This window comes from Engystomops pustulosus, chromosome 9 (genome assembly GCF_040894005.1).
Source record: "Engystomops pustulosus chromosome 9, aEngPut4.maternal, whole genome shotgun sequence".
In the NCBI taxonomy this organism is placed as follows: Eukaryota; Metazoa; Chordata; class Amphibia; order Anura; family Leptodactylidae; genus Engystomops; species Engystomops pustulosus.
In genome coordinates, this window is record NC_092419.1 from 80,067,939 (window position 1) to 80,212,117 (window position 144,179).

At 41.6% G+C, this 144,179-nt stretch overlaps 1 long non-coding RNA gene across 2 annotated transcripts; it reads left to right on the plus strand.

Annotated features, from left to right (window-relative positions):
* Window positions 1–52,410: 52,410 nt before the first annotated feature.
* On the plus strand, window positions 52,411–87,447 carry LOC140077930 (uncharacterized). Of its 2 annotated transcripts, none has more exons than XR_011849854.1 (3): window positions 52,411–52,468; window positions 84,819–84,950; window positions 86,980–87,447. It is a non-coding gene; the product is annotated as an uncharacterized lncRNA (long non-coding RNA). The 2 variants fall into 2 exon arrangements; XR_011849855.1 differs by lacking the exon at window positions 52,411–52,468 and adding an exon at window positions 79,660–79,713.
* Window positions 87,448–144,179: the final 56,732 nt, after the last annotated feature.

Genomic DNA, 144,179 nt, shown 5'->3' on the forward strand with positions numbered 1-144,179 from the left:
AAATGTTCCCAAGTTTATCATCCCAAACAGCCACCCAATGGTTATTTTAATAAAACCCTCCTTATCCACTATGGATGCATTAGATACAGCCCCACTCACCCCCATGGATTTCTTATGCACAGCCTTATGTGGGCCCCCCAGCAGCTCTGGGCCCGGTACTTCCCCGGGTTTGCCCAGTGCTGGAACCTGCCCTGCCTACACACCATTCACACACCAGATATGGAGGGGTGTAGCCGGCAGCACAGTGCTCCCTTCCCTGATCATCAACCAAAAACGCCACTTTTCTGTGGCCCCCCTGCTAGTTTTTGGAGCGTCAGAATTATAAGCTGTGTCAATGTAGTCGTTCACAGAAGCCCAGCACCACATCCAGGCACATTACATAAAACCATCAATACCACTCTTGGTATAATCACAACGCCTCACAAGCTATAGGTCACCTTGCTGAATATTTTACCTATAAACTGTATGTTTAGCTCCTTGCTTTTTCAGCACAATTCCACACTGTGCCCCTGAAACATTATGATAAATACTGTCACCTAAATAAATGTTTTGCCAACTCTTGACTCCTAAATATAAAACTGATATATATTATGAAAAATATTTTTCCTCCTGTAAAAGAAAAATATGCCCTGGATAGGTCAGCTTTGTCAAACGTCATAGCTGGGGATTAATATTGGTGGTAGCAGTGACCAGGGCTGATCTGACAAGTAAATAGAGGGAAAGGAGTAGTTGGGAGAGTTCAGTACTAATGATAAGCGGACCTTTTCAAATTTGGGTTCTCCAGAGATGGGCTGAACCAGAATTTAAAACAATCTGTTCAGGCCCGTGTACCAAACCCAGACACGCACCGTCACCAGTAAAACCCGTTTAACGTCTTAGTTTTCAAATTCCACTGCCAAAGTTGCGAGTCACCAACAGCATTTAAATTACATTGTGTGCACCAGAACTGTGCACCGGCATTTTTGTGAATGACGCCACAGCAAGAAGTGAAGGTTGAGCTGAGCCCCGACCCAAACTTCTAATTAAGTTCAGGGTCAGTCTGGGAGACCCAAACCTGTAAAGCTCAATCCGCTCAATGCTAGTCGGTACACTTTTTTATTGGGGCCTCTACAAAGATTAAACTAGACAACCCTTTAACTTTTTAAAATAAGATGTGGGTCTCACTAAATCTTAAAGACGTTATACATAGGATTCATGTTTTTTTCTGGCCACATTGAGTTTTCAAGGGAAAGCTCAATAGATATATGGAATATGCAATATCATAATATCATATGAGAGCAAAATTATGACTAAACTATAAAATATGTTGATAAGCATTGTCACACAGAATAGCACCAAGTTAAACCTTAAAAGTAGTAGTCTGTGTTAGCACATAAGTGAGATAGTGAACTGGTACTGTGGGGCCATATAAGAATTTAGTACATATGTTACCTTTATAGAAAATTTAGCATTAAAAATCAAAATGTACTTTCAATAAGTTCTGCATATGAGGAGTTTTTCAACTTCCTACATTGTAGTTACACTGCATTGATTTAGTCTAAAGAGTCGTCTAGCAAATAGAGGGAAAGGAGGATGCAAGAGGGAATAGTCTGGAATATAGGAAAAGTGAGAATGATGTGGGTTAGAACAAACAAGGACTGGGTCATCCGTCATATAAGAAAGAGTCATAAAAATGATTTATTATTGAATCAATAGTAAAGGTCAGGACTATTTCATATATAACTTGTGACAGTGAAATACATGTTTTTACCCCTTATAAGGCAGCTCTACTGTACTGGACCTTCTCTTGCATGGATCATTCGTTCTGCTCAGCATTGCTTTATGTTGTCTTCCATGCTGCTGCTTCTAAAGACAAGCTACAAAGAGATCTCCTCTTTCCTTTATGCATGGTATGCACCAGGGATCATGATCTGGTGGAGTCTGGGCTCTGCACAGGATAACACTTTACTATTTCATGCAATATTGCTTGTAATATTATTGCTTGTAATATACTTAAGAGTTTGCATGACATTGTGGTCCACATTTACTAAAAACAGTGCAACCTGCACTATGTATAGTTAGCCTGTAGAGTGTGCAGAAGGCACTAGATTCAGGATTTCTGGTAAACGTTCTTCAAATCTTGCGCCCTCTGCAGTGCTGCGATAGAGTGCACCAGTTTTTTTCTGGTGCACTTTTAAGATAGGGCTTGCAACACAATTCTGTCGAACTTTGCATGATAAATGTGGCTTTATCAAAAATAGGAATAGGAAATATATTCCAATCTTTATTAACATAAATACATAACTTGACAATTATACATAACATTAAAAAGCAATGCATTGACATAACAAGAGGATGCAGTTCTACAGTAGTGATATACAGATAAAGGCAGTCATGGCCGGACATAAATTGGAGATATGTAATAAGTAATACAAAGGAGGACTCGTGAGAAAGTAATGGCTAAGCAGCCTACTCTGTAATGGTCAAATAATGAATATTGCACAGCCAAAGGCCATGCCATAAAATACTTGTCGAGGGGCACTTATGGTTAAATGCCAGTCCTTACCAGAGTCAAGGTGTGGTGAACTCCAATGTCCGGGGATGACTGCGTCCGGACGCCCGTTTCATCTCGTACTGAGCCTTCGTCTGGGGGTGGCATAATAGGATACACAGGATAAATGTGGCGCCTGGTCCAACTGAACACCAGAATGCCCCCTTCAGTACAGAAATTTGTGTTGCATGTAGAATGAAATGTGTCTCGGACACTTCTTAAATACCTGTGCAAGCAGTTTGCGCTGAAAAGAATGTACAAAGTCCGACAGAAAACTGCCACAAAGACATTAGTAAATGTCAGTCTGTCACAATTGATATGTGAGTTGACGCTTCCACCTATCACCATTCCGAATGTGAGTGCAGGTTAATCAGGAATCTCCTTGTGGGTGCGATTTAAGGTCCAAGCTTGGTGCACCTCTTGGTCTGTTTTTTTCCATATTGATAGCTTTTTTTGGAACTCACTATTGTTCCAGGTATTCAAAACCTTCTTCCAGAGACTTAATTGGTGAAATGATAATTTGAGATTTCACCAATATTTTTATGGGGAGTTCCCATCTGTAAGGGATGTTGTGTTCCACTAATAGCGAGGGGACATGAAATTTCTTCTGGTCTGAAGAGTAGCTGCTGAGAGGTCGACAAACAACTTGAGGGATTCATATGGAGTAAGTAAGACTTAAACCTTTCTCGATTGGGCAGGTAATTTTTCTTTAACATGAAAAAAGCTAAATTTCGCTAAAACATCTAGTAGAAATGTGTCAGGGTAGTTGCTCAGTCAAGGAACCCGGTGAGCCCGGTCAAGGCTAAGCTAGTATTCAGCAAGATTAAGAAATAGGGCTTTCTAGATTTGCAGGACAAGCTTCCAGCATAGACTGACATGTTATTGTCTGTAACTTGAAAGGAAGCAAACATGTCTGCTTCTTCAGAAATGTTATCATTAGTTACTCTGTGAGCCCTCACCTGAGCTGGGGAGTCCTAACATCTTTGTGTCTGCTCGGCTGGGCTGCTTGTTTGGGATCTAATAAAGTAGAAGTGGTGGCATACTGCAGCCATCATCGATGTGGATGGGTAAGGACTGGAAAGGCTCAAGAGATAAGCAGGAACTTGTGCTTCATCTCTTGGGCACTTCAAATGATGGTGAGGAGTAGCGGATCGCTGGGGTATTGGTCCCAGGTTTAGTAGATGTAAGTTGTTTCGTTTAGTAATCTCGGAGTTTGTGGTGTGGATGGCACCACCAGCACCATCTTTAGACATAGTCATGCCACCTCCAAAGTACTGACCTATCGGTCTATTGGAGGAGTCTTTGGCTCCTCATTTCCTCCCTAAAGGTGCCCCAATGTCTTGCTGGGCATTCTGGTAGGAGAAATTCTTGTGCAGTTGCTAGATGGTTCAGAATGTAGCAGACCTTGCGGGGCCATATTCTCCCTTGGCCAATCATATAATTGTTACTATAGCTGGTAGGATAGCAGATATGTTGCTATGGCCAAAGTCATATGGCCATAATGTTCCCTTTTTATATTGGGCACATAACAGTTACCAATCATGTTCAAAGCACAGGTCAAATGACATAGATTGCGATAATACAGTTAGTTTGGGTCATTTATCTCAAAGCCAGTGTGGGATTTGCAGCAATAATATTCTTCATATAGTGATGCATTTTTGTGCATAGAATCAGTACAAAATGTCCTTATCCTATATTCTGCATAAAAAAAAAAAATTATTGTTGAAAAACAGGTACTAAAAATTGTAAGATTCTATTTGTGCTGCATGTACAAAAGTCAAACCTTGTATTTTGTCACATTATATGTTTTCTTTTATGTATTTATTTAAATTCTGTACTGGCCACCAATAGAGCGATAAGTGCATGAAGCCTTGGAGACAGCCGACTCATGAGATCTGAGCTTTCCTTCCTGTTGAACACTCCCACTGTGCCAGACTGTGGGTTAGGATAATGTGTTCTCACAGCCTTGTGGGAAAACAGTAGTTAATCTAATACCATGAAGACTTATAATCCATTAAAGTACTGCACCTCTCTGTTACTTATTGGGGTAACCTCTAAAATTAAAGGAAGGCTGATTCAGACCCCACATGCAGAGGATGAGGATTCAGACCCCAGCCTCAGTGATAACATCTTGTTAAAACATTCATGTCTGAATTTGAGATCATGAAACATTTAGAGGCAGCTGTGATAAATTATGAAATATTTAGAGTGCTCCCGTTAGCTAATTGCAAACAGAGCGGTCACAATTAAACAGGAAAAAAAAGAGTAATAAACAAATAATAAATAAAGCTAATAAAATTCCCAGGCTAAAGAAGAAACCCGGAAATAAGCCATCCTGTGCCAAGATCCCTGCACTCAACTGCTGTCTGACAAAATATATGGGTGTTTATTATGGAAGTGATGCAATCCCCATCGTAATCCGCTATATATTAAAGAACCATAAGTCACTCTGTAGAGTTTTCTATGAAACTAATTAAAATGGTAACCTGGTCACTTTAAATCAAGATTACAATCAATGTGTCCAAACAAATGCTGGGGGGAAAAAAAACTATTATAAAGTAAAATGAAGCCAAATGGAAGATTATTTTAACCAATTCATGACTTTGATGTCCCCCCCAAGTCATTTCATATTACGTGATTATTGCTTGACGGTGGCAGAGTATTTCTAAGAAAAATGAGTCTGAAAAATCCTAAAAGGGCATCTGCAACCTTCCCCCCACAAAGGATTATATTTTGGTGGCAGCATCGTTTAGGGAAATTAGTAATTTCAAATAAACCTATTATTATTTCTGTGCATTTTGACAATTTTCGGTGAAATTCCCATTTTTTTAAAACAATTTTTATTAAAGTTTTAATAGAAATACATATATACTGAGGCATTTTATATATTGTTATACATATCTTGTCTAAGTTCCCATTTTAACTCATATGCTTATGAGCCAGTTGCTGCACCAAGGTGATGTCCTCAGCACTAAGAGCAATGGTCCAATACCCTCTCCATCAGGAGATTTGTCTTGTGAGAAGCGTGGGGTGAGACTGTAAGAAGTGGAATGCAATGCAAATAACAGCACCTCGTCTGCAAAACTTTGGTGCACCAACTGCCTCATTAGCATCCATAATAAACCGGGGATATGTTTATTTCATAATAAATATATAGATTGCAGTCTGCATTTCTCTACAACATGCTGCCAGCAGTTTATGAGTTTTGGCAGAACCAGAAAACAGAACCAGTAGTTATTAAAGGGCAAGCTGTCAACAAAGTCAATACTTACAAATACCTAGGCGTACACATTAATGACCAGCCGGACTGGAAAATGAACAGTGACAAAGTGTACAAGAAGGCAATGTCTAGGTTATACCTCCTGTGGAAACTGAAATTGTTCCCTATATGCAACAAATTACTAAAAATATTTAATGAAACAACAATAGTGATCATCAAAGAGAGGAGGAGCTTATCAAATAGAGGGAAAGAAATAGGCTAGGAAAGATAAATCACAATAGGAGAACCGCTACATACATTCAAGAAGGTGAGGCAGGATAGATGTCTGACCGAATATGACAACATATTATGAGGTGACACCCAATAAGCAACCGCTATCTCCAATTTGGATGCAGGACACTAAAACTATTGAACTTTACAACCAGCTTGTGGCCATTAAAAAGCGCTGACCTAGTCTCCAACCTCCCGAACAACACACAGTCCCCCCTGCCCCTTCCCAAATACCAAATTTCTTTAAATGAATATTGCATTTGTGCATTGTATCTGATATCAATTGTATGAAAGGAGCTGTGCCGTACAAAATAATTTCCCTGTCGGGATAAATATAATGCTATTTATATATATATCAAAGTTTTTGAAAATATTACTCATGTGCCTTTATTCAAGTCAGGATAGCCAGGCAGCAAAGGAAGAGAAATGACTTTGCCCTTTTCAAATATTTTGTACGTATGGCCCATGTGCCATTTGAATAAAGTTGGTTGAAGCAGAATACTTTTTCTCTTCACTTAAATTTGTGTGTCTTATAACAGTTTGTTGAGTCTGCCCTGATGGGAATTTCCATTTTACAATATTAGAAATGGCTACACCCCAGCAATGTTTTTTAAGGGGCCACAGGGCTTGGTTGAGTGTGCATCAGTAATTACACTTTAATTAAGTTTTCAATCAGGGTTAAACCCCTAAAACACCAGCACACTCGTTTTTTCTCTTGCTGGTGTTCAGGGTCCTGAAACTGATTACAGACGGTCCCTTACTTAAGGACACCCGAGTTACAGACAACCCATAGTTAAAGATGGGCCCCTCTGCCCACTGTGACCTCTGGTGAAGCTCTCTGGATGCTTTACTTTAGTCCCAGACTGCAATGATCAGCTGTAAGGTGTCTGTAATGAAGCTTTATTGATAATACTTGGTCCAATAACAGCATAACATTTTGAAACTCCAATTGTCACTGGGGCAAAACATTTTTTCATCTGGATCTACCATTATAAAATACAGTTTCGACTTACATACAAGTTCAACTTCAGAACAAACCTACGGACCCTATCTTGTACGTAACCCGGGGACTGCCTGTACATGTTATTTTCAGAAGTATTCTTCATATTAGCCATAACTTAAAGTTGAAGTATTCAGGGTACACCGTATTTCACTTTGCCTGAACATAGTACATGCTGGTGGTTTAGGGATCCCAAACCTTATTACAGGATCAGAACAATGAATAAAGTTCCCAATTATTAACATATGTAAACAGGGAAAATAAGCAAACTAAACATTGGTTACCTAGAAAACGGGGGATGTGGTCCAACAACAAGAGAAGTAAATATTAAGCTCAACCCGTCCTGATGATTCTAAAGTCCAATTAAATATTGGGTAACTGTCTCATTATGGGTCAATAATGTTCTTTTTGCAAAAAAAGACCCTCAGTAGCAGCTATTTAGGGAACTGTACAGTTGTATTGGTAAGCTACCAAAATAGTGAACCCAAATAAACACTATAACTTATTGATTTCAGGCAGGGTTTTGGTCCCTTTTTGAAAAAGAAGCCACTTGGTGATTTCATACTCATAATATCAAGGCATATTAATATATTGATCATATTGGTTTTACTGTATTTATAATAACTCATGCTATGGATTTCGAAGTATAATCCACTGCATCTGCTTAGAAAACATGTATTGCTGATATCTATGAAGTAACTTTTATATCTTTAAAGGGGTTTCCTTACAAAAGAAAATTCTCAAATTCCAATCCCCTAGTGATATTTGCACAATAAAGATAATTTAAACCCCTTACTTTACAGTTTTGTTGTTTTAGCTCCTATCACTCATAGTCAGTGTAGGAATCCATGTGGCTGGGGACTCTCTAAGCAGACACATTATGATCCATCTAGTTCTGTGAGCTGACAATGTGGTTAGATTATCAGGGTACAGGATTATATACACTTTCATACATAGAAAGAGAGATGAGACAGATCAGAGATAGATACCTATTACAGAATGTCAGCTCTGCTACATATGTGCTCTCACACTATGAGATCTGCTGTGCCAGCCTCCCCGGATAATTTATCTGCCTGTAGCTTGGGGCTTCTCTCTCCTCACAATGTGTTGAGTGCAGGGAGAAATCTCAGCTGCATCAACGTCACACAGAAATCCAAGATGGCGACCGCTGACACTAAGTCAGAAGTTACAGGGTCATGTCTAGGGACAACTGAAATTGTGTACAGCAAGACTGATAGGGACAAGTTGGACTTATATCTGTGAAATGCTGCATTTTTCGTTAATAACCGTGAATTAGAGAATGTGTTATTTTGTTATCCTAAGTAACTTGTCTACGTGGGAATATCCCTTTAATATTTGTTTGTAAAACATGAAGGCTGTATTTCAATCCAACAAAAGATCTTCATTTATTTTATATATCCTCCTTGTGTATGAGAAGTACTACACAGTGACATTTTCTCTCCCCCTGTTTTTCTTAATTTGTTTCTAATTTATTTGTTACTAATCTTAAATAAAAGTAATATAAATGATCTGTTCTTTAAGTAATGATATATAATTAGTAATGCAGAACATCCCTGTTCCTACGTGTGTTGGGATCCTATTGTAGATGTCTAGAATCTGTGTATCTAAAGTAATTGTGCCGTACAGGAATATATCCCAAGCCCTTCTATAGTCAGAGCTCAGTGATGTTGCCTAAAGCTGTCTGTGGCTTAGGGGAGATCAGATAGTCATGGCTGGCCCTGGTTCATATGGTAATCAGATGCATGTGTCTGAGGGAATATTTTTGGTCTTGGTTTGCTAGCCGTGCCTGGCAGGAAGACTCTGTAGCTCATGATTAGATATGTTGGGCAGTGTGGTGACTATAATTTCGGAAGGTCACTGTAGGACAGGCAGGAAGTTGTCCACCCACAGCATTCTGGGACTTGTAGTGTTTAAGCTTAGTGCTGATGTAAAGAAATTCTTTTGAGAAGATGTCTGATACAGAATGCATGTGCAATAGGTTTAGGGACCATAATTATGTCTGTACTTTAATGAACTAATACAAATTTGACACATTTGTTTTCTAAGTTTCCTCAGTTTTAACCCAATACACAGAAATATTTAATTTTAATGTAACTAGTAAATTAGGTCATCAGTTCCCTTTCCCTAGTCTTTTACACAAATGTCTATGTTCTTGGACAATTTAAAATGCAAAATATATATTTTGGATCAGGGCCGTCGCCATGTTTCACTAGGCCTTTGGGTAACAAAGCCCTTGTAAACTAACATAGCGGCATGGATTCATTATATGCACAGCCCACATGGATATGCCCCCTCACCACTTATAGATTAGTTATAAGCACGCCCCTCCTCCCATGGATTATATGCACCCCCTTCCAACCCCATGGATTATATGCACCCCATGTCCAACCGCATGGATTATATGCAACCCTTCCTCACCCCCATGGACTAGTAAATGCGATCAGTAAAAAAAAAAAATTCTGCTTCTGCTCTGCTGCCTTTATCCTCTTGCCGGCAGCCATTCAGCACAATCCCTGGCACGATCCCCGCAAACAACGGAAAACCCGACGGAAATGCAGCCGCGGGACCTTAGTAAATAAGTACATTTTTGGGGCTGTTGAAGCTCCCAGCCGTTGTCCCCCTGCATTTACAAAGATCGTGGGGCCTAGTGATTCAAGAGCACCAATGATGAACCGGCTCCGTTTGTGCCTAAATAGATATGTTTCACTGAAAATGCAAATTAGATCATGTCGAGGCATGGCCCCTGACAAAAACAACATTGTCGCAAGTGTAGCATTCCATACCCCTTAACACAGGGCCAATTAGTTACTGTCTTTTATAGACTCTCCCTGAACGCAAGGGTTCCAGGAGGCACTGGAAGTGAGACAGAAGTGTCCACCCACACAAAATCTGGTATGGCATAACACTTGTCCAAAACCATGAATGGTTGACAGTACCCTTTCACTCGCCTCAGTGAAACAGACCCCTGTCCAGCATGTTTGTTTCTGCCACCAGTTTTCAATATAAACCTGGTCCAAAACTAATTTACATCAGCCCAAAAGCCAACCCAGATCACGATAAAAGAACAATGCAAGTTGAATGTATATATTTAATTGCCTTAAAGGGGTATTCTCATTCTGGGCTCTCACATTCAGTTTCATTAATCTGCCATATATAAACATTTCTTCAATTAGATGTTATTAAAAAAAATGTTCCTGTGTGAAGATAATTTCTCATAAATGTAGTCCTATGGTTCCTTAGAAACAAGATAGCTTCCTCGGATATGGCCACCTCTACTGGAGAGATTGCACAAAGAAACAAATTGCTTTTGTATATGAAATATCCGGGAGTTACTGCAGGTCCTACAGCCATCCTGTGGTAATGATTGCTGAATCCTGGTGGTCCGGCAGGACTCTAAAGGGCATGTCTGGCCACCTCTGCCAGAGTGTGCGGTGGTCGTATCCGAGGAAGCTATCTGGTTTCTAAGGGACAACATGACTACATTTAGGAGAAATTATCTTCACACTGGAACATTTTTTTTAAGATACATCCAATTGAAGAAATGTTTACATATGGCAATTGAATTTAATTAAATGTAAATGCCTTGATGGGAATACCCCTTTAAGGGCACACTAGAAAATACAATACACACAAGTAACTACATGTACAGTATACAGTGTACAACGTACATGTTGAATACTACAAGTATTGGCAATCAAATGAAAGTCAATTACCTTGTGCTGAATCAATGGGGATAGATGGCTATCAATTTCAGATTCTTCCTATTTTAACCGGTTAAGGACCGGCCCTTTCCTGTTTTTTCATTCCATTTTTCACTCCCCACCATCAAAAATCTATAACTTTTTTATTTTTCCATGTAAAGAGCTGTGTGATGGCTTTTTTTCTGCGTAACAAATTGCACTTCATAGTGATGCTATTGAATATTCCATGCCATGTACTGGGAAGCAGGAAAAAAATTCCAAATGCTGTGAAAATTGTGAAAAAACGCATTTTCTTGTGGGCTTGGATATTACGGCTTTCACTGAGCACCCCAAATGACATGTCTACTTTATTCTTTGGGTCAGTGCGATTACGGGGATACCAAATTTGTATAGGTTTTATAATGTTTTCATATATTTACAAAAATTAAAACCTCCTGTGCAAATTTTTTTTTTTATTTTGCCATCTTCTGGCGCTAATAACTTTTTTATACTTTGTTGTACGGAGCTGTGGGTGGTGTAATTTTTTGCGACATTTGATAATATTTTCAATTATATCATTTTTAGGACAGTACGACCTTTTGATCACTTTTTATAGATTTTTTTTTATTTTTCAAAATGGCAAAAAAGTGGCATTTACGATTTTGGGCGCTATTTTCCGTTACGGGGTTAAATGCATTTAAAAACCATTAATATATTTTGATAGATCGGGCATTTTCAGACGTGTCGATACCTAATGTGTTTATGATTTTTACTGTTTTTTTTATATTTATGTCAGTTCTAGGGAAAGTTTTTGATTTGAATTTTTAGATTTTTTTATTATAATTTTTTTTAAACTTTTTTTATTTTTACTATTTTTCAGACTCCCTAGGGTACTTTAACCCTAGGTTGTCTGATCGATCCTATCATATACTGCCATACTACAGTATGGCAGTATATAGGGATTTTCCTCCTCATTCATTAAAATGTGCTATCAGGACAAGAAATAGCTTTGGAGGGTGACTTGCTCTCATGGTTGGTGTAGGCACAATCCTCCCATCTCTACATTAGTTCTAGAAAACTTCCTACCTGGACCAGACCCAAGACCTCCCATGAGATCTAACTTCTCAATGGGAGGTTATAGGACTATAGGTCTGGCACTATCATACCCGTCTGAACCTGTAGTGTCCTTTGAGACCGAACATCAACAGCATACTATGCGCGTATTGAAAGTCCAGAATAGATTAAGTATGCAGTTGCCCTGTTACCCCATTTGCATAAATGTGCCTGGTGGCTGGCTGGGATGGCCCACAATTCTATAATAGGCATGTGAAGTTATTGACCATATGCCCATTTGTCTTCCTGGAGGGAATTCTTTGATGCCACTGCATATCCTCTAGGCCTTTGAAGCTTTGGCTTCCAGGGAGTTAATCAACCAGTTCCAGATAAGGTTTGGGGAAGTGAGGAATAGTGGTGAGATCTGTTAGGCACTGACGTATAGGAAAAGACTTTCCATGTGCCCCCCCCCCCTCCTTTCTATATATTCATCACAACAGGGTACTCCAGTGCAGAGTTAGACAAGAGTTGTCTTTATTCACATTAAGGATAAATCTGATAAAACTGTGAGTCCTACTATGCACCATAAATTAGTGGGAAATGTTTCTGTGCAAAAATGTGATGAGCTAGTTTATTTTTGTTTTTGGCACATTGAGGCCCTCCCACTTTTCAGAGACCCTGTTAGTCGTAGTAGTCTTAAAAAGGTCTAAAGCCTTAATAAATGTGGCATTTTAGGTAGTTTTTGAGTTGAATGATGACAGAATTCTGTTGCTTGTGAATTAGTAAACTCCACCCATAATGCTTCATATTACGAAGAGTAATGCTAATGACAAATGCTTAGAGCCGATATAACATACAGATAGCGATACATGTATCACCTAAACCTGACATTTTAATCTTGAAACCCAAAAGAAACTGTACCAAACAGGAATTTGCGAGTCTCACAATGGAGTGTAAAAATAAATCCATCCTGCCAACTGATTGTACTTTCTGTGACATCTGATCGATCTGAGGTTTTCTATTTTATGAGCCTGTCGCGTTACAACAAAAATTCTCAAAATGTCCTGTATGACATCCAAAAGAATACATTTCACTGTGGTACTGCATGTTTCCAGACTATGCCACTGACCCTTCTCAGGACAGATAACCGGTAATTTTAGGAACTTATGTGAGCTTTGAAGTCTGGAGGACAAAATGTCCCAACACAGTTAGAAGCATTTTGTCCTGACCATGGATACTAGTGCACAACAACTATTGTACTTTCTCTTTAAAGTGAGTCCAGATGAAAATCGCCCCACTGCTAACAATTTAAAGCTGTCCAGGGAATGTGAATCAAAAAGACATCTTCATATAATTTCACACAAGTAAACATCTGCTTCTGAACAGGATAAAGGAGATTTGAGAAAGAATGAAGGCCAAACCACATTGCTAAATTTTGGTGATCTGACCCTAGTAAGTCAGTCTCATTGTGACGGCATAAAGTTCAGGGAACAATAGGAGAAATACATGACAAGAAGCTCAATAAAGAAGACCCATAACTGATGAATGGGGAAAATAGATGTGTGACAAGTGCATAAATCATTCCATTAATTCAATGAATTGGAGGATAGGACCATGAAAAGTATGGGTAGAAATTTGCTTTAGCATAACAATGAAGAATGCCGTTCATTGGAAATTGAAAGGGTTATTTAAGTGTAGAATGAGTGGATAATATATAAGGATGGGTGGCTTCTCTAAGTAGCAGGTGGGTGCACCATGCCCTTTTACTGTGTTGTGTGAAGTGTTCACAGTTTTAGTCATTTTTAAAGACAATTTCTTGAGCAGCAGACTTATTCGGAGAGAGTATCTTGGAGGGCTTAAGAAGGTGCAGTGAGAATTTGGCTAAGGTCAGTGGTAAGACACCAGTGGGCCACAATGCAAAATTTAAACTCTATCTAATATATCTATATCTAAACTCTTGCTGACCCTCATCTGGTACATTACACTTGGGAATAGACACACAGACATAAACAGAATAGATACAGACGTATACACACTGCATAATGCTCAGATGCCAGCCTCCCCTCATTCTTGAAATTTTCAGCAGCAGCCCCTTAACAATCCAATGTCCTTCAGACTCACATAATTCATGAAAAGTCCAGCAGCATCCATTATGCATGAAATGTCCAGCAGCAGTTTCCACATATTAATAACATTTCCAACAGCAGCCTTCCCTCATTAATGAAATGTGCAGCAGCAATCTCCCCATACTAGTGAAATTTCCACCAGCAGCCTCCCTCACTGATGAAAGGACACCTGTCATCAGGTCTCTGCCACTAGTCCTGTCACCTCTACCTGTTGGAGCAGCTCACAAGGATTCCATCCCAGCCTTTATCTAGTCATTTCATACATTATTCATTGTAAAATGATCTATTCTTTATCATGTAAATGAGGCTGGTCACATGGTCAGAGGCAGTGATGTCACCCCTGTTACCCCTCCCCTCCCCTCTCCTCCCTCTGCTCATGTCTATGTGTAATGTATAGTAAAGCATGGCTGGTGTATGTGCTGCATCTGCTGACATGCTGCATCCTCCTAATATACAGGTGAGAGACACAGACATCAGCTACACATGTACCTGACATGTTCTGCTGTAACATGGCTGCCTGGAGCTGCTGTATCTCTCCTATACATACACACAGGCTGCAGGGGGCGTGGCCACCAGCACCAGGAAGCACATCATTATACAGCCTCACATCATTATACAGGCTGTCAGTCAAGCACTGGGGGTGTGGCTGTGCCTCCCACTCATGAATAGAGTGGACAGCTTGAATATGCTAATGCTTCATTGGACATTTTACAGGTCATTTGCATACAGCTTTAGGGCCTCATTGCTTAGGTTTACAGGCATGTAGATGGACAATGAAGGGATAGAGGCAATGCTCTCTAATGGCAGTTTATGAAAATATATTTAGTTTAGGGGGGTTATTTTGCATGACGGGTTCTCTTGAAATTTCCTGCAGCAGCTTTCCCTCAATAATGAAAGGTCCAGCATTCTCCTCTTATCGCTTCTTGGCCTTTTGGCTGCGATATCTGGCCTGCCCGGATGCACTCAGGGGTCGAGGGAGTGGTTGTGGAGAAAGCCTTTTTCCAAGAGGATTTCTTGTGCTTCACTGTGACAAAAGGATCCGCTACCTGGAAAGGAACCATAGAATTGATATTGAGGAAGAATTTAAATCGTCCTCTTATCCCTTACTAACCAGGCCCTTTTTTGTTTTTGCATATTTTCCACTTCCCACCTATTTTATTTTTCCATGTTAAGGGCTGTGTGTTTGTTTTCTGCACAATAAATTGCACTTCATAGTGACAGTATTTGATATTGCATGTCCGGTACTGGGAAGTGGGAAAAAAATTCCAAATGCAGTGAAAAAATGCATTTGCACCATTTTCTTGTGGGCTTCATTTTTAAGGCTTTCACTGTGCACCCCAAGTGACATGTCTCTTATATTCTTTGGTGTAGTGTCATTTTATGAGAGTGGAGAGTGTCATTTTGAGGATTGTATGACCTTTTGAACACTTTTTCTGACATGTTGCAAAATGGCAAAAAGTGGCACTTTGGGCGCTATTTACTATTATTACGGGCTTAAATGTCGTTAATAACCGTTATTATATTTTGATAGATGGGACATTTTGAGAACCGATTATGATTTTTACAGGTTTTTTTTAGATCATTTCTATGGAAAAGGAGGTTTTTTGAATTTTTATCTTTTTTTTATTTATTTATGAACAGTTTTTTATTTTTCGGTTCAACTTTTTCAGACCCCCTAGGGTACTTTAACCCTAGGTTGTTTGATTGATTTACAACAGTATGGCAGTATATGGGGATTATCCACATCATCCATTACAATGTGCAAATCGTAGATTGTAATAGATTGGCTAAAACAAGACAGCCTCTGGTCTTTGCATGACCTGTGTATGGCATGGTAACAGATCGCAGCTCCTTGATGACATCAAGGGGAGAGACAATCTAAGCCAATATGGCGCTACCAGCTTTCTACTGGCGGTGATCGGAAAATTGCAATATGCAGCAAACACCCATATTGTACAGAGAGGGCTCAGCTCATGACCCCTCTCCATACACCTGCAGCCTATGTGTGACATTCAGATATGTCACACATCGTTAAGGGGTTAATAATGAAATGTCCAGCAGCAGCCTCCCCTCACTATTGTCCCCATTACTTACCTGAATGTCCAAGTAACTTTTTGCAGTTCTGATCTGCTAGTCTTTAAATTATTATATCTTTGAAACAACTTTACATATCATAATAAGAAAGATTTTTTTAATAAGTAGTAAAATTGAATAAAACTTTGCAAAAATGTGTTAAAAATATAACAGCGTCAATCTATCACACTTCCTCAGGTTCAGCTACAGATGAAGAGAGTGCATGTACTTCTGTAAACTGTCAGTGGCTCCTTCTCCAAGGCGGCGGGGAACAGTTTCTCCTAAACTGTGGCACCTAGAAACACTGTTTTGGTGTAATATTAAAGAGGAGAAACAAGTTTCAGGATTGTATTTCTAGGTGCTACAGAACCAGGGACAAATTAACTAACTGTTAATATAAAGTTGCATTTAGAGCTGAAATTTTAAAAGTGTATATCTCAGGTTCCCTGTCCCTAAGAAACACAATCCAGATGCAAAAAAATGGGCATTGCTGTACAGAGAGATGAGAGCTCCAATAGCAGTTGTTGGCTAATGTTACCACACCCTGGGTGTATGTTTATCTCCAGCTACTTTCCATGATTCATTAAGGGACATTTATCATCAGCTTGAAGGATGGTAAACCAAGCAAACTAACATGCAGGTGTGTGCCCCCTCTGACATGAAACACTTTTCTTTTTGCTTCTTATGCTCTTGTTTTTGTGGAAAACATTAAAAAAATGATGCAAATGGGTTTGAGGGGCTCTTGGCTCCATATATGTAATTGGAGCCCTTCAGGCTTATTTGTATAATTTTTAAAACCTTTTTTCGTAAAAGAAGAGTGGAACCTGCCAGGTGGGTCACACATCTTCATGTTAGTGTGCTTAGTTTACAATCCTTCATCCTGGTGGTAGATGTCCTCTAATTAATTTCCCATGTTCTTGTTTGCTAACACTGGGGAACCTGCTAAGAAGTAATCATTGCTTAGCTTCTTAAAGGGGTTATCCGGGTTTAAATTTTTTTTTTATGGCCGGGCTGGGGAGGGCTAGTTAAACATAATAAACATGGACTTACCCCCTCCGGCGCGGGCGGTGTCCCGCGCCGCGGTCACTTCGATCCGTGCCCCTGTAAACAAACAGGGGCACGGAAGCCGCGCACAGGGAGCTTCCGGTCCACGATGTGGACGGCTCCTCCCATCCGTCCCTATCTCTCAGCGTTGTAAGCGCTGGGAGATGGTGCGCATGGGAGCTTCCGGCCGGCCGGAAGCTCCCTGTGCGCCGGTGTAATGAAACCGGTGCACCGAGAAGACGGGCCGTGGCGCGGGACATCGGCAGCACCGGAGGAGGTAAGTAGATGTTTATTATGTTTAAATAGCCCTCCCCAGCCCGGCCATAAAAAATTTTTTAAACCCGGATAACCCCTTTAAATGAATGGACACTGGGAACCTAGACTGACCTTTACCACTCCAAGCATCCCATAGCAGCCAAGTGGTCTCACTCTTCAACAAATGGGTTTTAAAGCAAATGATCTCTACTAGCTAACATGCTATAAAAAGCATGATAAAACTGCTGTCTGAAAGCAAATAATTTATCTACTTCCAATTTTTTTTATAATATACAGAAATAACAGTATAAAGGGAAATATTTGCAGTATACGGGACATAAAGTAATATTATTACTATGCAAACCGCTTACACACTGTGCAGAGCTGTACAACAGGGCAGTAAAGCAAATATACACTGACGAGAATACAGTAACATAAATCAAGATAAAAGGACCGAGTAGAGTAAAAGTAAAGAAAAGTTGAAGGAAAACCATAGGAGCAAGTCTTTTGAGTACAGCCACAAATAAATGGCATATGATAACCAACCACATGAAGAATTTAGTCTGCACAGAAAAATAAATATCCACAGATATTGTGAGTTTATATTCTCTTCTCATCCTGGTACATTATTCTTTGAGGATTACATTACCATAAGGTCCATCTATAATGAAATACAAACTAAGAGGTTTCAGAATTAATTGTCCATAATTATTATTTTCTACATGTCCTCAAATGAAAGGTGGCCGGCTCACCAGACGCCCAGAGTCCGGCTTGGGAATATACATTTACTTGGGATTCTTGGGATAGTTATTCTTAATAAAGACCAAAGAGCCCAGTCATTGTGGAGAAGTTGTATTATAGAACAAATTCTCCCATTTAATCCACATTAATCCATGGAGTGAATAAACAAAGACAATGAAGCCTACAGGAGATCTACCCAACAAGTCCTACAAGAGATTCCAGCCATGACAGACAGTGGACCTCTTTAATTACCCACTAATTAATGAATTTTTACTTCCGTACGGAATTAGGCAACTACATGTTAATTAAATAATTAGTCAAATTGCTTGTGTTCTGCTGTTGCCAGGAAAGTTAAATAAATCTGAATTATGCAGTTACATAGAATAACTGGTAACCAACCAACAGGAAACACCATTCTACATTAATCCTTGATAAACGCTTCATGCTAATTCGGGGTCATTGGCCCACACTATGCGCAGTTTGCCTGCAGAGATTGCAGTGTGCGACAGACCACCTTTTGCAATACAAATCTGTTGGATACTGCATGATAAATGTGTTTCATGGTCCGAATGAGCATATGAACGGCCCTTTCTGTGCAGAACAGTGCATCTGCGACACAAATGTGCTGCGGACCCTTCTTAAATACATGTCCAAGCAGTTTGCACTGAAAAGAAAGTGTAAAGTCCGGCAGAAAACTGGCACAGGGGCTTTTATAAATCTGGGCCACTATCTCCAGATAAAAAATTAAGTGTACAACTCAAATAAGACATTATATTGCAGTTTGGATCAACACAGAAAAAGAAAAGGATAAAGATATTGGGATTGGGCTGGGGTCTCATCACAACACTAATAGATGAACCCCTCAGCCATACACTAATGTTTATCCTGGAAAAGAAGTTCAAGAACTGTCATCCCTTGTAATCAATTGAAGAAGGTAATGGATACATGAGGTCCAGAGCCATGGGGGCTTAGTCTGGCAGTATGGATTGTAGTGGGCTGCTTGGTATTGGTGTCCGGTGATGTTGTGCTGAAGTGACATCGGATAACAGCAAATGGAGCAGGGACACACTAAAACTACAGTGCCTTGTAAAAGTATTCAGCCCCTTGAACTTTTCTACCGTTTGGCACAGTTTAGGCTTTAAATATAAAGATATAAAATTGTAATTTTTGGTGAAGAATTAACAACAGTGGGATACAATTGTCAAGTGGAATGAAATTTATTGGATATTTTAAACTTTAGTAAAAAATAATAAACTGAAAAGTGGTAGTATTATTCGGCCCCCTTAAGTTAATACATTGTAGCGCCACCTTTTGCTGCGATTATAGCTGCACGTCACTAAGTTTATGCTTCTATCAGTTTAACACGGTGAGCGTTTGTGAACAGCAGTTTTCAGCTCTTTCCATCAATTCTTGATTAGTTTCAGGTCTGTACTTTGACTTTGCCATTCTAACACCTGGATATGTTTATTTGTGAACCATTCCAATGTTGATTTTGCTTTACGTTTGGGCTCATTGTCTTATTGGAAGATAAATCTCCATCCCAATCTCAGGTCTTTTGCAGACTCCAACAAATTTTCTTCCAGAATGGTCATGTATTTGGCTTCAACCATCTTCCTTCAACCATGATGCTGCCAAAACCATGTTGGACAGTGGGGGTGGTGTGTTCAGGGTGATCAGCTGTGTTTCTTTTACACCAAACATATCATTGGGCATTGTGACCAAAATGTTTGGTTTTGGTTTTATCTGCCCAGAGCACCTTCTTCCACATGTTTGGTGTCTCCCAGGTGGCTTGTGGCAAGCTTAAACAAGACCTTTTTTGGATATTTTTGAGAAATGGCTTTCTTATTGCCACTCTTCCTTAAAGGCCAAATTTGTGCAGTGTACGTGTGATTGTTGCCCTATGGACAGACTCTCCCACCTCAGCTGTAGATCTCTGCAGTTCATCCATAGTGATCATTGGCCTCTTCCCTGCATCTCTGATCAGTCTTCTCCTTGTTTGAGATGAAAGTTTAGGGCGACGTCCGGGTCTTGGTAGATTTGCAGTGGTCTGATACTTCTTCCATTTCAATATGATCACTTGCACAGGGGTCCTCGGGATGTTTAAAGTTTGTGAAATCTTTTTGTATCCAAATCTGGACCTGTCACCCTCAAAAGTAAGCAGCACCTAGTGCTAAAACAAACGCGGCAGTATTACAATGCTAGTGATGTACACTGCTGCGATGTACACTAGGAATGCTGGACCGCTCTCTCAAAGCGGTCCTGCGTATTCATGAGGGGGCTGGATTAGGGGCGGTGACTGCCGCATAATGCACGACAGTCACCTCTGGCCTATGGAGAGGGCCTGGTGGTCCGGGGAAGAGGCAGCGCTTTGGACCGCTTTGAGAGCGGTCCGGCGTTTCTATTGTACTCCGTTTGTACTGCATTTGTTTTAGCACTAGGAGCTGCACAGGACCTGCATATTGTGTTCCTTGGTCTTCATGATGCTCTCTGCACTTTAAACAGGACCCTGAGACTATCACAGAGCAGGTGTATTTATATGGAGACCTGATCACACCCATATTTATCATTATCAGTCATTTAGGACAAAATTGGATCTGCAACGTCCCTACCGATGCGCATGGCAGAGGAGTAGTTGTGAATAAGCCCCTTGTACCATTTAGTACATATAGAGGTATTTATGCAGCGGTAGATACTGCCTGGATAGGCAAGGGTTAAGACTGTTTAATGTTTATCATCCAATGATGTTCCATCTTTGTAACTGGAGTGTGATTGGAGAGTGAGATCACCTGACCAGGGATTAACAAAACCCTTAGTCAAGGGAGGAGTTAGGCCTCTTGGAACCCAGCTCTTCTAGAGAGCGGACACCTCTTAGAGCACCAGCTCTTGCTAAAGGGCCTCCTAGGCCTCAGCATATCAACTACACACTAAGTGATTAGAGACAGCGTGTGCCTCACACCTCTAGTGAGCTCACACAGTAGACCGAGGACATAGCTACAGCTTCCAGCATTGGACACAGCTACATCCCAGCCTGCATCTGCAACCAGGCTGGTGACCAAACTCCTGAGGTTCGCTCTCCAAGATCACTCCCAGTAACCTGTCTTTGTACAGAATCGTTTGGCCTGTTGCTGCTGCTGGTTTGAATAAAGAACTGTAAGTTATTTTATGCACAACGTTGCCTCCGTCTGGTCCCTGCTACGGCTGTATCACCATCAAGGACGCCCCATCTATCCACCAGGGACTCATACTACAGACCCTCAGGGGTTGCCCCAGGGAGAACCAGTACCACAGACTCTCCCTCATCTAATTTCATGCACACACCACCAGGCTGTAGGACAGCCCTCCGTTCCCCATACCAAGCACCGTGACACTAGTACGCCTAGGCCGCAACCGACTGCCACTCCGGTATTCTGGACCCCGGCTGCCTCCAGGTCCCAAGAAAAGGCTAGGGCCTTGTGGGGGATGTTGCAGAACATTCACAGATCCTCACTGAACTTATAATAATATTGTACGCCCCACTTTTTACGTTTATTATTTTTTTTTACAAAAGTTTAAAATATTCAATAAATTTTGTTCCACTTCAAAATTGTGTCCCACTTGTTGATTCTTCACCCAAAAAATAGAAATTTTATATCTTGTTGTAGAAATGTTCAAGGGGGGCAAATACTTTCACAAGGCACTATAGGTCATGTTGGTAAATCTAATTGATGTGCTGTCCAGATCTTCTTTTCCTCACAAGGGACATGAAGTACAGCAGTGGAAGAGAATCTGTCTATCTAGTGTGCGATGAGGGCCAATAAACTTGGCACAACTTGAACCAAGTGAAGTGACTCAGGCTGCCTTTGTAGCATTGCTCTACTGATTAATGTGTGTGTCCCAGCCTTGCCTCCAGATGTAGAGCGTCCAGATGTTTACTGGGAGTAAATAGTAAAACAGACTTATTCCTAATCCCAACATGTAGGACATATACTGAAACTATAAGCTTCCTGCACAATCTGAGAGTAACAGGACACAGTTTTCCCACATATTTGTAAAAAAAATATTGTTTTTATGAATGTGCTCCACAGGAAATGAATAGACCTATAGGTGGTCCCAAGAAATGGAGGCCCTAATAATTGAGCTTTATTTTCTTTGAACAGTCAAACTTTTGAAGGTGTTTTCCAGGTTAATGTTATGGATGGTCAGATATCCAGTAAAATAAATCCCTGCATTAGCGACACATCTCCATCACTGTAGTAATGATACCATGTTATATTTTATCTTTGGATACATACTTTCCAGATACTGCTTAACTCTTTCATTGAATTCACCTCCTAAGGCTTAATGTCAAGGCATATCTGCATCAAATTTCTCAATTTTTCACCTTTTTGTTTAATCATTGTCTACTGCTCTAGGATTTGGTCCCACATACCTCATGTGTTGAGACAGAAAGAGGATTTTTTAAAATTTTATCAAAAATAATGTAACATCAAAAAAATGGGCAAATACAACAAAGCACATGAGAACCTCATTCCTCCACTATAACTTCAATTCCTCAATACTCTTAACATACAGTAGGTATGGAAAATATTGAGACCCCTTTAAATGTTTCACTCTTTATTTCAATTAGCAGAATCAAAAAAGTTCTATTCTGTGCACCCCATCTTGACAAAAAATATATTAAACAAGAAAAAACTGAAATATCACATGGTCATAAGCATTCTGACCCTTTGCTGTGACACTCCTTTTTAAATCACATGCTGTCCATTCCACTCTGTTCTTTCTTGAGATACTCTTTTATTAGAGTCCAGCTGTGTTTATTGAAACTAATTGGACTTGATTAGGAAAGGCACACACCTGTCTATATAAGACCCCATAGCTCATGTCAGAGCACATGAGAATCGTGAGGTATAAGGAACTGCCCAAGGAGCTCAGAGACAGAATTATGGCAAGGCACAAATCTGATCAAAGTTACAAAGAAATTTCTGCAGCACTTGAGGTTCCTAGGAGCAAAGAGGCATCCATAATCTTTAAATGGAAGAAGTTTGGGATGACAATTCTTCCTTGACCTGAACCTCAAGCCAAACTAAGCAGTCATGGCGAAGAGCCTTGGTGAGAGAGGTATAGAAGAACCCTAAGATCACTATGCCTGATTTTCAGAGATGCAATAGGGAAAGGGGAGAAAGTTCCACAAAGTTAACTACCATTGCAACCCTCTGACAATGGAAGCCTCTCCTCAGTGAAGGACATATAAAAGACTGCATACGGTTTGCAAAAAAACACATGAAGGACTATGGATATGAGAAATAAGTTTCTCTGGTCTGATAAGATGAATATTGAACTTCCGATTGTGTATTCTAAGCGATGTATGGAGAAAACCAGGCACTGCTCATCAACTTCCAAATACAATCCCAACAGTGAAACGCTGTGGTGGCAGCATCATGCTATGGGGGCAGGAACAGGATAACTGATCGCGATTGAATGAAAGATGAATGTAAAGTAATGAAAGATGCCAAGTAAAGAGATATCCTAGATGAAGACCTCTTCCAGGGTCCTCTGACCTCAGACTGGTCCAAGGGTTCACCTTCCAACAAGACAATGACCCTTATTTTAGCACACAGCTAAAATAACAAAGCAGAGGCTTCAGAACAACTCTGTGACCATTCCTGACTTGCTCAGCCAGCGACCTGACCTAAGCCCAATGAACCATCTCTGGAGAGACTTAAAAATGCCTTCCACCAACATTTACCATCCACCTGAGGAAGCTGGAGAGGATGAATTTTGCGCCTCAGGTGGCAGATGATGGACCCATTGTATATGTATAGGTGATTGGGGCAGTATATATGTATATGTGATGGAGGCAGTATATATGCAATGGGGGCAGAATATATGTGTATGCGATAGGCGATTTACAGAACAGGACATACCATATATACTCGAGTATAAGCCTAGTTTTTCAGCACAAAAAATTTGCTGAAAGCCCAAACTTGGCTTATACTCAAGTAAAAAAAATATAGGTTTTACCAGGTTTTTGTGCTAAAATTAGGGGCCTAGGCTTATAATTGGGACGGCTTATACTTGAGTATATACGGTAAACTGCTAGGTTCTATACCTTCCATGTGCAAGGAGAACCCCCACATGTGAATGGAGCACCAGTTGCACATGTCTGCTCCCAATGCATTCAACTCTATACGACTTCCAAACATTATGGAACATTTCACGTGTCTTTCCATGGTAATATTTATACTCCATTCACACATAGTAATGTGGATCTCACATAAGTCTTTACATGATTGGTGGAGGTCCCTGTAGTTAGACCCCACTAATCAGACATCCACTATCCTGAGGGAAGGCAATAAGTGCTGCTCAGGTTAAAACCCCTTGAAGAATTTCCCCCATACCATGAGAACCCTACCACATCCTCCTTACATGTCTCTAGATATATGACATTGTTATCTTAGGATGTTAGCCTTGTGTTTGGACCAGGACTTGGGACTGTAATACAGATAATAAAATGTGGCTGCATAAGGGTGGTCTGAATTGGGTGTTATAAATTCTTCATTCTGATGTGACACTAAGCAGATGAACATATGGAAGGGATGTACAGCATTGCATTGGTGTGTCTCTCTTATAGAAATTCTTTGAATGTTACCAGCTTAAACAGGAGTCACATTGCGGTCACCGGTCTATATTATATAACCCTTCATACATACTGATTTTATCCATTTTGTCTCACAATTTACAGGATTTGGCCAGATTTTTAGATCTCTACATGCACATATGAATGTGGTCTATGTATCCTGTAAGCATGGCATGTTATTGGCACATCACAGCTGTAATTTCCCAAAATAAAACAATACATATGCTGTCCAGATAGTATTCATTTTTGAAGATATAAATGGTGGTCTACCTTGGAACACAATATTATCTGTTTCATTGGTTTCCTTATAATGTACATCTGGTTCCTCAACAAAGAATGTACAAGACAACATGATTCATCAAGCTCACGCAATTCACAGATCTCCATACAACTAGTCAGAAAACGATATAGTCAGCTGAATGTTACCAAGCCACCAGATGTGTAAGGGTTAAGACAAAAAAAAAATTAAGCAGCTTTTTCTTGTAAGAACAGCAGGGTAATTAATTGTCCTTTGTGCACAAGTGAATAGAGTCTGATAGAGAATGCTGCAAAATATCTGAGCTCACTCCGGTAATTACAGCCTGACGTTTCCAGAGACGCCAATCACAGGGGAAGTCCGTTAATTCTGCTAAAGTGGGGGGTGGTAGGGGGTGCCACGCCTGATCTTTTGTCCTATTCCTTTAATCACTTGGCTGCAAAAAAAAGAGGAGCAATCACATGATACCTATACAAAGCAATGTTCGGCTCTTGCCAAGGTCTATGCAACCCTCGTCTTTTGACATACCAATGAAAATGAGATCTTCTCTACACAAAGGTTCTTGTGTACCAAGTCTCAGCTTGGGAAGAAGGATCATAGTGCATCAATGTGCAGCACTCATATGTCTTGCTAAAGATAAGTTAAATGCATAATCTGGGTCAAGGAAACCTTTTCCAAAGCCACAACCATGTTCAAACCTTCTCCTTTTGTCCTGCTCAATCAATTTAGTGATTCTTCCTTATTGTTAATTCTACACAGAAATTCTCCGGCAACCTGTTACTATTTTACAATAAATAGTCCTGTCCAAACACAGCTTAAATGTGCTCTCTCTTCTAAGGTCTGGGCTATTACATTGTGTCTTTGTAGTTGTTTTCTATTACTTTCCATCTTGGTCACAGATTGTGGCACTGCTGTTATGACTACTGAAGTATCTTTAATGCCAAACAATATAAATGAGTCATATAAAATGATTTAGACTAGGGTTCCTGGGCCCCACCAGGGGAATGAGTACGTGTATCCTGTCACCACCAAGCAAGTTGTCTGCTGGGCCTTTGGTGTCCAATATTTGGTCAAACTTTTACAAATTGGACATTAAAGGGGTATTCCTATTTAGTCAAACTAATGTTATTGTTTGCATGATGAAAAATTATAAATTTTTCCAATATACTTTCTGTATGAATTCCTCACGGTTTTCTAGATCTCTGCTTGCTGTCGTTCTATAGAAAGCTTCTATGTTTACTTCCAGTGGACAGAAATCTGACCATGGTCACACAGGTGCACGGCTCTGTCATGGGTGGACCCGCGACCCGCGATGTCCGCGGGTCGCGGGCTCACCCGTGCCTCTTGCTCCCCGCAGGCGTCGCGCCAGCGCGTCTCACCTCTCTCTGCTCCCAAGTCCCGGCGTCGCTCCGTGTGCGCGCGGTCCCGCGCCTTAGGACGCGCGCGCGGCACTTCTAGGAAATTTAAAGGGCCAACGCGTCATTGATTAGCGCTGGTCATTTCCCATGAGGCTATTTATATCTGCCTCTCCTAACTAACCCTGCCGGATCTTTGTGCCTCACAGCCTTAGAGAAAGCTCTGTTGCGATTTGCCTGCGTTCCAGTGTCTCCTGTGTTCCAGTGTCTCCTGTGTTCCTGTGTCTTCTGCGTGCCTGACTCCCTCCGTGTTCCCGTGTACCAGTGTCCCTCCGTATTGCTGTCGTGAGTTCTGTGTTCCCGTACCCTTCTGCTGGGACCTCCTGTTGCTGACCCCGGTTTTGGATTCTGATGTTGCATCTCTGCCGTCTGCCCTGACCCTGTGCCTGGACTGTGACCTCGAGCTTGACTGCTGTTTCTGTACCTCAACCTTGGCTGCCACTGCAGACAAGTCACGCCTGAGGAACGACCTGGTGGTACCACGCCGCAGCATGTCTAACCCGCTTTGCGGCGGGCTCTGGTGAAAACCGGGTACCACTTAGACTCCGGTCCCAGGTAGTGGCTTGAGTCATCGTCTGCAGTGGTCAAGTGGATCCACATCCCGCAAGCCTGACAGGCTCGTTAGTATCAGAGAGAGTAAAGAGAGCTGTGGGATATAACGAGCCGTGCACCTGTGTGACTATGGTCAGAATTCTGTCCACTGGAAATAAACCAAGAAGTTTTCTATAAAATGACAGCAAGCAGAGATCTGGAAAATAAAGAAAAATTAATACAGAAAGTAAATTTGAAAATTGTTTAACTATTCATTACACAAACAATAACATTTATTTGCTGAAATGGGAATACCCCTTTAAACTAATCTTAAAAAACTTGACATTTACATCATCCTTGTCCATCTGTATAGTTTACATTTATATTTAAATCTGCCCTGTGTCACTATTAGTAGTTATAATCTTCAAATTGCAACCCCTCAATGGACTGTTCGTTACCCCTTAAGTTCCATGCCACTTTTACGGCTTTCAGATTTTCTTTAAAATCTAGATAATCCCTATTAAACCTCCATAGAAGAGCACAAACATAAACTTCAATCAAACCCCATTAAAAAGACATCTAAAAACATGAAACAAAACACGGACAGTGTGCAAAAACTGGAAAGGCAACAAATGTATTTAAGAATTAGGCGCTCGTGTTTTTCCTCAGGGTACTGAAACTTGAAATTCAGATGAAAAAAAAAGGTACTACATATCACTATATTCTAATGGTGAGTCCCAATATCACAAGTATGTACCTCAGACCAAACAAAATGATCACACACAATATAGGTTCACAGGTACCCACCAGACGCCATGTTGGCCAAACTTGTGCACACTGTGCGAAACCCCAATGCGCGTTTTGCACCCTGCTTCGTCACATGAGGTGAAGTGACCCTGATGAAGCAGGGTGCGATATGCGGGTTGGGGCATTGGACAGTGTGGTTTGGCCAACATGGCGTCTGGTGATTACATACTTGTGATATTGTGATATAGTGATATTGTGATATATTGTGATATAGTGATATGTAGTACGCTTTTTTTTCATCTGAATTTACAGTTTCAGTACCCTGAGCGGAAACACCAGCGTCTAATTCTTATACACATTCGTTGCCTTTCCAATTTTTGCACACTGTCCGTGTTTTGTTTCATGTTTTTAGATGTCTTTTTAATGGGGTCTTTTTAAACAGATGTACTTTTGTGATGTATTGCTGACTAATTTTGTAATAAAGTTTTGATTTACAGGCGGTCCCCTACTTAAGGACACCCGACTTACAGACAACTCATAATTACAGACAGACAACTCTGACCTCTGGTGAAGCTCTCTGAATGCTTCACTCTAGTCCCAGACGGCAATGATCAGCTGTAAGGTGTCTGTAATGAAGTTTTATTGATAATCCTTGGTCCCATTACACCAAAAAATGTTTAAACTCCAATTGTCACTGGGGCCAAATTTTCTTTTGTCTGGATCTACAATTATAAAATATACAGTTTCGACTTACATACAAATTCAACTTAAGAACAAACCTCCGGACCCTATCTTGTACGTAACCCGGGGACTGCCTGTATTCATTGATTGAAGTTTATGTGTGTGCTCTTCTATGGAGGTTTAATAGGGATTATCTTGATGTGTTGTGGTCCTTTGTATTCTGAGCAGTAATATTGGATTCATATATACTTAACCCTGTAGTTGGAGATTTTTTGGTTTTTCTTTAAAATCTACCCTGCGCTCAAATGCTTTAACATATCCATGGGATTCTGAGATTGTTTTCTCGTCAAACATTGGACTTCAAATTATTGGAAAAATTTTGATGATATGTTTTGCGTTTAATTGTGGAAAAAAAATGGAAATTTGGCAAAACATTTACAAAATTCTCAATTTTCAAAGTTCTAAATATTTTACTTTTTAGGCAGATAGTCATAGCACCCAAATAACCACATAACTAACATTTCCCAAATGTCCGCTTTATGTTTGCATTGTTTTTTATGCAGCCTCAAATTTTTCTAGGATGTTATGGTACTTAGAACATTTTTCTAGGATGTTATGGTACTTAAATATTTTTACAGTTTTCAGGTGACTTTAAGGGGGTAAAACCCCATAAATTACCCCAATATAGCAACTACACCCCTCAATGTATGATAAACCAACTTTAAAAAAGTTTGCTTACCCTTTAGGTGATTTACAAGGGACAAAACTAAATAGAGGTGGAATTTACAATTTGTAATATTTTTGGACAATACTTCCATTTTGGCCCAAAAATGAAAAAATCGCAATGGATTAAATGACGGAAAGCACCACAAAGTTAAATGCCCTATTTCTCCCAAATATGTCCATTCCCCATATGTACTGGAAAATTGCTGCTGTATCAGCACACAGCCATGCATAGAATGGAAGGAACACCATTCAGAAAATATGTGCATTGTCTCCTCCACAGTCATGCAGCTCCCACTTCTTGTCATGTGCATTGAGCAGGCCCGGGTGGGATGGGAATGGTGTGGAAATGCAATGGTGTGGAGAAGAGAAAGAATGCATGAGGAGACACCAACTCCACCTGACCATCCCCTGGGTCTCATATCATGCTTCTGGCAGGGAGCCAGGTAATGTGAATTAAACTACTGAAATGATTCAGAATGCTCACAAAAGCATTTCTAATATCGGCATATGGGCTATGGGAGGCTATGGGAACCGGAAGCCAGAAAAAAATGACAGTACTGGTGACGGGTTTTCTTTAAGGTTATTCCTGCCTAAATTTGCCCCTTAAAATGGAATAGTGAAGGCCTCCCCTCTATGTGTTGATTTGTGTCCAAAGAATCACAGGAAGTAAAGTTAAATAAAAAAAAAAAAGTTCTATTTAATTTTTCTAATCAAGAAAGTTTAGCTTGATAACCAGTGAGAAGGCTTCATCTCCGACACTTGGCACTTGGCTTATCATTATTTTATTTTGAAAATTAACATTCATTAACAATGGTATTAAAAAGTAACACTTTGGAAAATACCAAATTCTAGCATCATAAGTGTTTTATTAGTATCATTTTCATATCATAATCACCACCTCCCAATCCCCCACACACCCTTGTATTGACTTGTAAGATTTATCCATTGTACATCATTAGCAATTTTCTCCTTTAGAAAATAGAACTATTTATAGTAATTATAATTAACAGAATTCAATGTGATAATTGTACAAAGTGTGAAAAATTGCATGACAACATTTTGATGATGGAGATCATATCCACAGTGTCTTATGGAATGTGTATTATTTAGGAATTGTATTACCTTTTGGTTTTTAAAGGACACTAGTCACGTGGATTACTCCTGCCTATGTAACTGCACCATGCATCACTCCTGATGATAACTTTCACACTCCTGTGTTTCTTTTTCTCTGTTGTCTGATTGATTAAAAATTTGTCTTAAATTATCACCAGACAAGTATGCAAATTAGCACTGCAATGACACTATATTTCCAGCTAAGCCGTCCACCAGGTTCTATGGACACACCCACTGCTTTCTCTGTTCCTCCTAATCTCGGCCAGTATTCAGCGCATGCGCGGTGGCATCTTTCAGTCACTCTGTGTAGCTGAGCTGGCATCTCCCTATGTATGCCAGTGTGTGAAGTGTGGTGCAAACCCAGAATGGGCAGGAGAACTTCTGACAGGGCTGGTGTAGAACAATCGATGTGTGCAAGCGCAAGCATTGGTAATGATGTGCAGTGGAAGGGGCAGCTCTGTAAAAGCAGAGGGATGTGTCTATCTCATGAAGATGCCTTACTACTCGTCACAGAGAAGAGTTCCCCCTTATTGGCGTACACAATGGGAAATGATTTAGAATTATTGCTGTACATTGTTGGGTGAGAATAACATGTTTTAAAAGTTTTTAGATGGGCAAATTGAAATAAATGATTAAATAAGGGTGTTTATTTACTTTGACAGGTTTCCTCAATACAAAAGCCTATAGAAATTTAACATTCTGTTTTTGTATTTCATACATGGGCACCTCAAGCACAAAATAACTTCACAAAACTGTTAGAATACAGCCACTTGTAGTACAGACCTCTACGTCTTCTTAATTTACTCATAGCAAGTCACTTCTCTTCCCCATTCATACTGCGTGAATAAACACACTAAGGTGCCAAAAGGAGACATCTCTGATTTCTAACCTAGATTTGTGGGGGTCCAATATCACATGAAAAAAAAATATATGGAGCCAGAAACAGTATTCTGTACTTTGTGTAGTGACCATGCTGCATCAATGCCACCAGGGGGAAAGTCCTGGATCTCCACATGTTCACTGCATTGTAGTAGAGTCATTTTGTTTGGTTCATCACAACTTGGTTCAGGTTCTCTTTGGATGATTTGGTATCCAGCCCAAAGTGGGTACTCAATTAATACCCAATGTCAAGTACTTTATCACAGCGGTAAAGCAACAAAAACAGAGTAAAACCAAACTAGTACCATGTAGTGGAGAAATCCCTTTAATGGCTTAACCTGAAAGGAAGGCCTTTAGGTGTCAGTTTGAGACTAAGGCTACAAACACATGACTATGATGCGCTGGCCAGATTTTACTGACCGACCTCAATGCTCAGGAATAGATTCTGAGCATCATATTGATATATAATACAAGGAGTCTTTGCTATCACTATGATGCAGCGCGTCTTGTCCTTCTTGTTTGCGTGAAATATGGCCCTGCATGGTCCATAGTTCATGAACAGAGCATGGCTATGTTTTTAGCCTCCCCCTTAATATATACATCATGATTCTAGAAAGCCATAGTGGCAAAACTCTGTGCTTCACCATCTCAAAACTTACATACAATTACTCCTTTTATGAATATGAATATAAGCTCTAACATAAATTTTGGTGACTTGTTACGTAATAAAATCATGGAATCATGTAAGACAACCTTGTATACTGGTCTAATTCCTAGCAGTATATTTAAGTTAATCTAATGGTCAACAATGGAAAAGTAGCCTATTCCTGGCTTCCAAGGCGGATATTTAATTCTGTATATTAGACACCTATAAAGCAAACTATATTCTAAATATCTACAAGGGATATCCATTATGGGTGTTTTTCTAGCCATACAATACTGGGTCTTTTCCTATAAATGCACACATTTTGCCTTCTACAGTACCTGACTTGTACCTAGCTTAGCTGTCTGGAAACGAAGTCAAATGGCAGCCAGCCCAATAGGACAGCTGCCATAAGGTGTTTAAGAATTTTGCTGGTATTTCAGCTAATGATAAAATAATAATAAAACTAGTTTTACTTGAGTAGGAAAATTTAATAAACTGAGTTCATGGTGGCTTTACTGGTTTGCTCACTAAAATGGCTTTACTCACAACAAGCAGACTGGGCAGAGGAAAACATGAAATGCATATTCTTAAGGGGGATATTCAGCCAAAACAGAACAAATATTGATTTCCTTACAGATGGAACCAAAAACATTACCTGAAAAATCTTAATGCTAGTACTGCCTGAGCTATGTGGTGCAGAGAGTATGATACACGTGATGAGTATCTTCATGACACAACTAGTTTTTATGTGGTCAAAAATTTAAGGTAACTCCATTTTTATATGAATATGTTTAAATTATATATTTTTTTCTTATCATATATTGAAGAATGAAGGTTGAAAAAAGATACTGTTCCACCAAGTCAAAACTATCATTCTACAGTGTTGAAAATCGGGCATATACCAGTTATTACAATATTAGGGCAAAAATGCCTTCTTTACTCCTAATGTGGAATAATACTCGGAAGTCCAATTCTCTCAAGTTTTGCCACTGCTTAAAGGACTGCAATTTAACGGGAATCTACTATCAGAACCAAACCATGGCCGCCTTCCTTCTAAAATCAACTTTAATAATAATGTTAACGAGCCAGAAGGGCTCTGTGGACGTTACCGGAGCCTCTGCATGCTGTGGCTTCACAGGCTGTTACTCGTAGATCCAACGACTATGGTAAGTCCCTGGTTTATCATACCTTATTTTAATGGTAGATTTCCTTTAAATAGATTCTAAATGCTAGAATCCAGATGTGTGAATTGGAGCTGCTGAGCCCCAATGGAAGGTTTTTACCAGGCTTCCAGCTATTTGTAGAATTTATAGTTTGTTTCCTCATATGGGCAGTAGACAACTTATGGAACAGGTACCCACCTTTCGATTAGAAGAATTATTCTTTCCATTAGAAGAACAGAATCTTCCCTGGCTGAAGACTAAGCTACCGAACAAGCAGAAAAGTCCCGACCAAGCACAAGAAAGTCCTTCTATAAGTATAAGCACCTGGTAAATGAAAATCTTTCTCCAAAAAAATCTTCCACCACCAGTGAGTAAAAAAACTGCACAGAGGCTTCAATGATACGGGCAACGTGTCAGCAGTTCCAAGCTAACAAGTTTTATGTTGCCTCCAAAGAACCTGCAGCTCTGCCAAACCTGGTGTAAAAAGCTGAAATAAATAAGCGGTTTTAAAACGTCCGAGAGACACAGGCTGCAGTAAAGATGTCAGCCTGTTTACACAGGCAGGCTTTACGCAGGAGTTATTAGGCCTTGTAAATCCGGCCATTTATCCTCAGCAGCCAGCCATTGCCTGAGATGTTCATGAGGAGAACCATTACTCTATTGGAAACCAACAGCTGTCATTAATTGGATGCAACTGCTCAGTCCATGACTTCCTATTGGCCAGGTTCCCATCATGTGGAGATCTACTACTTGTCTATGGACAAAGGATTTTATGGTGTATCCCCTATATAACACACAGGCAGTGTACAGCTACATATAAGACCATATCTAATAACTATAGCTGGACACTGAATTAATGAATTGCTAACATTATTGATTTGTTTTCCTTTTTACATTATTATTAGCGGTTACAGTGTGTCCATATACATTCTACATCTATGTCTGCATTTTTAAATGCTTATACACCCCATAATATTTCATTTCCATCTTCTTTCATGACTCTATATTCCACCATTCATCTATTGTTCCTAAAATAAATACATATGTATAAAACAACAACTAGGTGGTACTAGTTGGGCATGTGTGAATAACTGTGTCCTATCATTATGAAACTTAGCCTCTACTGCTAACACCTCCTGAGGTTTTGAGTGATCCCAATGGTCAGAAATACCAGTCCCTGCAATGGGCATCCTGAAGAAGAGTTGTCCTTACAGTTCATAAAATTGATAATTCTGGAGCTAAATCTGTGGCTGCTCACCAAAATGTAGTGTAATTTATGTTATGCACTATGTAACATATCTCATATTTGCAATAAAGTATCTAGAAAGTGTTTATAATATACTGTCCCTATGTGTGCCAACAGTCAAGCCTCATTCAGAAATCAATGTCTTCTAAACTACTCAGAGGCTAATATAATCTAATAGAGTTGTCAGAATTCAATGGTGTCCCCTCCTTGACAGTCCGAGGTTTCATGATATTTTAATAACTTAACATGCTGCTGCTTGACATCCCACTTTCAATCTGTTACTAGGTTACTTTGATTTTTTTCATAGATGTGCAGACCACCAGAAAATGATTGCAGCATTCGTTACTTTATTCTCGTTTGCGGACCACAGACTTCCAAAGAAGCTAATGGATCGCCAAAAAATAAAAAAAAACCTACATGGAGGTTTTTCTCTCAAATATTGTAGGCAACAAACTTGTCAGGGCATATGGACGTTAAAAAAAAACGCTTGCAAATTTAGTACGTACCGCACACGGACATTACATATCAGTGTTTTTTGCAGACGGCCAGACCTCCCTGACTGAGCCCTAACATATGCGAAGATTCAAAATTATGTGAGAATCCATAAATATAATATGTCGCCATTTGCTAATTTGTTTTTTTAATTCTGTTCCAGGAGATCCATCACACAACAGCTTCCCGAAAAAGCCATAGCACCGTATCATGTGTTTTTTCCTACAGGTCTCAGAGAAACAATACAAGTCACTTCTGATCCACTGAAAGTTAACATGACAGGAATGGCAACAGAATAAACATACGTTCTGACCCTTTGGCCCACATCATGCCGCCCTGGAAGCATTTGGATAATTGATCCAGTGATGAATTCACACTATAACCCCAGCATAGAGATGATTTACATTTCCCTGGGTTTATAATACACTAATGCAGCTTTTTATTAAGTGTCTGGTAAATAAAATCAACGTCAAGTAGAAAATGATGACTGGAGGAAGGGAGACGTTAATCCTCTCTAACTCAAGCAGGGTATTGCTATACTTGGCCATATACTGTGAGTATAATCCTGCTGCTTCTCAGAGATGGACTATAGGTTTGCATCTATTTTTCATTATTTATTTATCATGAACTGAACCAAGAAGGAAAATGGGTTTATGTTTTAGTTATGTAAACTACATAGAAGGGGTGGAAACCAAGTAAATATCTAAATCTTATGTCTTAATCTGTTGCAGGTGAAAGAGAAACCGTTTGATTTGGGATCATAAACCAACTACAGGATATTACCTATACCGGGATAGTACCTCGGTTTTATTGTGCATGTGCAGTACCCACGGCGCTTGTGTAGTGAAACCAGCGTGTCCTACGCCAGCTTCACTTGCTGTAACACAGGTGCCAAAAGCTCTGTAAGGAGCATCACTTTTTTTTCTAGGTATCTACAGAAAGAATTCATACTGGACAATTTGGGACGCTAAACCATTGTTCAATAAGGACCTGTGGGTGGTTTAGTACCCAAATTGCATTAAGACTGTCCATTATAACTTTCTCTAAATAACTTTTTGACATTATGGCCCACATTTAAGTACACACTTTTTCTGGGGCACTTTATGAATACACATACAAGCAGTTTTCAAACCCTTTAATAAATGTGGATCTATCTGCAGACCCCCATACCATTGTTACTACATTTGCCTTTTTTCGTACCCCCACCCAAAGAGCCAGTGAAACTCTGTTTCGGAAGGTCCTCATATGTATTAACACCAATGTCTGTGTATATACAAGTATATTTTCCCTTTAAGCTAGTTATGAGTCATAGTTATAGTGGAATACTTTGGTCAGACTTTAAGGCCATGTACCTCATGTAGATGAATCCAGTTTGGGGCCACGTCTAGGCTACTGTACCATTATAGTACAGTTCTGCCCTATGATCCCATTGCCTTAGTATTGACCTAGTCATGTGATTGATGCAGTTTTATATTTGTTGCTGTTATTTGATTTGTGACCACTCAGGTAAATTGCCTTGGTAAGTATTTATAGGGACTTAAAATGTCTGTTTTAGCATAGTGCTAGATGCTTGCACATCTAGTTCAGTGATATGTGTTCTCAATGAGGAATGAGTATTCAGAAATGACAAATGTATTATTATTTCTGAAAGTGAAAAACTGTTATTCATCTATGATGTCATGTCATGCCCCCCTGGTCTGCTACTTGTAAATGTGAAAAGGATTAATGAGAAAAATAATCAAAATAAAAAATAAGCTACAAAATAAGATGAAATTTCAGGCCAAATATTAACTTTAACAGTGTTGGATGGAACTGTATTACTAGAATATACCTCTAAATCTTGGGGCAGATTTATCCAAAGTTTCTCAGGACTGAGTAGTAAACAGTAAGTGCACAGTTATATTAGAATGTCCAGATGTGCACCACATTTATCACAATGGGGGTCATTTACTAAGGGCCCGATTTGCGTTTTCCCGACGTGTTACGCAAATATTTGCGCCGATTGTACCTGAATATCCCCGGGATTTTGGCGCACGCGATTGGATTGTGGCGCATCGGTGCTGGCATGCACGCGACGGAAATAGGGGGGCGCGGCCGAATGAAAACCCGACGGATTCGGAAAAACCGCCGCATTTAAGAAAAAAAATGTGTCACGAAAATTACACTTACCTTCACCAGGTATAGGCCGGTGAATTTCAGGGCATTCCAGCGCGCCTCCGGGGAACTTCAGCGCAGCAGCGCCACCTGGTGGACGGCGGAGGAACTACCTTAGTGAATCCCGGCCGGACCCGAATCCACCGCAGAGAACACGCCGCTGGATCGCGAACGGACCGGGTAAGTAAATCTGCCCCAATGTATTTAGTTTCATTAGTTGTCTTAGTCAACACAAGAAAAATGGGCAAAAATTCTACTGTATCTGCAATATTTTTCCTTCCAAACCATGAATCCTTACCAGAGGAGAGAAGGAGGGACCCACTAGTATTAAAAGTGTCTAAAAATTGTCTTTACTCTTTCATAAATATGGTCCAAGGTATTTCTGGTGCATGTTATGACAAGATTGTGCCATCTAGAGAATGCATATCTGCCTTATTAATTCGAGTTCCTTATCACAAGGTTTGCGGCTCCTTAATCAGCAGCATCTCCTAAAAGGGGGTCGTTCACTTTCAGCAAATAATTGGTCTGTTTTGTGTAATGGAAACTTATACAGTTTTCCAATATACTTTCTGTATGAAGTCCTCATAGTTTTCAAGATCTTGGCTTGCTGTTATTCAAAAGGAATACTTAGTTCCTTTGGATAAGAACTGGTCCATGGTCATGTGATGTCACACAGGGGCATGGCTCGTTATAGCACAGAGAGTATTCAGAGCTGTGTGTTATAATGAGCTGTGCACTTGTGTGACATCACATGACCAGGGGATGGTTTCTATCTACAGGAAGTAAACAATGAAGCTTCCTCTTGATTACAGCAAGCAGAGATCTAGCAAATTACAAGGAATTCATACAGAAAGTATATTAGAAAGTTGTTTAACTTTTCATCACTCTAACAATATCAATGATTTGCTGAGAGTGGACAACCCCTTTGGAGAACAGGGCCCTAAATATGGTGATCACATCTATGTTGGTCACTCTGTCTGTTTTAATAGATTGTATTGTGCCTAAGAATAGCCACAACCATGTGCTGTGTATGATTGAAGTTTATTCACCCACTTCAACTCTGTGCAAAGATGATCAAGGAACTGGATGAGCAAGACTGTGGTTACTATAAACATTTTTGTTTCTCTTTACTAGAGATGAGCGAGTATACTTGATGCTCGTTCGAGTATTAAGGTACTCGAAACGGCTCGTTGCTCGGACGAGTATTTCCCCTGCTCGAGATCGAGCATTTAATTAAAAAAACACAGTGAAGAACAATGAAGAATAGAATAAAAACAGTGAACACAGTGCACACAGGATCATTTAAGTGAAAAACACAGTGAAAAACACAGTGAAGAATAGATTACAGATGTGCGGCACATCTGCTACTTGTCAGAAGATACGCGCGGAACAAAATAGTATGTGAAGAACAATATATATGTGTGAAGAACACATTGAAGAACACGGTGAGCAGCACAGAGACACCGGGGAGCAACACAGAGACACTGGGGAGCAGTAGCACGGAGACACCGGGGAGCAGCACGGAGACATCGGGCAGCACGGAGACATGGGGCAGGGGCAGCACGGAGACATGGGGCAGCAGGGAGACATGGGGCAGCACGGAGACATCGGGCAGCAGGGAGACATCGGGCAGCAGGGAGACATCGGGCAGCAGGGAGACATCGGGCAGCACGGAGACATGGGGCAGCACGGAGACATGGGGCAGCAGGGAGATATCAGGCAGCAGGGAGACATCGGGCAGCAGGGAGACATCGGGCAGCACGGAGACATCGGGCAGCACGGAGACATGGGGCAGCACGGAGACATGGGGCAGCAGGGAGACATCGGGCAGCAGTGAGACATCGGGCAGCAGGGAGACATCGGGCAGCAGAGAGACATCGGGCAGCATGGAGACATCGGGCAGCAGGGAGACATCGGGCAGCAGGGAGACATGGGGCAGCACGGAGACATGGGGCAGCAGGGAGACATGGGGCAGCAGGGAGACATGGGGCAGCAGGGAGACATCGGGCAGCATGGAGACATCGGGCAGCAGGGAGACATCGGGCAGCAGGGAGACATGGGGCAGCACGGAGACATGGGGCAGCACGGAGACATGGGGCAGCAGGGAGACATCGGGCAGCACGGAGACATGGGGCAGCAGGGAGACATCGGGCAGCACCGAGACATGGGGCAGCACGGAGACATGGGGCAGCAGGGAGACATCGGGCAGCACGGAGAGATCAGGCAGCAGGGTGACATCGGGCACCAGGGAGACATTGGGCAGCAGGGAGACAATGGGCAGCAGGGATACATCGGGCAGCACGGAGACATCGGGCAGCACGGAGAGATCAGGGAGACTTCAGTGGAAGAAGAGCAGCGGATCCCGGGACATCGTATCTCCCGACAAGTAAGCAGATGTGCAGAACATCTGCAATCTATTCTTCACTGTGTTTTTCACTTAAATGATCCTGTGGTCACTGTTTTTATTCTATTCTTCACTGTTCTTCACATCTGCTAACTTGTCGGGAGATAATATACGCGCGGAACAGTGAAGAATAGATTGCAGATATTTGTATACATCTGCTAACTTATCAGAAGACATTCTTTTTCAATTAATTAACACATTTTATTCCCGAACCATGGTCCCTTTGAAAAATGCTGGAGTCTCCCATTGACTTCAATGGGACTCGTTATTCGAGACGAGCACTAAAGCATCTGGAAAAGTTCGTCTCGAATAACGAGCACTCGAGCATTTTAGTGCTCGCTCATCTCTAATCTTTACCATTTACCAATTTTTTTTAAATTATTTTTTATTTAGAAAGCAGCATTAATTCCATGATTTTGTATATTTAATAAGTGGTTCACATACATGAACAAATGCAAAGTGCTAAATTTGACAAGAACAAATGCAAAAACAAAATGCAAAAACTACAGAGACCTGCAACAAGTGGAAGGAGGACCCTGACCGTGAGGGCTCACAATCTATTCATCCATCGATGGTAAATTGTTATATATTTCTCTGCTGTCTTCATATAATGCAGTGTTTTTGCCTTTAATAAATCTCTTTCTCCTCGGTCTAATCTTGACATTGTCCCTAATGCCTAACAATGTGCAAAACCTCAGCAGGTCAGTTTTTTGGGATAAGAGAATGAATATTGATGAGGCAGATTAGTTTTCATGTTCCATGGAATCCACCTTTCAAAGCCACAAAGACACAATACAATAACTGGTTTTGCTATGACAAAGGTCAAACTGTGCCTTGGGTTATATTTAAATAACACTTACTAAGCCTCATGCATATGCTAAATGCACTCTACCTTCAGCTAATATTTACCATTATCTCTGGGATTTCCAAATGTATGAATGTTTATGGCCAGGGCTACTGTTGTACACACACAACCTTCAACTTTTTTTCTGATCATAGATGGGTATTATGTCATGAGGTTTGGAAAACAATGTGCTTGAGATTGGGGTAGGGAATCTGAATCTGAACCACATAAATATGTCATAGTGTTCTGTATATACAGACAGTTCCCGGCTTATGTACAAGATTGGTTCCGTAGGTTTGTTCTTAAGTTGAATATGTATGTAAGTCGGAACTGTATATTTTTTAATTGTAACTCGAGACTAAATTTTTTTGGTTTCTGTGACAATTGTATTTTAAAAATGTTTGGTTGTCATTAGAACCAGGATTAACAATAAAGCTTCATTGCAGATACATTTAATAACTGTTATAGCTGTTTATTGTAGCCTAGGGCTAAAGTACAGTAAATTACCAATTACCAGAGGTCTGTTTTTAACTAGGAGTCGTATGTAAGTTGGGTGTTCTTAAGTAGGGGACCGCCTGTACATTATAGATGTGTTATTTTAAGGTAGACATAAGATAGTGTTAACCTAAGAAATACAATTTAAAAAGAAGAAAGAGAATGATCTCTGGACTATCCATTCATTTCTAAACCAAGTAACCCAAGTTTGATAACTTAACTTACTATTGCAGTTCGCCCATTCCTGGTCATGTCAGGAAGAAGGTGAGGTAGAACAAGTCATTATTTCAACAAGAGCTGTCCCTGTCTATTAGACAACCACCCTAGATGATGGCCCCAACTGCCCCCCCTCCTACATTGGCAAATGTTAGGTGATGTTTTTAAGACAAAATTGTAGCCCAGACAATTTTAAGAGTACAAACCAAAGTCAAAAACAGATAGCAGTGCAGTACCAAAGCATAATACAAGGAATGGTCAGAAAACAGAGAATCTGGTTGGCAACAATACTAATAAGATTCACATGCAGATAGCAGGCAGTGTATACTAGTCTCAAGGAGGCTTTGTAGTTGGTCTAGTTGCTCACTGAGAGGCAGATGAGTAACTACTCAGCACTGCTGTAGTTCAGCTACTTACTTCTTGTATATTCATGGCCAAACTTGCACAAAATATTCCATCTAAACAACAGAAGAAAATTCTTTAGTTCTGCAATGGAATTCATTTTCCCGTATGATCCCCTTGTTTTGTTGTAAAAAACGTATGAAATTTCAGTTTTTGACTTTTTTTTGCAGGTGAACTAAGATTTGCCTGAATTTATAATGAATATATTTGCTGGAAATTCTTACATAGAGAGAGATCAATATACTCAGCTTAGCCATATTTTCTGCTGCATCAACTTACATGTATAAAACCAACCAAGCAAATAGCTATGATCCCAATGGTCTTATCATGCAAACTGAATTTCCCTGTAAAGTATATTACAATTGTAACTATTGTAGTACTCAATTACCAGAATAATGTTTGCTGAAACTTTATAACTCCTTCTAGAGGTAGGGTAAGGTCAATTCCTGAAGGACTGTATTGACTCAGTCAAAGCAAATAAATGGACTTTTTGCACATCAGGTGTCTCTTTGATTAAGTCCGACAAGGGGCCATTTCCACATTTGTGCAGATCCCAATATAATGAATACGAATTATAAATCAAAGATGAAACACAAAACATATGTTGCAGCTGGGCCAAGCTGACTGACACTAATAGCTCTGTATAGAGATGTCTCCTGAGCGTATATTGCTGACATGATGTGCTGGGATTGGCCTTGACTAGCGATATTGGACTTGCCTTCTCATTCACCTGTCACCGCAATCTGTGTTCATCCCAGAAACACCATCCGCTTTCCCGTTTGTACTGTGAGATTTCAAAAGCAATGTCATTTCATAGAAGTTCCTGGAGAAGTGTCTCAGTAGAATTTAATATATATTCGCAGATGCTCATATCTTCTTGAGACACCAGAGAGGTCTGACATGCTTGTTCTGTTTCCAGCAAAGATTGATAATTTAATTACTTTCTCCTTTCAATACAGAGAGGATAATCCAGGAAAACTCACAATATGACCATTTGCAACCATGTTATATATTTATAAAACTTTATTACAAAGACTCAAAACCCAAAAAGAATATTGACCTTTCAGAACCTACTTACAAAAACTCACAACTAATTGTTCCTTTTTTATTCTTTTGTAAACAGAATACGGACCTCAGATGTGTCCATGTATCTACCCAAGTCAGATTCCTTCCAAATCCCCCACTGGCCGGCCACCCCCACCTATCCCCTTATATCAGTGCTTAATACAGCAATGGGAATGGTGTTAGGTGGACACCGTGGCCTAGTGTTTACAGCCAGGGCCGGATTAAGGTTGGTGGGGGCCCCTGGGCGCAAAATCTGGTGGAGGCCCCAACTGAATGCAACAAAAATACAAATTATCCTTCTCACTATCCACTATGCTTGCAGCAATACATCAACATTCAGCCGACTCGTACCCCCCATCAATACATCCACATACAGCCGCCCCACCCCCAAGCAATACATCCACATAAAGCTACCTCACCCCAGTAACACATCCACATACAGCCGCCCCACCCCCCAGCAATACATCCACATATAGCCGCCTCACCCCCAGTAACACATCCACATACAGCCGCCTCACCCCCCAGCAATACATCCACATACAGCCGCCTCACCCCCCAGTAATACATCCGCATACAGTCGCCTTGCCCCCAGCAATAGATCCACATACAGCCGCTTCACCACTAGTAACACATCCACATTCAGCTGCCTCACCCCCCCAGCAATACATCCACATAGAGCTGCCTCACCCCCAGCAATACATCCACATACAGCCGCCTCTTCCCCCAGCAATACATCCACATACAGCCGCCTCACCTCCCAGCTATAAATTCACATACATCCCATAGTTGGAATGTCCACTTTATTCTTCAATAGTTACTTTTATTCAAACAGCCCAAAAATATCTATGACTTAGAGTGTGGGGAAGGGGCATTCCAGAGATTAGTCTAATATCACTGGCAGATCGAAGAGCATGGGTTGATCGCTGGAGAAGATGAGAGAAGAGAGGTAGGGAGGTACAGCATTGTACATAGCTTTGTGGATGAGGATTATTATTTTACACTGAATTTGGAAGGAGACAAACAGCCTCTATTCTTTAGTGTGGCAGGTCCAGTGGCCGGGCTCACTGACTAGCCAGGCCCCCTATAGGCCCCATGGCAGCTGCTATGGCTGATACCATTGTTGCAACAACCCTTGAACACTGTAACCATTCCTGTTGTTGCAGAATACACCAAAATCACCATCACTCTTTTCCTTTTCTGGAGTTTAACAATCGTTATAAAGTGTTTGAGCAGAGATGGTTTCAACCGAATGTGGAGCTGTGTATTATGGCCAAACATTTCCAAGTTGGTCTCTTCTTCGTTTGTTCAGATGGTTTTGTTGCAGATGCAATTTTTACATGAGTAGATGGACACAAAAAGAAATCTTTCATACTTTCTCTCCTTTTATAATCCCAACCTGGTTTAGGCTTTAAAACTTGCATGCACAAACTGAATATGGCTCCCTTAGATGCTACATTATTCTCATCTCATTGGATCCATCCTACTTGTGTGGTCAGAGGTTCATGTAGTAGGTACATGTTCCCAAGGGTTACCTTCTTGTACATTGTCTGCCATGTATGATTCCAGGAGATGATGCCAGGTCTACTAGAACAAATAATATGAAGTAAAATCTTATTTGGTAAATAAAAAAAAAATTTAATTATCTTGTTATAAGAGATCTTTTACCATAATATTCAATCCTTATCTATATTGTTGTAACCTTAAAAACATTTGTTGTAAGTCAAGCACAACTCTATTTTTTCTTGGCTGGATTCATTGAATATTACACTTCCTTTGTTTGTGTAACCACAGAGTCCTCCTTAAGTGGTTTCATTTGTTAGGGACGGCCTGCAGAAACCAGTCATCTTCATAATGTACCCAGTCAGTATTACAATCTAACCAGTCTGCGTTACCATGTCACAGGGTAGCTAGAACAGCCCTGCAGGTGATTAAAACAACATAACCGGGTCTAGCGGAGAGGCAGAACAGGGGACTGTGTGTCTTAATGGAGCATCACAGGAGATCCGGCTATTTAATGTTCTATTTTCTTTTATTGCGCCTGCAAGATGTATTTATGCTGTGCGAGCTGTATATGCAGCCTCTGCGTGGAGCTGTGACAGCCTGCTGAGAGGCTCATGCATTAGGTAACCCACTTCCCTGGAATACAGGAGGGATTGAGAGATTAACACATATTTGGGAGCAGCTGTGAAGAATGTAAATTGCCAATTTAGGATGGAGGGGGGTTCTGTGGGAGCAGAGGCCACGGGAGGAAATGTTGACTTTGGACCAAGGCAAAAGAGTCCACGAGCGACAAAGCGCCTCATTCACTTCCTAATATTTATGAGGTTTGCTGTGCCCCATACTCCGGCTCTGCAGACCATTGCTCCGTATGTGTTCTCTGTAATTATTGTCACGCTGCCCTCCAATTTGTAGAGGCAGTAAACTTAGGCGACATTGGTCTTGAGTCTTAACCATTTGCTTTTTCCAGTAAAGCAATATTCAGACTGGACACCCAGAAGAAATGTGACACATCTCCTGAGCTTTGCAGAATAATTCCTCATATTATTGTTCCGTGATGTGACAGAACGCGGAAAACCTTCCACTACTATATGTGTTTTTACAATAAGTTAGAAATGTCAACATTCTAGTGTGTGCAGCTTTCTAAATTGCAGAGCTAATTTTATAACCAAGGCAAGAAATGATGAAACATTTTATTTGGAATATATTTATGTTCATTCTGTATCTGGCGAAGCTCAGAGAGATAGACTGTGTAGGTTAGGCACAGAGTAGAGTCCTAGGGAACACTTTATAAATTACCCTTAGAACAACTCATTGAAATGTATGTCTACTAGACTTGTAGCTGATGCTGCAGTTGTAAGGTAAATGGGGGGTGTACTTTTTTTTACTCCAACTTTATGCAACCTTTAAAAGGCTCAGCTCCAATGATTCTGGCATAAGTGGAATTTTTCTCTAAACCTTTTCATAACTTATAATGCAAATCGGACCTTTACTGTTAGATGGGTGTTCTTGGACTATCTGCACCAGCCCAGGACCTCCCACCTGACAATAGAGAGCTGAATAAGTATAAAGTGAATGGTGAACATACATATAAGTCTGCCCACCTTTTTCCAATGCACAGCTCTGCTTTGCATCTCAGAACATTGGGGGGAATTCATTAAGAATGGTGTTTAGGACCTCAGTCTTAAAGATCTCCCACTATGGTCCTGTGATTGTATTCACTAATAGGCTCCGGCCTCTTAGTGAATATGGGTGCAAACTTCGCCAATTCTGACCTGTAGACCAGAACGGAACTGGTGGAATTTTTTTGCTATAGTACCGCCTGGAGACTATAGTACATGTGGCAGGCTGATGCGTAAACCTTTTGCCACACTCCACACCCTCTCTCCGTGTTGCACGGTTTGGAGAAGTAAAAAAAATGGAAATGGGGGTTCATGAGCCTTCTCTGCCAGAAAACTGGAGGAGAATTCATAATGAATTGCTCCCATTGAGTTTAACATAGCTTAACCTGTCTCGTTGACCTGTAGAGGGGAGCTTGAAACATTCAGCGACCATGTTAGATGGATCTTACTTGGTCTGGGAGAATTGGCTACATCCAATAAATGCATGCACAAATAATTGCTGATCACTATTAAACCTGCAAATCAAAGGGGTAGAGGTAAAGTTAAAAGGAAAAAAGTAGTATAAATAAAAACACCTGGAATTGATGAAGTGAAGAGGTTCTACATTAATCATTAATTTACACCCGTGCAGAATGTTGCCTTAATTATCTATCAGTGTAACATGTCAATTAAAATTCCAGTTTTTGATTACATTATTAATAGTATATTTCAGCCTAATTAGATGGTATTTCTTAGGAATAGGCTTCATGTATCAGCGCAGTCCCAAGATTTCACTGACACATTCTCACGGCTTAGAGGATGTTTTATTAAAAAAGAGATTCCAATGGAATATAGTTGTGATAAATATTGACTAATCACTATGTCTTGCTTCTGCTCCGGTTCTCCTTTGATATATAGGCAGTATTGAACCTCCACTGGGAATTAAGCTTTAGGTTAGGAAAAATAACCTCATAATAGTGCGTACTTCAACATTCCTAGGTGACCAATTAGGCTCGAGGCGAACAAGCTAAAATATGTGTACCACTAAAAGGGTTTTACAGGGAACAATGTCTGTGTTTTTCTGCAAAAACTTTCCATATGAGTCAACTGTAGGCACATTCTAGCGCATTATTTTAATGGACACTCAACTGTTGGTTTAGTAACAAACAAGAGAACAAATAAAATAAGCAAAAAAACAAATAAAAGGAAAAACAGTGTTCGAGGGTGTAATATTCTATACATGAACAAAAGGCATGCCATAATAGGTCACCACCGGTCTCTCTGGCACTAAAGGGGTTACTGATTTCTCTGACTCTCTTGGGGAACACAAAAAGCCCTCGAGAAAACAGAACACGATTATTTGAGGTTGCTTAATTGGGAGGGAGATAATTGGGGTAGAACTCGCAACCAAAGAACACAAAGCGTTTAGCTCTGAACGGAAAGTGAAGCTAATAATTACTCAGACAAAGGACCAGCTCAGGAGGGCACAATATGATTGAAAAAAAATGAATAGAAGAAAAAAGAGGGATTTTATGAGGAGTGAGAGAATAGGACTGTGGGAAGAGGTTTAACCCTTTCGGAACCAAAAGGTTTGGGAAATCCCTTAATTCCCAAACACGCACTAAAAATGATCCCAGTTTATAGTTGGAGATCTTTCCTGATTTCTAATAACAGTCACGTTATTACAATGTAGTTGCTGGAAATATGAAATACAGTAGTGATAAAATATTGTGGTTAACACAAAAAAGTTAATCAATAAATGACTATGAACATGGACAGTTTTTAGAAAACATGACCTGGCAAAATTAAGGTGGTTTCTATCATTTTTATACTGACCTTAGTCTTCACCTTAGTACTTGCACCTGAAATAAACATACCGATTGCACAGTTATGGTGAGTGCCGCTTATCTTTTTCTCTTTGAATACTCATTGGACTATTTTTCACATTAGCTGAGCACCACCGTTAGTGCCATATAGAGAGGAATTGATCACCGGAGTCTATCCGCAGTGGACACTGTTACCTCACAACTGATTTGTGTTTGCCACCGTAATAATCTGGATTGTGCCGAGCGCTATCTTTTCTTTTATGCCGAATCTCAATATAACATAGGTTATAAATCCATCTCTATGCTCAGTGTAGTGGCAGGTCCCAGGAATTACAGCTCAGCTTGAAGGGAAATGTTCCTGCAGTAACACAGCTTGGCCACTACATAGCGAACAGAGCTGTACATTTAACTCCCTTCTTTACCTCATTCTAAAACTATCTATAACTATTCTATAATCAGTTGATTGGGGAGGATCATGGATGTTGAACTCTCACTGGCCTGCCAAAAGCAAAGTTAAAGGGAATCTACCACAGACATCCAGCATGATAAACCAGTGACAATTTATAATAGATCCCAGCACTGTGATTGTGAATTCTTCCTATATTTGTTATCCATGGCCTCCTTACTTCTAAAATCAATGAGCCTAAGGGGCTAGCTTTTCCCCTCTTTGATCCAGCTTCACAGTTCCCCTGCAAGAGGTGCTCACTGCACAAGTGCCAAGAAAGCAGAGGGGAGGGTGAGACAGTGTAACAGTCTCTTTAAAGTAAGGTTACAGAAAGGCTAGTGAAGTGCCCCAGCAGTTCTCCCCCCTAATGAAATGCCCCAGCAGTGATCCCCACCAAATAAAATGCACCCAGCAGTGCTCCCCATCTAAGGAAATGCCCCTAGCAGTTCTCCCGATATAGGAAAATACTGCAGCAGTATTCCCTTATTAATGAAATGCCGCCTGCATTTCTTCCACATCAATGAAATGCCCCCAGCTGTTCCCCGCCCCTAATATTATGCCCCAGCAGTGCTCCCTATGAAAATCCCTATGAAATGTCCATAGCTGAGACCTCATAAAAATAATAAAGTCAACACTTACCTCCAACACTTACCACCTCTTTACCCCGCTGCTCCAGCTTCTTCTCTTCTCAGCTTCCCGGCAGTGTGTGCATAGGCACGTCTATGCTCTCTGTCCAAGATATAAAGTTAGTTCTCTACTCATTGGGGCACATTTACTTACCCGGTCCAGTCGCGATCCAGTGGCGGGTTCTCCGGCGCTGATTCGGGTTCTGCCGGGATTCACTAAGGTCCGTGCGCCGATATTCACCAAGTGTCGCTGCTGCGCCGAGGTTCGCCGGAGTTCACCTGCTTTTTTCTGGTGTATGTGAGTGCTTGATCTTGCGACACAAATGGCTTTTTAAATTCCGCGGTTTTCCGAATCCTTCGGGTTGGCCGGTGGCCACGCCCCCGATTTCTGTCGCGTGAAAGTCGGCGCGATTGCGCCAAAAATCAATCGCGTGCGCCACAATCCCGTGAAATACAGCGCAAAGCGGAAATATTCGGGAAATACACAACGGATTCGCGGCTGCGGACCCTTAGTAAATGTGCCCCATTGTGATGATATCAAAGATGAAAAACTCTCACCACTTTTTCATAGGCTGAAAATAAAAGATCTCCTCGGCTCCTTGCATCACCAGGGGTTGAAGCGCAATCTTCGTCCCGTTTTGTGCTGGTTTTTTTGCGTTAAAATTAGTTACCTCAACTTATATTCGGATTGGCTTATACTTGAGTATATATGAAAGTAATACCCACACTCAATAATGCCCCCTCTTTAATAATTCTCCCATACTAAATAGATCTCACCAGTAAGTAATGTCCTTCACAGCCTCTAGTATATAATGTCCCACACAGCCCCCAGAATATAATATCCGTACAGCCCCCAGGCAATTGATGTCCCCCTAAGCCCCCCAGCAATTGACATGCTTTGCAGCTCCCTCAACAAAAGATGCCCCCCACACTAATTAATGTCCCCTACGGTCCCCCACACTAACTATACCTCCCAACCCCATGCCAGCAATTGATGTTCCCCACAGTCACCTCAGCAATGGATGCCCCTCACAAGCACCTCAGCAATTGATGTCCCCCACAGCCCCTAAAAATTTATGTTCCAATTCGCTCCCCAGCAATCAATGCCCCCCCATCAATTAATGCCCCGCCCCCCGCACCCTCCATGAGTATTGAATGTCCCCCACAGCCCTCCCAGAAATTAATGGTTCCCATAACTCCCCAGCAATTGATGCCCCTTATCCCGATCAATTGATTTCAACCCAAGCCCCCCACAGGAATTGATGTCCCCCACAGCCCATAGAAATGTATGTTTCCATTAGCTCCTCAGCAATCGATGTCCAACTCGATCAATTGATGTTCCCCACAGCACCCCCATAAGCATTGGATGTCCCCCACAGAAATTATTGTTCCCCAAACTCCCCAACAATTGTTGCCCCTTACCCCCAATCAATTGATGTCAACCCCAGCTCCCACGCTTATTAATGTCCCCCACAGCACCCCACCTTAATTGATGTCAGCCACAGACACCCCTGCAATCAATGTCCCCCCCAGTCCCACCCATCAACAATTGATGTCCTCACAGGCACCGCGGCAATGGATGTCCCCTACAGGCTCCGTAGCAATGGATGTCCCCCATAGCCCTCCCAGAAATTAATGTTCACCATAGCTCCACAGCAATTGATGCCCCTGATCAATTAATGTCAACCCCACCCAGCAATGGATGTCCTTCATACTTAAATCGTCTTAATGTGCCAAATTCCTACAAATTCTCCTGTCTCCTGCTATCTGTAGTGAAGGATAGAGCTGACGGTTCAGTTCCCTTTTGCAGTACTCTGTGTCCAGACAGTGGGGAGTGCGGCCCCAACAAGTGTCCCACTAATCCAGGGCACAGCCCAAAAGATCAGGGGCACAGGTCCCGGGTCTCTTGGCATAGTGATGCTTTTATTTTACAAAAATGTGATTATCATAATTAATTTTATCATAGTTAATCTTTGACTGCAAAGAGAGGGATTATAATGAAATTTTCTATAACGTTATAACAGTCACCAATCAGAAGGAAGGGCAGAGGACAGGACATCACTAGTCTCTCACACTTCTCTTGTGTTATTTTGGTCCACTCTTCTTCCAGTCTCTCCCACAGTTCTGTGACTGTTGTGGGTTTCTTGGTCATAACTTTTTCACCAAGGATTTTCCAGAGGTTTTTTATTGGATTTAAACCAAGCCTCTGGGCTGGCGATTTCATTTTTTCAGTGTTTTCTTTTTCATGGAACTGCTTTACCGGTTCAGCTGTGTGACAAGGGACACTGTCCTTCATGAAAACTTCTGCCTGATTGAGTAAGGAACATAAGGAAGGAACCACGTGTTGTTGAAGATGGTTCTGATACACACTTGCACTCACTCTGCCATGTAGCTGTATTAGAGGTGCAACTTCAGAAAATATTATGCACCACCTTTCACTAACTTCTTTACACACTTTGGGTTCAGTCTTCCCCAGTTTCTTGATGAACATAATGTTTCTCATCACATCCATATAAATTAAACTGGCTTTCATCACTGAAATGAACTGTGGACAACTTATTCTCTGTCTGCACCACATGCTTCTCAGCATATGTGCCTCTAGTCTTTTGATTCTTTCAGAGAGGTTTGGTCACTGCAGGGTGGGATTTCAATCCAAATGCTCGTAAATGTGGAGACACTACATGGCAATACAGATCCTTACCCTGTTCAGTGCTGAACTGGCAAGCAATTCTGGCTGCAGTGTTGAAACGATTATCCATGGAGATTCTCTGCATTATCCTGCCCTCTCTTGCATTTGTCTTTAGAGGATAACCAGACTTCTTGGGGGACATGAATGAGTTTATGATGTTGTAAAGAAACAATATTTTCGAAATCACAGACTTGGAATGACCATCTTCTCTTGCAATGGCTGATAGGGTCACCCCTAGGGCCATCATCTGGACAACCTGCTGCCGGAGGGTTTCAATCCCTTTGGAATAGCATTTTTTGTAAAGTCGGTAAGAACTGGCTGTCAGTTAAATAGGGTTTAAGGAAACTAAATTAAGGAAATTATCACTGCAATTTACTCATGTTAGGATATATTCTCATAGGACTATACAATGACTTTGTTTGTTGTTCACTAATTTTGATATTCAGTTTATATCAGTATATCTCAGGAAAAGAAAAATACCTTTAGGTGTATGATTTATGATGCTTTCACATGTAGTGGCAGTTTCCATTGTGGTCAAAACCATAAATGGCTTTACTGCGAAATGCTGTGGTTTGTCTTTGGGATTTTTGCATTAGTAGTTCTTATCGGATTTCCACTGCTTTGTGATGTCAGAATAGCATAGCATGTTGTGGTATCCCATCCATGAAAAACAAAAGACGTCACGGCCAATAATAACCTCATGGATCCATTATAAAAAAAAAACTAAGCAAAACAATTTTAATGTATCGGTCAGTGTTTTACATCATAAAGCTTGTAAAAATAGAAGCCATGTCCTTGTAAACAAAGCCTTCTTTGGAAATGTGGTGTATTTCCTTCTTTTACTCAGCCTCGGCTGGTTTAAGCGGCATCGTTTCTGGATTCTCTTAAAATAATTTCATGGTCTGTTAAAAAAAAGGTCAGTTGAAACTTTGACACTCGTTTCCCATATAAGGCCTTTAACACATTGGAGGTTGTATGTGGGTTTGAACCCATTGGTACCAGCAAGAACCACCACCATTTTCACCACGTCCTTGTTGGGTCTTTTGAGTAAGAGTGGTTTCACATTGGCATTGTTTTTTGCATCAGTGATTTTTTACTGAAACCATTTTGGCTTATGGACACATACAGATTGGTTTTCTCTTCCTGGCTGCACTGATTCTTCACTGACCCTTTCTTTTCAATGGACTTTTTTACACTTCAGTTTTTTTCAGTGATCAAAAAAAAAAAAAAAAAGAAACGTGAAAAAGCCCATTAAAAGAATGGTTTCCTCTTCCTGGCTTTAGCAATTCTTCACTGATGCCTCACTGAACCAATCTGTATGTGTCCAGAAGCCAAAATGTCTTCAGTAAAAAATCACCCATGTGAAAAAAACGCCAATGTGAAACCACCCTAGCTTTAATTATGCCGTCCACATTATTTTGCTTTAATTTGGAACATCCATCTTACTGCCAAAATGAAACCTCTATCAACTATAAACACTGGGAGATCACAGTCCAACAACAAGACTGGACAAATGTAAGACCATATACAAACCAATGAATTGTGCTGTGATTTTACATATGATAGAAAATGGTTTAATAAGAGACTGTCACCCTGTGTATTACATTAGATTGCAAGTGTTACAGTGAATGGCCAACAGGATCGAAGCTCAACTACAAGAACTGTGTTTTGTGCAGCAAGGTAAGAACCTCCTCAAACTGATGCGAAGGAAGGATTTTGTTTCAAGGGCTTTTATTCCCTACCGTACTATTGCACCTTTCTGCTCTTCTAGTGTCTTATTGAAACCTCTGTAGGCATCAGGGGTCAACTGAAGGACCATGCAACTGGCAATGGGTGGTTGAAACTCCTTTAACTTCCAAAATTGTTTCCTCATGTAAGATTCAGTAAGAATCAAGCTACTTGAATCTTTTAAGATTGTATGTAACCAGTATTCTGCTTTTGTCATCATTGAGTTTGGCTCCAATCACATCAATCACTAGACCAAATATCCTGGATGTGACCTCCTTGCAGGGTCATATTCAGTACGCTGTTTGGAGGCAAGAGAGTCTCATATGGTACAGTGCTGTACTATGGAATTATTTTCTCTAAAATCAATGGTCCTAAGAGAATACCCCATGTTAAGATCTCTGATCATGAGAGACTCGAACTGGACAAAAATATTCCATATGTTTCTAAGTAAGAAATACAGAGTAAACCAGTCCATAGGAACTTCCTATAGAAGTCTACAGCTTGTAGCCTGTACAGAACTGTAATAGGTTTTTGAGAACAGGTCCATAATGAATGTTGTTTGGAGTTATTGAGGTATTTTCTATCAAAGTGAAATGTAACAAGGAACATTTAACAGCAGGCTTCAGTTATGTGCCAACTAATGGACCGTAATCGGAAGCTGAAGGCACTACAATAGTTTAAAACTAGAGTCCCAAGAATGAAGGAAGTTTTCCCAGCAGAATTTGTTATTGAATTTGAATTGCTTACTGCCATGATAATTCTATTTGGAGGGCTGCTGGTGGGAGAAGAAAATCCTGCTCTTGTGAAACAATGATGGGGAAATCATCTAGTCTACAAGCACAGAATACTTAAATGTTACGGGATATAATATCATTTTTAGCATTAAATAATTATTATCTTGATAGCTCTCTGGACCTCTATTTGGCGCTGCATTCCCACAGATCTCTCTGAATGTGTTACCTTCAAATCACTTTGATAACTTTTTAGTTAACTATTAACCCATCAGATTGACTTTACAACAGAACTCTCCACACATAAACAAGAGCAAGGTCACTCCTACTGTGTTTCTCCAAAAATAAGACTTTTATAGGATCTCATCCCTCACTTTTATTCAGTCTACTACATCACATGAGTGAATGTTGACCACTACAGGCACCAGAGAAACTTCCTTTCCACTCTTGCTTTACCAAGTTTCTAGTAGGCTCTTGTCTTGTCTTAGGCCAACAAATGGACCCAGCCATAGCCTTCCCAGGAACAGCATCTATCACACCAGACCAGATAAAAAGAACATTCAACCTACACTGCTTTAATGACATCCTGCACAACACTGTTTTGCCGCTAGACTTTATTCAATGATCTCTTGTGATATGTCCCCATAATAAACATAATTGAAATAATAATAATGAACCTAATAACTAGAGATGAGCGAGCACTAAAATGCTCGAGTGCTCGTTACTTGAGTCGAACTTTTTCCGATGCTCGAGTGCTCGTTTGGAATAACAAACCCCATTGAAGTCTCGAGCAATGTGTTCTTCACTGTGTTCACTGTGTCCACTGTGTTCTTCACTGGTCTTCACTGTATTTCCTTAAGTGAAAGCTCGCTCTCGAGCAGGCAAAATACTTGTCCGAGCAACAAGCCGTTTTGAGTACGCTAATACTTGAACAAGCATCAAGCTCGGACGAGTATGCTCGCTCATCTCTACTAAGAACACATCCTTTTTGTGATCATTAGTGATGAGCGGACCTGTACAAAACTGTGATTGGCCAAATTTTAGAACTCTGTTTTTTTCCTGGAATCAAACTTGCATCCCCCACCAATTGCAGGGGTAGTTGGTGCTTGCAAAGTTGCCATCAGCATTTAAATTACTGCACAGTTATTTTGGGGTAGAGCACTGATCACGGGCGTTAATACCTGGGATCGGTTTGAGACGAATAGAACTGAGGTTGGGGTCTACTTATCACTGATACTCATCTTTTTTCTTAAAGCGATCCATTTACCTGCTTTTACCAGGCTGAGAGGCTGGAGAGGGTAAATCACTTGTTGCCATTATCTTTGGTTGTATAAAAGCTAGCTCCATGCCTACCAGAACAGGCAGTTAAAGAAAAAGGCTGGAAATGGAACTTTATCTGCAGATCTCATTTTCAACTATGAATTTACTTGCCTGTATCTCCAGTTCTGTAGATCTCAAAACTTAAACCTGATGCAATTTGAAAGATAAAAATCTCTTGTGATACCAGAAACATGGTTTTAACTGTTATGGAATGCAAGAAATAGGCATCTAAATTGACACTCTCCCTCTAGCCCAGTAATGGTGAAAATGTTATTAACCAAGTGTCCAAACTACAACCAAAACACTCTTATTTATCGCCAAAAAAGTGCCAAAATTTCAATTTAAACAGTAACTTTTTGCCCCTTGCTCTGTTACAACTTTCAATTATATTGGCATCCTAAGGACAACAATATAATAGAAAGGAGGAGAAATTTTGATAATTAGTGGTTCTCTGAACAGGAAGAATCACAAGGTCTGGAGCAGAAGCTCCAATGATAATCCAGCTCTGTCCACATCACTTGTTCCTCCTGTAGTCTCATGCAGTCAAGTATATGTCATTTTAAAACAGCACTCAGTGTGGAATGTTCTTGATTCCTTGAAGATGCCTTGATTCCTGCATGAGGAACTTTGTGCTGGGGTGATAGGCTGGGTGCCCACTAAGAGGGCTCTTTACCACCTCTTTCACCTAAGCCATTGGTTCACCACCACCATGGTCTGATTATAGGGTTGGTGTGCGCCCCTGGCCCCCCACTGCTTTGCCCTTAAATGGGCCCCCACCAAGTGGTTGCATGGCTGCTTTAATCGCCCACCATGTGTTCCATGGCATGGCACGTGTTTGGTAGCATACCGAAAGAAGAGGAGGAGGTCGCTATCAGGGGAATGGGAGAAGGTGAGTACAGATGTATGATTTTATGAGGGGCTACTGGCTAGAGGCTGCAAATTTATTAATAACTGGGGCCACTCACCGGCCACTTTATTAGGTACACCATGCTATTAACGGGTTGGACCCCCTTTCGCCTTCAGAACTGCCTCAATTCTTCGTGGCATAGATTCAACAAGGTGCTGGAAGCATTCCACAGAGATTTTGGTCCATATTGACATGATGGCATCACATAGTTGCCGCAAATTTGTCGGCTGCACATCCATGATGCGAATCTCCTGTTCCACCACATCCCAAAGATGCTCTATTGGATTGAGATCTGGTGACTGTGGAGGCCATTTGAGTACAGTGAACTCATTGTCATGTTCAAGAAACCAGTCTGAGATGATTCCAGCTTTATGACATGGCGCATTATCCTGCTGAAAGTAGCCATCAGATGTTGGGTACATTGTGGTCACAAAGGGATGGACATGGTCAGTAACAATACTCAGGTAGGCTGTGGCATTGCAATGATGCTCAATTGGTACCAAGGGGCCCAAAGAGTGCCAAGAAAATATTCCCCACACCATGACACCACCACCACCAGCCTGAACCGTTGATACAAGGCAGGATGGATCCATGCTTTCATGTTGTTGACGCCAAATTCTGACCCTACCATCCGAATGTCGCAGCAGAAATCGAGCCTCATCAGAACAGGCAACGTTTTTCCAATCTTCTACTGTCCAATTTCGATGTGCTTGTGCAAATTGTAGCCTCAGTTTCCTGCTCTTAGCTGAAAGGAGTGGCACCTGGTGCTGTAGCCCATCTGCCTCAAAGTTTGACGTACTGTGCGTTCAGAGATGCTCTTCTGCCTACCTTGGTTGTAACGGGTGGCGATTTGAGTCACTGTTGCCTTTCTATCAGCTCGAACCAGTCTGCCCATTCTCCTCTGACCTCTAGCATCAACAAGGCATTTCCGCCCACAGAACTGCCGCTCACTGGATGTTTTTTTCTTTTTCGGACCATTCTCTGTAAACCCTAGAGATGGTTGTGCGTGAAAATCCCAGTAGATCAGCAGTTTCTGAAATACCCTTCTGGCACCAACAACCATGCCACGTTCAAAGGCACTCAAATCACCTTTCTTCCCCATACTGATGCTCGGTTTGAACTGCAGGAGATTGTCTTGACCATGTCTACATGCCTAAATGCACTGAGTTGCCGCCATGTGATTGGCTGATTAGAAATTAAGTGTTAAGGAGCAGTTGGACAGGTGTACCTAATAAAGTGGCCGGTGAGTGTATATCCCTGGGGAGCGGTATATATGAATGGGGGCTTATATATTACCGATGGCTGTATATTACTTTGGGGCTTAATATAACTGGGGGACTGTAGATAATACTAGGGGCTGTAGATATTACTGGGGCTGTATATTTATTAATTACAAAGGGGGCTGTATATTAATCATTGGGGCACTGTAGAAATCTATGGTGACCCTGATCCAGCAACAATTTGTGCCGCCAGATCATGATCCCATTAAAATTTTTGTGAAAAAGGCCTAAGGGGGATCCTGTCATACATGAATTACTGTCTAACGGGAGACCCCACATATTGCATGGATGATAAAGGTGTACCCTGTCTGGACTACATTCTTTTGGGGACCCCCACCAGATTTTGTGCCCAGGGGCCCCCACCAATCTTAATCCAGACTTGACCATCACTGTTCTAGCCTCTCGGCTCGAATCTCTCAACTCTTCTCTGATTATGTTCACATTAATTTTTAGGTGATATATTATTAGAGGTAACAGATGAGATCTCACATAAAAGAGGGAATTCTAGAAAGGACATATCATAATAGACCTGAAGGTTCTGCTAGTATAGTGAGGTAAAAGTAGGAGACGGATTTACTTTAGGTAACAGAGGGAGCATGGAAGTCCTTTAAGCGGGAAGATAACATTAATATAAAATGTTGGAAATGATGTTGTATTAGAGCACAATCTCAAGTTACACACCTGACATTGCATTTTATGACCTAAAACTGGACATAAGAGACAAGGGCTTCCTCTGATCCCTCGTTGCTTTCATTATGCAGACAATATACTGCAGTACTATTATCTCAGCATCTATTATTAGCGTCTAAACAATAAATGTGATTATTTTAAGAGCATTGCAGATATCTCTGTCTTCGGTGAATTGGCTTGATTAGATTTTCTTGCAATATGGGATCCATATTTCACTCATTTTCTATTCCTGAGAGATAATGAGGTATTAGCACATTTCTTACGGACAGGGTGAAGATTGGCAGGAAAATCACAATATCTCTGATTTTAAAGAAAATGTAAATGAGTTCTGTGAATAATATGGTGTTTTATACATATGTAGAACTTCTTTCTATGGACTCAGTTTGGCTTTGTGTAAAAGCAATGGATTTTAGCAGCTGCAGCTGGCAATGTAAGCGTGCAGTCTTACTGCCATTAACTACTCATCTTTGTGCACTTTTGTTCTAGTTATAATGGCTGTGTTAATATATAACCTTACGTATGCTGACTTCTACACGTATACAAGTATTTACTAAAAACAGACATATCAGTAGATCTTATGGGTTTATTTGCCAATGACCAGTGAACCCAAAAACAGGTGCAAGTAAATGCCCGGAGTGCTGGCTTAGCACTTCATTCACTTTTACAGAACTATACAAAATACCATGCAGACCAGCCTTCAATTTACATGGAGGGCATTAGGATAAAATAACTGGACTGACCTATACACAATTACTGGATCACTTCGTACACATTGCTAACATAGAAGAGGAAACTTTCTGCTGTGCCACATTGAACCTGGAAGTGAAGTTGCTATGATGGGCCTGGAGTTGAAAGGATGAAAGTATATCAATAATTTTTATTTGTTTTCCTTTGTGCAACAACCAAATTACTTTTAGTTCCTCTAAACAGCTTTTAATGTACATACAGAATGCTATGTACATTTGGTAAAAATAGATAAATGGGTTTTATTGAACTTAGTGAAACTTTTGATGTCCATGAGTTCATTGTAGCATTGGGTACTCTTTTTGTGCCTACAAGCCCATGAGATATAATGTAAATTCTAATACTCATTTTAGCTACGGCCGTGGCCTTGGAGGAAATCAGTCTTAAGATGTTAGGATATCGTCCAATGTAGAGTAGTGTGATTGAAGGCAAGCATTGCTCGTAAAGTGGGGTACACAAATGTAGGGGAACACTGTACACTCAATTAGGAGTAAGGCTGCTTACACACTAGCAAGTTGGACATATCACACTCTCAGCATGTGCTGGCTATAATGTCTGGCCTAAACACTGAGCAACCGGAACTGAACTCAGCATGTCAGTTCAGTTCTGGGTGTCACTGTTCGGGACAGATGTTCCAGCAACCACAAGCTGTGAGTATGATTTTAGTTGGATGTATTACACTTGCTGGTGTGTAAGAGGTCTTAGTGGCCACTGTATATGCTAGAAGGGGAATATCATACCTCATAACAGGGTTTAATGACCTATGCTTGTTTCCTACTGATGATGGTGGAGTAAAGCCATATTCTATGCTATACCCTAGAGTCCTAATTCTTCTTATCAACTTATTGATATTATATCAAGTATTGGAAACCAAACCCTAGAACTATGACAGCTCAGACAGATGCCTTGTGGTTATGTCAATACACATGAGAATCATGAGGTCTAAGGACCTGCCCAAGGAGCTCAGATACAGAATTGTGGCAAGGCACAGATCTGGCCAAGGTTACAAAATAATTTCTTAGCACAAAAGGCTCCAAATAGCACAGTGGCCTCCATAATTCTTCAGTGGAAGAAATTTGGGAAGACTGCAACTCTTTCTCAACTTGGCCATCCAGCCAAACTGAGAAATTGTGGGACTAGAGGTAATCTTTAAGTAAGGTAAAAAAGAACTCCAAGATGACTTTGACTGAGCTTCAGTGATGCAGTAGGAGGATGGTAGAAAGTTCCATGAAGTCGACTATCAATGCAGCCCTCCAACAGTCATGGCTTGTGGCAGAGTGTGTAGCCAGAACTCAGTGATTGAACTTTTTGTTGTTAGTTTTAAGTGGTATGTGTGGAGAAACCAAGTATAGCTCATCACCTGCCAAATACAATCCCACCAATGGTGGCAGCATCATGCTATGGGGGTGTTTCAGCTACAGGGATAGGACAAAAAGTTGCAACTGAAGGAAAGATGCTGCCAAGTACAGAGATATCATGCATGAAATCCTCTTCCAGAGTTCTCTGGAACTCAGACTGAGCCAAAGCTTCACCTTCCAACAAGACAATGACCTTATTCACACAGCTAAAATAACCAAGCAGTGGCTTCAGAACAACTTTATGACCATTCTTGACTGGCCCAGCCAGAGCCCTGACCTAATTGAGCATCTGTGGAGAGACTTGAAAATAGCTGTCCACCAACGTTCACCTTCCTTAGAGAGGATCTGCAAGGAAGAATGGCAGATTATCCCCAAATTCAATACTGAGCAAAGCATTGACTGCTTATGAACATGTGATATTTAAGCTATTCTTGTTTAATAAATTAGCAAAAATATCTACATTTCTGTAAATAAGCAAAAAAAAAAAAAAACGTTTTTGATCTTACCAAATGGCTGCAATGAAACAAAGATCATTTAAAGGGTTCTGAATACTTTCTGTAGCCACTGTACTCCCATATGCTTAGTTGGTAAAAAAATACTGGATTTTCCACATCTCAGTGTGTATGGAGGACAAGTGGCTGATAGAGCAACAAGAGAATTAAAAATGCATTAAAACATATGTCCCCTTTCAGGTCAATTAAACCTAAGCTCATGTCTGATGGGCGGCTTGCCTATTGACAGCACTTATGACACATGTTTTCAGGGAAGCATCCTCTCTTGTTTCCTTTCCAGCACTTTTCAGCGCCCATTGCCTGCAGGGCTTATGACACAAACACTTTGTGCCTATTCTATACAGGGAAACGTCAGATCTTTTCTGTAGAACGTCTTACCTTACAGCTCACGTAGATGTTTTCTGGTAAGGTGGTAATGGATATGTCTTTTGACACGGAAGTTACATTAGTAGGCAGTACCTGTAATCATCTACCTGTAGCTATGTGAATCCCTACAGCTCTTATATACAAGGGATCCACAACACATTGCAGCATGTAGTAACAGTATAGGTGTAGCCAGCCTGTTTTTATGACACATGTTCTAGTTAATATTACTGCTAATAGTCTAGAAAGTATGTCCTCCTTATTTTAATCAATGTATCTAAATATACAAATGGAACCTTAGATACATTGGGGTAACCAGCAGTAACTTATTTCAGACTGTACTACATCATGTCATCTACAGCAGTACCCCAATCGCTCATATGCTCATCCCTATTTCTTTCACAGTGGTTGTTAGGAAGAAGGTTATGAGGTTTTGTAAAAATAATCTCATAACCCATCCAAGTGATGCTATACCACTTGAAATGTCGCAGTACACAGGAATTGCGAGGTGACCCCTCTCCTCTCCATTGTGATACATGGTGCACGATGCCGTAACACGGGTTAGGATAGGACATCAAATCCAAATAAAAGTCAATGCTCTATTCCTTATCATGATACCGATATGAGGAATCTCACAGGTCGGAAATAGAAGATCGCCCTGGCTCCCTTGTGTCACCAGCTTCCTTCCTTCACTGGGTCCGGGTGTTACCTCCGTACCATTTCCATATCCTTGGTGACACCACTATCCCTGTATCAGGAAGTTACGAACACATAGTGCAGATTGCCAGGGTTCAGGAAAAAGACAAATATTTTAATGATATATTACACCCGGACCCAGTGAAGGAAGGAAGCTGGTGACACAAGGGAGCCAGGGCAATCTTCTATTTCCAACCTGTGAGAAGGTGGTGAGATTCCTCATATCGGCATCACGATAAGGATTAGAGCATTGATTTGGATTTTGTGACTAGTTGGTGTTTGGGAGTATACCAAGTCATTTGCTCCTCGATATATTAACTCCATATTGGCCGGATTCCGAAAGTATATATATTAAGATAGGACATGTCCTATCTTTTCCCTGTGTACCAAATGGTATGGTGCGGCATGTGTGTTGTACTGTATCGCTCCGTGCACCCATTGCCGGCCTATAGAGTACGTGTGTACGGCCACGAGCTTGGGGACGTATATATCTCACCCAACAGACGTGTGAATGTAGCCTTAGTCTAAATGTACATGAACATGTTTCTTCCGTGTGCTATCGTTTTTTTCCTGTGCCAGATGGCACATTGACAAACTAATTTTAATGGACCCTTGCTCATGAATGTGTGTTTCACTGATCCTTGTGGAGACTGTAGAAAACTCAGAGTAGGTTCTATATCTGGCCCATGCATGAGATAATCAGAGAAACAACCTGTAACATCTGTAATCAGGTCTCTGCCATTTATAATCCTGGTATTGTCTATGGAGACTGAGTGGGCATTGTGCTCCCCTGGGCTTAAAGACCTGGTAGTAACTCCAATGACTGCAATGCCAATATCTAAAACCCTGTGGACAACCCCTTTAAAACCCTGGCTCTTTGAACTAAGATGCTTTCATATTTCAATGACACAAGAAATGGTCCTGTCTCTTTAAATATATGTTTAGCACCATTTGCTTTGCAGCAGATTTAATCCTACCCTCCTTTACATCCATATAAGTACCATGATAATAACTGAAATATTATTATTAGATTGTTTAACCATTTGTGGCTTCAAATCCAGAGTCTAGATCAAAGCGGTGAGCTGCTTGCAGGTAATATATTGCTACATTTTAGGACATTTACATCATATTATTACAAAAAATATTAAAACTGCACATACTCCAGTAGCTGCAGCTACTTTCTCTCTGGCAGTGGGGTCTGTTCTTTCTCAAAGACACCTTCTTATATCCCACGTGCTGCCTTTTATCAGCTGGCCTCTGATAAAGGATGTAGATTGAAATCAGATGCTGGAGATTGACGCACGGACTGCGCTTATTGAGGCAAAGCCTCTCAACAAAATCTACTATTCTTGAAATCTAATATATTTCTGCATTGTGCCCGGGGCTTTGCTGGGAAATCACTGTCACCCTGGCATATGTACAGAAGGAGGGTATGAAGGTTATACTATTTATTTCATACAATGCTGTATATGTCTAGGACACAGATTTGGTCTAGTTATAATAAGACAACTATAGCAAACTTCACTAAAAACCTACATTAGGGACTCTTGATCGTGGTTCGCTTGGTGCTATCTTGTTGTCATCTTGTCAAGTAAAAGTCATAGGTGAAGTTATGTCGGAACCCGGCCATACTCCCTATTCTGCATGGTCTTGCAGAGACTAAGATGGAATAAAAAAAACATTGAGTACAATTTCCTGGTAATGTTAACAATAGGACAGTGAAAAATGTGTGATTTAAGACGAATTCTACCCGTGAACGTGGTGATGTCGAACGGCCACTCTGCAAATTATGGCACAGTCAAGACCCAAATCATTTCAAAAGAACAACAAACACATGAGCATACACATAGCTTTATTAAAAATAAAAATTTAGATTCAACAAAACACACACACATTTGTGTGTTCAAGTAAAGGATTCTGGAAAATGCCATATATAGTCCAACTAGACATCACCACACATGGTATACTTACATGTCTAGACAGATCTCATAGGTATCACAAAAATCACTGTAGGGAGCTTTGCCAATGTCCATTGAAAATGACCGGCCACACCATACGGGCATTAATAGAACATGTCCCATGGGTGGCAAACAACAGTGCTCCAGACTTTTCCTTTTCCGTTGTCATTCAAGTAGGCTTCGCCAGGTGAAAAAAGTGGAATGCTTTTTATTTCTTATTAAATTTTTCTGTTACTCGTAAGCTGGCTGTCAGAAAACCCATTCACATGTTTTGAAAGGCTTTGTGGTCATTTTTTCATAGTTGTTCTTTGTTTCTCTATTTGCACTTTTTAAGGATTTGCGCCTATTCCAATTGTTGTACAAAATTTGAGAAGTTGTCTTTTGTGTTAACTTTTCCACTTTGCTCCAAAAAAATGCAAATCAAACAAGCACGCCTGTTTTCCTAAAATAAATAGTTATCTACTATGATTTGCATCTTTTTAGGGCAAATCTGCTGAACTATGTCAAAAATCTTTGTCAGCAAAAGATACAAAGCATTGCAAAAGAGGTAGCAAATCGAGCCAACTTAAAAATAAAAGCAAACATGAGATTGAACACATTTAACACAGTAAAAAAATAAGCACCAAAAATAAAAGAAACAACAAAAAATCCACATAATGATAAATGACCAGGGGCGTAACAACCTCCGTAGCAGGCGCTACGGGGCCCATGCTTCTCTGGGTCCCGTAATGGACAGCAGAGAATTTATCAGTGCTATTATCCCGGGCCCTCTCTCCCTGCTGACAGATACAGCACAGCAGTAACAGGGGCCCTGCAAACAACAATCTAATGGGGCACCACTACATGCAGTTTAATGAGGCCCTGTCTGCTCTGCTGACCAGGTCGCCCACCTGTACGGGCCGCCCACTCCCCTGTTTGCCCTCAAACTGCTCCCACAGGAACAGAAACCTACCCTCCCTCGCGGTCAACGGCACGGCCAGCGCCCACTGGCAGTTCTAACCTTCTTCGCCTTCCCACGTGCCTGATCAGGGAACCACCTGAACCCCCCCCCCCAACACAGCTGTCCAATGGCACAGAACTCCAGCCCGTCCAACTACCCAGCAAGCTGCCGGCACATCCCCTGCCCGGCCAATTAAAACTGCAAGTAACTTTTGATGCATCTTTGTATATGCACACATATCTATATGTATCTATCTATATTTATATTTATACTTATCCAAAGATATACAAATATATATATATATATATATATATATATATATATATATATATACTTATACTGTATAAGTGTATATATACATATATATATAAACTGTATGTGTGTATTTGCTATATGTATGTGTATATGGTGTATAATGTGTGTATAGGTGTACACATGTATGTATGTGTGTACGGGTATATAAAAGTGAGGGTATAAATGTAGAATTTTATGGGGCACATTTACTAAGCTCCATGCGCCAGTTTTATGTCAAACTTTGCACGTTCTTTCTAGTGCAAACTGCTTTTGTGTATTTAGGAAGTGTCTGCACCACATATGTGTCGCACGCAACCCTTGTGCTGTCAGTAATATGTGCAGTTATCGGGTGTAGTGTGCAGGGGTCACCAGATTCAGGATTTCTGGCGCAAGTTCTTCATGAATCTGGTGCCCCCTGCACTGCCCACACAGAGTGCACCACTTTTTTTTTGGTGTTCCTTTAACATGGAGTGTGCAACACACTTCTTTCTGCATAACAAATCTGGCGCACAGTGCAGAAGTTTGTGTCGCATAAAGAATAGTGCAGCCGCGACACAAACTTCTTCACTAAAAGGGGTGTTCTGGTGCTCAGTCAGACTGTGCGCCAGATTTATTATGCAGAAAGAAGTGTGTTACACACCCCATGTTAAAGGTGCACCAAAAAATGTGGTGCACTCTGTCTCAGCAGTGCAGGGGACACCAGATTCATGAAGAACTTATGGCAGAAATTCTTAATCTGGCGTCCTATGCACACTACACAGGATAACTGCACATAGTACTGACAGCACTGTTCTTATTAAATGTGCACCTACACTCACCGGCCACTTTATTAGGTACACCTGTCCAACTGCTCGTTAACACTTAATTTCTAATCAGCCAATCACATGGCGGCAACTCAGTGCATTTAGGCATGTAGACATGGTCAAGACAATCTCCTGCAGTTCAAACCGAGCATCAGTATGGGGAAGAAAGGTGATTTGAGTGCCTTTGAACGTGGCATGGTTGTTGGTGCCAGAAGGGCTGGTCTGAGTATTTCAGAAACTGCTGATCTACTGGGATTTTCATGCACAACCATCTCTAGGGTTTAAAGAGAATAGTCCGAAAAAGAAAAAACATCCAGTGAGCGGCAGTTCTGTGGGCGGAAATGCCTTGTTGATGCCAGAGGTCAGAGGAGAATGGGCAGACTGGTTCGAGCTGATAGAAAGGCAACAGTGACTCAAATTGCCACCCGTTACAACCAAGGTAGGCAGAAGAGCATCTCTGAAAGCACAGTACGTTGAACTTTGAGGCAGATGGGCTACAGCAGCAGAAGACCACACCGGGTGCCACTCCTTTCAGCTAAGAACAGGAAACTGAGGCTACAATTTGCACAAGCTCATCGAAATTGGACAGTAGAAGATTGAAAAAACGTTGCCTGGTCTGATGAGGCTCGATTCCTGCTGCGACATTCGGATGGTAGGGTCAGAATTTGGCGTCAACAACATACAAGCATGGATCCATCCTGCCTTGTATCAACGGTTCAGGCTGGTGGTGGTGGTGTCATGGTGTGGGGAATATTTTCTTGGCACTCTTTGGGCCCCTTGGTACCAATTGAGCATTGTTGCAATGCCACAGCCTACCTGAGTATTGTTGCTGACCATGTCCATCCCTTTATGACCACAATGTACCCAACATCTGATGGCTACTTTCAGCAGGATAATGCGCCATGTCATAAAGCTGGAATCATCTCAGACTGGTTTCTTGAACATAACAATGAGTTCACTGTACTCAAATGGCCTCCACAGTCACCAGATCTCAATCCAATAGAGCATCTCTGGGATGTGGTGGAACGGGAGATTCGCATCATGGATGTGCAGCCGACAAATCTGCGGCAACTGTGTGATGCCATCATGTCAATATGGACCAAAATCTCTGAGGAATGCTTCCAGCACCTTGTTGAATCTATGCCACGAAGAATTGAGTCAGTTCTGAAGGCAAAAGAGGGTCCAATCCGTTACTAGCATGGTGTACCTAATAAAGTGGCCGGTGAGTGTATGTGTGTGTATAATGTATGAAGGTGAGTGTGGAAATGCATGTGATTTTATAATCATGTCTGTACAAATATGTATATATTTTTTTAAGGGGATGGGGGGGGGCATGCAGAAATCGGCTATGTGGCCCAAGCTCTCTTAGTAATGCCCCTGTAAATGTCCCCTTTGAATTTGATGTAGATTTGGGCAAAAAAACCTGTGGTCATTTCCTACACAGCTAAATGAGCCCAGACTAGCACAGGGGCTACAAAGCTCACAGGTATGAAGACATTTTCTTGGGGACTTGCTTCCTGGTGGTATTGATGGGCTTACAGGGGGCTGGCAACATTACCTCAACTATACAGTATGTTGCAGTAGGTACTGGCTTCTATAGCCAAGTCATCTGTGAAGTAATAGTATGGCATGGTGTGGGAGGCATCTTCTTTTACACTGTACTTGGGTGCACTGAGGTATTAAATGTGTTGGTCACTCTTTTAGATATGCAGCCCTTGTGCATTTACTGGCTTAATAATTATCACTGAATGTACATGAAGGAGCATTCCTGCTACAGAAGTCAGATTGGGCAATTGGTGAGAAGTTGAATGCCAACCCGTTTCCTCCTCACCTGCTACATGGGATTCCAATACGTGTAAAAGGAATAACAGAACAGAAACCAACGGACTCCATGCTCCATAACCGAGGGTATAACAATGTGGCAGATGTAAAAACCTTTTAGTGTGATCTTCTGGTTGTTCCCCATCCTTCCACCTTGCCGCAGCAGACTTTTGTCACTGTAGAAATCAGAAAACAGGATTATGTAACTTGTGTGCATACCATTGTAGGCATCTGGGAGGCAGATGTACTTCATTTAACTCTTTGACGCTGCAGTTTTTTTACAGACAAGCTTAACAATGAGTACGTCTGTATCAGCCGTCAAGATAGGATTATGTGAGACAAAGCTCAAACACTTGAACTGTTTAACATATTGCACGTAAATTTATTCTCTGCAATTATACCGATGATTATAAAGCAGCCAGAGGACTGTAACCATGTGACAGACAAGCAAAGCCATTTCATACACTCCCTAAAGTCATTGTATCTCACTGTGTAACAAATAAGACCGTAATCTCCTCCTGCCAGTAATTCATTATTCATTCCTTGCAAGTTTTATACACAGATCACAAACACCCTGGAAGGTGTCTTTAGTTACATTTCCCACTTTACTCACCCTGAAACAGAGTGCGGGATGTAACCCTTTGTGACCCGACAGTCCAATGTTTTCATAAAGATGAGACAGACACTTAGTATAAAATATCCTTCCATATTGAACAAGTCTTTTTTGATATATAGAGAGCTCATTAAAGAGGACCTGTCACCCAGAAAAACGGCACTAGGAGCTGCTTACTAAAGGGGCCCATGCCGTGTGGTAGTCACTGCCGGCCTATGGAGCAAGCGGGGCGGTCCAGGGAAGAGGCAGCGCCTTGGACCGCCCCTCATGAATACGTCGGAGCGCTTTGCGAGCGGCCTGGCGTTTACATTGTACTCCGACAACGCTATAATTTCCGATAATGCTATCATTCTAACACTGCGGCGTTTGTTTAGTAAGCAGCTCCTCGTGCCGAATTTACGGGTGACAGTCCTCTATTAATGAAGTCCTTGAGCAGTTTGTACTTGAGAAAAGGCCCACTATCAGGTGTACAGATCTTAGGAATGTAATGCGTTAGAATAACCTGTGTTCTTCTCTCAGTTTGTCATTAACATTCCTCATTATAATTGTCTGCTATAAGCTAAAAACATTTAAATCTTCTAAGACATAAAAGTTCATCAACTAAGGTAGACACAGTCATTTACACATTTGTGGTTTAGCTATACTGGGAATAAGTTATGTAGAATGAGGAAGGGTAAGGATTAGAGATGAGCGAACACTAAAATGCTCGGGTACTCGTTATTCGAGACGAACTTTTCCCGATGCTCGAGTGCTCGTCTCGAATAACGAACCCCATTGAAGTCAATGGGAGACTCGAGCATTTTTCAAGGGGACCAAGGCTCTGCACAGGGAAGCTTGGCCAAACACCTGGGAACCTCAGAAAAGGATGGAAACACCACGGAAATGGACAGGAAACAGCAGGGGCAGCATGCATGGATGCCTCTGAGGCTGCATAATCGCACCATTATGCCAAAATTATGGGCAACAGCATGGCCATGACAGAGTGACAGAATGAAGCTAGATAGCATCTAAAACATCCAATAATTGACCCTGACACTATAGGGGACGGCATGCAGAGGCAGCGGCAGCAGGCTAGAGAGTGTCATGGCGACATACCCTAAATGGACTCAGGCTTCAAACCAATGGGTGGCAGAGAGGAACCAAAGGAGGTGAGCAAGAAGCGCTCAAATAATATCGGTACATGATAAAAGTTTGCCAGTATATTTTGTGGATTACACAGCAGGGTGGCGACAAAGTTAACATGGAAGCCATGAAAACAACCCAAAATTCTGCCTGACACAGCTCGTTTGATAAGGGGACGATGTATGGAGGCAGTGAACTAGTAGTAGATTAAAGGTGCTGCAGTTAAAACTATGTTAGTTGGATCTTGGCATGGAGCTGGCGCTCCGCTGCCAGGCGAGCTTTCGCCAATCCAAGCCCCTGTCTATAGGCTACTCCCCAAACAGCACTTCTAAGAACCTTTTGTATAAGATCAAGTGTAGTAGCGTTCTTATAAGTTTAGGATATGGCGGGTGAGGGGAATGTAAACAGATGCGCAAGAAGCGCTGAAATAATATCCCTAAATGGTAAAAGTTTGCAAGTATATTTTGGGGATTACACAGCAGGGTGGCGACAAAGTTAACAACTTTGATGTGGAATGCCCTGTAATAGCTCTTGGGCGGTGTGCCTTTTATCGCCTAGGCTCAGCAGTTTCAGCACCGCCTGCTGTCGCTTAGCGACGGCACTGCTGCTGTGCCTAGAGCTACCGACTGATGGCGCCATGCCCACGGATGGTAATTCGGAGGAGGAGGAGGTGGAGGAGGGGTGGGAGGAGGTATAGTAGGCCTTTGAGACCTGGACCGAGGTAGGCCCCGCAATTCTCTGCGTCGGCAGTATATGACCAGCCCCAGGGTCAGACTCGGTCCCAGCCTGCACCAAGTTAAGTGTAGTAGCGTTCTCATAAGTTTGGGATATGGCGGGTGAGGGGAATGTAAACAGATGCGCAAGAAGCGCATGATGCGCATGGAGCTGGCGTTCCGCTGCCAGGCGAGCTTTCGCCAATCCAAGCCCCTGTCTCTAGGCTACTCCCTAAACAGCACTTCTAAGAACCTTTTGTATAAGATCAAGTGTAGTAGCGTTCTTATAAGTTTAGGATATGCCGGGTGAGGGGAATGTAAACAGATGCGCAAGAAGCGCTGAAATAATATCCCTAAATGGTAAAAGTTTGCAAGTATATTTTGGGGATTACACAGCAGGGTGGCGACAAAGTTAACAACTTTGATGTGGAATGCCCTGTAATAGCTCTTGGGCGGTGTGCCTTTTATCGCCTAGGCTCAGCAGTTTCAGCACCGCCTGCTGTCGCTTAGCGACGGCACTGCTGCTGTGCCTAGAGCTACCGACTGATGGCGCCATGCCCACGGATGGTAATTCGGAGGAGGAGGAGGTGGAGGAGGGGTGGGAGGAGGTATAGTAGGCCTTTGAGACCTGGACCGAGGTAGGCCCCGCAATTCTCTGCGTCGGCAGTATATGACCAGCCCCAGGGTCAGACTCGGTCCCAGCCTGCACCAAGTTAAGTGTAGTAGCGTTCTCATAAGTTTGGGATATGGCGGGTGAGGGGAATGTAAACAGATGCGCAAGAAGCGCATGATGCGCATGGAGCTGGCGTTCCGCTGCCAGGCGAGCTTTCGCCAATCCAAGCCCCTGTCTCTAGGCTACTCCCCAAACAGCACTTCTAAGAACCTTTTGTATAAGATCAAGTGTAGTAGCGTTCTTATAAGTTTAGGATATGCCGGGTGAGGGGAATGTAAACAGATGCGCAAGAAGCGCTGAAATAATATCCCTAAATGGTAAAAGTTTGCCAGTATATTTTGTGGATAACACAGCAGGGTGGCGACAAAGTTAACAACTTTGATGTGGAATCCATGAAAACAACCCAAATTTCTGCCTGACACACCTCGTTTGATAAAGGGACGATGTATGGAGGCAGCTATATGGACGACTTTTGGAGGTAGCAATGGAGACAACGTGTGGAGGCTGCTATGGAGACAATTTAATTTGGATAGTGCCTGTATGTGGCAGTCCCAAACATTTTTCAAACCAGAGGAGCAGGTAGGTGGCCCTCCAGTAAAATGGGATAGATTGAGTGCCTGTATGTGGCAGTCCCAAAAATGTTTCAAACCAGAGGAGCAGGTAGGTGGCCCTCCAGTAAAATGGAATAGATTGAGTGCCTGTATGTGGCAGTCCCAAAAATTGTTCAAACCAGAGGAGCAGGTAGGTGGCCCTGCAGTAAAATGGAATAGATTGAGTGCCTGTATGTGACAGTCCCAAAAATTGTTCAAACCAGAGGTGCAGGTAGGTGGCCCTGCAGTAAAATGGAATAGATTGAGTGCCTGTATGTGGCAGTCCCAAAAATGTTTCAAACCAGAGGAGCAGGTAGGTGGCCCTCCAGTAAAATGGGATAGATTGAGTGCCTGTATGTGGCAGTCCCAAAAATGTTTCAAACCAGAGGAGCAGGTAGGTGGCCCTCCAGTAAAATGGAATAGATTGAGTGCCTGTATGTGGCAGTCCCAAAAATTGTTCAAACCAGAGGAGCAGGTAGGTGGCCCTCCAGTAAAATGGAATAGATTGAGTGCCTGTATGTGGCAGTCCCAAAAATTGTTCAAACCAGAGGAGCAGGTAGGTGGCCCTGCAGTAAAATGGAATAGATTGAGTGCCTGTATGTGGCAGTCCCAAAAATGTTTCAAACCAGAGGAGCAGGTAGGTGGCCCTCCAGTAAAATGGAATAGATTGAGTGCCTGTATGTGGCAGTCCCAAAAATTGTTCAAACCAGAGGAGCAGGTAGGTGGCCCTGCAGTAAAATGGAATAGATTGAGTGCCTGTATGTGGCACTCACAAAAATTGTTTCAAACAGAGGACCGGGTAGGTGGCCCTCCAGAAAAATTAAATGCATGAAGTACTATAGCAAGAGCCAGTGGGCCCTGTCAAAAAATAGCCAGTTTCCTCTGCTTTACTGTACAAAGAGGAGGAGAAGGAGGAAAATGAGGAGGAGGAGGAGGAGTGGATCAATTATTCAGGTTGAGCTTCCTTCACCTGGTGGAGATTGGAAATTCTGAGAAATCCAGCCTTTATTCATTTTAATAAGCGTCAGCCTGTCAGCGCTGTCAGTCGACAGGCGTGTACGCTTATCGGTGATGATGCCACCAGCTGCACTGAAAACCCGCTCGGACAAGACGCTAGCGGCAGGGCAGGCAAGAACCTCCAAGGCGTAGAGCGCCAGTTCGTGCCACATGTCCAGCTTTGAAACCCAGTAGTTGTAGGGAGCTGTGTGATCATTTAGGACGATGGTATGGTCAGCTACGTACTCCCTCACCATCTTTCTGTAAAGATCAGCCCTACTCTGCCGAGACTGGGGACAGGTGACAGTGTCTTGCTGGGGTGACATAAAGCTGGCAAAAGCCTTGTAAAGCGTACCCTTGCCAGTGCTGGACAAGCTGCCTGCTCGCCTACTCTCCCTCGCTACTTGTCCCGCAGAACTACGCACTCTGCCGCTAGCGCTGTCAGAAGGGAAATACTGTTTCAGCTTGTGCACCAGGGCCTGCTGGTATTCATGCATTCTCACACTCCTTTCCTCTCCAGGGATGAGAGTGGGAAGATTTTGCTTGTACCGTGGGTCCAGGAGAGTGAACACCCAGTAATCGGTGCTGGAATAAATTCTTTGAACGCGAGGGTCACGGGATAGGCAGCCTAGCATGAAATCTGCCATATGCGCCAGAGTACCAACGCGTAAGAATTCACTCCCCTCACTGGCCTGACTGTCCATTTCCTCCTCCTCCAACTCCTCCAACTCCTCTTCTTCTGCCCATACACGCTGAACAGTGAAGGACTCAACAATGGTCCCCTCTTGTGTCTCGCCAACATTCTCCTCCTCTTCCTCCTCATCCTCCTCCACCTCCACCTCCTCCGATATGCGCTGAGAAACAGACCTCAGGGTGCTTTGGCTATCAACAAGGGAATATTCTTCCCCCGTCTCTTGTGACGAGCGCAAAGCTTCCGACTTCATGCTGACCAGAGAGTTTTTCAACAGGCCAAGCAGCGGGATGGTGAGGCTGATGATGGCGGCATCGCCACTGACCATCTGTGTTGACTCCTCAAAGTTACTCAGCACCTGACAGATATCAGACATCCACGTCCACTCCTCATTGTAGACTTGAGGAAGCTGACTGACCTGACTACCAGTTCTGGTGGAAGTTGACATCTGGCAGTCTACAATCGCTCTGCGCTGCTGGTAAACTCTGGATAACATGGTCAGTGTTGAATTCCACCTCGTGGGCACGTCGCACAACAGTCGGTGAGCGGGCAGTTGGAGGCGGCGCTGCGCTGCCCTGAGAGTGGCAGCATCTGGGCTGGACTTCCTGAAATGCGCACAGATGCGGCGCACCTTCGTGAGCAAATCAGACAGATTGGGGTATGTCTTGAGGAAACGCTGCACTATCAGATTTAACACATGGGCCAGGCATGGCACATGTGTCAGTCTGCCGAGTTGCAGAGCCGCCACCAGGTTACGGCCGTTGTCACACACAACCATTCCCGGCTTGAGGTTCAGCGGTGCCAGCCACAGATCAGTCTGCGCCGTGATGCCCTGTAATAGCTCTTGGGCGGTGTGCCTTTTGTCGCCTAGGCTCAGCAGTTTGAGCACCGCCTGCTGTCGCTTAGCGACGGCACTGCTGCTGTGCCTAGAGCTACCGACTGATGGCGCCGTGCCCACGGATGGTAGTTCGGAGGAGGAGGTGGAGGAGGGGTGGGAGGAGGAGGAGGCATAGTAGGCCTGAAACACCTGGACCGAGGTAGGCCCCGCAATCCTCGGCGTCGGCAGTATATGAGCAGCCCCAGGGTCAGACTCGGTCCCAGCCTCCACCAAGTTAACCCAATGTGCCGTCAGCGATATATAGTGGCCCTGCCCGGCAGCACTCATCCACGTGTCCGTGGTCAGGTGGACCTTGTCAGAAACGGCGTTGGTCAGGGCACGGATGATGTTGTCTGACACGTGCTGGTGCAGGGCTGGGACGGCACATCGGGAAAAGTAGTGGCGGCTGGGGACCGAATACCGAGGGGCGGCCGCCGCCATGAGGTTGCGAAAGGCCTCGGTCTCTACTAGCCTATAGGGCAGCATCTCCAGGCTAAGCAATCTGGAGATGTGCACATTAAGGGCTTGGGCGTGCGGGTGGGTTGCACTATATTTGCGTTTCCGCTCCAGCGTCTGGGGTATGGAGAGCTGAACGCTGGTGGATGCTGTGGAGGATCGTGGAGGCGACGATGGGGTTTTTGTGGCAGGGTCCTGGGCAGGGGGCTGACTAGCAGCTGACACAGGGGAAGGAGCAGTGGTGTGCACGGCCGGAGGTGAACGGGCTTGTTGCCACTGAGTGGGGTGCTTAGCATTCATATGCCTGCGCATACTGGTGGTAGTTAAGCTAGTAGTGGTGGAACCCCTGCTGAGCCTGGTTTGGCAAATGTTGCACACCACAGTCCGTCGGTCATCCGGTGTTTCCTTAAAGAACCTCCACACTTCTGAAGATCTAGCCCTCGCCGCAAGAGCCCTCACCACGGGAGCTTCACTAGTTGACAGTGGCGCTGATGCACCAGCTCTGGCCCTGCCTCTCCGTCTGGCCCCACCACTGCCTCTTCCAACCTGTTCAGGTCGAGGACTCTCCTCCGTCTCAGAAGCACTGTGTTCACCCGGCCTCTCAACCCAGCTTGGGTCTGTCACCTCATCATCCTCCGATCCCTCAGTCTGCTCCCCCCTCGGACTTCCTGCCCTGACAACAACTTCCCCACTGTCTGACAACCGTGTCTCCTCATCGTCGGACACCTCTTTACACACTTCCACTACGTCAAGAAGGTCATCATCACCCACAGACTGTGACTGGTGGAAAACCTGGGCATCGGAAAATTGCTCAGCAGCAACCGGACAAGTGGTTTGTGACTGTGGGAAGGGTCCAGAAAACAGTTCCTCAGAGTATGCCGGTTCAAATGCCAAATTTTCCTGGGAGGGGGCAGACTGGGGGGGAGGAGGCTGAGGTGCAGGAGCTGGAGGAGTGGCGATTTCGGTGACATGGGTGGACTGCGTGGAAGACTGACTGGTGGTGGACAAATTGCTCGAAGCATTGTCAGCAATCCACGACATCACCTGTTCGCACTGTTCTGGCCTCAACAGTGCTCTACCACGAGTCCCAGTAACTTCAGACATGAACCTAGGGAGTGTAGCTCTGCGGCGTTCCCCTGCTCCCTCATCAGCAGGTGGTGTCTCACCCCGCCCAGGACCACGGCCTCTGACCCCTGCAGTAGTTGGACGCCCACGTCCCCGCCCTCGTCCTCTACCCCTAGCCCTCGGGTTAAACATTTTTAAAATGAGAGTTATAACTTTATTTTTTTTTTACTTTTTTTTGTTTTTTTTTGTGTTTTTTTTTTTTTTTTGTGTTTTTTGTTTTTTTTTGAGTTTTTAAAACCAAACAATGCTATCCTATTGCTATGGCTATTTTCTAGCCAAGTATCAAAGGAAGCACAGTACTATGCCAGATGAGATGACACTGAGTTATTGCCTAATAGAAATCCAACCCCTACTGAATTTTGCCACTTCGGCCTTTGCTATGGATATGTGCGCCACTAAGCGCAGAACACAGCGGTCGCAAGTCCCACTACAAATTGCTCAGAATTGGCAAGTACATGCACTGCAGAAACTACAGCCACCAGCAGATCAACCAGAAATCAAATATATAGAACGCTACTGTAGGCTTCAAGATCAAGAAGCTGTTTGTATTCTCCTATGGCTATTTTCTAGCCAAGTATCAAAGGAAGCACAGTACTATGCCGGATGAGATGACACTGAGTTATTGCCTAATAGAAATCCAACCCCTACTGAATTTTGCCACTTCGGCCTTTGCTATGGATATGTGCGCCACTAAGCGCAGAACACAGCGGTCGCAAGTCCCACTACAAATTGCTCAGAATTGGCAAGTACATGCACTGCAGAAACTACAGCCACCAGCAGATCAACCAGAAATCAAATATATAGAACGCTACTGTAGGCTTCAAGATCAAGAAGCTGTTTGTATTCTCCTATGGCTATTTTCTAGCCAAGTATCAAAGGAAGCACAGTACTATGCCGGATGAGATGACACTGAGTTATTGCCTAATAGAAATCCAACCCCTACTGAATTTTGCCACTTCGGCCTTTGCTATGGATATGTGCGCCACTAAGCGCAGAACACAGCGGTCGCAAGTCTCACTACAAATTGCTCAGAATTGGCAAGTACATGCACTGCAGAAACTACAGCCACCAGCAGATCAACCAGAAATCAAATATATAGAACGCTACTGTAGGCTTCAAGATCAAGAAGCTGTTTGTATTCTCCTATGGCTATTTTCTAGCCAAGTATCAAAGGAAGCACAGTACTATGCCGGATGAGATGACACTGAGTTATTGCCTAATAGAAATCCAACCCCTACTGAATTTTGCCACTTCGGCCTTTGCTATGGATATGTGCGCCACTAAGCGCAGAACACAGCGGTCGCAAGTCCCACTACAAATTGCTCAGAATTGGCAAGTACATGCACTGCAGAAACTACAGCCACCAGCAGATCAACCAGAAATCAAATATATAGAACGCTACTGTAGGCTTCAAGAAGCTGTTTGTATTCTCCTATGGCTATTTTCTAGCCAAGTATCAAAGGAAGCACAGTACTATGCCGGATGAGATGACACTGAGTTATTGCCTAATAGAAATCCAACCCCTACTGAATTTTGCCACTTCGGCCTTTGCTATGGATATGTGCGCCACTAAGCGCAGAACACAGCGGTCGCAAGTCTCACTACAAATTGCTCAGAATTGGCAAGTACATGCACTGCAGAAACTACAGCCACCAGCAGATCAACCAGAAATCAAATATATAGAACGCTACTGTAGGCTTCAAGAAGCTGTTTGTATTCTCCTATGGCTATTTTCTAGCCAAGTATCAAAGGAAGCACAGTACTATGCCAGATGAGATGACACTGAGTTATTGCCTAATAGAAATCCAACCCCTACTTAATTTTGCCACTTCAGCCTTTGCTATGGATATGTGCGCCACTAAGCGCAGAACACAGCGGTCGCAAGTCTCACTACAAATTGCTCAGAATTGGCAAGTACATGCACTGCAGAAACTACAGCCACCAGCAGATCAACCAGAAATCAAATATATAGAACGCTACTGTAGGCTTCAAGAAGCTGTTTGTATTCTCCTATGGCTATTTTCTAGCCAAGTATCAAAGGAAGCACAGTACTATGCCAGATGAGATGACACTGAGTTATTGCCTAATAGAAATCCAACCCCTACTGAATTTTGCCACTTCAGCCTTTGCTATGGATATGTGCGCCACTAAGCGCAGAACACAGCGGTCGCAAGTCTCACTACAAATTGCTCAGAATTGGCAAGTACATGCACTGCAGAAACTACAGCCACCAGCAGATCAACCAGAAATCAAATATATAGAACGCTACTGTAGGCTTCAAGAAGCTGTTTGTATTCTCCTATGGCTATTTTCTAGCCAAGTATCAAAGGAAGCACAGTACTATGCCAGATGAGATGACACTGAGTTATTGCCTAATAGAAATCCAACCCCTACTGAATTTTGCCACTTCAGCCTTTGCTATGGATATGTGCGCCACTAAGCGCAGAACACAGCGGTCGCAAGTCTCACTACAAATTGCTCAGAATTGGCAAGTACATGCACTGCAGAAACTACAGCCACCAGCAGATCAACCAGAAATCAAATATATAGAACGCTACTGTAGGCTTCAAGAAGCTGTTTGTATTCTCCTATGGCTATTTTCTAGCCAAGTATCAAAGGAAGCACACTACTATGCCAGATGAGATGACACTGAGTTATTGCCTAATAGAAATCCAACCCCTACTGAATTTTCCCACTTCGGTCTTTGCTATGGATATGTGTGCCACTAAGAGCTAAACACAACGGTAGCAAGTCCCCCTGCTAATTCCTCACAAAATGGTAAAAGATGCAAATTAAAATAAAAAAAGTAGAACGTTATTGTAGCCCTAAGAAGGGCTGTTGGGTTCTTTGAGAATCACTCCTGCCTAACAGTAAGCTAATAGAACACCCTAACGCTTTCCCTGACCAGCAGCAGCTCTCTCCCTAGCGGCATCCAGAGACAGAATGATCCGAGCAGCGCGGCCAGCGGCTAGTCTATCCCAGGGTCACCTGATCTGGCCAGCCAACCACTGCTATCGACGTGTAAGGGTACCACGTCATGCTGGGTGGAGTGCAGAGTCTCCTGGCTTGTGATTGGCTCTGTTTCTGGCCGCCAAAAAGCAAAACGGCGGGAGCTGCCATTTTCTCGAGCGGGCGAAGTATTCGTCCGAGTAACGAGCAGTTTCGAGTACCCTAATGCTCGACCGAGCATCAAGCTCGGACGAGCATGTTCGCTCATCTCTAGTAAGGATGTAAAGCAACACTTGTGAATGGCCCAATCTGCTCTGTAGCATCTAGTACAGGTGAGACTGCCCTCAAGGTGTCAGCATCTATACCGCAAGTCTTCAGAGACTCCAGTTACTCCTCTGCTAGCAGTGTGCCTTGCCTAATACCAACTGGCATTGACGGATGATGTTATCCGACAGCATTTCACTCGCATGTCACTCGCAGTTCTGTCTAGGTGCCAAGGCAATGCGCAATATTTGATGACATCATCAGGCAGTGGGTCGTTAAAATTTGCTTTCTAAGGGCTCGTGCACACAAACATTGATTTTGTACATATATTAGTAATTTTTCATTGGCTAACACACGTTCTCATGTATTGCTATGGACTCATACACACACCGCTGATTTCCACTGCCCAGTCTATGAGCCGACTGTCCAGTTTGGCTTGGGCTTTCTTTTCTTGTGGCCACAAACAGACCTGTGTTCAGATAGCCTAAATCTAAGGTCTCTTAGGCTCGATACCACATCCTGTGCTAACTCAACTGCACTCCATCACTATGGTATATAAGATTCCCTCTAGAATAGTCAAAAATGTAATTTGGACATTTTGGTTAATAATCAATTTTAATTTTTGACCATGATCTAATTTGTTTTTTTTTTAATAATCTTTTTATTGAGTCGAAGATCATACATAGCAATACAGCATGTGATTTTGCATAAACTCATATTTTATATTTTTTCCTTTAACATAGTTTATCAGTAAGCATTTCTACATGGTTTATCTGCATGCGTTTAAATCCGAAATAAATAACACAAAGGAAACTAAAAAAAAATAAAAACTCTTATTACATACAAGGAACTACCTCTAGTATCCAGGGGTTTATTCTATGTCTCTTGGCGGGGTTACCCGCTTATATGACCTTAAAGGTATCTTCATGTCTAGGTAAAAACCTCTCTGTCAAGGGCTATGTGAGGTTCTATATCGCTAGAATGGGGCTAGGTTCAGTTTAAGCTTTGGGTCCCAAATCTTAAAGAAGGATTGTAGCCTAGCCTGTCTAAGCACAAATATCTTTTCATATGTACAATTCTGGCTCACCATCTCCCTTAGGTCCCGAACTTCTCATTTGGGAAGATGATTTCCAGTTTCTTGCTATAAGTAATTTGGTGGCTAATAATATGCGTTTTGTGAGTTTTCTATGGTGGTATGGGATTAATCAATAAAAACCAAAATCAATTTATTGATCAATCTTGTATTTGTTAGTAATCTGAGGGGGTGCAGAATGTGTACCATAGTCCAGGGGTCTTAGAAGCCTATAAGGCAGCGATGGCGAACCTATGGCACGCGTGCCACATGCGGCACGCAGAGCTGTACCTGTGGGCACGCGGGAGCGCTGAATGTTATTGTGGTTCCCATAGAAACCACTGCGGGGAGAAGAGAGCAGCATGATACAGCTGCTCCCACATAATAGAATTGGGCAGGGGCATAAGGATCTGGCCCTTAGATACAGGGGTCCAGCAGCTGTCACTGTTCCATGTGCTCTTTTGGGGCCCCTGAGCACAGTAATGTCAGCAGGAAGGCAGTCATTGCTCTGCCTTCCCCCCTGCTAAAGCCGGGACTCACACAGAGGGCTGGTCACCTGACCCGACCAGCCAATAGGAGAGGAGAGGAGGGAAGAGGAATCACCAGAGCCCGGGCTGCATGTAGCTGCAGTATAGAAAGGTAATAAAAAATGATATACATAAAGTGTAGCATCAGCTCATTGTCCCCTTCTCCCCTGCTATCCTGTAAATATAAACTACATCATGCAGCTATTCATATCTTTCCAGCACCCTCATATCTATCTATCTCTCTCATAGCTATCTATCTATCTATCTATCTATCTATCTATCTATCTATCTATCTCCTATCTATCTATGTATGTATCTATCTATGTATCTATCTATCTATCTATTATGTATCATCTATCTATGTATCTATCTATGTATCTATCTATCTATCTATCTATCTATCTATCTATCTATCTATCTATGTATCTATCTATCTATGTATCTATCTATCTATCTATCTATCTATGTATCTATCTATGTATCTATCTATCTCCTATCTATCTATCTATCTATGTATCTATCTATGTATCTATCTATCTGTCTATCTATGTATCTATCTATCTATCTATCTATGTATCTATCTATCTATCTATCTATCTATCTATCTATCTATCTATCTCCTATCTATCTATCTATCTATCTATGTATCTATCTATCGATCTATCTATCTATCGATCTATCTATCATCTCATATCTATGTATCTATCTATGTATGTATCTATGTATGTATCTATCTATGTATGTATCTATCTATCTATCTATCTATGTATCTATCTATCTATCTATCTATCTATCTATCTATGTATCTATCTATCTATCTATGTATCTATCTATCTCCTATCTATCTATCTATCTATGTATCTATCTATCTATCTATCTATCTATCTATGTATCTATCTATCTATCTCCTATCTATCTATCTATGTATCTATCTATGTATCTATCTATCTATCTATCTATCGATCTATCTATCATCTCATATCTATGTATCTATCTATGTATGTATCTATGTATCTATGTATCTATCTATCTATCTATCTATCTATCTATCTATCTATCTATCTATCTCATCTATGTATCTATCTATCTATCTATCTATCTATCTATCTATCTATCTATCATCTCATATCTATGTATCTATCTATCTATGTATGTATCTATGTATGTATCTATGTATCTATCTTCCCATCTATCTATCTATCTATCTATCTATCTATCTATCTATCTATCTATCATCTATCTATCTCATATCTATCTATCTCTCTCTCATATCTATCTCTCTGTCTCTCTCATATCTATGTATCTAGAAAAATTATCTATCTATCTATCTATCGATCTATCTATCATCTCATATCTATGTATCTATCTATGTATGTATCTATGTATGTATCTATCTATGTATCTATCTATCTATCTATCTATCTATCTATCTATCTATGTATCTATCTATCTATCTATCTATGTATCTATCTATCTATCTATGTATCTATCTATCTCCTATCTATCTATCTATCTATCTATCTATCTATCTATCTATGTATCTATCTATGTATCTCCTATCTATCTATCTATGTATCTATCTATGTATCTATCTATCTATCTATCTATCTATCTATCTATCTATCTATCGATCTATCTATCATCTCATATCTATGTATCTATCTATGTATGTATCTATGTATCTATCTATCTATCTATCTATCTATCTATCTCATCTATGTATCCAGTGTCGGACTGGCCCACCGGAGGACCGGAGAATCCTCCGGTGGGCCCCCGATACCTCCACTATGGCAGGGGCCTCCATCCCCATCTGGGGCCCCTGCCAGTGAGGGATAGTTCTGGTACTCGATGCGGCCGTACGCGGCCACTCGAGTACCATCTTTGAGTATTAAGCGGCCGTTGCTGTGAATGTGCGACGCGGCAGTTTTTTGTCTCGGCCCGCGTCGCACTATGACCCCTGATGCGCGGCAGCGTGATGATGCACAAACGCTGCCGCGCTGCTGTGCACCTTCTTCAGAGTTCCTCTGTCACCGGCCGACGCGGAGGACGCGGGAGCGCTGCAACAGGTAAGTGAATTTTATTATTTTTCCTCTTCTAGACTTAATATATCATAAGGGGTGGGAGTGGTAAGGGAAAACTTATAATAAGGGACTCTAAGGGGCCACTAGAAGACTATATACAGGGGTAACTAGGGAAAATATACAGTATAGAAAGGGGGCACAATATGTAATAAGGGGGGGGGGCAGGAGGTATTGCACATATACATATACAGGATAGGAGTAGTAGTAGTACTGTGCTGTGTCCATATATACAGGATAGGAGTAGTAGTACTGTGCTGTGTCCATATATACAGGATAGGAGTAGTAGTACTGTGCTGTGCCCATATATACAGGATAGGAGTAGTAGTACTGTGCTGTGCCCATATATACAGGATAGGAGTAGTAGTACTGTGTCCATATATACAGGATAGGAGTAGTAGTACTGTGCTGTGTCCATATATACAGGCTAGGAGTAGTAGTACTATGCTGTGTCCATATATACAGGATAGGAGTAGTAGTACTGTGCTGTGTACATATATACAGGATAGGAGTAGAAGTACTGTGCTGTGTCCATATATACAGGATAGGAGTAGTAGTACTGCGCTGTGCCCATATATACAGGATAGGAGTAGTAATATTGTGATGTGCCCATATATACAAGATAGGAGTAGTAGTACTGTGCTGTGCCATATATACAGGATAGGAGTAGTAGTACTGTGCTGTGCCGATATATACAGGATAGGAGTAGTAGTACTGTGCTGTGTACATATATACAGTATAGGAGTAGTACTGTGCTGTGCCCATATATACAGGATGGGAGTAGTAGTACTGTGCTGTGCCCATATATACAGGATAGGAGTAGTAGTACTGTCCTGTGCCCATATATACAGTATAGGAGTAATAGTACTGTGCTGTGCCCATATATACAGGATAGGAGTAGTAGTACTGTGCTGTGCCCATATATACAGGATAGGAGTAGTAGTACTGTGCTGTGCCCATATATACAGGATAGGAGTAGTAGTACTGTGCTGTGCCCATATACACAGGATAGGAGTAATAGTACTGTGCTGTGCCCATATATACAGGATAGGAGTAGTAATACTGTGATGTGCCCATGTATACAGGATAGGAGTAGTAGTACTGTGCTCTGCCCATATATATACAGGAGTAGTAGTACTGTGCTGTGCCCATATATACAGGATAGGAGTAGTAATACTGTGATGTGCCCATATATACAAGATAGGAGTAGTAGTACTGTGCTGTGCCATATATACAGGATAGGAGTAGTAGTACTGTGCTGTGCCCATATATACAGGATAGGAGTAGTAGTACTATGCTGTGCCCATATATACAGGATAGGAGTAGTAGTACTGTGCTGTGCCCATATATACAGGATAGGAGTAGTAGTACTGTGCTGTGCCCATATATACAGGATAGGAGTAGTAGTACTGTGCTGTGCCTATATATACAGGATAGGAGTAGTAGTACTGTGCTCTGCCCATATATACAGGATAGGAGTAGTAGTACTGTGCTGTGCCCATATATATAGGATAGGATTAGTAGTACTATGCTGTGCCCATATATACAGGATAGGAGTAGTAATACTGTGATGTGCCCATATATACAGGATAGGAGTAGTAGTACTGTGCTGTGCCCATATATACAGGATAGGAGTAGTAGTACTGTGCTGTGTCCATATATACAGGATAGGAGTAGTAATACTGTGATGTGCCCATATATACAGGATAGGAGTAGTAATACTGTGATGTGCCCATATATACAGGATAGGATTAGTAGTACTGTGCTGTGCTCATATATACAGGATAGGAGTAGTAGTACTGTGCTGTGTCCATATATACAGGATAGGAGTAGTAGTACTGTGATGTGTCCATATGTACAGGATAGGAGTAGTAGTACTGTGCTGTGTCCATATATACAGGATAGGAGTAGTAATACTGTGATGTGCCCATATATACAGGATAGGAGTAGTAGTACTGTGCTGTGCTCATATATACAGGATAGGAGTAGTAATACTGTGATGTGCCCATATATACAGGATAGGAGTAGTAATACTGTGATGTGCCCATATACACAGGATAGTAGTAGTAGTACTGTGCTGTGCCCATATATACAGGATAGTAGTAGTAGTACTGTGCTGTGCTCATATATACAGGATAGGAGTAGTAATACTGTGATGTGCCCATATATACAGGATAGGAGTAGTAATACTGTGATGTGCCCATATATACAGGATAGGAGTATTTATTAGGACTTTTATATAAAATATTTGATAAGAGGAGCACTAAACAGAAGAAGAATAACTATGGAGAGCATTATTTAAAACATACTAAGTAGGAGCACTGTAAGACTGTATAGATGAAATGATTAATTGGAAATGATATATTATGTACCCTGTTTCCCCCAAAATAAGACATCCCTCGAAAATAAGACCTAGTAGAATTTTATTCAAGCTCAGAAATATAAGGCCTGCCCTGAAAATAAGACCTAGTGGTAGCCATTGCAGCGGGCCCCCTCATGTCGTACATTAGTATTAGTAGATTATTTAGATGCTGCAAGAGGTTGTGACATGCGGGAAGAAATAATGGGACAAAATCTCTGACTGTTGCGTTGCAAATGTGATACAAGTAGCTACCAGGACAAGAAGGGGTCAATTATGGATAGTGTTATTGTTAAACATGCAAGACTGGAGCCAATAATTCCAATAGAAATGGAGTCACAAGAAATCCCGCATGAAATAAGTTTGGAGGGTTATAAGGATGTTAGAGAAGTTGATTTTTTTTGTCCAGCAATAAATTTGAATTATTTTTCATGGATAAGAAATCCCCTGAAAATAAGACCTAGCGCCTGTTAAGGAGTAAAAATTAATATAAGACACTGTCTTATTTTCGGGGAAACAGGGTAATTAAAGGGAATTATGTCCAATTTAATTTATTAGGTGTATCATATTATTTACTCAGGGGTGTGTATTGTAATATATTGAGGAGGGCATTGTAATATTTGATTTATGGAGAGGGGGCAGTATGGGTTTTTGTAATGGGGGTATATTTTATATTTTTGAGCACAGTGGGGTCAGTTGTGTTCTGAGTGGTAAATATTATTTAGGAGCACAGAGTAGGACATTGTTGACATTATGCTGTAGTGACGGTGATACTTTTAGTTCCACAGTGTGGAGATGTGCCTCACAGAGATGAAGGTATCTGGTGGAAAATTCTCTATTGTCAAGAAAAAAAAGGGAGAAGTCGTCCTGCAGTTCAGTACCCAAAGGAGAAGAATCCCACTTCTGAGTCTGGTAACTGTAATTGTTAACTATCTAGACTATTTCTATAATGTCAGTACCTAGTTTGTTATTCTTATTGGTAACGTAGTGCTAAGCACAATGCAGCCACTGTGAACTCCGGGAATATTTCTAGGCAGCGGTATGGTGGGCCCCCAGAATCAATTCCTCTGGTGGGCCCCAGGCACCCCAGTCCGACCCTGTATGTATCTATCTATCTATCTATCTATCATCTCATATCTATGTATCTATCTATCTATGTATGTATCTATGTATGTATCTATGTATCTATCTTCCCATCTATCTATCTATCTATCTATCTATCTATCTATCTATCTATCTATCTATCTATCTATCTCATATCTATCTATCTCTCTCTCATATCTATGTATCTAGAAAAATTATCTATCTATCTATCAGGGCCCACTGGTGTCTTGTTACACCACTGGGATTGGGGTCACGTATCAAGGTCAGCAGACCCCTATATGTGACATATGACATAGCTATAAATAAAATACATCAATATTAAAATGGGGCAATTCTCTCTATAATGCTGGTTATCAGCTGCAGGTGTACCTGAGCTCTGCCCCAATCCTTCCCCTGAACAGTATACAACAGTTTTAGGCGAGCAGCGGACAACAGTACACTGCCAGGATTTTTTAACGTTTATTACAGAAGTCCCTATATTAAACACCTATGTGGGTTTTTTTTTTAATTTTTGTCTTGGCACTTTGCTATAAGTAAGTTGGGTTTGAGTTGCATTTTGGGCACTCGGCCTCTAAAAGGTTCGCCATCACTGCTATAAGGTGTCTCCTAACCAGAAGTTAGGCAGTCTAATACAGACTTTGCAGCAGCTTTTAAGTAAATATGTAAGTTGCCTATGTCCCATATGAAGTAAACGTGGAGGTTAAGCTGAAGAATCCTGTCCTATAAAGGTCTTTCTAAAGAAAATCTATAACCTGCGAGGTCTATACACTGTCTATTGCACAGTTTCACCGGAGGAGAGGGCACTTCCAATAAGGACCTTCTCTGGGCCTGGCAGTCACACCCATGGTGCACGGAAATTCTTATTTGCTTGTAAATAACAATGGAGATTTCTCTGTGTTAAGGTCACAGATTCTACCATCAGTTTGACTGATGATAGATGTCCAGCATTACATGCCCGCTTCTTTATGTTAAGTGGAACTGTTAGTAGTATATAAAAAAGGACATATTTGCTAAAAAAATAACTTTTAAAATATAAGTAAATGAGACGGAGGCCTCTTGCCATTGCCGGATTTTAATTTATGCACCCCCCCTTTCCCCGGTTGGGGAGCAAGGAGAGAGCACACGCCCCGGCTCTCTGATTTCACCGGCCGACTCCTACCAGGAGTAGGAGGTAGGATAACAGCAGGGGGGGGGGGGTCATACATAAATTAAAGCCCGGCGATGCTGAGAGCATTCAGGTTAGGTCAGTCTGAGCACCTCAGCTTCATTTACATATTTTTTAAGTCATTTTTGTGGCAAAGAAGCCCTTTCTTTATGCACTAAAAACAGTTCCAACAGTGCACAAAGAAATGGACACGTAATGCTGGACATCTACCATGAGTCAAACTGATGTTACACTTCCGTTGCTTAATTTTGTCTAAGGTTCATCACTTCACACATTTGGACTTTAACCTACCCTCAGGTATAACTTGGCAAGTTAGAGGTTGGCTACAGACGAACATCCTCTATCTGTTTCAGGAATGGTATATCCTAGCTAAAAATGCTTTCTAGTTCTGATGACTTTTCCCTCATCGGAAGTTCAATACAATATTGTACAGAAACATCCACAAATTACTCTTTTTATTTATGTCCTCTATAAAGCATCAAAATAAAAAAGTAGAAAATTTGGCAATAAACCCAACATAAGCTATAGACAAAGTAACAAATAAGTACAGTGACAACAGCTGCTTTAAATAACAGGTTGCATTTTCTTCCTTTAAAAGCAGGAATATGGTCTTAAAATGATATCATGATCCAGCTTTGTTCCCCCGACATTACTATGTTATTTCTTTCTCAGAAATCCCCAAAGTTGAATGAGCTGTTGATGACTTCCTCTCTCTGGCTTCAGAAGTTTCGGTTACAGACCATTTGACTTTATCCCAGGATGCTGTTTTTTCTTCTGTTTTCGGTAAATACTGACTGTTTGTCTTCTACGACACTGGCCTCGCACACAACGCAGCGCCTCACTCCTAAACTGCTGATCATGTCATTTCACCACTTGAGACATCATAATACTAACGGCTGGGAATCTCAAATGTGTTTACTTTGCATACTAAAAGCAAACTCTTCCTCTAAAATAGCTTATTTTTCCCTTTAGCCCCAATTTCATTTACTTTGATGAACCCTCTCCAGTGACTTGTCCAAGGTCTTGGATTTTAACCAGATAAACCCACTTCAAACACATCTTTTTTGCAAGTTTTGCAGAGCTGTGCAGTATCCTGGACTGGTGTAACCCTTATCATGGGGCTTGTAAAACAGCATAAAGCAGAACCATTTCCATCCATGATCAAGGTAGTAACTGTTTGTCATTTTGCATAATTCAATCAAGAACACAATATGTTAGGACTTTTGCAGGTAACAGGCACCATATACACTAGATTCCTTTTGCCCAAATTATTGTATGGCCAGCATGGCATTTAACATGAATTGACTTCATAAGCAGATATTGTAGGAAAATGGGTCAGGAATGTCAAAGTTGACGGAAATCTAGTAAAATTTTATTACCTACTCCCTATTAGGTACACATGCATGCTAGGCTCAGATCCTATATATAGCAGAGGTCCCTGTATGGAACCAGTACAACCCTACTCTTTGACTTCAGTCTGTCAGTAATCTAAAATTATTCTCCTCTTTAAGGCTTATACAGGTGTTTTTGCTGTCTGTCGAATTTGCTGCATACAAACCCATTTGGTCTGTTTGCATATCCATTGGTTTCCGCATATGTGTGAACTGCGATAAAAAATTTATCTCACCATCTAACCACGGGTCAGTGGGTCCACCAAAAAAACTTATGCACACTATTGACATTTTCACAAATGATACTAGGCAGGCGGTAGGTAGATTACAAAGTCCATCTTTTTTTTCCATTCACAAAAAAAGGTTACACACAGTAGATATGGAAAGTATTTTGACTAGAGATGAGCAAACACTAAAATGCTCGGGTACTCGTTATTCGAGACGAACTTTTCCCGATGCTCGAGTGCTCGTCTCGAATAACGAACCCCATTGAAGTCAATGGGAGACTCGAGCATTTTTCAAGGGGACCAAGGCTCTGCACAGGGAAGCTTGGCCAAACACCTGGGAACCTCAGAAAAGGATGGAAACACCACGGAAATGGACAGGAAACAGCAGGGGCAGCATGCATGGATGCCTCTGAGGCTGCTTAATCGCACCATTATGCCGAAATTATGGGCAACAGCATGGCCATGACAGAGTGACAGAATGAAGCTAGATAGCATGTAAAACATCCAATAATTGACCCTGACACTGTAGGGGACGGCATGCAGAGGCAGAGGCAGCGGCAGCAGGCTAGAGAGTGGCATGGCGACATACCCTAATTGGACTCAGGCTTCAAACCAATGGGTGTCAGAGAGGAACCAAAGGAGGTGAGCAAGAAGCGCTCAAATAATATCGGTACATGATAAAAGTTTGCCAGTATATTTTGTGGATTACACAGCAGGGTGGCGACAAAGTTAACATGGAAGCCATGAAAACAACCCAAAATTCTGCCTGACACAGCTCGTTTGATAAGGGGACCATGTATGCTTACAGTTCATGCCAGTCGCTGCACTGGCTGCCAGTCTCCTTTCGAATACAGTTTAAAATAATAATAACCCTCATCCATAAAGCTCTGTATAATGCTGCACCCCCCTACCTCTCCTCTCTTATCTCAGTCTATCGCCCAACCCGTGCTCTTAGATCCGCCAGTGATCTTAGATTAACCTCTACCCTAGTGCGGACCTCCCACTCGCGTCTCCAAGACTTCTCTAGAGCTGCACCAATTCTATGGAATGCTCTGCCCTGGACTATCAGACTAATACCTAACCTCCAAAGTTTCAAACGTGCTCTTAAAACCCATTTCTTTAGGCAAGCCTATAACACTCATTAACTGCATGAAGTTTTAACTCTTCTACTAACCCGTCCTGTGTCGTCCTCCCATCTGTTATCCAGCAACCAACAGGCACCAGACTTCTCTGCAGTCCCATTCACCCTGGACCTGGTATATAAGATGACGGCTGAGTGGTTCAAGCGACAGCAATTCCATTTATTATATTTTTTTCTATTCCCTAAGAAGAATGGCTTGACCATTAAATATTCTTTTACCTCGTGTTACCCCATCATCTTCATAAACCGTAAGCTCTGGTGAGCAGGGACCTCACTCCTGTTGTTCCATACAAATGTTGTGCTCTGTTACATTACATTTGTATTTGTTTCCTATGATTTGTAAAGCGCTACAGAATATGATGACGCTATATAAATAAAGATTATTATTATTATTATTATGGAGGCAGTGAACTAGTAGTAGATTAAAGGTGCTGCAACTATGTTAGTTGGATCTTGGGATGGAGCTGGCGCTCTGCAGCCAGGCGAGCTTTTGCCAATCCAAGCCCCTGTCTCTAGGCTACTCCCCAAACAGAACTTCTAAGAACCTTTTGTATAAGATCAAGTGTAGTAGCGTTCTTATAAGTTTAGGATATGGCGGGTGAGGGGAATGTAAACAGATGCGCAAGAAGCGCTGAAATAATATCCCTAAATGGTAAAAGTTTGCAAGTATATTTTGTGGATTACACAGCAGGGTGGCGACAAAGTTAACAACTTTGATGTGGAATGCCCTGTAATAGCTCTTGGGCGGTGTGCCTTTTATCGCCTAGGCTCAGCAGTTTCAGCACCGCCTGCTGTCGCTTAGCGACGGCACTGCTGCTGTGCCTAGAGCTACCGACTGATGGCGCCATGCCCACGGATGGTAATTCGGAGGAGGAGGAGGTGGAGGAGGGGTGGGAGGAGGTATAGTAGGCCTTTGAGACCTGGACCGAGGTAGGCCCCGCAATTCTCTGCGTCGGCAGTATATGACCAGCCCCAGGGTCAGACTCGGTCCCAGCCTGCACCAAGTTAAGTGTAGTAGCGTTCTTATAAGTTTGGGATATGGCGGGTGAGGGGAATGTAAACAGATGCGCAAGAAGCGCATGATGCGCATGGAGCTGGCGCTCCGCTGTCAGGCGAGCTTTCGCCAATTCAAGCCCCTGTCTCTAGGCTACTCCCCAAACAGCACTTCTAAGAACCTTTTGTATAAGATCAAGTGTAGTAGCGTTCTTATAAGTTTAGGATATGCCGGGTGAGGGGAATGTAAACAGATGCGCAAGAAGCGCATGATGCGCATGGAGCTGGCGCTCCGCTGCCAGGCGAGCTTTCGCCAATTCAAGCCCCTGTCTCTAGGCTACTCCCCAAACAGCACTTCTAAGAACCTTTTGTATAAGATCAAGTGTAGTAGCGTTCTTATAAGTTTAGGATATGCCGGGTGAGGGGAATGTAAACAGATGCGCAAGAAGCGCATGATGCGCATGGAGCTGGCGCTCCGCTGCCAGGCGAGCTTTCGCCAATTCAAGCCCCTGTCTCTAGGCTACTCCCCAAACAGCACTTCTAAGAACCTTTTGTATAAGATCAAGTGTAGTAGCGTTCTTATAAGTTTAGGATATGCCGGGTGAGGGGAATGTAAACAGATGCGCAAGAAGCGCTGAAATAATATCCCTAAATGGTAAAAGTTTGCCAGTATATTTTGTGGATAACACAGCAGGGTGGCGACAAAGTTAACAACTTTGATGTGGAATCCATGAAAACAACCCAAATTTCTGCCTGACACACCTCGTTTGATAAAGGGACGATGTATGGAGGCAGCTATATGGACGACTTTTGGAGGTAGCAATGGAGACAACGTGTGGAGGCTGCTATGGAGACAATTTAATTTGGATAGTGCCTGTATGTGGCAGTCCCAAACATTTTTCAAACCAGAGGAGCAGGTAGGTGGCCCTCCAGTAAAATGGAATAGATTGAGTGCCTGTATGTGGCAGTCCCAAAAATGTTTCAAACCAGAGGAGCAGGTAGGTGGCCCTGCAGTAAAATGGAATAGATTGAGTGCCTGTATGTGGCACTCACAAAAATTGTTTCAAACAGAGGACCGGGTAGGTGGCCCTCCAGAAAAATTAAATGCATGAAGTACTATAGCAAGAGCCAGTGGGCCCTGTCAAAAAATAGCCATTTTCCTCTGCTTTACTGTACAAAGAGGAGGAGAAGGAGGAAAATGAGGAGGAGGAGGAGTGGATCAATTATTCAGGTTGAGCTTCCTTCACCTGGTGGAGATTGGAAATTCTGAGAAATCCAGCCTTTATTCATTTTAATAAGCGTCAGCCTGTCAGCGCTGTCAGTCGACAGGCGTGTACGCTTATCGGTGATGATGCCACCAGCTGCACTGAAAACCCGCTCGGACAAGACGCTAGCGGCAGGGCAGGCAAGAACCTCCAAGGCGTACAGCGCCAGTTCGTGCCACATGTCCAGCTTTGAAACCCAGTAGTTGTAGGGAGCTGTGTGATCATTTAGGACGATGGTATGGTCAGCTACGTACTCCCTCACCATCTTTCTGTAAAGATCAGCCCTACTCTGCCGAGACTGGGGACAGGTGACAGTGTCTTGCTGGGGTGACATAAAGCTGGCAAAAGCCCTGTAAAGCGTACCCTTGCCAGTGCTGGACAAGCTGCCTGCTCGCCTACTCTCCCTCGCTACTTGTCCCGCAGAACTACGCACTCTGCCGCTAGCGCTGTCAGAAGGGAAATACTGTTTCAGCTTGTGCACCAGGGCCTGCTGGTATTCATGCATTCTCACACTCCTTTCCTCTGCAGGGATGAGAGTGGAAAGATTTTGCTTGTACCGTGGGTCCAGGAGAGTGAACACCCAGTAATCGGTGCTGGAATAAATTCTTTGAACGCGAGGGTCACGGGATAGGCAGCCTAGCATGAAATCTGCCATATGCGCCAGAGTACCAACGCGTAAGAATTCACTCCCCTCACTGGCCTGACTGTCCATTTCCTCCTCCTCCAACTCCTCCAACTCCTCTTCTTCTGCCCATACACGCTGAACAGTAAAGGACTCAACAATGGTCCCCTCTTGTGTCTCACCAACATTCTCCTCCTCTTCCTCCTCATCCTCCTCCACCTCCACCTCCTCCGATATGCGCTGAGAAACAGACCTGAGGGTGCTTTGGCTATCAACAAGGGAATATTCTTCCCCTGTCTCTTGTGACGAGCGCAAAGCTTCCGACTTCATGCTGACCAGAGAGTTTTTCAACAGGCCAAGCAGCGGGATGGTGAGGCTGATGATGGCGGCATCGCCACTGACCATCTGTGTTGACTCCTCAAAGTTACTCAGCACCTGACAGATATCAGACATCCACGTCCACTCCTCATTGTAGACTTGAGGAAGCTGACTGACCTGACTACCAGTTCTGGTGGAAGTTGACATCTGGCAGTCTACAATCGCTCTGCGCTGCTGGTAAACTCTGGATAACATGGTCAGTGTTGAATTCCACCTCGTGGGCACGTCGCACAACAGTCGGTGAGCGGGCAGTTGGAGGCGGCGCTGCGCTGCCCTGAGAGTGGCAGCATCTGGGCTGGACTTCCTGAAATGCGCACAGATGCGGCGCACCTTCGTGAGCAAATCAGACAGATTGGGGTATGTCTTGAGGAAACGCTGAACTATCAGATTTAACACATGGGCCAGGCATGGCACATGTGTCAGTCTGCCGAGTTGCAGAGCCGCCACCAGGTTACGGCCGTTGTCACACACAACCATTCCCGGCTTGAGGTTCAGCGGTGCCAGCCACAGATCAGTCTGCGCCGTGATGCCCTGTAATAGCTCTTGGGCGGTGTGCCTTTTGTCGCCTAGGCTCAGCAGTTTGAGCACCGCCTGCTGTCGCTTAGCGACGGCACTGCTGCTGTGCCTAGAGCTACCGACTGATGGCGCCGTGCCCACGGATGGTAGTTCGGAGGAGGAGGTGGAGGAGGGGTGGGAGGAGGAGGAGGCATAGTAGGCCTGAAACACCTGGACCGAGGTAGGCCCCGCAATCCTCGGCGTCGGCAGTATATGAGCAGCCCCAGTGTCAGACTCGGTCCCAGCCTCCACCAAGTTAACCCAATGTGCCGTCAGCGATATATAGTGGCCCTGCCCGGCAGCACTCGTCCACGTGTCCGTGGTCAGGTGGACCTTGTCAGAAACGGCGTTGGTCAGGGCACGGATGATGTTGTCTGACACGTGCTGGTGCAGGGCTGGGACGGCACATCGGGAAAAGTAGTGGCGGCTGGGGACCGAATACCGAGGGGCGGCCGCCGCCATGAGGTTGCGAAAGGCCTCGGTCTCTACTAGCCTATAGGGCAGCATCTCCAGGCTAAGCAATCTGGAGATGTGCACATTAAGGGCTTGGGCGTGCGGGTGGGTTGCACTATATTTGCGTTTCCGCTCCAGCGTCTGGGGTATGGAGAGCTGAACGCTGGTGGATGCTGTGGAGGATCGTGGAGGCGACGATGGGGTTTTTGTGGCAGGGTCCTGGGCAGGGGGCTGACTAGCAGCTGACACAGGGGAAGGAGCAGTGGTGTGCACGGCCGGAGGTGAACGGGCTTGTTGCCACTGAGTGGGGTGCTTAGCATTCATATGCCTGCGCATACTGGTGGTAGTTAAGCTAGTAGTGGTGGAACCCCTGCTGAGCCTGGTTTGGCAAATGTTGCACACCACAGTCCGTCGGTCATCCGGTGTTTCCTTAAAGAACCTCCACACTTCTGAAGATCTAGCCCTCGCCGCAAGAGCCCTCACCACGGGAGCTTCACTAGTTGACAGTGGCGCTGATGCACCAGCTCTGGCCCTGCCTCTCCGTCTGGCCCCACCACTGCCTCTTCCAACCTGTTCAGGTCGAGGACTCTCCTCCGTCTCAGAAGCACTGTGTTCACCCGGCCTCTCAACCCAGCTTGGGTCTGTCACCTCATCATCCTCCGATCCCTCAGTCTGCTCCCCCCTCGGACTTCCTGCCCTGACAACAACTTCCCCACTGTCTGACAACCGTGTCTCCTCATCGTCGGACACCTCTTTACACACTTCCACTACGTCAAGAAGGTCATCATCACCCACAGACTGTGACTGTTGGAAAACCTGGGCATCGGAAAATTGCTCAGCAGCAACCGGACAAGTGGTTTGTGACTGTGGGAAGGGTCCAGAAAACAGTTCCTCAGAGTATGCCGGTTCAAATGCCAAATTTTCCTGGGAGGGGGCAGACTGGGGGGGAGGAGGCTGAGGTGCAGGAGCTGGAGGAGTGGCGATTTCGGTGACATGGGTGGACTGCGTGGAAGACTGACTGGTGGTGGACAAATTGCTCGAAGCATTGTCAGCAATCCACGACATCACCTGTTCGCACTGTTCTGGCCTCAACAGTGCTCTACCACGAGTCCCAGTAACTTCAGACATGAACCTAGGGAGTGTAGCTCTGCGGCGTTCCCCTGCTCCCTCATCAGCAGGTGGTGTCTCACCCCGCCCAGGACCACGGCCTCTGACCCCTGCAGTAGTTGGACGCCCACGTCCCCGCCCTCGTCCTCTACCCCTAGCCCTCGGGTTAAACATTTTTAAAATGAGAGTTATAACTTTATTTTTTTTTTTACTTTTTTTTGTTTTTTTTTGTGTTTTTTTTTTTTTTTGTGTTTTTTGTTTTTTTTTGAGTTTTTAAAACCAAACAATGCTATCCTATTGCTATGGCTATTTTCTAGCCAAGTATCAAAGCACACTACTATGCCAGATGAGATGACACTGAGTTAGTGCCTAATTGAAATCCAACCCCTACTAAATTTTCCCACTTCGGTCTTTGCTATGGATATGTGCGTCACTAAGCGCAGAACACAGCGGTCGCAAGTCTCACTACAAATTGCTCAGAATTGGCTAGTACATGCACTGCAGAAAGTACAGCCACCAGCAGATCAACCAGAAATCAAATATATAGAACGCTACTGTATGCGTAAGTAAGCTCTTTGTATTCTCCTATGGCTATTTTCTAGCCAAGTATCAAAGCACACTACTATGCCAGATGAGATGACACTGAGTTAGTGCCTAATTGAAATCCAACCCCTACTAAATTTTCCCACTTCGGTCTTTGCTATGGATATGTGCGTCACTAAGCGCAGAACACATCGGTCGCAAGTCTCACTACAAATTGCTCAGAATTGGCTAGTACATGCACTGCAGAAAGTACAGCCACCAGCAGATCAACCAGAAATCAAATATATAGAACGCTACTGTATGCGTAAGTAAGCTCTTTGTATTCTCCTATGGCTATTTTCTAGCCAAGTATCAAAGCACACTACTATGCCAGATGAGATGACACTGAGTTAGTGCCTAATTGAAATCCAACCCCTACTAAATTTTCCCACTTCGGTCTTTGCTATGGATATGTGCGTCACTAAGCGCAGAACACAGCGGTCGCAAGTCTCACTACAAATTGCTCAGAATTGGCTAGTACATGCACTGCAGAAAGTACAGCCACCAGCAGATCAACCAGAAATCAAATATATAGAACGCTACTGTATGCGTAAGTAAGCTCTTTGTATTCTCCTATGGCTATTTTCTAGCCAAGTATCAAAGCACACTACTATGCCAGATGAGATGACACTGAGTTAGTGCCTAATTGAAATCCAACCCCTACTAAATTTTCCCACTTCGGTCTTTGCTATGGATATGTGCGTCACTAAGCGCAGAACACAGCGGTCGCAAGTCTCACTACAAATTGCTCAGAATTGGCTAGTACATGCACTGCAGAAAGTACAGCCACCAGCAGATCAACCAGAAATCAAATATATAGAACGCTACTGTATGCGTAAGTAAGCTCTTTGTATTCTCCTATGGCTATTTTCTAGCCAAGTATCAAAGCACACTACTATGCCAGATGAGATGACACTGAGTTAGTGCCTAATTGAAATCCAACCCCTACTAAATTTTCCCACTTCGGTCTTTGCTATGGATATGTGCGTCACTAAGCGCAGAACACAGCGGTCGCAAGTCTCACTACAAATTGCTCAGAATTGGCTAGTACATGCACTGCAGAAAGTACAGCCACCAGCAGATCAACCAGAAATCAAATATATAGAACGCTACTGTATGCGTAAGTAAGCTCTTTGTATTCTCCTATGGCTATTTTCTAGCCAAGTATCAAAGCACACTACTATGCCAGATGAGATGACACTGAGTTAGTGCCTAATTGAAATCCAACCCCTACTAAATTTTCCCACTTCGGTCTTTGCTATGGATATGTGCGTCACTAAGCGCAGAACACAGCGGTCGCAAGTCTCACTACAAATTGCTCAGAATTGGCTAGTACATGCACTGCAGAAAGTACAGCCACCAGCAGATCAACCAGAAATCAAATATATAGAACGCTACTGTATGCGTAAGTAAGCTCTTTGTATTCTCCTATGGCTATTTTCTAGCCAAGTATCAAAGCACACTACTATGCCAGATGAGATGACACTGAGTTAGTGCCTAATTGAAATCCAACCCCTACTAAATTTTCCCACTTCGGTCTTTGCTATGGATATGTGCGTCACTAAGCGCAGAACACAGCGGTCGCAAGTCTCACTACAAATTGCTCAGAATTGGCTAGTACATGCACTGCAGAAAGTACAGCCACCAGCAGATCAACCAGAAATCAAATATATAGAACGCTACTGTATGCGTAAGTAAGCTCTTTGTATTCTCCTATGGCTATTTTCTAGCCAAGTATCAAAGCACACTACTATGCCAGATGAGATGACACTGAGTTAGTGCCTAATTGAAATCCAACCCCTACTAAATTTTCCCACTTCGGTCTTTGCTATGGATATGTGCGTCACTAAGCGCAGAACACAGCGGTCGCAAGTCTCACTACAAATTGCTCAGAATTGGCTAGTACATGCACTGCAGAAAGTACAGCCACCAGCAGATCAACCAGAAATCAAATATATAGAACGCTACTGTATGCGTAAGTAAGCTCTTTGTATTCTCCTATGGCTATTTTCTAGCCAAGTATCAAAGCACACTACTATGCCAGATGAGATGACACTGAGTTAGTGCCTAATTGAAATCCAACCCCTACTAAATTTTCCCACTTCGGTCTTTGCTATGGATATGTGTGCCACTAAGAGCTAAACACAACGGTAGCAAGTCCCCCTGCTAATTCCTCACAAAATGGTACTAGATGCAAATTAAAATAAAAAAAGTAGAACGTTATTGTAGCCCTAAGAAGGGCTGTTGGGTTCTTTGAGAATCACTCCTGCCTAACAGTAAGCTAATAGAACACCCTAACGCTTTCCCTGACCAGCAGCAGCTCTCTCCCTAGCGGCATCCAGACACAGAATGATCCGAGCAGCGCGGGCAGCGGCTAGTCTATCCCAGGGTCACCTGATCTGGCCAGCCAACCACTGCTATCGACGTGTAAGGGTACCACGTCATGCTGGGTGGAGTGCAGAGTCTCCTGGCTTGTGATTGGCTCTGTTTCTGGCCGCCAAAAAGCAAAACGGCGGGAGCTGCCATTTTCTCGAGCGGGCGAAGTATTCGTCCGAGCAACGAGCAGTTTCGAGTACCCTAATGCTCGACCGAGCATCAAGCTCGGACGAGCATGTTCGCTCATCTCTAATTTTGACCCATTTAAATTTTTCACTCTTAGTTTCATTGCAGCAGATTGGTGAGATCAAAAAAAGTTATTTTTCTGATCATTAATGTACACTCTGCACCACATCTTGCCAGAAAATAAAAAAATAAATGTCAATATTTTTGCTAATTTATTAAACAAGGAAATATGAAATTTCACATGGTCATACATTTTCTGACCATTTGCTGCGACACTCATATTTTACTCACATGTTGTCTATTTCCTTCTGATTCTCCTTGAGATGGTTCTAATTTTTCATTGGACTCCACCTGTTTTTAATTAAACTGAATGGACTTGATTAGGAAAGGCACACACCTGTCTAAATGAGACCTTGAAGTGCATGTCAGAGCACATGAGAACTATGAGGTCTAAGGAACTGCCCAAGGAGCTCATAGACAGAATAGTGGCAAGGCACAGATCTGGCAAAGATTACAAAAGAATTTCTGCAGCACTCAAGGTTCCTCAAGTGGCCTTAATGATCCTTAAATGGAAGAAGTTTGGGATGGCCATCTAGCCAAACTAAGCAATTGTGGGAGAAGAGCCTTGGTAAGAGAAGTAATGACGAAGTCCAAGTTCACTGTAACTGTGAGATGCAATGATGCAGTATGGAAATGGGAATAGGTTCCACAAAGTCAACTATCATTGCCCTCCACCAGGCAGAGTGTGCAGACGGAAGCCTCTCCTCAGTGCAAGGCATATGAAAGCCGCACACAGTTTGCAAAAAACACATCAAGGACTCCCAGACTATGAGAAATAAGATTCTCTGGTCTGATGAGATGAAGATTGAACTTTGTGGTGTTAATTCTACGCTGAATTGTGTGGAGAAAACTAGACACTGTTCATCATCTGCCAAATACAATCCCAACAGTGACACATGGTGGTGGCAGCATCATGCTATGGGTGGTTTTCAGCTGCGCGAACAGCACGAATAGTTGCAAATTAAGAAAAAAAAAAATGCGGCAAGTACAGAGATATACTGGAAGAAAACCTCTTCCAGAGTGCTCTGGACCTGAGACTGGGCTGAAGGTTTACCTTCCAACAAGATAAGCTACGTGCTTAGGGTCATTAACAACAACCTTATGACTAATCCAAATGTCTGTCCACCAATATTCATCATGTAACCTGAGGGAACTGGAGAGGATCCCGAAATCCAGCTGTACTAGCTGAAAAGGGTGATACTACTCAATACTGAGCAAAGGGTCTGAATACTTGACCATGTTATATATCAGTTTTTCTTGTTTAACTCCTTAAGGACGCAGCGTTTTTTTGCTGTCTACCTTCAAAATTCAATAACTTTTTCATTTTTCTGTGTACAAGCTGTGTGAGGGCTTATATTGTGCGTAACAAATTTTACTTCTCAGTGTCATTATTTATGATTCCTTGCCATGTACTGGGAAGCTGGAAAAAAAATCAAAATGTGGAAAAATTGAAAAAAAAGAATGTTTGCGTCACATTCTTGTAGGCTCAGTTTTTGCGACTTTCACTGTGCGCTCCAAATCACCCCTCTGTTTTATTCTTTGGTTCGGTATGATCACGGTGAACTTCTTTTGAGCTGCACCTATTCTCTGAAATTCCCTTCCTTAAAAAATTAAACTAGAAATCCCTAAAAGCAGATTAATTACATTCGCTAACTGCATATTTACTCCCTGTTCGCCCTCTATGTACTCCTCAGCATTAAGTGCCCTTTAGAAACAACACCTGGTGACAACTAATGCAGGATTATCACTTTTGGGCATCTCATTAAAAGTGTCTGGACTATTGTACATGTACTCATACCTTCTATGTCACTGTTTTTCCACAAAGATATATATATATATACATATATATATATATATATATATAAAAGCATTTTTAATTATTATACATTTTTACAAAAAATCATAACAATAAATCTTTATTCATATAATGCTATCATAATAAAATTGTCAGCAGGTGAAACAATTGGAATAAATGTCCTGCTCACAAGAGCTTACAATCTATGACATGTATGGAACCCTTGGTTTCAAATATATTACGAAGTGAGTGAAGACTATGGTGGAGATGAATCCGATATAATCGCTATACTCGGGGAACCACCAGACATTGCGATTATTTTTCTCTCTCCCCCAGCTCCAATTGGGCATGGTTGAATATGAGGAGGACGTGGCCGGCGGCAGAGTGGGATGGAATAGGGAGTACTGTCCCAGCCCTTTGCACTCGCTATTACTAGAGATCATTCAAGCCTGAGCCTCTTGATGTATCTGTTGGTGGCGGAGGGGCAAGGCTTGACCTACATGCCGGCGCACATGTACCAGCATATAAAAAATGCCCCCCTTTGTCTATAGAGCCATGTGGGATATGAAGGCAAATTTTTATATTATCATAGACGATCATGTGAAATAAAGATGCGGGTCCATCAGGTCTCATCTATAATTCTACAATGTTGATCCAGAAGAAGGCAGAAAACCCCATAAGGCAGGTGCCTTCCATATATGACAGTCAGAAATAATTCTTCGGTTATCGTCTCATTCCAAGAATCTTTTAGTCTCCCCCTTTTCTTAGACCTTCGAGAGAAAAACATAAATACAGAGTATGACGGACCAAGAGCTCATATAATTCTGTATGACATTAGAGGGATATACATTAGAAGACAAATACATATCTGTCAAAGCTTTACAGATCTATATGTAGCTGTGTGCTTGAGTCCATGAAGTCCTGAAAGCAATAGCCCTCATCTTATCGCTGTGCTTTGGAATAGTCAGCACTGCATTTTATGAAGCACAACACATAAGGATACATTGATCAGTTCCCCTGCAGTGGCAATGGGAGGTATTGCAGCATTAGCATCTACATCATTTTTTCTGATCTAGGCTTGTTTGTAGTATTGATTGACCTTTATGGCATGTTTTCCAAAGAGGAATTTATGGATCAGGTTGCTCTCCTTCAATCAATTCCAGGCATTCCCTTCCCATTTACAAGCACCGATATGATGGCCATGGCTTTATTTCCATTTCTGCTGCTTGGTGTCAAATACAAGAGCACTGGTTCCAAAAATATCAATCACCTTCAGTTGAATCTTCTTCTCCCAATGTCTTCATTGCCGCCTTTGATCTTGTTTTGTTGAAATCCCACATTCTTCCATGCTCCAACTCCTTGCTATGACACCATCAAAGGGTGCTGGGGTCGGTGAGAGGCTGTGGGGATTTTGCTTGTCACAATGTATTGTATCAATAGACTTGAAGAATGTGACAGCCTGAGGATTGGAATAAGCAGCAGGCAGGTATTAAAGGAGACACGTACCATATGTGGTCAGAAGACCTGCCAACACCATTGGCTCTAGTGTGATCTTGAGAAAATACAGATAACCCTTTATAAACCTTCCTGTTACTTGTGTGATCTTCTTATTACAACTCTTACTACTACAATTTACAGAATCATCATTATTATAGCAGTTGTGTTTGCAGAAGTTAGATGTGCTATGTGATTGCACACATCTTCAGATCACACATTTCTTATCTTATGTATGAGAGTTAAACAAAGAAGGATAAGAAATGTCATGACCCAGAACAAAATCACCAGCCCCTAGCTGATGTACAAAGCGAGAGAGCACGGAAACCTATAGCATATAACACTAACTGTTTATAGTGGCACATGTTGGTGATGGGTACATCCATGTGAGGTGAGAAGGATGTTGTGCACATGGTGATGAATTATCATTCAGGGTCTATATGAGAACTGAAAGCTGTATAAGGCTACATTCACATGGACGTATGAAAACGTCCGTATACGTACCGTTTTTTTACGGGTTACATACGGCCACATTCATTTCAATGGACAATACGTGTAACCATTTATATTGCTGTTTTTTACACTGTAGCGTACCGTACCATATACTAGCGGTATAAAAATATAGAGCATGTCCTATTATCTCCCGTATTTCAGTTCCGTATGCCCTAGAAGTCTATGGGGATGTATAAAATACAGGTCACATACGTGCTGCATACGGATGAAAAACGTCAATTATATACGGCTTGTAAATACGGGACTGGAGAAATCATACGGTCGTGTGAATGTAGCCTAATACTGTATAACAGTCTAATTATTTGCTATAAATGTCATAACTTTAACCTTGATGCCGGTCATGAGCAAACTTTTCTGACTATCCTAAACCAGATGTTTTTTACCAATTAGTTTAGGAAAATCAGCTGCACTGTGTGGAGCCTCCATGGCCATCAAAGAACCAAGCAATTGCATGGGTAACATTGTGGTCAAAGCTTCCACTATCTCCATGTTCTTGTTTTTTTTTTACTGAACTTCTGGACCGATAACAAGATATTTAAGTAACTTTCCAATAGTTATGATGCCCTTCATAAGGGACTACTGCAATCTATCACTGGATTTAGTCCTGATCTGCTGGTCTACAAATGGCTAAAAGATAAAAGATCATTATTTAGTTTTCGTTTTACTGTTGTTTTCAATCCTTTTTAAAGTAGACTGACAACCTAACTTTGGCACATCTCTGGGGCAGCCTTTCCTGAAAACTGAAATCTAGGTCAGTCTCCTCCAGACCATGGTCCTGCTATCCCACTATTGTACAGTCCACTTGTTACAAAAGCACCGCAAAAGATATGGTGCAATTTTTTTTATGTAAAGAAGCCCCCCCCACACAAAAAAGTCACAAAAACCTCTTTTGCACTTTTTGGATAACAGAAAATTGTCATTGAGGGGATGTTAAATAGCAATTTTTTATCCTCCTGTCAATACCAGTAACTGACAGTAGAATCAGATACTGAAGTGATCAGTAGTGATCATTTTTATGCTGGGTGTGTATGTCCACAAAATATAATTAACCAAACAAGAGTGTATGAACATACCTTTGCCCCAGCTATTCTGTAAAGCAAAGTAAACTTTTTTAATACTGAGGCACATGTAAACATTTGTAACTAAATACAGACGGTCCCCTACTTAAGAACACCCGTCTTAAAGACAACCCCTAGTTAGAAACGGACCTCTGGATGTTTGTAATTCACTGTACATTATTCCTAGGCTATAATGAGTTAGGGTCTATTGTTTACTGGTTCTTATGAAAATCCAACATTTTAAAAATCCAATTGTTATAGAGAACAAAAAAATTCTGACTGGGGTTACAATCATAATTACAAAAATAATATTATACAAATTTAACTTAAGAACAAATCTACGGAACCTATCTTGGACGTGACCTGGGGACTGCCTGTATGCATATATGGCTGCATATATATGGACTATTGGTTCCATAGACCGCATCAGGCAACTCCACCCAACTTTATTCCCGAACTTGGTGTCAACCTCATCAATGATTGATAAAAATGTCCTCCATCACTGATGGATGATTGCAATATGGAATCTGAATGTTGCTGCTCTAATAGAAATACATGATTCCTTAACATGGGGTATCATCATTTTTTGGCAGATAATTCTTGTTCATGTGTATGAGCTAAATCTACATTATTAGGATTTTTTATGTTATTAGTCTACATTAGAAATAATGATTCTACATTAGAAATAATGTGTATAGAGATGTGTGTTATCATGTCAGTAAGAATCCCCAGGAGGCAGGTCTTAGCCCTGTATTTTGTTCTTGAAGACTCCTGTTTGTTGCCCCGGCTGTCCCATGCTGTGTTTAGCTATAAGTCTGACTGCAAGACCCTGTGGTGTTGAGTGACAAATTGCTCTGAGTCTTAGACTAAACATGTTTAAAAAATGGAAGTCCTGTGAATACCGAGAGCAGATCCATCACTCAACTCTCCTCTGAACGTTGTCCCAGAGCTATCTATCCATCAGGATAATACCAAAGCGCACCTCACCTGACAGCAAGCCGCCTGACGATGGCAGGGAAAATTGAGGAGCAGCTGAACGTTGATCGAAAGATTCAGGAACAAAAAGTGGCATTGTGGGAAGGATTAAATCCAACATCTGAATTTAAAATATGCACATATACAAAAAAGGGGGTTTGTGATGTTATATCCTGATACAAAATGCTAAAAGTTTTGTGACATATCATTACAAATATATGTTAATATTTCCAAATAAGTTATGATTGGGAATACAGATCTTGAATCTTGCAAGATTGACTTAGCGGAAGCCTCAACAAATTTGTCCAAATTGTTTTTCCTCCAATTGTCCTGGATATACCGGAAGGATCTGCTTATCTTTTATCTTCTTATTTTCTTATATTTTTTAAAAACAAGGCTTTAAAAATGATGCAAATGATGCTGAAGAGCTCTGGGTCCATAGATGCCAATGGAGCCTGGAGCCTCTGAGGCTGCTTTGCATCATTTTTAAAGCCTTCTTTTGTAGAAACAAAAGTATAAGAAGCTAAAGAAGAGCAGATCCTGTCAGAGGGGACACACACCACTATGTTAGTGTGCTTGGTTTACAATCCTTCATCCTGGTGGTAGATGTCCTCTAAAACACAGACTACAAGTTTTTAGGAATGTTTTAGGAATTTTTCCTCCTCCTTCTTTTCGTAGTCACTTGCCTGATGATTATTCAGAAATCTGTCCCAATGACCCTTCTGTCTGTTGTAGTTTTGGTACACAAGCTAAGATTCAGGACTCAAGACATTGGTCCCACTGAGTGGGACTAATGGACAACACTGTAGAGGAAGCTTATCGTTGATCCTTCTGAAATTTGTTCATCATGTTTAGATCATTGATTCTAAGGAAGGGTTATCTTGTACATTGGGCACATGGACCACTGTTGTGTAACAACTTGCTTAAAGAAAATCTACCATGAAATTCAAGCATGGATAAACCAGGACACTTACTCATAGATCCAGGCACTGTGACTGTGGTAATATTCTTATATTTGTTATCCACGGCCTCCATCCTTTTAAAATGATTAATTATTATGATTTAGGCTAAATAGCCTGAAGGGCTATTTGGCCGGTTCCCAGAGACTCTCCTTGCTGCCAATTCACCGGCTGTTACACTGTGAAGGAACAGTTCCCTGCCTCCTATTGTGTGCTAAAACTTCCTGTGCTGATTACATCAGGCAGATGGAGGGGAAATGCCGACCAGGAGTAGAGGGGTTGGGTGAGACAGTATAATACTCTGGGAATCTACAGCACGGAGGGGCGCTTGGAAAACCCCAGTAGCCTTTCTGGCTCATTATCATAATTTTAAAAGTTAATTTTAGAAGAAAGGAGATGGATTGCAAATTTACCATAGTCTCATTGTGTAAGTGTCCCTGTTTTATGCATGGTAGATTTCCCTTAAATCATTCAGTTCTAAAGTGGAAAAATAGCAGCAGACCTGGAACTTCATCTTTTCCTTAAGGAATAAAATAGGTGTAATATATCCGATAGGAATAGGAGAAAAGGTACTGTTTGAGGACAAGCTGTCCTACTTTTTATAGGATTAATTGTGCCTCTCTAAGCATTCTACGTAATATTAATGGAAACTGAAAAACATTGGAAAACACTCTGTAGTTGTTGTTATGTAACTTTTCTATTGTTAGGTTGTAGCCAATTTCACACGGTAATTTTATTAAATGAGAGAAAAAATTTATTATAAGAGCTAAATTGTAATGTTGCCATGAGTAACCAGTCAGCTATAAGAATACACTTTTGTAGTGCTGCCTAGAAAATCAGGTGAATGTTGTGTGAAAGCCGGGAACCCTCAGTATATTTCATGTAATCCTGAAACTACATCTGGAATTTTATCTATTGTGTAATTCAACAGAATATAAGCCCAGGGACTGGTAATGTAAAGAGTCAATATCGCTAAATATAACACAAAATGTTAATGATACCAAGACCAAGCATTGTTGCAAAGGGGGTCATTAGTCTACTTAGGAATTGTTAAAAAAAATGAAAACAGAATTTATAACAGAAATTATAAAACAGAACTCATACTAAATTACATTTCCATACCAAAAAGCTAAACAAAACATCCATCATAATTTGTCCAAAATGCCTAGTGGTAGATTTAAAAACATCATAATAACATCATAAAATGGGCGGAGACGGAATGAAAGGGCCAAGACTTATGTTACATCAAAATTTTACAGAAGTGTCAATATATTGATACATTTTACTGGCACCAACTTTTAGACGGCTTTAGTACATATGCCCCAATGTGATATTACAATTCAGCATTGGTGCCTTCCTGCAATATTGTGTCATGGTGTAAAACCAAATCAGTTGCTAAGGAATCAATTGTTTAGCATCAATCAGGAATTTACATGGATTTTGTCAGTACTCACTATGATATCTTCTCAGTTCAGTTAAATGGAACGAAAATCCTTTCACATTTGGTGCCCTTATGGGAAATTTAATCATCACAATCCATCACATGCCATGACCCTAAGTAAAAGTTTTAATGCTTTAGTTATGTGCATTGACAGATTGAAGTCCTAAAGTATATGCCTTCAGCCAAAAATGAAGGGAGAGATCATAAATCATTGAAGGGGTTGGCTACTTTACCTCATGTTTTTTGCAATGTGTGTAAGTGTAGGGGGCAGGATATTTGGTAATTTACCAATATACATCTCTTAAATGTTCTGCTCTGCTTCGTTGATATATAAAGTGAAACTGTTCGCCAGTTAGCGATCACATGACCTTCCATCTGTGGCCATTTTATGGATAGGAATGTCTGGCTGATGAAGTAAAAGACGGGAGGTTTCACTTTAAATATCAACAAAGCAGAGCAGAACATTTAAAAAGATGTATATTGGTAAATTACCAAATATCCTGCCCCCTACACTTACACAAAACATGAGGTAAAGTGGCCAACCTCTTTAATGCTTTAAATAGGTAAAAATATTCTAAAAAAGCTCCTTTGTATAGCAATAATCAGTGGAAATGTTTTTTTAATTGTAATTTTTTAAATTGTAATTTCTTCAGTAAAAACAACTGGGAAATAAAGTTAATCTAACTTTATCTAAGTGTTAAACTATATCACCAAAGAATCTGATATTGGACGGTGTCTGCCAAGGATCAGTTGCTGTATATTTTGAACATGGAGAAATGTACCTGTGTGATTTACTTTTGTGTTGGTATGAACCCCTTGGTGAAATTTGAATTGTTCCCTATGCCCCCTTCCTCCACAGTCCCACATTGCAATTAGCGTTTTCCAAGAGATTGTAATTACACTTTGCTAATTGTAGGTTGTAACAGAAAGTCAGGTGCATACACAATCATGGCATTGCATTGTAGAAACAATCAGGCTTGACCTAAATGTTACATCCATAAGTATTTAAATGAAAATTCGAAGAATGAATTAAAAAATTAAAAACTCAAATTACATAAGCATTTAAAAGGACAAAATAGGCAAAAGAGTAACATTATTAACATGAAATAAAAAAGAAACACACGTTAAAGGTTTACTGAACCTCCTTTTCCCATTTAACATTAAATAAATGTCAGAGTAACAGACAAACCAGGATTTGCTAATTTCTCACAGGCCAATTATCAGGAACAACTTTTCCTACCAAAATGAATGATTGGTCTAAACATAACACCAACAAAGTTGGCCACTTTTCTATAAATCTCTTCTATTAGACACGTCTCTGTATGTATATGTACCCGTGTCTTTGCCTCCTTTGAAAGCTGCAGACTTTCCCCGTTCTCGCCATGCTTCCCTCTGCATAAACACTGAGTTGTCATCTCTCTCACTGCTCTAGCACATCCATGTGATGTCACCCTTTTCTCTCCTCACAGGCTATGATCACTGACAGATAAAGGGAGAAGGGAGGGGTAGGGAGCAGGTTGCGTTAAACTCTTATGCTGTAGGTTCCACCTATTCTGCAGAGCTCATAGATGTAAAAAGAGAAGAATAGAGGGACTGCACACAGTACAGTAGCACAACTGTAGCAGGAATACTTAAAATCACTTGATGAACATTCAGGGATTATCTACAAATACTGAGCTACTTAGAAAAGTTTTCATGGATCAAGTCATTCCATAATACCTTTCCAAGAACACAAATATAAGCCTTTATATCTTTATAAATAGTAGGTCACTACAGGGGTGTCCGATAGTTCAACAAGATGATTTAAAAAATAAATGCGTTCTCACCTCCTTCATAGCTCCTGATGTGCCATGCCATGGTACATCTGATCCTTGCCCTGTTGGTTCACAGGGGCATGGAAGGTGGGCTCGGGGAGCTTCTGGCCAGCCACTCCCATCCATCATTATTTCCCAGCACCTGATACAGTGCTGAGAGATAAGGGCATTGTGGCCTACTACACCAGTTTTTTTTTAATTTATCTGCATTTTAATTATCCCTTAATTGGTAGAGGGATCCAGAAGATGCTGTAACCTGTCCTGAATAACCACCAAACATATGCCCACCAACACCATGTGAGCAGTATATTCATCTTGGGCTATTTATTTACACCATACACCATTTCATTACATACGCCTCTACACTTAGAGGAGAGGTGGTTCTACAATCGTCATAGACAAGGGGCATCCTCTGCAGCTAGAGGATATGTGGTTCTACCTTCACCATAGACAAGCGGCATCCTCTACACTTAGAAGAGAGGCAGTTCTACTATCGTCATAGACAAGGGGCATCCTCTGCAACTAGAGCATATGTGGTTCTACTATCACCATAGACAGGGGACATCCTCTACAACAAGAGGAGAGGTGGTTCTACCATCACCATAGTAAGGGAGCATCCTCTGCAGCTATAGGATAAGTGGTTCTACCATCACCATAGACAGGGGGCATCCTCTACATCTAGAGGAGAGGTGGTTCTACCATCATCATAGTAAGGGAGCATCCTCTGCTGCTATATGATAAGGGGTTCTATCATCACCATAGACATGGGTATCCTCTTAACCTAGAGGAGAGGAGGTTCTGCCATCACCATAGACAGGGGGAATCCTCTATACTTAGAGGAAAGGCAGTTCTACAATCACTGTAGACAGGGGGCATCCTCTACACCTAGAGGAGAGGTGGTTCTACCATCACCATAGACAGGGGACATCCTCTACACCTAGAGGAGAGGAAAATCTACCATCACCATAGACAGGGGGCATCCTCTACACCTAGAGGAGAGGAGGTTCTACCATCACCATAGACAGGGGGCATCCTCTACACCTAGAGGAGAGGTGGTTCTGCCATCACCATAGACAGGGGGAATACCCTATACTTAGAGGAAAGGCAGTTCTACCATCACTGTAGACAGGGGGGCATCCTCCATACTTAGAGGAGAGGCAGTTCTTCTATCGCCATAGACAGGGGGCATCCTGTATAGCTAGTAGAGAGAAAGTTCTCCCATCACCATAGACAAGGGGAATCTTTATTGTAAGAGCAGTAAGCAGGAGGTTGTAATGGCTGATAATTTGAACATATTAAGACCTGAATGTCTTTCATGGTAGCAAAACTATCATATAATATAAGAACAACATAAAATGTTTATTTAGGCAGTTATTCTGACTGCTATATTGGTTGTTTGGAATGTTTTGCTATTAAGGACCAATTGGTATCAGCTTTATGATTTTTTACCTTCCTCTGGATATACACTGTAGGATTTGCATCTTTTTCAATCTTATCTACTAAGATACACTATGCATGTAGCAGTTGTAGATATTTGTCATGTTACGGTGAAAAGTTGAGAGGACAACCAATCTTTAATTGCTGGTTTAAAAGTGTATGCCCTACTTAGAGGGGCATTTTGACTCTCAACCAAATCTATTTATATTGAGCAGGTTGTCCACCGTAAGAAAAAAACGAACATTGACTGTGACATTTCCTAAAATGAATGGAGAAAAAGTTACTTAGCACACAATCATAATGAAACCACTGGATGAAGAACTGCTAAAGCCCAGCAGTCAGTGTTTTATTTTTTTTTAATAAAACTGGACATTAATGTTCCCATTTGCCAGGAAGTCTGTCTGTGGGTCCCTAAGCCCTAGTTGGCCCAGAGTCCTGTGACACAAGAAAAATAATGAAAGTTACTTAATTTCCTTCCAACTCAGAAAAAAACTTTCAACATCATACAGTCACTGCTATTTCTTCTTTTAGCACTGCCCCAATTAAGTAAAAAAAAAGACTATATGCTTCCAAAAATAAAGCATTCTAATATTACTCAGTCTAGCTAACCCTTTTTTTCACACCTAATCAATGTTGACTTGTAAGTAATAAATATTAAGATGACCAGAGCTGTAGCTGTAGCAAGAGGATGCAGAATTGTAGAGAATAGATAAACTATTACATGTATGTTACTACTTTGGTAGGGTCACATACCGAAGATCTAACTCCTTGCACTTGCTTGACTGAGGATCCTGTGATCTTTACCATAAAATGTCCAAAAAAAGGAAAGTAATGGATTCTCCAATAGTCGCACATGGGCAGTAGAGTTTATGTACCAGAAACATAATCAGAATAAGAGCAAGGAGTCTTCAGCAGAAGCACAGTCTGTGTCACGGGTGCACCCACAACCCATATCCCAGGTAGTGGGCACACCCGTGCCTGTTAACGGTCCCAGGCTCCCGTCCCTGACTTACCTGTCTGTGTTCCTGCTCCGGCAGCCTGGCGTGCTCATCGCTGCCTCCTAGGATTCCTGCGCTGCCACTTGAAGATTTAAAGAGCCAGTGCACTGCTAAATGTTCTCAATCAGAAAGGTCCCAAAGGCTGAACCCTTACCTGTAGCTTTTTCTCTAAAACCTTCTCTGCGGCTGAGAGGAATTACTCCAAAGGAGATTGGGAACTTCTGGCCATCAAACTTGCTTTGGAAGAGTGGCACTATCTTTTGGAAGGAGCTCATCATCTGGTCAGTGTATACTCTGATGACAAGAATCTCCTGTACTTGCTCAGACTGCTGAACATCTCAATCTGTGACAAGCCCGCTGGTCCCTTTTCTTTTCACACTGAAAAGAACGTCAAGGCAGATGCTCTCTCTTGTGCCTCTGATGATATTGGGGAAGAACCGGCTCCTCGGCATGTTATCCCTCCTGAACGGCTGGTTGTGGCCACTCCAGTCTTTTGTCCCACCTGCCCTTCGGAAGAAGATTTTGACTTGGGAACATTGCTCTTGTGTGGCTGAGCATCCTGGGTTGCAGCGCTCTGTAGCCCTCATTTCCTGTTTCTATTGGTGTACAGGATGTACAGGATTTTGTGGGTTCCAGCACCACCTGAGCTTGTAATAAGCCATCTTGCCTCAAACCTTCTGGTCTTCTGATGTGGTTGCCAATACCCAGCTTCCCGTGGACTCACATGGCCATGGACTTTATTACAGATCTTCCATCTTCCTCTGGAAATACCGTCTTCTGGGTGGTAACTGACCGGTTCTTCAAGATGTACCATTTTGTCCCGCTGACAGGTCTGCCGTCAGCTCCTCGCCTTGCAAGCTTGTTTTTCACTCACATCTTTCAGCTACATGGATTTTGCTGCACATCTTTTCGGACGAGGGGTCCAGTTTGTCTCCCGCTTCTGGCGATCTCTATGTACTCAGCTACAAGTGAATTTGGACTTCTCTTCTGTGTACCATCTGCTATCAAATGGACAGGTAGAGAGAGTTAACCAAACTCTGGGCTGTTGCCTTCATCATTTTGTCTGTGCCCGACTGGTCCACTCTGTTGCCATGACTCTCCTATAACTCTCTGGACTCCAAGTCTGCTGGTGCAGCTCCTTTCTTTATTGTCTACGGATGAATTCCATGCCCACGTCTTCCTCTGTCCATTCCCTTGGATGTCCCTGCAGTAGAAGAGTTGGTGCAGGAACTCAAATCAGTCTGGGAGCAGACTCGTCAGTCTCTACTTCAGGCGCCTGCTTGCAACAAGACCCAGTCTCTCCGGGTGACAAGGTGTGGCTATCATCCAGATACATCTGGCTGAAAATCCCTATCTACAAGCTTGGACCACGTTTGCTGGGGTGCATAAACCCTGTGGCATATAAACTTTGCCTTGCTCCCACTATGCACATCCCAAACTCCTTCCATGTCTCTCTCCTGAAACCTGTCATCTTGAACCGCTTCTCTCGGCAACCTCCTCCTCCTGGTTCTGAGGCTGAATCCACTGATGTCTTTGTGGTAAAGGAAGTTCTGGACATAAAGACAATGAGAAGTAAGCAGTTCTTCCTTGTTGACTGGAAGGGGTTCAATCTGAGGAGGGATCATGGGAGCCGGGAATAACATTCTGTACAATGGCCTTCTGCAAAGTCCGCATTCCGGCTCCAGCAGCCCACTCGAAGATTTAAAGGGCCAGCACACCGCTAATAGGTGCTTGCCATTCCAGGAAATTAATAAAAGCCGGCCTCTACCAGCATTCCCAGCCAGATCTTTGTGCCTAGTGCCAATGAGAAAGCCATTTCATGCATTTTGCTGTTTTTCCGAATTCCCGTTGTGACCCCAGTTCCATTATTGACTCTGATCCTGTGCTGCCTGACCCACTGCTAAATCTCCGACTCCGATCCTGTGCTGTGTGTCTCGACATCCTGCCTGTCCCCGACCACTAGTTTTCCTGATGACTCTGTACTATGCCTTGGCCGCCACCACAGACAAATGTGCGCCTGTGGAATGACCTGGTGGTCCAACTTGCTTTCCAGCGGGCTCTGGTGAAAACCAGGTATCACTTAGACTCAGGTCCCAGGTGTCAGCTTATGTCATCGTCCGCTGTGGTACAGAGGATCCACTACCACTGATCCGGACAGTAGGGAATGAAGACCAGAGATGCAGTCAGGAGTAAGACCAGGGTTGGACTTGTCCATGAGTGAACAAAAGGATCCTCCGATGGGCCTAGGCTCTAACACAATATTGGATCCCAGAAAACCACTAGAAAATAACACATTTTTGAAAACTACTAAGGTCTACTCAGATATTCCCCAGGAACCCCAGTATTAGACTCTGAACCATTACCAAAAGACTCCAAGGGTGATGCAGAGGCAGTTTTCAGAAATAAGGTGAGCACCCGGGTCAGTCAGGAATCTAGACCAGGCACACAAAGACACTGGTTGTCTTCTAAGCTCATTGTGTCTTTGGACTGATCCAACATGGCTTTGGCAGAAGACAGGGGTCAGAACCATATAGTTGCACAGAAGCTGCATTTTTTAGTGTGAGTGATATCTACTCCAAGTTACATTCTAAAGAGAAAGTGCAGACTGTGAGTCTAAGTGATTGGTGTAAGGTAACATTGACATAAAGGTTACAGAAATAAGTGGTAGTAAAATCTAAAGACATTTGGAGAAACAATATATGTAATGTAAGATGGAGCAGTGTTTTGAAAGAAAAGACAATGTAATTGTATAGTGCATTAAAAGCATGGAGGTCCTAAAAGACAATGGCGACAATGAATGTGAAGACAGATTGTAATGGAGATAGACAACAAGCAAGAGGATTAAGCCACGAAACAGAAGGTTCTCTGAATCTATATAAATACAGGCGGTCCCCTACTTAAGGACACCCGACTTACAGACAACCCATAGTTACAGACGGACCCCTCTGCCCACTGTGACCTCTGGTGAAGCTCTCTGGATGCTTTACTATAGTCCCAGACTGCACTGATCAGCTGTAAGATGTCTGTAATGAAGCTTTATTGATAATTCTTGGTCCAATGACACCAAAAATTTTGAAACTCCAATTGTCACTGGGGCAAAAGAAAAAAAATTGTCTAGAACTTCCATTATAAAATATACAGTTTCGACTTACATACAAATTCAACTTAAGAACAAACCTCCAGACCCTATCTTGTATGTAACCCGGGGACTGCCTGTATACCTTTACTTGAGAATTCTGCTACTCAACAATGTCCCATCCCACTAAATCATTGATCAGCAGCTCATCAGACCCATTGAAAGGCTAAGGCTCATTGTGTGCCCCTTACTCCAACAATAAAAATGATGGACATCTTAAAAAATGGAACTAGAAATTTGGTGATGGCATTAAAATTGTAGGATGAAAAAATATGGTGATGGCATTAAAATTGTAGGATGAAAAAAAACTCACGGAATAACATTTTTGTAAATTGTTTATCTAGAGCAAACTTAAAAGACTTCACACAGGTGACCCCATGTATCATTAGTCATTAGACTAGCTTTTGTGCTAGTCGGATGTATCTTAGAGTTTGATATATCTAGCATTTGAGGAGTTAAGCTTCTTTAGTTGTAACTTTTTGTTAAAGAGACTCTGTTAAGTTAACCCACCCAAAAGAAATACTTCACAAAAAACTGTGATTAAAAATTTTGCCCTTATTCCTAAATGATTCTTTTTCTTAGTAAAAAAAAATAGTTTTCAAATGTATATGGACCTCACATGAAGTGAGTCCAATTATATTAATCCTGGATGTTAAATTTTATTTGCATTGCCCTGTCTACTTGTTTCTGATTGACAGGTATCACTGCTGGGGCATGCTGCTGTATGGAACTGGTAGTTAGGAACCGTCTGCCAATAATTTCATCTACAAACATATACAGCTCTGTTTACTTATTATAAGAGGTGAGAAAAAGCTGTGTCAGATATTTTACATGGTGTCCAGCTGGGACGTTGAGAGAGAGTTCTGTTACATCATTGAGCAGTAGAGATTAATTTCAATCAGTTTCATTTTATTCAGTGAAGTTGTCACCAGGGAACCTGTCACCAGGAAACAGCAAGTAAGCAACAAGCAAGCAAGACTCATAAATGTAACGTAACATTGTTTGTAATTGCATGTTTATAATGTGCCTCTCTCAATGTATGGAGTGTATATATGGAGGTAACCGTGTCTGTACCACATAAGCCTATCCATAACTGTATGCAGCATCTATGAGGAAACTCATTTAAAACACATGAAGACGAATGAGGTGAGCATTACTCTTAAACTGATTGTTGTATTTATCATATCTGAAACATGTGTGGTCGGTTCTCAATGGAAGCAGATCCCAGGGTAAAAAAACTGTGACAACACATCTTATGTAAAGAATTTTGTTAACTTTCCAATGTATAGCGATTTCTTTCAACGTTTCAGATCTCCAGGATCTTGTTCACATCTTGCAAAAAAAGAACATAGCAATATGATCAAGATTTACCATGAAAGCCATGAAAAATATATTACAGATATATTCATTGAATAATAATTATCTGATGAAAAATATAAAAAACTATGACAAACAAATAGAAAATAATTAAGTGTTCACTGTTCTTTCAGACACTGCATAATAAATGTGTCACACGGTCTGACATAGGAAGGCCCAAAACAGTGCAGAATTTTGTGTCACGCCGGGTATAGCACTTCTTAAATACATGTACAAGCAGTTTGAATGTTGAAAGTCAGACAGAAAACTGGCACAGGGGCTAATAAATCTGGGAAATATATCAAATATCTTCACAAATATCTCCTGGTATAACTGGGCAGTCTCTTATCTTCCTCACATTTTGCTTTTCTCACAATATCTTTCCAGCCATAATAAAATGACAATCGTGGTAGTCCTACATGCGGCAATTACCATGATAATCCTTACACTATGTTCACAGGTAACAAGCTTGTAGAGCATATCGTAAGACAGGGATAGGTCATAACACATCCCTTCAATGTGAATCTATTACTGGTCTCCACCAAGGTGACAGGAAATATTGGCCTTCTGCTCATTAAAAAAACCCTCAGTGGTCACCTGTGAAAACCTTCTCCAATATCTACTTCTTTTCTGCTGCCAGCTTACTTTAATTGAAATTTGGGGTGAGGCCAAAAGCCAATCAGTATAATTTTGCCCAAGACTTGTTCACCGGCCACACTCGTAAAAGCCTCACTCGTATTCTTCATATTTAGCGATTTCCCATGTCTGACTTGGCAGATGGATCTAGTCGTCAATGTACTCTATTACTTATAATAGGCTTCCAGTAGTTGTGACACCAAGGGTAGAGCTGCAGGCTCAGGGGCCTACTTGTCAAAAGTGACTGAAATCTTACTGGAAACCTCTTAGAATGTCTTAAAAATCTTATCAATGGAGAACAAAACCTTGGGGCAGCTTTAAAAATCCTAGCTACATTTACATAGCATTTGCATTTACTATGTGTTTGCAACGCATTTGTGTTTGTGTTTTGTGTGACGTCTACGTTTATGTCACATTTACATTACATTTGCGTTTATGTGGTGATTGAGTTGCGTCGACATGTCATTTGCTTGACGTTTGTATTTACATAGCATTTTCATCGCATTAGCATTTACAATGCGTTCACATCGCATTCTGTAAACACAATGGAAACGCAATGTTAATGTAAACACAACACACAGCATGTAGATGAGCATAAGGATGATTGGACAGTATGAGAGAAGATTAGCATAACACACGCCTCCAGCCCCAGCTTCTCCTCTTTGACGGAATACAGATTACTGATGGGCCTGATATCTTCACACCCATGGGGGTTAGAAAGGTCCTCTTTAAGCTTTTGGTTAGACAAGGGGAAATAGTTCCCAACAGTTGATGAAAATGTATTCATACTTTTCGATGTACATGTATATACAGATACAGGCAGTCCCCAAAATACGTACAAGATAGGTTCTTTAGGTCTGTTCTTAAGTTGAATTTATATGTAAGTCAGATCTATATATTTTACAATTGTAGCTTTTTTTTGTCCCAGTAACAATTGGATTTTCAAAAATTTTTGATGTAATGGGACCAAGGATTATCAATAAAGCTTCAAGACATTTTCGGGAAATATATTAAGCTTGACATTTCTTCATGCTGGTCTTGATGCTTCTCACCCCATCATAGTGTGTGTACATGACGCATCGAAACATTTGGCTCCAACAGAGGACTGGATTTTACACCAGAAAATTACCCCCAATACTTTTTTCATGAAAGAAATAAACATGTGCCTCGTACTTTTTTGGGATAGAAAGAGGTGGAATCCATGTTTCTGCAGGATTTACTGTCCTAATATAGAGTGAGTTAGGCGCCACACTCGCCGTTTGGATAAATATGGGCCCCCAACTGTACCGACCACCACTATGGAATTAGTATATTAAAGCAAGGTGGGTAAAATATAACTTTTATTCAAAAATTACTTAAAAATTACTTAGTAGACCAACATATAAAACACAATGCTAACATCATATGAGCAAACACATAGGAAGTACAGCCAGTATTATGTGATGCTCAAAAATTCAAATCAAATTCATAGAAAGGACAGCACAAACGTTCAATGATTGATTGTACTGAGACAGTTGGAGAACTACCTATGTGTCATACGGCATCCAGATATAGATGAGGGATAGGCTTGATATACATAAATTGGTGATCAAATTTCATCACTATATATCATGCTGCATGTAAATGTCTGGTATAGACACAAAGTGGACATAGTAACAATGTGGGCACATACAGTTAAGTAGCAGGTAGCATGCTCTTACCTTCTGCCAATGACAGGGATGGAAAAAGCAAAGGGTGATCTTACCATTCCTGGAGATCTCAGGTCATCGACTCATGTGGTTCATGTAGGAGACTCTGTATAACCCTCAGCTTTAAATTTCCCTTTAAGTGCCCAAACTCCCGTCCTCACAAGGACGGTCCACAACTATCCCTACTGGATATCTTGCCCTGGCTTAGGTAGTCTCCAGCAAACAACAATCCCAACGCGTTTCCTCTGCTATAGTGCAGATTCATCAGGGGATACAGATCAGGTTAAACTAATCGTTTTTGAAAATAATAAAAGATGTATAGCTAGTTAGAATAAAGCAGTGGCTCCATTCCACATGCAGCCCGGCATAGTGAGTGCCGGATGCTCGGCTGGCGTGTGCAGAGATAGTCTGCGCATGTCCGGCTGTTTATACAGCGTTCGGCGCGCTCAAGCCGCTTACTTCCGCCTAGGTCACGTGATCCGGTCACATGACCGGTCACATGATTCAATGAGGCGGCGTCCTAGAGTACTGACGCGATGTCGGGAATCGTAAGTGCACGCCCCGCTCCAGCTCGCTGTCAGTGACACCAGGGCTGCATCAAATCTACAGGTCGGGTATATAGATATGTATATTTCAAAAATCGACACTTAGTTTTGATGATGAGATAAAGGTACATAAAATGATATTTCTGGCAGTAGTATAGCCCCTATTTGGATATGTCATTACTGGGGGCAGTACATAGGTTATATAAGGAAATAAGAATACAGCGCCTAGAGAGGAGATTATCAGAAGGGCTCAATCAGAGCTAAGCAATACATTTGATACAGCACCGATAAATAAAGCAAGATATAAATAAATAAATAAAAAATCTATTGAGAATTTCGTACATAGAGTGACAGTACATGCTAGTCAATTGGTCAGAATGAATAGTGTATAAAGAATATTTTCTGCACAGATTGACAGTCCAATTAGATCACCATGTAGACCAAGTGGCGCAAGCGAGGGATATATTATGTATCTATAAATGCGGCAAAACTCAGGGTTTCGTTAAGCCCTGCTGGTGCCACCGTTCCGAGTCTAAAGATCCACCTTGTTTCCATCTGGAGGATCTTTTTGTCCCAATTCCCTCCTCTTGCACTTCGTGGTATATGGGCAATGCCATGAAATCTCAACATATTCACATCACCATGGTGGTGGTCAAGAACATGTTTGGCAACTGAAGTGTCCCTGGAATGTCTGATGTCGGCAAGATGTTCACCGACTCTCCTCCTAAATTCACGGTAAGTCTTTCCGATATACTCCATCCCACATCTGCACACCACCCTATATATCACACCTTCTGTTTTGCAATTAATAAAGGTTTTAATTACAATCTGCTCACCTGTCACATTTGCCTTAAATTCCTTGATTACTAGGATAAAGGGACAAGCCACACATCCACTACATTTATACGAACCTTTAGGTCTTGCCTCATCAAGCCAGGTCACATTATTGGTGTTTGAAAAGTGACTGTGGACTAGTCTATCCTTTAGGGAGCGACCTTTTCTATAGGTGATGGCAGGTGATTCACTGATAGCATCAGCGATGTCAGGATCCATTAGGAGAGTACCCCAATGTTTGGAGACAATCTCCCTTATTTTTTCTGAGCCATTGCTAAAGGTGGTGATGAATCTAACAATGCGGTCAGAGCTCTCTTTATTGGTTGGAGCCAACAGGTCCCCCCGATCTTTGCATAATGCGTTCTGAAAGGCGTCTCTTAAGATCCTATCTGGGTATCCCTTTTGTAAAAACCTTTGCCTAAGATCATCTGCTTGTTTAAGAAATGTGTTCACGTCTGAACAGTTTCTTCGCAGCCTGAGGTATTGTCCTCGTGGTATACCCCTCTTGAGTGGTACAGGATGACTACTTTCCCACCTCAAGAGAGAGTTTGTTGCTGTCGCCTTTCTGAATACCTCAGTATGTACTGTCCCATCCTGGTCTTTAGAAAGTAATACATCCAGAAATGGTAGTTTGTCATCACTGAGATCATATGTAAATTTCAACCCAAAATCATTCTGGTTGAGACTTTCCACAAACTCTACAAAGAGAGACTTAGATCCTTTCCAGATCACCAGTACATCGTCAATATACCGTAACCAGATTTCAATATGCTGGAAGAAAGAAGAATTATCCTGTGCAAAAATGACGGCATCCTCCCACCAGCCCAGGAGCAAGTTGGCATAGGTTGGCGCGCAAGGCCAACCCATGGCCGTGCCCCTGAGCTGGTGGTAGAATTTACTGTCAAATAAAAAATAATTGTGAGTGAGACAGAACATGAGGGATCTAAGTACAAAATCATCATGCTGTCTAAATTGCGTCCCTCTTGACTTTAAGAAATAGGCGACTGCAGCAAGTCCTTTTTCATGGGGAATTGATGAATACAGGGCCTCCACGTCAATTGACGCCAGGAGCCAATCCTTCTCTATCAGTACCCCGTCAAGTCTTCTCAGAAGATCTAATGAATCTCGAGTGTATGATTGAAGAGATTCCACATATGGTCTCAATATTCTGTCCAAATAGATCCCCACATTCTGGGTAATGTTATTGATCCCGGAGACAATTGGCCTCCCCTTTAAAGGATCAAGCCCTTTGTGGACTTTCGGTAAACTGTAAAACGTGGCTACCATTGGGGTGACAGGTTCCATAAAGTGGAATTCCCTTTGATCAATAAGGTCTTGACTCAATGCATCATTGAGGATTGTCATCAGTTCCTCTTTGTATTTAACAGTCGGGTTCGTTTTCAGAACTTCATATGCCGACTTGTCTGATTGAATTTCTCCTCTGGTACAATTAAAGGGTACAAACGGTACTTCCATCTTTTTAATGTCGTTTGTGACATCCCTTAGAAACACATCGATAGGAGAGATATCAGAAAAGGGTGGAAACCTTACACTTTTTCTATGTAGATCTGTGAATGGACCTTTACCCTCAATCTGAGGGCTGGAATCCTCCAGGCCATATAATAGTCTAACATCTTGCAAGAGATCGCTGGGAATATCCAGTTCCCTGCACATTTTTTTATCTCTCTTTGCAAACTGTTTCCTCCACTTAAGTTTTCTCGTGAATAAATGTAGGTCCTTAACAGTTTCAAAAATATCAGCTTTACTGGAGGGGACAAAATTCAGACCCTTTGCTAAAAGTTGTGTTTCTGTTACCGAGAGTGTCCTCTTGGATAGGTTTATGATTTGGGAGTCCCTGTCTGAGTTGCAGGTGGTCTGCTCCTCGCTCTGGTCTGATAAGGTTGGTCTAAAAAATCAGTCCTAGCTCCTCTCCCTCTTTGTGTACCTCTTCCTCTCCCTCTACCTCTCCTCGATCTAGAGTGTTTCCCTGAGGATTCTATGTCAGAATTGTCTGTTTCTGAAGAGGAAATATCTGTCTCAATGTGTTTGCGATTGTAAATTAGTGAGTATGCCTTATTGTCTCTGAAATCCTGGAGATCACGTAGAAATTGGTTATGTTTCCGTTCCTTCAAGTGGTATTGATATTTTTCAATCACCAGTTGAAGTTGACTTTCCTTCGCTTTGAACTCGGGTTCCGATTCAAATTTTTTTGTAATTTTAATCTGTTCATTCAGTCTATTCTCCAGGCCCTGGAGGATCCCTTTCTCCTCCTCTAACAAAATCTGCATCAGTTTCAAGGAGCTGTTAGTGGCCTCCTTATCCCATCTCTTCATTAGATTGGGTGTCCTACACCTGGCTGCTGGTACTAACGTAATTCTCAGACCTCTTGGAACGATTGAGTTCTTTATATAGTTTTCAAGGGATGAGAGTTCCCACCAGGACGTTATTTTGTCTTTGTATAGTTTAGTTAGTTCCCTAAACGCTGCATTGAAAGTTGGAGTGTATTTTTGCTGTGTGTATTCCCTATCTGAGAACACTTCTCTCGCCTCATCTAGCCAAGTCTGTGTATTTAGTCCTGTTGTCAAAAAGCCTGCCATATCACAGAAACAAACTAATATAGAGTGAGTTAGGCGCCACACTCGCCGTTTGGATAAATATGGGCCCCCAACTGTACCGACCACCACTATGGAATTAGTATATTAAAGCAAGGTGGGTAAAATATAACTTTTATTCAAAAATTACTTAAAAATTACTTAGTAGACCAACATATAAAACACAATGCTAACATCATATGAGCAAACACATAGGAAGTACAGCCAGTATTATGTGATGCTCAAAAATTCAAATCAAATTCATAGAAAGGACAGCACAAACGTTCAATGATTGATTGTACTGAGACAGTTGGAGAACTACCTATGTGTCATACGGCATCCAGATATAGATGAGGGATAGGCTTGATATACATAAATTGGTGATCAAATTTCATCACTATATATCATGCTGCATGTAAATGTCTGGTATAGACACAAAGTGGACATAGTAACAATGTGGGCACATACAGTTAAGTAGCAGGTAGCATGCTCTTACCTTCTGCCAATGACAGGGATGGAAAAAGCAAAGGGTGATCTTACCATTCCTGGAGATCTCAGGTCATCGACTCATGTGGTTCATGTAGGAGACTCTGTATAACCCTCAGCTTTAAATTTCCCTTTAAGTGCCCAAACTCCCGTCCTCACAAGGACGGTCCACAACTATGGGCTGCATGTGGAATGGAGCCACTGCTTTATTCTAACTAGCTATACATCTTTTATTATTTTCAAAAACGATTAGTTTAACCTGATCTGTATCCCCTGATGAATCTGCACTATAGCAGAGGAAACGCGTTGGGATTGTTGTTTGCTGGAGACTACCTAAGCCAGGGCAAGATATCCAGTAGGGATAGTTGTGGACCGTCCTTGTGAGGACGGGAGTTTGGGCACTTAAAGGGAAATTTAAAGCTGAGGGTTATACAGAGTCTCCTACATGAACCACATGAGTCGATGACCTGAGATCTCCAAGAATGGTAAGATCACCCTTTGCTTTTTCCATCCCTGTCATTGGCAGAAGGTAAGAGCATGCTACCTGCTACTTAACTGTATGTGCCCACATTGTTACTATGTCCACTTTGTGTCTATACCAGACATTTACATGCAGCATGATATATAGTGATGAAATTTGATCACCAATTTATGTATATCAAGCCTATCCCTCATCTATATCTGGATGCCGTATGACACATAGGTAGTTCTCCAACTGTCTCAGTACAATCAATCATTGAACGTTTGTGCTGTCCTTTCTATGAATTTGATTTGAATTTTTGAGCATCACATAATACTGGCTGTACTTCCTATGTGTTTGCTCATATGATGTTAGCATTGTGTTTTATATGTTGGTCTACTAAGTAATTTTTAAGTAATTTTTGAATAAAAGTTATATTTTACCCACCTTGCTTTAATATAGGATTTACTGTCCTGAACGAGGAACTTCTTGAACTAAAGTAAACTCGGCATATCAGATGAGAAGTTCTACAATCAGGACGATAAATTGCTCTGCTGATCCAGAGTAACTTTATCAGAAGGGTTAGCCCGCTCTAATTCATCCTATACATTTATAACTGGCCTCTTATATGCATGACACAGTAGTCTGAACAGAGGCCTTCATGAGCTTTGTCTGAAATCTTATAGAAATTGTATATTTTGTACACATACAATATTGTATTTTCCTTTGTATGACTTATATATATCATATACTCATTCACAATGTCTATAATATACTATTACCAAGCAAGTAATTAGTAATTGTGCTTTGGTAAATGCTCTGAATATGAGGTCATGCCCAGCGATGCTGCTGGCGGCAGCTGTTCTCCACGTAACGCTCCTGTAAACTATTCCTTTTATATGCATTTTGTAGGAGCTTCCAATTTACCTCCCCATCTGACATGGTAATGCTTCTGTTTTTCAATCATTAAATATTGAAAGACTCACATCAGCCTTTTAACATCTGCCAGTAACTCACTCTCTGGGCTATAATGCTTGTCTGTGCACCTTCTGTCTTTGTTTTTATTCTTCCCTCTACTGACTTTGGGCATCTTTTATGCACAGTATTACAGGTATCTAAGGCCAAAATCCCTCAGGCAATATTTGTATTATGTCACTTTCGCTGGAGATTGACTGGTGTCCTTCAAGTTTTGTTTAAGTAATGTCTCTTCTCTTGTATTAGCCAACGTACCTAACTATATCTGGATGTGTTCCCGCAGCCTGATTTGGCTTGGTTTACTATGCTCCTGTGCTCCGGCTGATGGCACCTTAATTCAGTCTAAAGATGCTTCTTATTTTTACTATGGTTGATAAAACCCGAGAAGCACTTATAGGAGGGGTAGAAGGTATTGGTCCTCATCCAACAAAACTGTAGAGATAGAAACAAATAGAAAGATGGGCATAAACCATAGTGTAATATGTCCGAAAAAAAACAGCACAGAAAGTGGTTTGCCTCTTAGCTTGAGGTGGTGAATATGTGATTTGTGCTAAAATTGACTGCCGGGGTCCTACCACATCACTGCCTGCACTTGTACCAGGATGCAGGTGGGGACATTCAGATGATGGATGCAGGTACCTGGCGCTCAGTATAGAATGATGCAGTCAAGATGTAGATGAAGAGGCCTCTAGTATTTATTGGAAATGCCAAATGCCAAAACACTTTGCAGCATTGCCAATACTAGAAGCCTCTTCATCTACATGTCCTACGAAGCGCTAGATACCTGCATCCACATAACTAAGGGTACAGGTTCTCTTTTTACTGTCATTTACTGTGTTAATACACATTTACTCTATCAATGCTGTCCTTGAATTACAACAGTCAGGCTTACCAAATTCTGGAAACCCTTTTAACCTGCTAGAGCTTTTTGCTTCCTTATCTGAGAACATAACATGATAGGGAGAGAAGATCTGTGATGTCCATTGAATCAATTGGAGCAGGATGAATACTACATAAAAAGTAGTCTTACTGGACTCCTAAGGAAAACAGAGAACCTTATTTCTCTTACTTACCCACACTGGATCACTGATTCTCCCTGTATCAAAGTGGACATAGAGAAGACCGTCAATAAGCCTTTTTTTTTTTTTTTCAAAATACTAGCATAAGCCTCAAATATATTTATTTTTTTATCACATAATTCAGCTTTTCTTCCTCTATAATATTGTGTTCTCTATCATACATGTTCTGAGTTTTCCATTCATATGCCCTATTTATAATTATACATATGGCAATAAAACCATTATAACTCCAAGCTCAATACGGTGCCAATACCTGTAGCTTTGCTAGTAAAATCTGGATTAGTTTTGATAATCTTTTAAACATACAAAGGTTAACAATAGCAGCGTGTGTTTATGAGACTTTAATGAAGCAATTAGAGCGGTAACACTCTGATAAATGGACATGTCACACTAAACAGGAAGATGAGAAGTGGGAACCTCGGTCCGTCACGCAGCCTAGGGCCCAAATTTGTCATTATTCAGCTCTGGTTACATAAGAGGGAAAATTCTTGTTGCAAATATTTGTCTGTCATAGAGTTTAACATTTTCTTAGAGGAAAAAAAAATTGAATCCATTACACGTGAAAATTTTTCTTCCACTTAAACGTAAACAGTATTTTTCAGTGTTCAGAATGGGAATTACCGTATACACTCGAGTATAAGCCGACCCAGGTATAAGCCGAGACCCCTAACTTTACCATAAAACCTGGGAAAACCTATTAACTCGAGTATAAGCCGACCCATGTATAAGCCGAGACCCCTAACTTTACCATAAAACATGGGAAAACCTATTAACTCGAGTATAAGCCAAGGGTGGGAAATGCATTGGTCACAGCCACCAGCCAGTATATAGCCTCCCGGACCCTGCCCCATAGTATATAGCCATCACCTGCCCCCCAGTATATTGCCAGCCTCCTGCCCCAGTATATATCCAGCCCCCTGCCCCTGTATATAGCCAGCAGCGGGGGAAGACAGAAAGCTGAGTTTTTAGATATTTTTTTTTCTTCAGTATAAGCCGAGTTTGAGATTTCAGCACATTTTTTGTGCTGAAAACTAGGCTTATACTCGAGTATATATCTATATCATTATTGTTTCTCTGCAAATTACATATTTGGTTTGGGTAAATTCATGTAAGTAATGCGGTTGCTTGGCCTCATGAACGTGGGCTGTAAGGAACATGACTTGCACTGTTGATTCTTGCCTATCTGACGCTGTTCACTCTGCCAATGTCCATAGGAAATAACAGCTGGAACCGCAAACCAGGGCAGGATTAGAACCTGCCATATCTTTGTGGTGTGGGGGGTAGACATGGCACAGTGAACATTCCTCAAAGTGCCCCAAAAAAATCAATAGGGCCGTAAGTGAGCCACTGTTTGCGTGTGTCTGTTCTTTTTTTACTTCCATAAGACCTGTCCCCTCAACAAGGAAACCCCCTTCATATCACCCATTATCAATAACAGTCTATTAGTGAAGTACTGGCACTCCTATTAGTTGCGTTTGAAAATAAGTGAGTTTTATTTCACAAGTGTATAAGCGTGGCAATCCAAAAACTTTTTATACAACGTTTCGGTCTACATACGGACCTTCGTCAGGCACGGATTGCATGGTATACGTTTAGGAAGAAAGTAGATAGGCTAGGCTTGCGGCACTGTGGCCGCTGCAGCGCTGGAGAGGAGGTAGCGGAAGATCCGCTGTGGAGAAGAGCGCTTTTCTCCACAGCGGACCTTCCGCTACCTCCTCTCCAGCGCTGCAGCGGCCACAGTGCCGCAAGTCTTCTTAAATATCTATTGATGGTTTTGTAACCTACTTGAGCACCCTGACAAGACAACAAAACAAAGAGTGACGTGTATCAACTATAAATATTAGTGAAGTACCTCTGCAGCCAAACATGAAGGCAGCATGTTATAGAGCAGGAGGAACTGAACAGCTTTATATAACATTTATTTTCCGAATACTGTATAGTAATGAATTTATTTGATTCTCTGCTTAAGGCTTAGGTGTCCAGTGGGCCGTCCATAACTTTAATTGACAATATTTTCATTCACTGATTGTCCAAAGATTTTAATAATGAATGACTTGCTTAACTTGATTTTTTTCCACAACGCTACATATCAACCCATTTAGCTCATTCTGTCCTAAAGCTGTTGCAAGAAGAGGAGACTGCATTGTTAGTGTGATGGGTTTCCCTTGACAGACTCAGCAGCGGGGTATTGGCTCGGTGTTCATAGTGGTCTATACATTATACCGTAGACTGTTGAAAATATAGAGGGATAAATAAAGACACTGATTGTTTAGACTCTGCTCAGTGATGACATTGCTAAACAAATATGGCTTCACCCTTATGGCTTTGGACAAAACAGACAAGACGCCATTGTATACCTCATAAAGTTCATGACTGTTTTTGAGCCACTAGGAATGTGGTATAGTCTGTGCCTGACAAAAAGAAGGAAAAATTGAGAATGTTACATATTTGTTTTCAAACTGAACCTTGGAGCCATCTGGAGTGACTTATTCAGGTCTCTCCCAGTCCAGTGAAAGAGTCTATACAGCTGCCAACGTCCTGCAGGAGTACTGCTGCACCGGCCTTATGCACACGTATATATCATATGTATATGCTGAGAAAAACTGAAATGAAAGATGGATTTTTCCATCGGAGAAAAAGTTTAAAGGAAACAGGTGTTTGGGAGTAAGAGGTCTTACTCTCCTCTGGAGTCGAGGTCTGTTTAATAAAGTTTTCACATTCAGACCCGAGAGTGAACGTAACTCAGAGCAAAGCAGATTGTGCCGAAATCTGCAGAATGACTCCAGGGCAGATAGGAGGAGCTGAGCAAATCCTTCTCAGATTTTAATAGTAAATGCAGATAGAACTTGCTGTGCATTTAAGAAAGCAAGTCTCTATCTATCCATCTACTATCATCATTTTTTTTCTATGGGTTTTACAGTACAGGTGGTCCCCGACTTAAGGACACTAAACTTAAAGACAGAGCTCTCTGCCCACTGTGACCTCTGGTGAAGCTCTCTGGATGCTTACTTCAGGCGCAGATTATCCCTGTTCCCATAACAGCACAACATTTTGAAAATCCAATTTTCAGAGGGAAAAAAATGTTTGGGCTGGGACTAACAGACCTAAAGAAACTGTCTTGTACGTAACCTGGGGACTGCCTATACTTTCAATCTATCTAGAAATTCAGATTAATACTTGTCATTTCCCTATAAAACAGTTAATGTCAAGTAATAAATATTTTCATATAACAGAGGAGGCCAACATAACAAAGAAGACAAACCCTAAGCAACTTACACAAAGCAACTAGCCTTCAGCTACTAATCCTACCTCTCTAGCCCTAAGCCACTAACATATACAGTGCTCCACATAATTAATATAAATACAGCACAATTAATCATGAGAGCACTGTTTATAAATTAATATGTATAATATACATAATTGTGTAAATGCTTAAATTATGCTATTCTGGAAACATAGGAATGGTGTACGATTAACAGAAGAAGCTACCAGCGTGGGAATACTAAAATTCAAAAATAACAAAGAACTTGAATCGCAAAGATTCTTCAAACACATAGAACTTAAGCCCCAAAAAGTAACAGTGAGGCACCGGTGCTCTAACAATCACTTAGGGCAAGAATGAGGAGGCCATATATTCATAAATGGATAGACAATCCCTCTGTCATCCCAATTATTTTTTGAAGACGATGATACGACCACCATGGCCATTTTTCAATATCTTCAGACAGAAATAAATACAGCTATGAGATACCTGGTCTTTGTTGACAGAAATATGGGGTATGGACTGCCTAGAAGGTAAGTGTTCAGGCTTGCTTGGAGGTGTTAGGTGCTCCCCAGGATTATGGTTCACGTCACTGCAGCAACATGTAACCACTACTACCGGGCAAATAATGCACCTAGTGTACGTTTCCCCCTATGTGCACTCAATGCGGTTGGGGCCAAGTCATTGTAGTTTAGTGCAGGAGAGATACTTTTACATTGGGCCACACTATCTACTCGTAAATGGGTTTGTACATACCCAGGACCGGACTCCCCCTCCGTAAGGGCCCCATAGTCATGAAATCAGCACCTATTCAAGTTTTACACAGTGACTGTCCAGGGACAATCTCCTATACATGTAGCCATGAAGAAATGGTAGTCACATGACCCTAATTAACGCAAATATTTCTGATATTTACCGCAGTATATAACATAAAATGTAAACTGCATTATACTTTCATATCTCTATACACCAGACCGGCTGCAAAAGCCACTATTTCATTGTCAGGATGACCTTTTAACCCTTACAACAATCATTTTTTTCTTGTTCTGTTTCTACAAATATGGTTTTCATTTTGAAGTTTATCCTTGGAAATGACTGTCTCCCCTATAAGGCCCTTCACCAGCTTTGCAAGATACTGTGTAAACATCCCATAAAATTAAATCATTTTATTTCCCCTGCTTCTCCCGGCCTTATCCCAAATTTCCTTTTCTGCCAACTTTCGATTGCTATGAGAGAACAGTAGGCTGATCTATGAGGATTTAGTTGAAGAGCGTTACAGAGGAGTATTTGCACTATTCACAGTGTAGAGTATTCAGGGAGTTGTGCATCATTTGTCTGAGAAGTTAGAGAAGAAGTTAGTTATACAGTATTTGGATTATTGCACTCTCTGAAAAACTTCAATTAACTAGGGGTATGATATTGAAACAAAAACGGAGCTGAAATAAGATTAGAAATTAAAGTTGCCTTCCCCACTGGACTCTTTTTCTCAACACTTTCTGGGTCCCCACCAGTCTCTACTTCCAGGTTTCATCTTCACACAACATGATTGGATATTTCCATTTACCCCGTCTCTGATCATAGTGATGATTAAAGCAAATCATTTATGATTCCATTCACTGAAGCTTAGCTGAATTTTTTGTAAGATTTGATTCAGGCCCAAACTGATGTTGCTATAATTGTCTTGAAAATTGTCCTTAATTTTTAAATTTTTTTTAAAGGTCCTATCTCTTTTGTTAATTTTCTGTAGATCATTTTCATTTTTAGTTCACTAAAACGATAATAACCAAAGCCTAATGAACGTCAGGCAAATAACAAAAACCTTCAAAAGTCCATTGGACATTTATCAGATCTGCTATACTTTCTAAACAAATCAAAGAGTAGTCAGATTCTATCAAATGCCAGAAATTCCCTAGATTTCTAAAAAAAACTACTGTCTGTCTCTGAAGTTGGTTGATGCTCCCATGTTTAGAAACCACTCCTATTGGGAGATCAAAAGTAAAGGCCACATTTCCAACCAATCCTCTTGCTATTTTATGCCTAGTGAGTTGGATATACATTGAAAGAATCCATCAGAGGTATAGTATAGACATCCATACACTGCTAATGTACCATGAAGCACCCTAATTGCCGCTATAGGGAGTCTCACTCTCTGTTACCTAGTTTTATAAAAACTGTGCTTTTCATTGATCTATTTTTGCCAACTTTGTTCAGATGTCCAAATGGAATGTTTTCATTGCTGAGCAGAACATAGGTCAGACACACACATGGAAATATCCCTGATCTCCTAGCAAGACATAATAGAGGTGAATTTATCAAGCAGTTTACAACAATCTGCAGCAAAAAAACCTGCCCAAAATCCATTTTCATATGCCACAACAGCTTTAGACAAAAGTGGGGGGGCTTCGCATTGAGATAAAGCTGTGATCTTGTCAGAATCTTCTCTCTTGAGTATTTCCTGATGTATATACATGTTATCTAAGTTTCCCTGACAGTGATGAAAACACACCCTAAGGCTGGATGAAGACAAGTGTGTTAACTCCCATGGAAACGGACTTGTATGCTGGTCCAACCATTGCTATGGACTGAACGCACTGCACTGGACATGGGTCTATGTATCATACATGTCTGCCGGCTGTCCTGCAGTTCCTACAATGTAACTGTTCTTGCAGTCACGGAGTTACAGTTCTTATTTATGAATGAAGCAAGGACTCCCATCCATTGCAAAGGGGCTTATTTACTAAGGGTCCCACGGCCGCATTTCCGTCTGGTTTTCCGACGTTTTCGGGGATCGCATCGCTGGTACAGGTATTTATTAGGCGATTGTGTCACACGTGATTCGATTTAGTCGCAATTGCGCTGGCTTACATGCTACACAAATCGTGGTGCGGGCTGTCGGACGATCTGACGGATTCAGACAAACCGCGGGATTTAACGTAAAAATTGTGTCGCAATTTTTACATGCATCGGTAGGAAGATGGTAAACTCCGGCGGACCTGAGCGGGAGAGTGACAAATGCAGGATATTGGGCGCACAATCTTCTTGAATTGCTGCACAGTGCATTGTCGTCGGACAAAGCACTTTCAGGATATCCTCCGGATCGGGTAAGTAAATGTGCCCCAATGTGTTTAATTTGTGGGATTGGACCTTCATGCAGGTCCGTTTCCACAGGCCAAACATGTTTGTCTGCATTAGGCCTAAGTAAAGGAAGAGGGTTCTAAACTTTTTCCCTTTTTCTCCTGACGTAGTGTTCCATATGACTGTTTGTACTCGGTAATGTCTTCGTTTATTTGTATACGTTCCCTATGATTTGTAAAGTGCTACAGAACATGATGGCGCTATATAAATGACGATGATTATTATTATTATGATCAGTTATAGTGCTCTGAGGGCAGATCTATAAAATTGCTGTGGCTAGTAAGGGGTTGAATTTTTGTGAACCACATATAGTTCCCTTCTCATATGCAGAGCTGGAGTCTGCTTTCTCCCCAGATAACATTATCTTATCTCATATTAGGAATTCCCAGGACAGCTTCTATTACCCACTGCGGATCCTGATTGCATTTGGTCTCTGAAAGCCACATTGTATCCTGGGCAAAACAGACTCCACAAAGTGCTTTGTAACATATTTAACAGAAGAACAGGCACTTCCCTTCGCTTTAAATCAATTGCAATCATTTTTTTCCTCTTTCGCTCGGCCTGTCTGCTTTAATGCTGACAAAATAAAGAAAGAGAGAATTCCATGCATATCTGAGCTGGGCTGCTTCTTACTCTTGTCAGACCCTAATCTCCCCAAAATGGACAGGTCCACGGGGGATTGGCCCGCTTGCCTTTTTTGCTGTCATTCCATCCCTTCTCACTAAGGGAGGTTTTGATCCCTCTTTGATACAGGGTGCCAGCCCGGAGGTGATTGATTGACTCCTGGCTGGATATTAATAAGTTGCACTTTTCCACGTTCCACCCAGCTGGAAGCCCCCGCGCATCTGAAACTGAGGGGGGATTAGAGAAAGTGTTGGATTTGTGTCTGGAAAAAGGGGGGAGATGTTCAAATCCACACAACATCAGAGATCCTGAAAGTGTTAGACATCTGTTTAGGCCTCAGATTGATGGGGTGACATATTGATAAGAGATCTCCTATAATATATTTAGGATACTCTGTTTGCTCTCACAGCGCTGGACCTGCTAGATATATCCCATATCCCTGGTTCTTAATCCATTCAAGTCACAAAACGATGACATTTTGGAATAATTTAGAGAATATAAAAGGTTTAAAGAGTTTAATGTCAGCCTAAAAGAAAGTTATTTTGTAGACTATGGTATCTTTTAATGGAACAAGCTAATGGAACAAAGTATCATTCTGAGCATATGCAGTCCAGACGGAGGTCACTTCACAAGAAAACTATGTCATTATAAAAAAAAATTGGTATGAAAGGGAGGAAAAGGATACACTTCAGTCCATAGCATATAAATTGTAGCATGGTGTTGAATCCCCCGTGCTGGATACTGCTTGTCGCAGGCACAGTTCATAAAATATGTCATTGGGGAAAGACCTAATTGATTGCAGTGGAACATCAATGTCCTGCATTCCTAATGATCCCTTTAAGTCTCGGTCAGTAAAACTTCATTGAGCTTTTACTCTTGACAGTTACCGATGTGGGCCCGAGTCCACATTTATTTTATTGTAGGTAAAGGAGATTATCTGGCTCTTGTATTCCTTCACTAACATGCTGTAATGCTATGATGATGTTGACCTCTCCAACAACAAATGGCTCACGATTGTGTACACAGCAATGTGTACGAGTGATGTGAGAAGTAAACCCTCTATTTTAGAGGTACTGTATAAAGACATAACACATTATGGCGCAGAGCCTGGGAACTGCTGGAGCCAAGCATGAATTAGCAGCCGAGACTGGAATGGAGCACTCCACTCCAGCATGTGCTGTGCACAGATCCGCGGCCTCCTGAGCACTGCAGATCTTTCAGTGCCGGCACTCGGGGCTTTTGTCCCTGTTACAGCCCTCAGCTCTTTGGCACTGGCTGAGGGTCTAATGCGTTCCCCTGTGAATGGGACGGATTCTTCCTCCCCGCAGCTTTCCATTACAGCATGACAAAGCCACCTCCTGCTTTTCGTTTTCTTACACATCTATGGATCTAAATGCTGTTACATTTCTGCCTTATTATTTTTTATTTGTCTTCCAGTCTTTGTGTTCCAAAAAAATAATGGAAGCAGATGGGAAAGTCGGGGAATGATACAGTTATTTCAGATCCGGTTCAACACTTATTCATCTGTGATCAGAGGAATTAGTACTTAACCCCACATTTTGATGACTTTAGAGGTTGCTTCATTTTCTTTATTTCAGGGATTTTGATATTGCAGTATAATGTCATTTACAGCAGGATTTTTGGAAAACAAATTAAAAACATAATAGTAAAGCTACCCTACACATAATAAACCTATGTGTTCATAGGGGGTTCAATCAACACAACCATCTAAACTGTATGGGCGCCTAGTAATTCAATTGCAACCTCTACACTTCCTATAGCACCCCTACCTCAATCTCGAGGTCCAAAGTTGCTGTTGGGGCTATTCTCAGGCTAGTGGTTTTAGATAACTTGCGATTGAAGACTCTCTTGATTGGCACCCGTTTCTCCTAAAGCACCCATCCCGTGGGTTCATATGTATCAAATGAACACAGTGGAAAAAAGTATAAGTATATTCTTATCTTTCACAATATATCTGCTATAGGGACCGAAATAAGAGGCCATCATGCGCATTAGATGTTTGGCTGATTGTGATGACTTAAGTATGGACCCAGTGTGCCACTAAACTGATTTGGCTTGGTGCTATTTACCCTTTTGGGATGTGGACTGCTTTGCGGGGCAAAACCAGTCTCAAGAAGTCTCAGTTAAGTGATATCTGACCCCGACATGCAAGGAGCCATGGCAATAGTCAAGACGATAGTAATTTTCTCTGTGTTGCCATGGAGAGAATTGTCAACCTATGGAAGAAGGTGAGTGCCGACACACTTGACCACTATTAATCTAATATGAATGAGCAGCTAAAACACTGGTTTTACGATAATATCTAGCAATTTCCGAACAGTGTTTAGTAAAAATCGTTCCCCCTAATTATTGGTGAAAGAAGATGAAGAGAGCTGAGGGGGATTTCAGATTTCCTATGGTTAGCATGCAGTTGCTGTCAGTAGAATACAGAATTCTGTTTTTTTTAGCATGTACAGTATATTCTCATTGCTGACACAGACTATTAGTCCTTTGAAAAATATACATTTTAGATACCCCGCAGCTCTGCATGTCATTAGCAGATCATTTTCATTTATAAACAGAGCAGTTTTGATAAATACATTAGTTATGGAATTCTTTAAAGCCCAAATCCACTGAGGATATAAAACAAGAATCTATAACTTGAAAACTACTATAATCTGGGCCTGACAACCACTACATAATCTGGGGTATGTAGGAGCATACATATCGACATCTACGGTCCACCCTTTTCTTCATTGGTGCCTGCAACACTAAAAATGGTATTCAAAGAGGATCCAGCCAGATGACTTTTCTTATGCTTTCTTTAGTGGTACTGCACACATGTTGGAGGCTTCCTAAGTATTTTAGAACTTTGGTTGTAAGGCATGTAAATGGCTAATGCATACATAAAAATTGATCAATGATGATTGATGATTTTTTTATCTGTCCCAAAAGCCCTATCACAGAAAAATAGATATTGTCTACATTGTATTCCCCTGGGCAGAGTGGTAGAAGACCTAGGTGACCAATTCTCAAGGTGCAATGTTCTGGCATGTCACCTACTCTGATTGGCTGTATAATAGTGTTCACATGCCACCCACACCCCAGAAAATATTGGCAGGTCATGCAGTAAGGAGTATAGTTCATACTGTGATTACACTACCTATGGTGGGTTAGGGTTAACAAAAATTGTTCTGAAAGAAACTAAACTAGGCTTATACTTGAGTCTTTAAAAAAATAAATCAATACTCACCTTTAAGATACCCCCCGCAGGTCCTCTACTTCATTGCCGTCGGTAGCTGGTGGCAGGTCCTTGTGTGCAGACCCAGCACACAATATCATGTCAGCCGCTTGCTGACATCATAGTGTGTGCATGGCCAGTTTACAAGTTGCTGTCGCTGGCCATCAACAGCAATGAAGAAGTGGACCTGTGTGTGTGTTGCGGGGAGGGGGGGGCGGCATAGTGGAAAGTTGAAAGTATTAAGTTTATTTTTATTTGCTAGCTATATACTGGGGACAGAAGGCTGGCTATATAGTGGGGACATGGGCTAGCTATGTACTGGGGGCATGTGTTAGGTGGCTATATACTGGGGGGCAGGGGCTGGCTGGCTGTATACTAGGGGACAGGGGCTGGCTAGCTGTATATTAGAGGGCATGGACTGACAGGCTATATACTGGGGGCATGGGGCATGGACTGGCTATAAATGAGGGGGCATGGGCTGGCTGGCTGCATACTTGGGGACATGGGCTGGCTGGCTATATACTGGGGTAGGGGCTGGCTAGGGAGCAAGGACTAGCTGGCTATATACTGGGGGCATGGGCTGGCTGAATATATACTGGGGTAGTTGCTGGCTGGTTATATAATGGGGGCAGGAACTGGCTGGCTATATAATAATGGGACTTTTCTGGCTGGCTATATACTGGGGGGAAGGAGGCTTTGCCCACCAGGTTGAGACAGATGGACCAGTGTGCATGTAAAGGATGAAATGTGATTTTAATATTTTTCATTATTGTAGCCTGTTATGTGGTGGATACACCATAGGTTTCAACTACATTACTGACTGGTCCTGACCAAGGATTTTCGATGCATCTGCGTGTACTGGTTGGGATGGAGGTGAGCTTGGACAATTCCATTTTGTTTTTTCGCTAAAAAAGTATTGTAGAAGATGCTCTCTCAGGCAGTGTGAAGTACAGGGTGAGATAGAAAAAAGAAATATATTAGTCAGACAACTAGAATATTTTAGATCACAAGTGATGGGATGTCACATGTGTAGGGTCTGTGCTGGACATTGCAAGTTTGGGTCCCCAAAACCAGGCTTACCTTCTGCAGCTGTTATCAGGGGATCATCACACCCTGTGACATGATTGATGAGCTACTCATCACAAGACTAAAATACAATATACTAAAAAAAATGGAAAATTCAAATAATAATGAGAAATATAAAATTGATATCATCCTTTGCAGATCTATATTCACAAGTCATTGGATATTAGACTTGCATTACCAACTAGATAGCTGTTTAAATCTGGTGCTTAAATATCTTGTGGTTCCCAGCTGAGTACATATACTACCATTAGTTGCTCCTATAAATGTATCCGTGGTTCCCGCTCTGTTCTCCATGTCACCATAGAACTTGAGGAATGTGATAGCAGGTAGTATAAGTCATAGACAGTGTCTGCTTTTGGATCAGTCAGAGGGTGGAAATGATGAAATTCTAACAAATAAGTCCAGCACATTGAGTTATTTGGCCACACATGTTGATAATTGAAACAATATTTAGCAACTGGAATGATGTGGAAACTTGAATAACCTGACAATGAACCTATTATTTGTTTTATAAAGCTTCTGCCAGTTATATAGGTGCTGATACTGTCTCCCATCTTTTAGATATGTAGTTAGCATGAAGCCAAAATGATGTAAGAAATGTAAATTGACACCTCAACTAGATTGGTCTTCCATTGGGTGACCATCTTTTACCATGCTGGTATTAAAGGAATATGTGGTTGCCCCTCATCCCTTTATTATGTATGTTTGCTACCCATTTTTCCATAAATTTCTACCAATGCACTCAATTTGTTTGGATCAGTCAAAAGTTTCAATCTTCCACTGGTGAGAATTAGAATGAAATGTTTTGAGTTTCTACATGCACCATCCGCTACCACTGTGCCTTATTCTCTGGGATCTGCTGTCATGTTCTTAGGTGCTACCAAAGCAGGCTTATTTAGAAGGGTTTTGGGAGATGGTTGTGGCCAATAACCCTTTAATTTCAAGAGGAAGAATAAATAATAATAATAATAAAAATTCTTCAAAATCCAATATAATGCAGTATTTAGTTTCAATCTATACATTCAAACAATCCCCATAGGCCCAAAAAGACTACAGTCCAGCATCTGTGACTATCAACGTCATATACACTAATCTGTCACATTATTTATGCCACCAATTTTTTCTTTTGCTTTATATTACTGTAGTCATGGGCGTATTGTCCACGGTCGCAACATGTGCAACCATTACCAGGCCTGGCCCTTTCCAAGGCATGCATATGTGGCGCAGCAGATGTGGGTCCAAGACTATGTACAGACAATTTATTTTATGTGTTCTGTTAAAGCTACATTCACACGATGTGTGCCTGCCGTACCGTAGCATGGCGAGCATACGTCGGCGCCCAGGAGAGGATGCTGCTCACAACCGGCCATTACCAATATATTTTAAAGGGGAAACTCCTGGACAGTATATTATAATGGAGAGGGAGGCTCCTGACCAGTATATTCTAGGGAGGGGGGCTTCTACACAGTATAATTATTATAGGGAGGCGGGCTCCTTGAAAGTATAATAATAGAAGAATATTGGACAATTTGAGGCTTCTAGACAGTATATTTATAACTGGAGGCTGCTGAACAGTGTATTAAGTAAATTAACTAGTAAGAGGGACTGCTACATATTGATTGCTGGGGGAATACATATGGATTGGTGAGGGGGGAGCAATTCTGCTACTTTTATGATGTGGTGCAGGGTTATAATAATGTGTAGTATATTCCCAGCTGGTATATAATTATGTATGTGGTATATTTATTATTTTAATATTATTAGTGTACTACAGGTATGTGGGTATTGATTTGGGTCTATATATATTTATGTGCACCTATATTTGAGTGTTTCTTATATATGGTGTGTTTGTATTTATAGCGTGTTTAGCATATATACAGTGCGTATAGAGTATACAGGGGTTACGGAAAGTATTCAGAACCCATTACATTTTTCACCCTTTGTTTCAATGCAGCCAATTGGTAAGATCAAACAAGTTCTTTTTTTGCTCATGTACACTCTGCACCCCATCTTGACAGAAAAAAACAGAAATGTTGATATTTTTGCAAATGTATTAAACAATAAAATTTGATGGTCATAAGCTAGAAAAGCAATGATTCTTCTTGGGAATGATGCTTTTTAAACCTGGATTTGGGAAACCTCTGCCATTGCTTTCTAGTTCCCTCATGTTGGGTGGTGAACGTTGGTGGAAGCCATTTTCAAGTCTTTCCAGGAATGCTCCATTGGGCTTTAGCTGGGCCAGTCAAGAATGTTATTTTGGAGACACTGCCTTGTTTGTTTTCTAGCCATGTGCTTAGGGTCATTGTGGAAGGTAAACCTTCTGCCCCATCTGAGGTCCAGAGCCCTCTGGAAGAGGATTTCATCCAGGATATCTCTGTACTTAGTCGCATTCATCATTCCTTCAATTGCAACGAGTCTTCATGTCCCCACAGCTAACATCCCCATAGCATGATGCTGCCATCATCATTTTTTACTGTTGCAATTGTATTTTGCAGTGGATGTGCAGGCCCTGGTTTTCTCCACACATACCGCGTAAAATTAACATCAAAAAGATCCATCTTTGCCTCATCAGAGCAGAGAATCTTATTTCTTATAGTCTGTGACTCCTTCATATATTTTTTTGCAAACTATATGCTGGCTTTCATATGGATTCCACTGAGGAGAGGTTTCTGTCGGCATATTCTGCCATAAAGAATAAAAACTGGTGGAGGCTGCAGTGATGTGGAACTTTCTAACATCTCCCTACTGCATCTCTGGAGCTCAGCCACAGTAATCCCGGGGGTTCTTCTTTACCTCTCTCACCAAGGCTCTTCTCTCATGATTACTCAGTTTGGCTGGTCAAGGAAGAGATGAGGTTGTTCCCAATTTTTTCTATTTAAGAATTATGAAGGCTGCTGTGTTCTTAGGAAGTTTAAGTGCTGCAGAAATACCTTTGAAACCTTGGCCAGATTGGTGCCTTGCCACAATTCTGTATCTGAGCTCCTTGGGCAGTTCCTTAGACCTCATGATTCTTATGTACTCTCACATGCACTGTGAGCTGTGATGTCTTTTATAGACAGGTGTGTGCCTTTCCTAATCAGGTCCAATTATGAAGTTAATTATACACAGCTGGACTCCAGTGAAGGAGTAGAACCAAGGAGTGTCAGAAGGAAATGGACAGCATGTGAGTTAAATATGAGTGTCACAGCAATGGGTCTGATTGTGTGATATTTTAGTTTTTCCTGTTTAATAAAAAATATCTACATTTCTGTTTTTTCCTGTCAAAATGGGGTGCAGAGTGTACATTAATGAGCCAAAAAAAACTTTTTTTTTGATCTAGCCAATTGGCTACAATGAAAGAGTGAAAAATGTAGAGGGGATCTGAATATTTTCCATACCCACTGTATATGGCAATGTGTGTGCATATATTACATCTGTGGAGTATATATATTATATAAGCGTATACTGAAGTATTATGTGCGTATTGGCGCCAGGGACAAGGGTTAAGTTATATGAGGGCCCCTATTCTAAGTTTGCACTGGTGCCTACTGTGGTCTTGTTATGCCACTGACTGTAATTTTTTTCTTTAACACTGTGTGCCATGGAAGGTGTGAATGTGAAGTTTTGTGTGTAAAAAGATGCAGACATTTTGGTGGAGTATTTTTCATGAACAGTCTATAACCACAACAGGTATTCTGGTATCTCGTCCTGTCTGCACCGAAGGCCTGTTCTTTGCCGCTCCATCTGGAAATAGCCATGTGGTTTGAATGAGAGTAGCCTGTGAAACGGGGTTAGATGTTTCAGTTGTTGGGGAGTAGAGGCGGGAGAGTCCGGAGGGAGGACGGGGTGACAAATCCTGGAACAAAGAGTGAGGCATTTTATTTATGAGCATCTTATTACAGGCCCTGTTTTGAATTTCTTTTTAAGACAGTCGTGTCTGGAAGAGTAAAATATGAGGGGAACATTGCCAGAGCAGTGATGCGGGATCTCACATCCTCTGACACAGAATAAAAGGGGCCTTGTGCTCAGCTGATACTTTGTATGTTTTAACCTCCTCTTTGTAACAGGAATAGACGTATCCTTAAAAAGCATGCATAATTTTTACCCCTGAGCTGAAGTGACGGATACAATTATTGCAGGGCAGGAGACAGAGCTGAGTTTTCTAGATATCCATGATAGTTTTTTATTTCTAGAACTCTTTTGTTCATTATTCCAAGTCAGAGATATCCTGATTCTCACTTGAAATGAGTAACATTTTATACACATTAACTTGTAACCTGAATTTCTCAAATATCTCTCTAATAGGAATCTTTCTAATAGTTAAAACCTTAAAAGCTTCATTGTTTTCTGATAAGCCACATTTAAAGAAACACTTTCTTAATATTTTTTCATCCTCATGTATACAGCATTTAAAGAAAATCTACCATCAATATAAAGCTTGAGAGGACTGCTGAGGGGACAGGGAAAGGGGGAGACAGTGTTACAGTCTGTGAAGCTGTAGTCTGGATCTATGATTAAGTGTCCCTGTTTTAACATGCTTGATTTTGATGGTAAGAGTAAGCATTTAAGGGGTTTACACATGACTAGAAAAAAATAGCAGCTTTCATACCAAACTTTTATCCAACACTTGTAATAGCAGACACAGTCTACAGAATATTGTGGTGTGATACAAGTCATACAACTCATTTAATCCTATCAGAATGTTTTATGTCCTTGTCAGTTACACACTTTCACTGTATAAACTAATTTTACAGATTATAGCTGCAAGGTTATGCTGTGATTGCATTATACAGATATTTAATGGATATGCTGTGCAGAATAAAGAGAAGAAATGGAGATTTCACACAGCAAAGGACTTTCCTGAATACTGTATTTCTGAGATCTGAGGTGCAGTAATCCTAAAAGGCCACTATACAGTGAATGGAGCTGTCTGTGTTTGGCTCATTTTATGTAGTGAGTAGACAAGTGTTTTACTTGGAATTCAATCTTAGGGCAAACACTTTAACATTAGATAGTATTTTACTATTGATAATATGGTAATAATAATAAAAATGATAATTAAAAATAATAATATAATAAATCTTTATTTACATGGCACACTATTGTCTCGACATCTACCACTAACCTCACTACAATAGTGACAGAAGGAGTCTTGTCTATTTAAAGTGCTTCAATAATCCAGACTTGCTTTAGGGCATGCACTCTATCAGGCCCACAAGGCTCACAAGGGCCTTTTTTAACTATACACTAACTTTGAGTCTAATCTGTTTCCTTCTGTTGTGGCCATTGCCTTGTTCCTGAATAAACGAACTGTAAGTTTTATGGTTGACATCCATTGTCTCTGAGTGATCCCTGCATAAGGCAGATAACATCAAGGGTGCCCCATTTACCATCACTCAGGGATGCCTACACCTACATAAGGGTTGCCTCCGAGAGAGAAACCCTTCACCTGCAGCCTCTCCTTTCTTTCTTGCCAGTCCACCTGTAAGAGACCTGCCAGGCTATGTACGAGGTCTGTTCCTCCAGTACCCAGCACCATGACCCCAGACAAGCACTAGGCCAGTGATGGCGAACCCATGGCACGGGTGCCAGAGGTGGCACTCACAGACATCTCTATGGGTACCTGTGCCATCACCCCACCGCAGACTTCGCCAGACAGGACTCAAGGCCTCTTGCAGTCCCAGGCAGCCCAGGACCCTAGAAGGAAGCTACAATGATAATCCAAACTTCTTCTCCTTCTTTCTACTGTATTGGTGTCCTCAGGTGCCTATACAATTCAAACCTGTGACAGAGCAGGGAGTAATAAGTTACTGTTTAAATTGCCGCATTGGCACTTTGCGAAAAATATGTGTATTTTGGATGTAGTTTGGGCACTCGGCGTCAAAAAGTTTTGCCATCACTGCACTAGGCTATGCTCAGCCAACACTACTTTCAAAGCCAAAATAAAAAAAACAATAAGCGCAGTTCCAGTGTAGTAGTTTCCGCAGGTATAATAATTAAATAAATAGATGTAAGCTCACCTTTTTGGGTTTGTCATTTACGTTTCCAACCACAATAACATTTTTTTTTTCACTAATGGGGCAGCCAATAGTAGCCCCGTCCTGGGAAAAGGTTTCTTTGATACAGAGGAATCCATGGTCCATTTGGCAAGGCGGTCTTTTATTTAAAAAAACGTACATTTTTTATAAAATAATTATATAATCACCATTGTCTATGGGCACATAGATTAACGTTCATATAAAACATAGGGATATAAACGAGACACGCTTCGAGACCTGGTCTTGAAATGTGTCTAGTTTATATCTCTATGTTTTATATGAATGTTGGTCTTTTATATGCACGTTGATCCTCTCTATAACATCTCCAGCATAACAACTATATGTACTAACATATATATTAAACTGAGTTTTTTTCCTTCTGATATATGCTTCTAGATGTACACATACTGTTATACGTCTGTTCTTATATAAAGAAGGGGTTGTGCATCCTGAAATGTGTCGACATGCATTGAATAGAACTTTCTCTTGATTGCATTGCTTGGATAAAGTGGTTAATCCATCTTTCAACTGGATGTCCAAAAACCTGTTCTTTTGTTGTGGTAAATCTCTCCTCTCCATTATAATGCTCACAGCACTTCTCATCAGTCATGGAAGCTTCAATATCAATACACGTCTTATAAAGTTGAGTAGCTTTTACTGAGTACTATCTTTTACACTAGTGTTTGTGCAGCACAAAGATTCAAAGCTCAGTCACATAGTAGATAATGTTGTTTTGATCCTGGGAAAGATGACCCCCCCCCCCCGCCCTATTATCCTTTATTAGTGGAGAAATCCTACCTGACTCCAAATGTGGAAATCAGAAAAAAACTCCAAATCAACCATTCACTTCCAGAAGTCGATTTCTTTCCAGACCAGTCCTGCCTGACATTGTTTTTTAGGTGAATTCTATCTGCATGTATCATTAGCAAAATATCACACTTCTTAAATGCTGCAATAGTTCCTGGACCACTTGGATTAAGGACTTTCAAAGTTTACCTTCTCTGACACAGGACTAGAAAAAGTCTGGGCACCATTGGTTCTAGGGAAGGGGCACCTGTGAAGGCTCACACAAAATCTTACCTGAATAAGAATCGTAAAACTCCCATAAAAGTAGTTACTGTATGTATTGGTGAGTAAGCAGTATAAGGCCTCATGCACATGACCATAAATGGGGGATGTAAGTCAGCCGCACAAATTGCGGATAACTCATGGCAGCCATTGACTTCATGGTCACGGTGCAGAGTGGCTTATCTCTCCGTACACTGTGCATGTGGTCGGGCACTGTACTACTTGGGTATAATACTTGGGTATCATTTAGTATTGCATTGTATATAATCCAACTTAAGCTCAACACTTTCCCAGTAGGATGGTTTTGAGACTACTGCAGCCAAACCTCAAAATACATTGCCTTGTCTTATTATTGTCACCGCATACACCATGGCTCAGCAGGAGAAGACTTTAAACATGTTATATTAGTAAGGTTAGACTCCTCCTCATTTAAAATAACTTTATATAGCATGTCTTGCATACAGTAGATTTAGGGTAGCACCAGTAAGGTTTCAATAAAGTTGCCCAGGGGCACATCAGTGGCTGAATGGTGGCCTGGGACTCCAGTCACTCCTTTTTTTGTTAAGACATTTTTACAACCATTTAACATCCAAGGCACTGTGGTACCCATGGTACTATAAGTTTTTGGGGGCACTGTTTTTTTTGCCTACAAATCGGTCCCTGTGATTAATGACTACAGAGGAGCATTGTGACTATTGGCTACTGTTTGAGCATTGTTACTATATTTGCTACAGTAGGTGGGCACTGTTACTATAATGGTCATTGTACGGGGACCATTATTATATTGGCGACTTTTGGGGCACTATGACCTTAATCTAAGATAATAATTATGGTTATGATTATGTATCTATGTAGTACTCTTGGTTCTGGTAATTGTGTGTGGGACCAGTCAGGAGCCCAAAATTCACTTAAAAACAGTTGAGTGAAGCAATGTACTGACTATAAAACCTTTTTCATGTATTCGATAGCTGCAGCAGACACCACACATTCCTATCCTGGATCAATCTTTTTATATGGCTATAAAAGTTTGTATAGAGAAACTTTCAAATACATATATATGCCATTCAATCCGACAAATGTAAAAACGGCATGAGAAATTTGTCTGTATTTGACAGATTCAATACATTCTCATTGTCAACTTCAAAGCAAAAAGTGTCAAAAATGTAAATAATTCATTCCCTGAATATATTATGAGATGTTTCTTGGGATAATTGATCATGGCTGTTTTTGCATATTAAACTCCTGAAGCCTATGATTTTAAAAACACCCAATCTTTCTTAAATGTAGGTTTTATTTTCCTTTTAATGGACAATAAAATGCACAAAGAAGAAAAATTGTGTGCAAGCAAACACATCCTCACAGCACTGCTGCCTTTTGATGTTGTAGTAGACCAATACTTAGGCTGTCCTTAGAAGCAGTTATGGATTTTATAATGCCACACGGACAATCCCTGGCACATTCTGAACCACCACACAATTCAATACCACTAGATCCTTTTTTGTTGGCATATATTAGCCATTAGTGTTAATAACCCTTTCTGGATTGCAGAAAATTCAGTGTTACCAAACTGTGGCATCATGCCACATCACTTAGAATAAAGGAGTTCAAATAAAAATGAAATATGTTTGTAATCTGAACAGAGCTGAACAGTTCTGTTTCTGAAAGAAACATTCCAAAATAAAAGAAAAAGAACATTAATTATACACTGTAGTACTGTTACATTTGTTCACTTTCTATAGGCATCTTTTAGTGTAGTTGCATTATAAGCTATTACCATTGAGGAATTGCTCCTGAAAAAATCCTCCAGGTCGCAGGAAACTGGCAGGACAAACA